Source organism: Colius striatus, chromosome 5 (assembly GCF_028858725.1).
Source record: "Colius striatus isolate bColStr4 chromosome 5, bColStr4.1.hap1, whole genome shotgun sequence".
NCBI classification, from domain to species: Eukaryota; Metazoa; Chordata; class Aves; order Coliiformes; family Coliidae; genus Colius; species Colius striatus.
In genome coordinates this window covers 39,081,368-39,225,546 of record NC_084763.1, presented here as the reverse complement: position 1 = coordinate 39,225,546, position 144,179 = coordinate 39,081,368, and the positions used below count along the sequence as shown (strand labels likewise).

Sequence of the window (144,179 nt, the reverse complement as noted above, 5' to 3'; positions counted from 1 at the left end):
CATGGATAAGTTGTTTTGAGTTATGGAAAACATTTATTTACTGATGGAGGCTGTGTGGTGACAAGGCAGGTGGAAAGAAGAGTCCATCTTGGTTGGTCTTTAACATGAGCCCAAGAGATAAGTGTTTCCAATACAGCATGCCAAAGCAATGCAGGGAGCTTTGTCTCCTACCCAAGCTAATGATGGAGCCATGTCACCATATGTGTGGTTAGTTTCTAGCAGCTCCTCACTTTTTCAGCACGAATGGAAGATGACAGATTGTATATTAGACAAATTACTCTTCTCTCGAAAGCAGCAGTCACAGTGATATCCAAGTTCCTTCTTCACTCACTCCTCGCTGAACAATTTCTGCACCATCATTCAAAGCTCTCTGCAATAAAAAGGTGGTTGGTAAGCAAGAATTACAGCCTAGCAGCTTCTTAGCTCCCAGCCAGCGCTTCCTGAGGCTATGCTTGTAGCAGAGACCACAGCAGGCTGTTGCCCATCCTCTGATCTTCCTGCCAACTGGCATGGCCATGCTGGCACCCACATGGACAAACCCTCTCTTTCTGACAAAAAAAAATGCTAGGTGGCCACATCCCAACTGCCCACTGAGAGCAGCCCTGTAGGCTCTAGCCAAATACCTCTTGGAGGATGCTCGTGGAGATAGTGTCAATATATCCTGTCTGGCTTTGAGCCAGGCTGTGGGCCTGTCAACCGTGGAGTGGGTGGCAGGGGCGTCTCCAGGTGTAGAAGAATAGATTGATCTTGGGGTTGTTCCCAGGAGTTTCTGTAAAGCAGCAGATCTACGAGCACTGTGAGAGGGAGATGAGGAACTAATGTCCTCAGGTGAAGCCTTAGGGATTGCCTCAAGCAACAAATTCAGGAGTTGCCTTGGGGACAAAAACTGGAAGGCAATCAGGTTCCTTAAAAACATCATGGCCCTGAGCACACATCAGTAGAGATGAACTATTTTTCATCATGTCTGCAGCTTTCAGAGACACATGGTGATTCCCTTTGCAAGTTCAAAATTTTAAGGCATTTCTGATATTAAGAACCCGTCTCAGTTATCAACTGAACCCTGAGTTCCCAGTGGTCATTATCTAAGGATATTGCCTGAAGGACTACCCATCTGATGATGACAACTGGACTGCAAAGTATACTCTTGGCCTAATCTCCTCTGATGGTAAACCTGTCATCAGGCATCCGGTGGTCCACATTACCTTCTATCTGCCTGTGTTCACTTTTGTCTCACATCATCCACCTTTAGGCACATCGTCCGGGCACTACCCAAACAACAGACCTAATTCTTGGGTTTGTCCTTCCACCATGACTTCTGTCCTTCTCTTTACACTCTTCTCAAACTCCTCTTAGTGTTCTCTGTCTCCAGGACATAACTATGGATAGTGCATTGCCCTCTAATGGATAGATTTCAAATTGAGTTCCTTGACTGACCAGAACTGTTGGTAGGATTCTTTGAGCCACTAACAAGACAGCAGACTTGATGTCCACATCCAGGCCACTTTCTGTCCCCTGCTTCCCTTGAATCAAAATTAAGTCCTTTTTTCTTTTAAATAGCATACACATGGGACTAAATGTTGCAGCTATTTTTAAGAAGAGACAGAGGAAATCTGTGCCAGTCTGAACCCTGGATGCTTCATGTCTGTGAATGCTTTAATTGGCTTCAGAGTTAGGAAAGCGTTAACAAAGCTGATTTCTGTGATTCCACGCATCTGGATTTCAGGGTGGGGTTTTTTTAGCTTGCCTAATCCTGCTTAAAGTCTTAAGATTTATTTGTATGTCTATAAGATGCCGCTTTTCTCATTATATGTACATTATAGTCACCATTAAAATGATACAAACAAAAGGAGAAACAGAATGGACTTGCAAGCAGCTGATAATTAATTACAGAGAATTTTTGAAAGGGTGGCTTAGCATCTTAAGCAATTCCTTTTGCTGCCAGATACATGGGCTTGTTTTATAAACTACAATCAATCTGCCAATGGGGAAAAACTGCAAAATTAACTTAGTCATCTGAGCTCATTTTCAGTTTCAGAAACTGAAAGGCTTTGGAGTATAAAGTACCCTCTTCTTTTAATGTCAGTAAATAAGTTGATCTGTTTATATGGTTTTCAATACAAGTAAACTGCTTGCCATTTAAACAAGCTCAATCAGCTGTGAAAATTGACATTTTTAACCATAAAATCAGACTTCATCCTACCATGATATTAAATATTAAGGAATCATTTAAAGGACAGTATACATTTCAGAAACCTGCCTGGAGAGATGAATGCAAATTTCTACCATTCACAAACAACATACAAAAAAAAATATGGTCCCTTGGCTTGGGGCCTGCTGCTCTGTAAAAGCCACTTTACAGACTTATTCCAACATGGTAAATCATCTCTGCTCTGAGAAGACATTCAAGAGTCACATTCAGCCCTTGCACGGCAAAAACATCTTTGAAGAGGATTGTCAGCGAGTATGGATGGGAAAAAGGCATTGTATGCTGATGCTTTCCTCACTGATGACATGTCCAGGTCTGTGGGAGGCTGTGGCAGGGCTCAGCAACCTCTGGTCCCTGGAGCCTAGGGCTTTGTGAGCTTGGGAGGGTTCTGCCCAGCCCTACCCTTTCCATGGAGGTGAGCAGTGAGATATTCAACTCCTCTTGCTCATACTGTGCCCACAAGTTGCACTTGGGAATGGGACATTCCTACCATCATTGAGACTTCAGGAGGTCTGCACATACACATCTGGTCCTTGACTTCTTTTATTTTCTTTTTTTTTTTCTCCCCTGTTTCTATCCCATTTTGGGGACAAAAAAAACAAACAACCCATACTGCTCTGACTGGGCTTACAACTGACACAGCTCTTCACAGCTCAACACCCCTGATGTTTTGCCTGTGCCAAAGGGGTCTCATTGTGTAAGGGGTTTCCTTCTGAATAGGACAAAGCAAAACAGTGAAGCAGTGGGATTACTGGGCAGCTGAAGGGAAACAATGGGGAAACAAAACCCAGGCCAGAGAGACATTTATTTTTCACAGGGGCATGTCTGCCCTTACACAATTCTTTTCAAAGTGCTGGGAAGTTTCTCTAACACAATCCAGTTCTGCAGCCAGGCAGAAATCCAGTGCAGTTGAAACCTTTTCATTCTATCTTTAATTTAAAAAATGTGTACCCATTTACTACCACAAACTGCGACGTTATTTAGGTATAAAAAGCTCTAACAGCAGGCTTTGGGGTTTCTCTGCTAGAATACCTCTGGATGTTTCAGTCACTGAATGAGAACAGCAATCGGTCCTCTCCATGCTGACTGGTCGATGTAAAAATCCAAGTGGGTGCAGGTTTCAATGATCTGCTGTCTGCTGACTGAGTACATCTCTGTCATTCCCTGTTCTGTACTGGCTTGCTTTTGGCTTCCTGCCCACATTGTAGCTCTAATTTCCCCCAAATAGCCTGAGGCTTTTCCTCTTGATGGCAAGGAGAAGGGGCAGCCTCTGTGCCTGTGGTAGTGATCTACATCCACAGTGGGGTGAGACTGAAAAGCAGGTGTTAATTCTGAACATGATGGGGCTGCTGGTAGGGTCCAGATTTGCTCCCTGTTGGGGATTTAGGTTGTGGCTGTGGTTCTCTCCTGTATAGAAGCTTTCTCTGAGGCACCTCCAATGGAGTTGACCTTATCCATACAGGACTATTCAATGCTTTCTCATCACAAGGGCTGGGTATGAGGCTCCTAGATCAGCCCAAGAAATTAATTTCCTCTCAGCTTCCCACAGGCCAAGCTGTGACTCTCTCTCTGCCCTGGGCATAATGGGAAAAATGCTGGAGAGAAAGCACTAACATATCCCACAGGGCTGCTTGCTATAGGGCTAGCTCTTGGCACTCCTTTGTTCCCCTACAAAGGCATGTGGGATGGGGAGAAGTCAGTCCCATCATAAGTAAACAGTTGCACTGAGTTAAATTTTTTAAATGGAGTCATAAATAAAGAACTATCATTGGAGAACTCCCTACAGACACTGCTTTTGCTAGGTTGTTTGGGTTTTTTTTTAATGTTGGCAGCTTCAGCAACTTTTACAGAGATGTCAGAGCAAATAGCCTGTGATCCTACAGCATCTTATAAAAGTCTTTAACAAGAAGATTTTTATGCTTTCATATTTGATGAGTTCCTAATAGACATTCTGTTCATGCCTCCTTATTTTATGCAGTGTAGAAAAAAATAATAATCTCTGTCTGCAGCATATCTTAAAATGTACGTCTTTAGCAATTTCTGACTTAGGGAAGAAAGAACTAGATGCCTTTTGGACAGAGACAATCAGGGTTTTCTGGGATTTTGAACATTCTGTAGCTTCTGCACCAACCATAACGGGGAAATAAGATGAAGAAATGTTTATTCTCTTCAACTTAACAAACAGGAATTTAAGTGAGACTTAATCACACTATGCAGGTAAATTTCTTGATACGCTGTTAGAAAGCTATTTTCATCTTGCAGATTAAAGACTACCTGGGGAAGCTGTTGCATAGTGAGGTAAAGGGTGCATTAACTCCGCTGACTCAGTATATACAAGGTGGGCTATTTCACTTTCAAAGTGGAGTAAATTTTCTCTCATGAGGAGAGTTACTACAAGGAGCATTAGTACAGGATGTTATATGTTTACAAATTGCATTTGGGATAGGGTTGATTTCCTACCATAGAAGAGGTAAAAAAACCCAATAAGATACAGTAGGTGAAAGCTGAATCTCTCAAAATTCAATATAAAAATGAACATGCACTCTTAACCATGGGCCTTTTTAGCCCCTGGAACAACTTACCTAAATTCCCCTTCATCTGACAGCTTTAAATCAAGTCTGAATTTGTTCCTAGAAAATACACTGTAAACCAGCTGAAAGCCTGATGAGTGATTCCCATAGGACAGGTCTACCACCTATATTACAAGGGAGATGAAACCATGTGAGCAGAATGATCTTAGAGTTACTGAAGCAAATGAACAATGTGTTCCACATCACTCTCAGCTAACCGTATCTGCTGACAGACTGAATGCCTTTAATCACCTTTTTTTCCTTTCTGTATCACTCATTTGTTTTGATTCTCAAGCTTTCTCAAAGGGAATGTTACAAGGGTCTCAAACTTTCACCCATAGCTGAAGTGCAAATATGATGACAGGGTTTTAAAACATGGAGCTAGTTTTATTAAGGTATCATATCTCTCTCCCAAACTGCCTTTGGAGTTGTCTACATTGCAGATGTCCACTTGTCCCAGTCACTGTGTGTGATGAAACGAGAAAAAAAAACCCTTTTGTAAAGACTGATCCTTCTGATCTAGATTAGGTTGAAGTGAAGAGAGACCTGGATGCCCTTGGCTCTACCAATTGCATTAGCAGTAGGAGAAGTGTAGGAGGACCTGAGGGTGATGAGCTTGGATGGATTTAGAGCCAAGACAGTGTTGCTCATATCTTGAGGAGAATTTAGTTGGTAGAAGGAGGTGGTGGCAGCAATATTTTATTAGACCTATTGGTATATGTAGTGGAAACCACAGATAAGCTTCTCAGAGTTGTATCCTTTCACCAGGCCTGGTAAGAAACAGCAGGTAATTAGAGGTCAGCTGCAACTGTTCATACAATTCTCTGCAGAGGTCCAGCTTGAGGACTAGCTGCTGAGGGTTGTCAAGAGATGCCCATTTCCTAGGAACACAGTTTTGTGCAACTGCAGGAGCAATGGTGGCTGTGTCTACTGGCAACTCAAATCTTGCCTGTAGTACCAGCTACCTCCAGTCTTCTCTGAAAACTGTCTTTCTCTTTTCCTTTCCATGTGTATAAACCATCAGGAGAAGCTCAGTGTTCCCTTTAATGCTCTAAACAGACAGCCTGCTAGTTCCATGACCATGTTTGGCCTCTATACTTTTTAAACATTGCTCTCATAGATCTCTTCTCTTTATTTGAGGTTACTATCAACTCAGTGTGAACTTGGAATTGAGATACCTAAAAAACTTTACAATAAGGTATGAATCATTTAAGCATTTGATTTTGCTGCAAAAAGTGTGTTTTTTCCCTTGTATTCTCTACACTGATAACTTGGGAGACTTTGTTAAGGCAGAGTGGAAGCTTGGAAGGATAAAAAGTCTCTATACCAAATCTGGAGATGTGACTGCAACTGAGATAGAGGCCTAATTAGCTTGACCAAACCACCATGCTCCTGTGAATACTGTAAGCTTGATTCAAGCTAGTGCACCAAGGCAGTGTTGCACAGTGCTGTATAGTCAAACCAGACAGTATTCAGAAGACTGAGTGTCTCACATGACATATTTTGTCTGTACTATAGTGTTTCTAAGATTATCTAAAAAGGTCTAAGACTGGGACAAAGGAATGGAATCCTAGAAATCAAGATAATTTCCTAACAAGTAAATCTCTTACACTGAGGAATGATTTCCAGTGGCAGCTCTATTGGTTGGGACATTTAAATCCTAGACCTGGAAACAATAAAAACTAGCAATAGGATACGGCCATCCAAAGAGTATCCTCCAGCTCCACTTGCATTAAAATCATGAATGGAAAAATGATGATGGATTTGGGGGTTGGACTAGATAATCTTTAGAGGTCCCTTCCAACCCTTAAGATTCTGTGATTCTGTGACGTACCATCCTGCGTAATTCTGAGGCCATTCCTAGCAGATGGCACTGGGCTTGGTCTGCAGGACTCTACCCGGACACCATCCTTCCCACTCCACTAGCTTGTTACTGTCACCAATTGGTATGTGAGCTACCTTTTTTACGTAAGGTGAACAAAGTTGTTTGAATCTTCTGCTGAGCCATGAGGAAGTCGTTGTTCCATCAGGATTTAACAAGGGATGCTTTAGATTATTCTGTGCAGATCTGGGTTGGTCCTGCTATTATGACATCCAAGAGTGCTTCAGCATTAAGAGGGTTTTTTACACAAACAGCAGGGTAATAAACAGGTTTTGTTAAGTGCTTCTAAAACTTCTGCAGACAAATCTAATTCTTTAGTGCACAGAACTTCCAGCATTATCTTGGTAGTTATTGCATCTTTGAAGCACAGAACAGCCTGGATATCAAACACAAGAGGCAAGTACCAACTGGAAGGAGATGGAATTATGGTTGTTTAGTTGTGTGGAGATGTGAAGCGAGGCTGGGTTCAGACAAGGACCTCCTTGTAGTTGGCTTGTGGTTTTCTTGTTTACACTGTTCTCCACTACCTCTTTCTGATCCAGCAAATCTGTTGTAGCTAAGCCACACATGTGTTCCTGCTCACAATTGGTAAAAACAGAAATGAGAGGATTCAGCAGTAGCTGATGGCACCAATAATCCCTGACTAGCCCTAGAAATGCTATATCTGAGGAATATCCTACCGGAGTAATACACATCTTGTGTTCCCTTAACAATGCAATTTTTTTGTGTCTTAGTCCTAGAAGTTACAGTTTCCAGACCATGGCAACTCCAGCAGCTTCTATGAAATCACAGATCTTCTTAAAACAGAGGAGGGCCTTTGAAGAAAGCAGAAACAAATAGGCTGAATACGGGCTGACTTCCTGATTTGTCTCCCTCCTGTTTATCAGGACCCACGCCCTGTTTCATTCCCTTTAAGCTCTTTATACATCAAATGGATAAATAGCTGATTAAATCTGTCATTATGGCCTTGCTTAGCATTCAGACCAACTTTCCTGTTGGATGCAACTTGTGGGATCCTAACTTTGCAGGCCTAGGATGAGTTGTGTAATTTGTGTTCATATGAACAGAAGCTCGTGCATTTTAAAATGTTACAATCAAATAATCCCATCTGTACTTGGGAGTCTGCAGCAGACTGACTTGCAGTTGCCTTTTCACAGTAATTATGGAACTTCTTTGGTAGGAAGAATTTCGGCTTAGCTAAACTTCAGTGCTCTCAGTTTTCAACTTCCTTGCAATGTGATATTTGTAAAGGCAGTGGAAGACTCTGCATTTAGCAATTTAACAATCTCTGGAAAGATTGACCACTTACTGACACCATCTCCTGCCTTCTTCCAAACATCCCCAGTCTCCTATACTTCAAAAATGCCTGTGAGCTTTCAAGGTGACAGCAAGGTATTTTTATTTCCAGCCTTTTGACGACTTTTGGGCATTTCATTTTTTTCATTAACTACAGTGAAGACCCAGAGAAGACTGTTCTCATCTTCCAACTTGAGCTTTGCCCATCCTGATAATGAAAGGCACTGCTGCCTGGTTTCTCCTTATGCAGTCTTTTTGGCTGTAGATGAGATACAAGGAAACCCTCACCAACATGAGTAATTAAAATAAAATTTCCCTCCTGTTTATTTGTACTGTATTTTGAAAGTATAGGTGAAGGGTTTTTTGTTTTTTCCAAACTGAATTTCCAAAGGTCTGGGTTTGAGGTTTGAATGCAGATTAATAAGGATTTTCTAAATGCCAGTCTCCTCCTCCTGTCACTAGTGAGGGTTGCTTAGTATTTCTGAAAAATCAGATCCACCACTAAAACATGCTGCCAGACAGAATTTGATATCTATTGTTAAAGTTCATTAGACTGAAGCCAAAAAAAATCCCTGTCTGGTTTGGTGCAAAGCTCTTTTTCCCCTGAGTGCCTTTGGCTACGAATTCTGCATATTGTAATTTTAAAGTATCATTCATTTTCTATTTGGTGATAAATGCTTTCCTGCATAAGAGTCTTTTGATTGCTCTGCTAATTAAAGTGGATAGTTTCCTTTTATGTTAGGTGACTGGGCTTCTGGGTAACCGCAGTTTGCAGGGAACAGCCAAGGTTATGTGGCAGTGCTTATTACCTTCATTCTCATCACCAATGAGTACATGTTCTGGAGCTCCACATTCTCAGCAAGAAAACGAATTAAGAAAATGAGGAATTTGTCATTTTGGATGTTTTTTTGGTCCCTCTTTCCTAGGAATGGCTTTCTATCCATTTTTTTCCCAGATTCACTGCTCTGTGAAAAAGTTTTGATGACTTAAAGGGCACAGAGACAGATGCAGGAATGTAACTTCAGTGTTGTCTCTTTTTTTCCACTTGGGCTGTTTTGGTCAGCATAGATGTTTGTGATAATGGCACATGAATGTGTGCTGGGAAAGTCACTCTTTTTGTGAATGCTGTTTTAATTGCCAAATGACATTGTGACTTCACTTTTGCAAAAATGCCTCTCTTGATTTGAACTGTTCCAGTAAGTGAAGGGGACTTGATCATAAACATTAGAGAAACACAGGAGGATATCCTGAACATAACAGAAAGTGAGTAACTATAGCAAATCAAGGCAATCTATTCAGAGGAAAGCTTCTGTGGGTGCAGATCTAGCTCCACACAGAGGACTGTTGTTCTTCCAGGCTGGACTTCTCCTGTGATGGATATTAGTGACAAACTAACAAATAAGGGCCTCAAAATGTCTCAAGTGAGTATCTCATAATGGGCACTACCATAAGCAAAGAGAACTATTGTATAAGCGAAACTCTTTCCGGTGAACAGGACTAAAAAAATTGCATTAGAAAAGATGAAGGAGAAGATGTGGAAGTTTTGAGGTCTCTTTGAAAGGATGTTACTCACATTTCAGGATGCTTCTGTCTGTAGGTTCATATTCCTGTAGGTCTGAAACTATCATTGTGTGTCTGTGTCAAGCATGCACATGGCTTAGGAGTGCTGTTAAAATGTGACATTAGGATCCTTAACTGTTTTCACACCATCAAGATTATCAGGATCTCTGCTGATGGTATTTTGGTGAAGAAGAAGGTTCCTGTTGTTTCTGAGGTTTAGAGAAACTGGTCTTCAGAGCTCACATGGAGCAGGAAGGGGTTCAAGCTTTAAAGATCACCTCCAGAGCTATTGTCTAAAGGGATCTTATAATCAACAGGACCAAAACAGGACCAAAGTTTGGTTATGACAGTTCTTAGGGAAGCTCTGACAACGATCTTACTTTAAGTGAATATCAAGAGATATCTGGACACCTAGTCTGATTTATTTTCTCTGAATGCTATTGAATGCCTTTTCCTACAAAAAGGATATTTCCTTTTCAGACTTTCCATTTCACCTTTCTTGAGTAACAGAAGCAATTGTGAGCCTTGCAGGTCACATCAGCAAGGGAAACCAACCATGGATGCAGCATCTGTGTGTAGGTTAACTAATTTTAGTCAAAATCCTGAAGCAGCAGGAACCTTGAACTGAAAATCTTATAACAACATCACTTTCAGACTCCACAGGAACAGAGGAAACCCAAACTGAAACTCTTTAGGCTCGAATGCTTTAATCCTCACAGGACTCTACATAATCTGAACTGGGAGCTTTTAAATCATCTTCCCAAATAGAACAGATCTTTGAGGTTAAGAAGAACTTGGAAGGCAATATGTGCTGATATCCCTATAACCGTGTCTGCTGGGTATCATGTAAGGTGAAAAAAAGAAAGAAAAAACAAATTTGCCCTGTCATTGGAGATGTAGCGCTCTGTCTGCCCTGGTTAAGGTATTGAGGTGCAAGCTGAGATCAGTCCTATCCCACATGCAACCTCTCCCCTTGTACCTACAGCAACAGACTCCATGGTACACTGCATGAGTTATAAAGTATGCTATGCACACTCCTTTGTCTTGTTTGTAGTAATGAGGATTATCCTTTTGTAACCCAGAGAGTACATCTACATGATTTCGCCAGAACCCTCTCTGCTGTTGTCCCTGAGGCAGAGCCACTGAGTGAATCACCAGCAAGATTAAAGAAACTCCTATAGTCTTCTTGATCCCTTTCCTTATAAACAGTAACAGAAAAGAAGAGGAAGCCACACAATGCAGCCTGCTGGGTCTTGTTTACACAACATTTCCTATTTCTAGGAGCTGGTGACCTGCAAGAAAGCCATCACCTCCATTTGCAGAAATGCTCCTGTCTGGAGAGCAGGGCACTCTTAAACAGTGAGAATCATGGCTTTCTTAGTCCATGTTTTGTACTTGTGTTTGCAGCAACAGATGAGTACTTCCACATCTTCAAAGCCAGGGCAGTCTCAGGTGAGTACCTTTGAAACCCCCCTCCTTACACTTCAGGGACTGAATCCCAGGATTTTGCCTTTGGGCTATCCCTTCCCAGTAGCTCTGTTGTCGTTGCTGAGGAAAAAACAGACACCATGACAGAAGTATGAGTCTGACACTTGACCACTCCAACAGCAATGACTGTAATAAATTGTCATTCATTATCACACATTCTTACACGTGAAACAAATGTTGTTCACCTTCCAGGTATCCTCTTGTGGACATGATGCTGACTGGCCCATGGAAGTTAATTGGCTATTTAGAGGTGTCATGTCAGTGTAGTACATTGCCAACAGGTAGAAAGCAGATCCCCAAAAAGAAATATTCAGCCAAATAATTCTAGAAAGCAGAATTTCTCTGGATGTTATGGAGTCACCATGAATCCTCTCAATAATGCATTTTAAGCCTGGCTGCTATGGTTCATTGCAATCGTAATTCCAGAGCACCCGTGGAGATGATATGGATCTGGGGAGCTGTTTAACAGATGGTTTCTTTCAGAAGCTGGATAGGAAGAGCTGCCTGTTACATTCAGGCCAAGTAACAGTGAGAGAATTTTGGAGTGCCCAGGTAGCCTTCCAACTCAATGTGTCTCTGGATTTGGTTGGTAAACCAGACTGAGTGAAGGTAATATTTATAGTACGGAATTATATGGGTCAGGGAACAGTACAACTTGTGTTCAGGCAGAAAATTTCCAACTTTAGGAAGAGGATAGACTACAGTAACAATGTATGGAGGGCTCCTTGAAGTCTGAGGCAGCAAGTTTAGGCATGGGATAAAAGACTTGGGCCAAAACTCTGCCACCAAGATGTAGGTTAGGGGCAGTTGGACACTCTGTGGGCTGTGCTGTTCTACAAGCCTCAGTCAGGGTTAGAAGAAAGTTTCTTTCTATGATATCCTTATCTTATCATGGGACATTTATGGTCAAGCCTAGGAGAAACACTGTATCATTCCCTATTTCTTTTTATTATAGCCTATATCTGCCTTCTAGTTGGTTTATTCTGAATTATTGAGTAGTATGGTCATTAGGGGAGAGCCTTTACAGTGATCTACAGTTTTGCTAAAGCCAGAAAAGTCAAACTGCCTCAAACCAGGTTCAACATTTCTTGTAATGACTGAGAGGATGTGGGTCCTCATGGGAATTGCACCATTCATCACCTAGACTTTCAACAGAGTGTGCATAAAAACTTTTTGGCTATTCCTGCCTTGTGAAGTCACAGAGTTGAATTTACCTTCATACATCTGTGCTCTCATGTCCTCCATTTCATGTAACCACATCTCATTGGCAATGAAAGTCTTGTGCTATGGTGGCATTTTGCCTTCTCTGTGAGAAGGTAAACTCATGGCAAGACCCACAGCTGTGTGTTTGTGATTAAGAGGAAAAGGTTCTCATTCAAGTGTCTTTGATGGACAGGTTTCATATTATGAAGCCCAAGAGGGGAAAAATTTGTTCTGGAAGGAATGATGTTTGCTGTTCATGTCACATCAGTCATTTCTTGTTATGGCATGCATAACCAAATGAGTAGGATGCCTTTCCCTGATGTGGATACTTCTTCTATAGAATATTTAGTGACACTCTAGTCAAAGGTCAGACAGACCCCTTAAATTCATTTCTAGGACTATTAACAGCATCATGATGAGCAGATAAATTTGCTGTACTAGGGGTGTAATTATAAAGAAATTCAAATCAATATGGGCCTAATCTAAGTTAAACTGAGCTTTAGGGATTAATCAAATGTTAATTACAGACCAAACCACACAACTATAGGTATTTCTAAATTCATTGTCTGAACATTTGTGCTAGAAACTAAATATCACCTTTTTGCATTACTGTTATTAAACATTAAACAGTCATAACCTCTGCAGCTGTAAATATTAATGTGTGAAGTTATACTTCTAATTAAGACAAACTATTAGAGACAGATTCTGTTACTGTTATTTATCTTGTGCATTTTACCACCAGGAGCTCTCTTAACTTCAATGGGATGGTTCATATGTAAGATACTATTAATTTGTATTTATTTTTGGAAAAGTGAATAACTCATTAGACCATATATCCAACGAGGGAACATTCATGTCCGAACCAACCTGAAATCCGAGACCAACAGCCAAGAAAACACAAATTAAAAAAGAAGAAAAAGTGATACAGGAAAAGAATGGACAAGCAAGGCGGTAAAATTTATAGCTAGCATCACTCTTCTGTCCAGAGTAAGTGATAAAGAATTTCTGAAGGTCATAACTGAATTAAGTGAGTGGACAGCGTGAAGCTACATGACAAGTTAGTATTACTTTGTCGGCTTAGCTGTGGATCAAAGTCTGTCTTTGTTAGGCACCATATAAACCCAGATCAAGGTGAGAGTCTTTGCCCTGTTATTCTTCAGTTAAACCATTGTTGGTGAATGTAAAACAATCAGTATAAGAAGAGTGGAAAAGAATTTGAGCACACTGATCAGCTGCAGATGCAGCGCTATCATGACACTGTTGCATGGACAGACGGCACGTGATCTCAGGATAATTTAAAGGGACATCAAAAGATTTATAAAAATATTATATTAATTACAAAATATAAATTAAAAATTAATATTAACCAGTAACAAAGAAATATTACTGAGTTATATTGTCTTACATTGGCTCAATATCAGTCCTCCATGAAGGCTAGTGAGTGTTTATCTCTGCAGCCACTAATTACAGGTGGCTCTCCCACCCTGGAGGACCTGAGGTGCTGTCAGTAATGAAAGGTAGTTATCAGAGGCTTGTTTGGAGTATTCAACAAATAAACATGATCTCAAAGGGAGAATGCACTTGCAGAAAGCTTGAAAAACAATGAAGCACCTTATTAACAGCACTGCCCAACAGAAAATATCTCTGAATCTTTATTGCACTCTTCTCACTTAAGTTTTCAGGTCAAGGTACAGCTCTGTCAAACAGGCAAACAAAAGGTTAGGATGTGTAAGAAATAGGATGGAGTAAATTTTAGATGATATAAAACCAAGGCTTCTCTCTCATCTGGAATGCTATATGTCACTGTCAAGGGAATTAAAGGATACTCAGATAAGGATGACAAGAACAATTTGAGACCTGGGAAAAAAAAAATCTCATATGGAAAGAGATTTAAAAGATAAGTGGTGTTTACAGAGGAATGGAGCTAAATAAGAAGGGCTGGAGGCTGGTTGGTTTTGCTGTGTCCAGCTGCCTTTTCCCAAGATACAGAATGTGTGAGAGGAACTGTCCACCTAGAAGGTCAGCTTTCATGCAAAGCAGTTTTCCCCATGGCTTGCTAAAAGCCAGGCAGTTTGGCACTGGAGCTCTGAATGAAGAAGAGGAGCCCTGGGTTATGCTCACAGCTTCACTGCTGGTTCCTTAGGTCTTCTCTCTGCCACAGTTTTCTCATGTGTAAAAGGGTATCTATGATAATGATTTTCCTCATAAGTTTCATATCTACTACCAAAAAGTACCATACAAGTGTTAGTAAGCTGTATTTTTTTGTCCCATAATGTGTGACTTGCTCCACAGGGGGAGTTCATTCCCAGCAAGAAGCTCCAGCTCCCTTTAGTATCCCTTTTTAGTATCCCTTTTTAGTATCCCTTTAGTATCCCTTTAGTATCCCTTTACTCCCTAGAGTAAAGATGGTGATCTTTACTCTAGGTGGGAGTTAAACATTTCCTTTCCCTCACCTCATTCAGGAAACCATTCCAGTAAGAGGCTAAATTAAGTTTACCCAAAAGCATTTAATTTAGCCTCACTAAGACATTTATCCTATGTTAGATAGATGCTCATTGGGTTTTAAGAGTACATTTACTTGAAGATTAACTATAAGGCAGAGTAGTTTATCCAGTGGGGCAACTGGATTAATGAGGTAAAAACTGAAGCACCTATCCTATTATACTACAACCAATTACTTAGTTTTTATACTTCAGTCTTTTGATTCATTTTAAGTCACTTCGCCTTGTGCTTCTCCTGCTCCTCCTGTCTAAGCAAAGCTGTGGACCTCAGTCTGTCCAGCTTCAGAAAGGGGAACACAGCTAAAACAGGCCAATAATAACAAAAAAGCATTTAGGGTGCAATCTGGGGTCTTTCTCACTCTTCCTCCTTCTTGCCCTGCTCCCACTACCACATCCTCCTCCTGTCTTTCTGCTCTCTTCAGACCTCAGATGTTTAGTCTTAACTTCTTCTGAAACTTTACTCTTTCTTTTGCACTAGGTTTGTATTCGTTTGTCTAATAATGTTCTTCCAGAGCAAATTATTTCCATTAGCCAGAGGAAGTCAGTGATTCATGGCTGCTTTGGGTATGCTTCAGTTGCCTGAAGGTAGGTGTCTAGTAACATCTCAGATGGTCTAGCATCTCCCACTTGTTACTGCAGATGAGCACAAGTGGATTTTATGTCATGCCTACCTGCCCCAGATGTACTGGATGTTCCTACATCCATTTACCACATATATTTTTGACTGAACACTGTATTTTTGTGCCTAATTGGATGCCTCTTCCTTCATTTTGGGAGATGAGGAAAAGAAATGGGGATGTGAAAGCATTATATCTGTAAATTTAGACTTTCAAAACAAAGGAGCTAAGTGTCATCTTCTGTTTTCTTCCAGCATATTCTCTGAGTTTGTTTGAAAATACCAGCCGTGTTCCTTACAAGGCCACAGGTAGCAGCGCTGCACATACCATCAAGAGCACGGCATCTCAAACTAGTTATGGCAGTGTTGCCTGAGCCAGTCTTCAAGACCTGCTTTCATCCCCAGTTCACCCCTCCAAATCATAATCTCTAATCTGCCTCTAGTCAGGGAGATTTGTGGACTTTTTGTTGTTTTCACAAAAAACAGAACTGATATTCTAGACCAAGGATGTACAACAGACTGGTCCTTATGGACATTAGTAAAATGGATCTAACTCCAAATTTGGTGTAACTTTGATATGAGTTTTGATCATGGAATCATAGAATCATAGAATTGTTTCGGCTGGAAGAGACCTTTAAGATCACTGAGTCCAGCCTTTGTCCCAGCCCTATCAACCACTAGACCATTTCCCTACGTGCAACATCCATCCATCTCTTAAACATCTTCAGGGATGATGACTCCACAACCTCCCCGGGCAGCTGTTCCAATACCTGACAACCCTTTCAGTAAAGAAATTCCTCCTCATATCCAGCCTGAACCTCCCCTGGAGCAACTTGAGGCCACTTCCTCTCGTTCTACTGCTTTTTCCTAGAGAGAACAGACTGATCCCTGCATCACTACAACCTCTCTTCAGGTAGTCATAGAGAGAAATGAAGTCTCCCCTGAAACCTTCTTTTCTCCAGGCTAAACAGCCCCAGATCCCTCAGCTGCTTCTCATATGACATGTGCTCCAAATCCTCTATTAGGTTGGTAGCCTTCCTCTCAACCTAAAAAGTTGTCTCATCTTGGTTTTTATGCACTGACATATGGGAAATGAGTTAGGTGGAGAAACAAGAATGAATGGTAGACTATAAGAAGGGAAAGAAATTGGCTTGAGGAGAAATGACCATTGGTTGTGCTAAGCAGTGACCTCTTCCATGGGGCAAAAGATAGAGCTCGGCACCAAAGGTAGAAGGGAGGGAAAGAAAATGTGCTGGTAAAATTGAGAAGCATTGGTCAGTACTGAAAGGGCTACAGATATCCCATAGGAAAGCCTGGATGACCTCACAGATTGAACTAGTGTAAATGGGATGAAACGGTAAAATCCTGAACTCATGACTTTCCACTTTGCATTAATTCCTGTAATAATCAGAAGTTCTGTGGATTCACTAAGATTGCAGAGGAAAGAGACCCAGATGTGTTGGTTAATCATGAGATGTCTGTGCTACCAACATCATGCCACATCATGTCAGACTAATGCAAACCTGAGATGCATCGAGAGACCAATTTCTAGCAAAGATATATCTGTATTAATGCCATTGTATAGGCCTCGGATGGAAACAGGAAGGACCAGTAATCAGGGAGATGAACAAATTGCCTTGCAAGAGGAGATTACAAATTCAACTCCTTCAGTCTGGAAAAGAAAAATGTATATAATAACTGCTTATAAATGCATCAGGCAGGTACACATGACTAGATGATTTCTAAAGGTCCTTTCCAACCCCTACCATTCTATGATTCTATGAATAGACCTATTAGCCCAAAGGATAACACTGGCACAAGAATAAGAAAGAATGAATTGGACATAAATTTATGGTAGTAAGTAGAAAGAAGTGTGCAAGTGACAGAAGCAGTGAGTCTGCAGCAGAGAGCATGCAAGGAACCATGCTTCTTTGTAGCAGCCTCTTCTCTCAGTCATGGAGGGGAAAAATCTGGTTAGATTTAAGTTGAAGCACTATCTTCTCTGAAAGGAGAAATATGGAATCTGCAACTGTTAAAACAAAACAGAGGCACATTTTAACCTGGGAAAACCAAGTCCTCATTGACATGTAGTGTTGCTTTTGCTTATCTACTTTTCATATGTTGAACCCAAGAGCCCTGTTTCTCCAGGCGTCCTGCAACTGCATTGTCACAGTATCAGCCTCAAGAGCTTACAAGCTAGGATAGGTCTTCTTGTTTTGTTAAAAATGTTTTATGGTGTCTTAGGATACTTTCCAAATGAGGCCAAACCATTGAAACCAATTCACAATATGCTTTTAGTGTTTGACTGATATATTAAACTGGATTATAGACTTGTATCATAGGAAATTATTCTTAGTTCCATTAGCCTACTTTAAACATTGGTATTAAAAGTGGATACTTACTTAAATACTAAACTGTGCCTGGGTTAGAATCTGTTTCTCTGATATCATAGATCATTTGCAAACCACAAAGCCCCTTTGATCTTGCAGAATGCTCAACTGAACTTAAAAGGAAATTAAATGCAGAGCTCAATTTTTCATTAAATTGTCACCCACTGTTTTAGACTTATGACTCTTCTGATCTGTTTTTTCTAACAGGTGGACAAACAGAATGTTAATACTGTGGTATCTGTGGAGTTATAAACTCTGCACTGAGAAAGAGACTTTCTAATTTTTATCACTTCTTTATTAGCAAGACTAAAATCTCGTTTTTCTAAAAAGTCTCAGGGCACTCTAAAACATCACTGAAAAATTGGGGCTTTAAAAAACTGGGGACCATTCTGTAGCCTCGGATGGTTTAAGGCAATAAGAGCTGAACACATTTCATAACTCTGGAACTGTAAAGATTAAGGCTTATGTGAAATTGTCCTTAATGAGTGTTTTGCCTTTATAAACCCAGGCAGACTCCTTAAGATCTGCAATATAGATGCAGACTTTGTGAAATCAAAACTGTAACATTAAATCTTGCAGGTACTTTTGCCAGGGACAAAAGGTGCAGAACCCACCTCCATAAGAAATTCCCAGTTTGCTGTATTTCACTGAGCAGGACTACAGCAATTGTTTTGCACCCTAGAACTGCCTTTCCAGCTCCAGGTCCCTGAAACACCAGCTGTGCAATGCCTTTAAGAGGCTGAATCAAGAAGCTGAGTGATACAAGACATAGATGTGTGCTGTGTGACTCTTGCTATCTCATTCTTAGAGAAAATATCTATCCAGCTCCAACCAGACAGACTTTAGTGTCTTTAATCCAAACTGTGGCAGCTCATCATTTTAGGCTTGAAAGCCTCCAATTTGGCAAAGATTATGGTTCTAATAGATAAATGTATCAAGTTACCTATTAAAGTCACAGTCTGATGCTGCAGATACAGCAAAGACTGGCTGGATGGGAAAGAAGGAAATTAGAAAGCTGCCTGTTGAGTGCATCCAGTAGTGCGTCCAGCATTCTTTCAGACCAGAGTTTGGGTTGTATTGTGCTAAGTGCTAAGGAGAATTAAAACTTGACTTGGATCTGTGGATTACCTGTGATCTCCAATTTTTTCATTCCAGAAAGATGCTGATAAATGGAATGACTGTGGTGAGTGAGGCTGCTTTGTAGCCCTTTGTCTGAATCAGGCACATTGTCCTGCTTCTCATTTCTTTGTTGAGTAGCTAGACTTTGCTTACAACTGTCATATTTTAATTGTGTGGGGTTTTTTTACTTTTTAACTACACCAATTTTTTAATTGGAGGAAATTTGGGTGGCTTCTGTCAGGTCCAAGTGGGGTTTGGGTTTGGTTTTTTTTGGCAGGGTTTTGTATAAATTTCACTCTGCTTTCAGAAAACTTTCTCTTTTGAGAAGCTGACTGAGCGTTTGTTTGTTCACACAGCATCCCTCTCTTCCAGGAAATGCGTTGGGATTTAGTGTCTTCTGTGAACAGCCTGGTTGGCTCTCTGGGCTGTTAGGAACAATGCGCTGGCTGCAGTTACTGGTTTTCTACTAGGGCCTTAATGCTCTGACAAGTTGAGAATTGAAGAGCAGAAGATGTTTTCAAACTGTGGAAGGAAAGGAATGGTGAGGGCGTCTGGGCCTTAGGTGGGGATACAGACATCCCTTCTCATCCTGCATTTCAATGAGACAGTGAAAGTACAGCTATTATTTCCCAAAAGAGGAGTTTGGAAATACTGGGAAAATGCTTTTCTAGTAGCAGTAGTTGTAGTAGTAATACAGTCAATGCTAGAACAATAAAAATTAAAGGCAACCATTTCCTCTGAGACAGGGAGAGAGAGAAGACACTGTCTTCATGCCCTCTTTCCACAAACACTGGTGGAAGGAGTAGTGCTTTAAAATGCTTTGAAAAGCAATAGGTTAAGACAAAAGCATATGAATTTCCATCTCCAAGACCTATTGCAAAGCACTGCTAGTGATTATCACAAAAGATTGCAATTGAGGTCTGTCAGCTCAAGCTTGTTTTATCTGAGCCCTGCAGAAACCAGAGATTTTAACTGTAGCCTAGCAGAAAAAAGGCCAAAGAGTTGCCTTTTCCTGCATGTATGTACCTTCAAGATCATAGATGCACTGAAAAAATTATCCAAACCGAAGAGTTGTAAATGGATCACCTCTGAGAAACATCATCTCTTCACTCTTGACACCTGAGTGAGAGCAATTCTACTGACATAGACTTGGCTGATCCTGAACAATTTCTCTGTCTGATTGGATTGAAAATCTTTCCTTAATTAGTAAATCAGTGGATAAAGGATTAGCTTCAAACTCCTTTTGAGATTGCTATGGCTTCGGTCAGGCTCCCTTTGGTATTCTTCTCCAGTAGCAGTAAAGATGCAGAAAAACCAGGAGTTTCTGTTAAGGTCTTGCTCACAGACCACCCACTGAGCCTTGTGCTGTTCACATGCATATGTACAAAGAGAATATCCCTGTCTGGAAGGCAACAAGAGGAGGAGGCTAGAAAAAACCAAGATGGGTGCAAACCATCATGCAGAGAAGCATGAAGCAACAGCAAGAGGGTTAAAATGGTCTTGAAAACATCTCGGACCTCTTGACCCCTACCACATCCCCACTGTGGTATTTTTAGCTATTGTGTGCAAACAAAGAGCAGGGAGCTTTTAAAATGGCACTGTAGTCAAAGAACTTTAAAAAAATTCTTTAGCTTAGCCTCTGTTAGTCTTGTAATGTTAATTAGGTCTCCTGGGAAGTGAATGTTCTTCCAGGACAGCCTTTTGCTGGGAGGCAGAGTATGGATTGGAGGGAAGATGATCATTCTTTGGGAACAGAAGGCTCAGAAATCCCCTTTGATAATTGGCAGGTCTGGCTTACTTGCAGATTTCCCGTGATAATACCTGTCTATCTGGGTGGGAGAACCAAAATCCAGAAAATCCAATAGAGAGTAATAAGTCTTCCATTGTACGGTCATGATATTTTTAACTTCAGAAAACCACGGGCCCTTACAAACCAGCCCTTAGCCTCTAGCAGTTTGTTGTTGAGGGCTCCTTAGGGCTCTATCATTGATGAAGTGTTTGATACGTTTAATGCTTAGATTCAACTAGCTAACTACTGACAATTAGCCCTGAACCAGCAATACTTGGCCTTTGAAAGTGAGAGGGCATATATCATACACAGAGATAGTGCAAGCTTCCCAGAGTGTTTCTGTCTAGGTACTTCAAAACCTGTGAAAGCAGGAAAGGCTCCTTCCAAGGGAATGACCATTCATGTCATGATGTTTAGAGGGTCTTATCTGTTTAAGCATTTCCAAGGAACAGTTTACTGACAAGTAAAAAACTTTCCCCTCATCTTCCAGATTCAGGAGAGCAAGGTTACCAGTATATTGTATGACTACATCACATAACCCCCAGACAGAATACATTTTGAGGATTTATTAGGTTATAATCCTTTTTTGATTAAAAATTATAAATCAGCTCATGTTTGATGTTAACCCATAAATGCATAGCACATGCCAAGCAAAGCAGAGCATACATGGCCTCTGTAAACGCATGGAGGAGCCCACTCCGCTGCTTCCATTGCTTGGCAGAAAATAATGGACCCGATCAAAGGAGTGTGGCCTGTGCTGTGCTGTGCCGGGGACACGACTTTCAAGAGGTTAACTCTCAGAGATGGAGCATGCTAAGCTGTTGCATTGATTTATTTTCCCTCCTTTCTTCCTATTTCCCCTTGAAACATAAAAGCTTGCAGCCCACAGACTCTTGACATTTCTTTTAAACACTCTTGTCATTCAGAAATTGCCACAGTCATCTCCCGTAACTTTGCACTTACGGCCTGTTTGGGGTTACTTGCAGAAGTTGAAAAGGAAATCTGAATAGATTACAGGGCTCAATCCTGCAAGGTGGAGAGTCTTCTAGCTCTGAACCAATGAAGCACTTAACCACTTACTTAACTTCAAGGGTGGGAGTAGTCTGACAGAACTGTGTTACCACTAACTGAATTATAATCTTGAGAATGAAATTGTGAAGATGTCTGCAAAATAAACAGCCATTCTAGCTACCGAGGGCAGGTGACACCTTGTGGGATGTTCAAAGGCTCTTGTTGATTTATGAGCACAATTATGGCTTGCACTGGAACTTGCCACTTAAATGCTTTTCTAAAATTCTGCTTCCCTATGATTTGAGGTTAGGTCTCTGGGCTCCTTGAGTTCTCTTTTGCACAGCAGGGCTGTTTTTCTGCTCCTTCTGACTGTACCTCACAGGTCACCCTCTCTCTAATCCATGCTAATGAAGGATGGAGAATCTTTCAACACGCAAGACAGTTCAAGAGGTTTGTGGCACACTATCACAGATCCAGACAGCTCCATGGGAAATCTGGCCTTTGTAGCCATCTAGGGTTAAGAATGAAAGTTAAGGTTTGAGAATAAAAGTTAGAGAAAATTCCAGGCTTTTGGGGAAAGACCTTTATTTACTTCAACACAGTCCTTCAATGCCAGGTGGAGTTTTCATCCATTTATGAGCCACTGAACTAACACTACATTTTTTAGCTCTGTTAGCCACATATATGAATAAGAATAATCAGCTTGTAAATGGCAGTACATTCAATATGAAAACAAGCATCTTCAACATTGTCTTCTGAAAGACAGTCAAACAGAGAGAAGACATCAATCAGGATCTTCTCCTCTCTCTGACTGATAGGAAAGGTCCTGTGGTTCTGACCTGAGTGGTGATCATAATCACAGGTAGTGGCTTAGGTTTAGTTTCTTAAATGTTGTGAACCTTATTATCCATCTAGTGTTCATCTTGAGGAAATATTCCCTGTTATCTAGTCCCTGTACACAACTTCTTTTTTGTCTGGAAATTTTCTTGATTTATCCTTTTGTGCTGGAATTTATTTGTTTTTGTGACTAATGCTTCAAAAGCCTTTCCTTTCAGCCCTGAGCACTAGGGAACCTGAATGCTAGCCAGCTCTTCAGTGGACACATGGAACTAGTATTCCTAAGCTGAATCCTGTCAGTTCACTGGGTAAGAAATCTCTTTCTTTTGTCTCACACATGCTCTAAATTGCAATAAAAATCAAGTTGCTTGCAGCTGAGTGTAGCAATTGTTTCAATTAAAAGGTCATGCAAAAAAAAATCATGACAAGGTAGTGAGAGATGGAGGTTTCAGACCTCCTTAGACAGAGGAAGGGAATAGACCCAGGTTTTCAACTTCTTGGGTAAGTGTTGAAGATGAGGTTACCATGGAAAGTATAATCCCTTGTCTTTCCACTGTGCCCTTTCAAATACAGTGCTGCTGGAGTCCAGAGAGCACATTGCCTTCTGGCTAGAGCACCCCGGGCATTTCAGGCAAGCAGCAGTGCTTGCAGACACCAGAGTGTGGGCATGGGATCTGGATGGACTTAGTGAAGACCGGGATATCCCCAGGCATGGGGAATAGCAAAACTTCAGAATCTTCTCAGATTTTTCCAGGGAAATGGAGACACAACTTTGCAGGCACCCAAGTAGGATGGCATTTTTTTTCACAGATCTCTCAGTTCAGCTGAGGTGTCTATATTCTGTGCAATTGCTGTTTTAAATGTTGCCCTTTGTCACTTACAAGATGAGGCCTCAGGTGGCTTCAAGAACCCGAGCTGCACTGAAGAGGCACAGCTTTCTCTCAGCAATCCTGGATAAGATAGCAGTGACAAGTGACATGAAAGGTGCATTTTGCATGACGTACGTGGAAAAGCCAATTACATGTAATTAATGTTGGTTAAATGCTTTGAAGATGAAAAGCTTTTATATAAGTGTGATTAACATCCATTCTGTCATAATGATTGTCTTTCTAATGTTTTAAGAAGCTTAATAGCATGTTTCAGCCTCTTAGTGTTTATCGTCTCAGATATGATGACCCCATGTAAAGCATTCACTGGAGAACTATATAAGAAAGGCCTTCAGTGGGAGTTGATGTTGGCCACAAACCAAGAGAAAAGACTGAGAAAGACACTATGGGACAGAAATGATTCACCTGTCAACAGCTCAATCTCCCACAAAGGCTCCTAATCAGCAAACCAGTTGAGCGATGCTGAAGTATTGTCCTGATATGAGGTCTTGAATTGTGAGCTCTCATTGCAGAATAGCTTATGGAGTCTATGAGAAGATAGTCTGTGCATGCTGGATTCAATTTTAGAAGGTGCATGGTAAGACATACCAGCTATGCTTACAAGAAACCCAGGATCTGGCACAGGACCAAACAGACACCTCCAAGCAAGAATTTTGCCACCGATTTCAACGAACACAAGAAATAACTACATTTTAGCATGCACAAAAATAAGCTGTTATTGACTGAAGGCTTACAGTTGATTGTCTTGCTCTGACATATTTTGCTTTCCACTGTAAATAAAGTGGATTTCATTGTAAACCACTCACAGGAGATGAGAAACAATAACGGTCGAACACTGAACAACAGTCATTCTGAGAAAATGGTGAGTTCATACATTGGCAATTGTTATTTTCTGAAAATGAGTGCAGATGTTTTACTATGCTGAAATCACTCAGGACTTTTATGGCAGAAAAAGGCCATGGAGTAAATAAAGTGGTGACAGGTATGATGAAAGGCATTTAGTTTATTTGCTTGTTCAGTTATTTTTTTCAAGGGTGCCCTGTTTTGCCTACCACAGGCAAATCCTTGAGAACATCTTGAAGAAGCATCTCCCTGGAAAAAAAAGCATCATGAAAGATCATGTAGCAAGTCCAAAGCTTCTGGATGATAATCAAATGAGTTACTTAATTCTTTCCAAGTAATTCCTAGAAAGCATTGGTTCCCAGAAGATATACATATGAAGGACCCACTCTTTATTTGCTGGTGGGGAAACAAAAGGGCTATACCTCCAAGAATGAGAGGAATGCCATTTGAATCGTTTATGGTGCTGTTGCCAATAAAAGTGTCCAGATATCACTGACCATCATGCTATTTGATCAGCCACATAAAGATCACGGAAGTCTGCTGGGTTATAGGAATGGGCAGAAATCATGCTCTTTCCTTCCACTGAGTGCTTTAATTGTCTGGTGGGTCAGGACCAGTGCCTGCAGGTTTTCCCTGTACGATGGACGTTTCAAGATTACTCTGAGAAGTTGCTGGAATCACCTCTTTTACCGCTGTTCAGACAATCAGGTGAAATCCTTCCCTGCATGGCTGTCTCGACAGCAGTGGGAGAGCATGTGCCAGGGTAAGTATTAGCATCGATTGCAGCTGTATCAAGCACCAAGGCAGAGTCACTGAGCTGTTGTCCTTCAGGATACCTCTACTGAGGTTCAATACATCCCTCAGAAGTATCAATGATGTGGCAGTGGGGGGCATTTGGGTCTCACAAAGTGCCACCTTTACCTTGCTGCAAGGTCTGTGCTTACAGTGTCAGCCTACAAACAGCAAACCAGGTGAGACAACCTGAGCTTCAGCTTGGATCTGCTAACACATACAGAAGATGGATGAGGTCCTCAGGGCTTACCTCTGTCAGTTCACATGTATTAATACTTCAGCTGCTTTGCATTCACTGGGATTTTACCTCAGGTTAATTATGTTGTATTTGCTAATGTCATGTAGGAACATGTATTTTTCCCCCCTGGTGAAGAGAAGCTGGATCCAGAGAAGCTCTCACCTTTAGTGTAGGGTGCCAGAGCACTGGCAACTTTGTTTTAAGAAAAAATGTGATTGGTCAAAATATCAAAACCATATGCACAAGGCCATTGCCACAGGCAAGGATTCATCCATTCTCCCATCAGGCACTGAGGTACACTGCTGGAAAAGGGGCATTGCTCAGGCAGTACTTCTCCCTGACATCTGCTGTGCATCAGATTTTCAAGTCCATCACATTTCATAAACACTAAATGCCCTGAAAAAGTTTTAGAGGAGAGAGCTGCAAGGCAACCAACCTTTCCCTCAAAGGGAGGCATATGATAACTTCAGCCTTTGTTCCTGTGACCTGCCCTTGCAGGACTGAAAAGAGCTTTGAGCACACACCCAAGAGAGCAGGAAATCTCTCCTACAGATCACTTGTAAAATAGCCCAGTTTGAAAAACATACTGCAGAAAGAATGAAGCCTGACTGCAAAGGAGAGTGGTTTTTGTTTTTTTTTTCTCCCGTGAATAGGATTTCAAACTAGCAGCCAAAGTGAATCATTATACATCTTTGCCATATGCCACTTTCAATCAATAAGGCCTTATGCTCTGCTAACAATCATCCTAAACTATACCTATTAACAAGAATGCACATTTTGATAGTAATATTCCACGCACATCACTGCACACAGACTGCAAACAGTCGAGACTGATCACAGCCGAAGGGAGACAGAGTTTCTCAAACAACGGGCTGAGTGTGTGGACGTACACCACACTGTAGAGGCTGCCGCTCTTACACGTGTAGGCTGCTTTTGCTTTTAATGGCATACGCTCCTACAGACTGATGTAGGTTGGGGTTTTTTTCCTCTCTTTGAAGTGTATGCTTTCTTGATCCAACTAGTGTCTCTCCCGATGACCCAAGACTTTCTCAGAAGTGGCTGATGTACTGAGGACAAGGTGCAGCAATAACCACGGGGTGACATGGCTTCAGCAGAAACCCTTCAGTTTGGAGGCAAAGAGATGACAGCAGTCATCATGAACAGTCATCATCATTAGCAAGATTAGTTCACCTCTGATCTAGTCTCTCTGTGAAGATGTGGAAACTGCTCTAAAAGGGACACAGAGTTTGAGGGACTTATTTCATGAGCAGAGGGTGCAGACTTCTATTTCCTACTAATGATGGGGCACTTCCATTTACCATCCACTTTTTCTTTTGTCTACTTACATTGCAAACTCCTCCTGATGGGTGTCACTTCTCCACAAATACTGTGCTTGCCGCAGAAGTTATTGACTGAAGTGCCACAGTCTGAGCTGCTCTGAGCAGCCAAGTCTTACAGTATGGGCATGAAGCACTCGGTAAATTCACCCGACTAAAGCAGAAATCTGCACTTGAGCTAGTCACCCATGGCTCCCCTACTAGTCAATGAGAGACAGTCAATACAGTCAATAGAGTCTACGGTGATTCATCTCTTCCTAAAGTAGACGGTTAAAACGGAGCAGATGAATTGCATAATAAGAACACTTATTTCTTCTCACTGCCTGGAGAGCCCAGTGTGATAGCTTGCACTTAGAAGTCTATTCTGTAAATATCTGAAACGAAGTGAGTCTAATACCAACAATGTCCTCATGATCTTCCCCTGCCCTGATGGTCCTTGTGCATCTCAGGCATTTGTTGGTACAGCTCACTCTGTATCTTGTAGTCCAAAGAGAGTTATGATTGGGTTGAGGGATGACAGAGCAGAGTGGCAGTCTCACACTTAGCTAAAATGCACCACGTCTGTCCAACAGTCCATAGTCTAAGGTCCTCCCATGTGTCCCCAGATCCCAACCCCACCTGAGTCATGACACAAAGTGCAGTCTATGAGCCGTGCATTGAGATTGCATCAGTCCTGAGTGTCTGGTTGTGCAGGAGCTCAGCGTAGACCATACAATGTTCTTATCCTGGATTAGTAGAGCATGTATAATATGCCATGGTCCCAATGCAACAGGCTTCAGATGCTACCACATAAAAACCCCGTCTATCTTTCCTGCAGAGGGTAAATTTAATCTTTGCTTATTTCTGTGGTTTATAATTACAAGGCTGTTCCTGCAACCCTGGTGTAGATATCTTACACATGGTCTACGTGATATCCCTTCATGAGTAATCCTTGTGTTTTTTAAAGTTTGAAATAAAAACTCTTTGCTAATCAAAAGGCTGCTTGGATGCCTCCGTGCTGCAAAAGAACCCCTCCAGTCAATCAAACTCCCTTCAAACAACCCCCACCTATGCTTATTGCTTTGCAACCTTGAGTCCTGCTGGTTATGGTGGGAAAGAAGAATGTGCTTACCTTTGAGCAAAGAGCTGTGCAACTCTGGGTGTCAGTGATACCACTAAAATATAGTTGAGATGCTGCAGTGCCCTTTTGTTGGCTTTCTGTGCAAGTATATATCTGTAATAGCATCATTTGTTGCAAAGATTGCACTTAGTTTCTTCCTCTCTGGCATGGCATGCACTCATTGAATCTTGAAGTCCTTATTCCTCAGACAATTCCTCTTGCCTTTGATGAAGAATTGTAATCCTAGAAGGGATCTGCAAAATTTATGCTACTAATTTTTCATATTTGGATATCTTAATGATGTACAAGTTACTGGATTCAGTACAACTGGTCAAATTGCTGTAGTCTACTTTATAGATGAAGTAAATACAAGTGATCAAAGGATTACTTCTGTCTTGAAAAGGCTTTAATACTACTAATATCAGCTGAAGTAATTAAATTGCATGTATTTGTTTAAACAGCATAGCTGTTGACCTTATGATACCCTCTCCCTTCTTTTTAACATCCTTAGACATTTCAACTCAGGGAGATCTTTAAGAATGAGGGCAAAAAGTCTGGACAGAAGATAAGTTTTCCCGTCACAAGAACGCTCAAGATCCTGAAATAAACACACTCTTATTCCAAAGAGGGATGAAAGCTCAGAATCACAGCCCCAGGAAACAGTCACAGCAATGACAAAAACACGCACAATCCCATCTAGTTTCACATCTGGAAAATATAGTCAGAAACCTCCGAGCATTTTTGGTCAATTTCTGGCCAAAACAAGATACACCTGCACCCAAAGCAGCCTTGTATCCCTGGGAATCCTGATAAGGCATGCAATGGGGGTGCAGGTGCTGCCTATGGCAGCTACTTGGGAATAAAGTCAAAAGATGACCTTAGCTGAATCTGAGTCCTTTGCTACAAGAAAGCTATTGAGCAGATGGAGTGTATCCAGAGAAAAGCACTGAAGCTGGGGAAGCACAAGTCTCATGAGGAGTGGCTGAGGGAACTGGGGATATTCACCACCCAGAAGTGGAAGCCGAGACTTTTTCACTTTCTGCAACTCCCTTCTGCAGGTGTGGTTGCCAGGAGGTGGGAGTCAATCTCTTCTCCCAAGTAAAAAATGACAGGACAAGAGGAAATGGCCTCAAGTTGCATCACGGGAGGTTTAGATTAGTGATTAGGAAGAACTGTTTCCATCAGAGGGTTGTTAGACACTAGCACAGGCTGCTCAGGGAGGTATTGGAGTCCCCATCCCTGGAGGTATTTAAAAGCCATGTAGCTGAGATGCTGGGGAACATGGGTTAGTGGTGGCAAGTGGTGCACTTAGCACCACTTATCTTACAGGTCTTTTTCAGTCAAAACAATTCTGAGTCTACATTTCACACAGAAAAGATCCTTTTAAATTCCTTTAAAGGGTTCTGGCTGGTTGAAAGGCAGAATCACATCTGTCCATGGTGATTCGCCCCTGTGGTATCCCCAGCCATGATGTAGTACATGGTTTGGGACATGGGGCTGCGTTGTTACATGTGACTCTTTAGGAAGAATGGCAACTATTGAGAGAATTATTTCATTACTTTCAGTACATCCAGAAATGCAGTGAAATCTCATGCTCTTGGCCTGTTTCCTCAGACACTGCTAGTAAGGCTGGCTCTGCATGGACATGTTGAGCTGAATTCAGAGAAAACTCAACTCCCTATACTGCAGTTAATTAGAAGGTGCTTCCCGTGGGTGAGATATGAAAATAGCTTCAGCCATAGCAAACCATGATCTTCAGACAGATTCAAACCCACATCCCCCAGCAACTGCAGAAGTGCATTTATTAGTTTGTGTCTCTTCAGTCTTTTCATACTTCATTTCCTTTTATATAGTTTTATTTTTTCCCAGTCAATAAGAATGATTTTATTCTTCTTAATTAGATTTTTTTTAGGTTTCCCTTAGTAATTAATGCGCTTTTCTTCAGCAGTATAACCTATTACACCAGTTGAAATATTAAATCATGATTGCTGTCAGATCTAAGGGATCAAGAAACATAGGTTTTTCAATAGCCACTTTGTCTTCATCTTTCAAATTAAGTTTGCAGCTTGCTTTACATTTTTGTGTAAGTAATAAGATTTGTTTATCTGAATGAAGAATGATATAAAAATAAATTGCATTGTACTTTTAATTACATAGTCTTAACTTTTGTGGTGACACTCTAGGCTCTCATATAATGTTGTTTAATGTTTATGCCTCTTTAGTGATTTGATAATTTAAAAACAAAAAAATGTAATTTAATTTGCAGATTTCTGCATTCATTGTTAGGGTGCTGTGCTCCTTAAGGAATTAGGGAAATTCTGTCTTTTCCCCTACCTCTTTCATGCACGTGCAGGCATGTATGTTCCACATTTACTTCCTAGGCACCAAATCCCAACCATTCATTGAATCATAGAATGGTAGGGGTTGGAAGGGATCTTTAGAGATCGTGTAGTCCAAACTCCCTGCCAAAGCAGGTTCACCTACTGTGAGACTGTGATTCTGCCTATGATCAGCATTTTGAACCACGAAGGGGGTTTGGTGTGAGACAGGCTGCTGCTTCAGGGACCCCTCTTTTGGGACACCTTAGAGTTAGTTGAAGATAAGAGTGGGTAAGTCAAAAGACACTGCTGGACACGTTAGGCTTGTCAGGTTCTTTCTTCACCTTTAAAGTCAAAACACCCTCACAGCACTGAGAATGGTTTGAGTCCATGCATTCCCTGCATGATGGAAGCAAATCTTGCAAAAGTCCACAGAAACTGTAAAAAGACCCCAGTTAGACCTCCTTTGGTTTAGGGTGAGGATGAAGTCCTTACTGCTCTCTAGATGCCATTCAGAAATAGCTATGAGGATGAAACCAGACAACAGCAAGCCTTCAAACCTTCTTTCCTCCATCATAACCAGTGTCCCTAACCTACCTCTTCTACTCACCTCAGCTCTCTCAGGGAAGAGTCATGGACATTGCTCCATCCTAACTGAGGCAGTGTTTGCCAGTCAGCTAAAGCCCATCTTTGTGGACTGGTTTTGAGGTGTTTGTCTCTTAGTTTCAGAGCTCCAGGCATATTTCAGAGTTTCTAAAAGTTAAGCAAAATTAAACATTTCCTTCAAAAAATCCATCATCGTAAAACTGTTTTCCCCACCTCTTCATTAATGATTTACTTTCAGTGGAATAAATGCACCGAGGACAGAATCATTATTAAAATCTCAGTTAACAACACAATATTACTTTGGTCCTTTCATTTCCTCCACTATTATAAAATTCAAGATTCATTTCATCTATTAATATTAGTAATCTATTTTTTTTTTAATTTTAACCAGGCATAAATTAAAGGGGGAATGAAATTATGGAAGTGGCACTAGAATTTATTCCCTTTTTTTGTAAAATCTGTCTTTTCCCTTCCATCAGTTCTTTCTCTGCATGTAACATTGGCTTCTTTTGCATTGATATTCCCAGCAACTTCATTTCATTACTCCCATGGAACTCAATGGGAAGAGGCCAACAGACTTCCTTGGAAGGTGATTAAAATTAAGGCTCAATGAAGAGCCTAAGGCTGTCACGTGGGTTTGGGAGCAAGGGAGCTGGGTTCTGGTCCTAGCCCTGGCACAGAATTGCTCTGTGACCCTGCACAAGTCATTTTATTTTTCTGTACTGCAGTTTCCACGCGTTTAAAATAGAAACAAGAGTGTTTGCTGCTCATTGTTCGTCTCCTAGCAAATAAAATGTGATGGATGAGGGCTAACTGAGCAAGAAGGCACAGATTCTTCTCTCAAGAAATCTGTCCCCAACAGTAGCATCAGACAGTGAGGACAGAAGCAGAACAGAGATGCATGCTATTTTTCCAAGAACTCACAAATTGCTCCTGTTCCCTTCATAACAGATCATTGTCAGTGGGTTCTAATGAGATTTCGTTTGTGCTTCTCTAACACTAAACAAAACTGAGATTTCTTTGCAATATTTCACACAGAAAATCTCTGCTCGTGTGCAGCATTTCTTGACACAGAGATGAAGGACTTTTAACACTCTATGATAACCAACTTGTACACTTATGGCACATTTACTTCTTAGTTTCTTTCTGTAACCCTACAGTCCAAAGAGCTGCACATCAGCTAAACATGCATGGGATTGCTCTTGCAATTCCTTGATTGCAAACAGAGGATTGCTATTGTTGCAAGTCTTCCCAAATGTTGAAGTGCTGAATTACAATAATCTCAGTGGTAAAGGGAGGAAATGGGAAACGAAAGCTGGATAAAGAGGCCCTCAGTACAATCAAAAATACCTCAACTATCCCTACAAGACCTTTAACACCTTCCTGCAGTGACAATTCTACAACAGCCTGTGGGAATATGTCATAGAATCATAGAATCATAAAATGGTAGAGTTTGGAAGGGATTTTTTGAGGTCATCTAGTCCAATCCCCCTACAGAAGCAGGTCCACCTAGATCAGGTCACAAAGGAACACGTCCAGGCCGGTCTTGAAGACCTCCATGGAAGGACACTCCACACCTTCCCTGTGCAGCCTGTGCCAGGGCTCCCTCACCTGAACAGCAAAATAGTTTTTTCTTGTGTTTAAATGGAACTTCTTGTGTTCCAGCTTCATCCCATTACCCCTTGTTGCTAGATACAATAGAAAAACGGGATGTCCCAACCTCCTGACATCCACCATTTAGATATTTGTAAATATTAATAAGATCCCCCCTCAGTCTCCTCTTTTCTAAACAGCCCCAGTTCCCACAGCCATATCCCTCTGCTGAACTATCCAGAGCACTGGGAAGTTTTTCCTGATCTTTTATCTATGCCTTTCCTGCTGGAGCTGAAGCTCATTGCACACCCTAGGTGCTAGTGGTACGAGCACACATTGTGCTACTCCGCTCTGCACCCGCCTTGCACGTGTTTGGCAGCCTGTTTTGTTGCAGCTTGATCCCTTCTTCAGACCACACACTTCTCTCTCCCTCAGCCTTTCCTCAAAGGCAGGTTTTCCACACGTCCAATCGTTCTTTTTGCACCTCTTTTGGCTTTTTCCAATTGAGCCCAAGGTGTTGAAATTGTTCTTGAGCCAAGACCCCAGCACTGCTGAGTTGAATGGATTTTCTTGAGCCTTCTGCAGTGTGTCCCTCTGAACAGGCATCCCAGGAGGACCGCTGGATTTTCACAGCACTGGATTTCTGCTGTACTTCCAAACATCACACAGCCCTGGATCTTTTTCTGCACAGCAGCAGCTTGGCCACTTGCTCCTCATCTTGTATTTGAGAAATTGATTTTAACTCCCCTGCCAGGGTGTGCAACATTTTAATTACTTCTGTGGATAAAACCCCTTGTTCCTATTCTGATCAGGACTTAAGAGATAAGTAAAGCAAAGCCTATCAGAGATCCTGCAGAAGCTTGAGCTGGAACCCAGGCCATTGGAATACCCACAGCCAGTACCTCAGCCATATGTCTTTCACCCTTCTCATCCTTGTCCCATGTCACGCTTGTTTTTTTTTTTTAAACAAAAAAATCTTCCTTCATTATTATTGAATTATTTTCATATCTGGTGTTAGTAGCTTCCTGCATCCATTTAAATGACAGTAAGTGAATAATTATGTCTCTGTGCACTATGTCACAGCATGGATAGGACACAAAAAATCAGAAACAGATTGGCTGTTGGATTATTGATAATTTCCCTGCTGTCAGTTCCTGCTTCTCAACACAAATGAGTGGCATTTGGTAGCAAAAATAAAGGACAAGATTGGTGGCCTCTAGGAGCCAGAGATGCAAAGCCAGGAAAGCCAAGACATCAAGTGCAGTCTTCCTGTCAAAGTATCTAATCCAAATTTAGAGGACAACAAGACACCTAAAAATAGATGAAAATTTGAGGCTTGCTACACAAATATTTCTGTCGTGTTTTTCTGAAATCCATGGAGAGGCATATGCCAAAATGTCCAAAAGTTGAACTCTGGGGAGTGCTGAGAAGGAAAGCAGGGGTCCTTCTCACAGGCATGCTTGAGTGCAGCAGGACTTTACCTGCATCTGTATTGACAATGTGTCACTCTTCTCTCTCCAGAAGAGACCAGTGGTTGGATTCTTAACAGAATAGTTTTTATACTTTGTTCTTTTTATGACATCTGGTATGTTCTATGCTATCAAGCTAAGGAAGTGGTCTGAGAAAGGGCACTAGGGCAGCTGGGCAAGAAATAGTTGATACACAAGTGTAAAGAAGTAAGACCAAGGCGAAAGCCATGAAAACCAGAAGCTGCTTAGATGAGTCTATCAAGAAGCCCTTCAGCATCCCAAGGACCTGCAGTGCAACTAGGAAGGCTGAACAGAGAAGTTCCTCAGAGCTGAGTCTCACAGTGCACGCCAGAGACAGTGGCATGGGGAGCCTAGGACTGTATTAACTGTGGTGGCTATGGCAAATATAAGGCTTAATCGCCTGTAGTGATAAGACAAGGGGTAATGGTTTTAGAGGGTAGATTCAGAATAGATATAAATAAGAAATTTTTTATTATGAAGGTGGTGAAACACTGGCACAGGTTGCCCAGAGAGATGGTAGCTGATCCATCCCTAGAAACATTAAACATCAGGTTGGACAGGGCTCTGAGCAACCTAACCCAGTGGAAAACACCCCTATTCATTGCAGGAGGGGGTGGACTAGATCTTTGAAGGTCCCTTCCAAACCAAACTGATTCTGTCGGAATCAGTCGGAAGTAGCCCAAGTGATGGAGCAATGGTCATTCTGCACAGCCAGAAATATGAAAGGGACAAATGAACTGGCCTGTTTTGGTAGCCTGAAGAGACAATCTTACAATTTGTAAAAACTGGAGCAGAGAGAAAAGGAGCAATGTCCCCCATGTGCTCAATCAAGATCAAACTGCAGCAGGGAAGGATGAGCTCACACAGGAGGAAAAAAGTTCTGCAGGAAAAGCATGTGAAGCCCTGCAAGCCCAGAGTACTATGCAGTGCTCAAGCACTGCAGGAAGAGGTCGTATGAGCATTTCCCAGGAATGACACAGGTTGGATAAACACTGCCAAAAGGGGGAGGATGAACTGGATGACACCTGAAGATCCCTTCCAACCTTGTCTTCCTGCTTGCACATTGCCAGCTGCCAGAGTGGGATGAGTTTCCTCCAGGTAATTTGTACCAGCATTTCCCCATGGTGAGTGGCAGACTCAGACACTTTATAGTGCAAAAACAATCTCTGGTCTCAATAAAGCCAAAAGGAAAACTACCTTGCTAGTGATGTCCAATTCATTACTCAATACCATGTAACACAATAATGTTGCACTTTAAAGCCTAGTGCATCTGCCTTGCTCTATTTATACTGTGGTCTTGAGTGTTTATCACCTCCTGCTAACAGCAGTACAGTATTTGCCACAAAAACTTAATTATTTGCCTTCTTTGAGAGAGTGTTTTTCCTGATTAAAGCCTTCCTGAGAGCAATGCAGGAAGCACCCAGCCCCACTAGGCATTTTTATACCCTAACCACTGAAATCCGGGACAAAGGCCAATAATCTGGGTCAAAATCTAAAAATACACCAAACACTCCAGGATATATTTTATTGGTCCTTCCATACGTATCTGGAGTGTGTCAGGAGGCACAAGGCCACAGGTAAGAGTAGTGAAAGCAAATCCTCCAGTGCAAGTCCAGCTGGCTGCTGGAGGGATACCATGCTTTTCTTAGGCCGTCATTTCAAAGAGAGACATGAACTTTCCCATTGTTAAAAGCTGAATTGCAATGAGTTGAAAAGCCCTGAGTCTGGCTTTGTAAATAAAATATTGGAATTAGAAAAATTTTCCTCTGCCAGCTGGACACTTGGGGAGGAAGGTAAGAGAGCTGGAAAGATGACAGACCTTGGCTTTAGGCTGTGGTAGTCACCACAGGCACTTTAAAACACCTGCATTGCATTTTTTTCGGTAAAACATCAACATCTGAAGACAACGTGGGTAAATGTCTACAATCTTCTTTTACAGAGTATGGTAACTTGTGTGGATAGGGTTAGTAAATGGTCTAATGACAGTGACTGAAGATGCTCATCTTGCCCTGCAGATTCAAAGGTTGTTTTAGTCCTAGGCTCTTTTTGTAGCTGTTGCAAAATCCCATATGATCGGTTAGCAACCACCCACATAGCACTTGAAGCTGCCCTAACCTGGTCCAAATACACTCCAACCACAGAGGAAGTTTAACATCATGCCCATCTCCTGCTACCCCGAGCCAGTGTCAGCAATGTCTGCTGTTGCTCAAAGCAATGCAGAAGGACCAGAGTGACTTGGTAGCCCCTGAGCCCCCAGACTCACAGTGTTGCACCCTGGCAAGCCTTACCCCAATGATGGGAAGATTTTCTTTTCCCTTCTGCTTATCCATCTCATGTAGAGGATTTGTACATAACCTCTGTGTAAGCAAAATGATCTGCTGATGGGATCTGTATTTATTTGCCTTCAGCTTTTAATGGAAGGAAGACAGAGTGGGCACAGAGCAAGAGGTTAACAGGTTGACATTACTATAGGCTGTCACAGTCACCAAGATTGCCACCAAGAAGCACATTTGGGAGCACATGTTCCTGACAGGCATCCAGACAGTCTTAAAAACTTCATGCAAAGGGATTTTGCTGCAAAGGCACTTGGCAATCTGTTTAAATGGTTAAATGCCATCAGCTAGCAGAAACATCTTCCATCCACCAAATTTAAGGTGCACTGACTTCACCTTGCTGCAACATGCACTCATGGAAGTTAGAGATTTTTCTTTTATGACCTAAATGTCACCAATGCTGTATTTGTATTTTACAGGGAAACTGAGGCAGGGACCTTGAAAGCAGGACATTAAAATGATGTCTACATTTTGATACCTTCATCCACTGACATAAATACTGTGCTTTTCCTGGTTCCTGGCCACCAGCTTTTGCCACAGCCAGAGCTTTTGTGCCTCTGGTTCTGTGAGTTGCAAAAGCCACACTGTTTGGTGTTTTGCAGGAATTAGAATGATTGTTTCTCATCCCTAAAAAGCTTAGTAGCGCTCCAGGGCATAAGACAAAGCCAGTGGCTGCAGTAACCTATGAATCTCAATGAAGAAAATACCTGTAAGGAACTTCAAACATCCAGCAGATGCTGTGTCCTGGGTTAAAAAAAGACAGAAAATGCACTCCTTTACCAATTAAGCATATACCATCATTGCAGAATTAGTCATATGATGTCTGTAACCCTCCTTGCCTGAGCACAGAAGTCTCCAACTTGACTGTGAGTAAGCTGGCATGACTTAGAGGTATGAATTAGAAGCCTGGGTTCTCTTTTTTTGGTAGGGGGTAACATGCTAATGGTACAGCTACCATCCAGCACCAGCTATCCTCCGGAGGCCTCCTGAAATTAAGTTCCTTGCCCAATAGGCCAGACAAGTTCTCTCAGACTTAAAGGGAAATAATTATACAATCTGCTGGTTCCAGCAGTAAAAAATAATGAGCTATGCCCCAGAAGCCCTAACAAAATTGATGGGACAACTAAAGTACCGCTAAAGATCCAACCTGAACCAAGCTTTGGCATGCGGCTCTGACACTGGCCGACATGTGCTGGTTTGCTGCTATTTACACTTTAATCAAAATACAGCTGAAAGCCCAGGGAAAAGTTCAAATTCTGGAGGACAGCAAAACTGCCAGCTTTATGGGCATCTCGGTAACAGATCCTTTTGCTTGCTATATTGCCCTCTAATCTGTCAACATCTGATGCCTTGCTCTTTAGTCTGGAGCTAAGAAAAGCCACCAAAAAATACCTCTGTAGGGTTTCGGGCCCATTCTGTCTCTGCTGTATCACTCGTCCTATCACTCGCTATTTTTACCGGCTGCCCTGAAGCCAGACCGCAAAGGGCAAATTTGTCAACGTGGGTGGGCTTTTGCAGTGCAAAAACCAGCACAGACAGTAGCAAAGACCATCTGCATCCATGACTGGAAGTTCAGGCTCTAATTTAAAGCTGCTTCAAATATAGAAATTCCAGCAAAGTTAACTGTAGCTGCGTTACAGAGATGTGACAGCAGCGAGCCTTTAGAAAGCTGGGGAAGGTTAAATCTGCCTCAGCTCTGTTCCCTTTGGAGTTTAGGCAGTGCCATCGGGAGTACAGGCAAGCTAACACTGGGTATAAATCCCACTCGGAAAACGTGCAGGTGAGATACTGACCACACAGCAATGGCATGTCTCGAAAATAAGGATAAAGTTCTTTAGTAAAATCCCCCTTTCTCCACACGCTGAGAACTCTGCAACACCACCCTGCCCTCTGGATTGGTCTGTGCTTTTTAAAGCTTCCTAATTCTCACAACTGAGAACTTACTATCACCTTACGAAAACACTTGGTAGCACGGGTTGGTTATTACTGGAAAGCGCTTAATTACAATACAATGCATAGTTAAAGAGACATTTTATTTAATGGAGGTTATGGATACAAATTGCTTTTCTTACCCATAGAGTTTCAAATGGGAAGGCAGAGGCTGGGATCCCAGGAGCTTCTTTAGGCTAAATTGATTTCCTACAAGCAGCTTTAGGAGCTGATATAGAAACTGCAGCTCATGAACCTGTTTGCTGTCTTGGGGCAGCAGCACACATTTCTCACCTGATGCAAGTAAGGAAAGTTTGGCTTAAACAGCCTGGAAATGGGTCCCTTTAATTGCACCAGAGCTCTGTAACCTGCAATGAACCAATGCCAAGCTGAAAAATAAATCCTAGTTAGTGAGTACTTGAAGTGATAAAGGAAACGTTGGGTCCCCTTCCCCCAGGATTTTCCATGCACTATAACACCTCTGTCAATATAAATTCTCATTCACTGAAGAAATTACATTTCACGAGAGCTACAATAGGATTTTAAGATAAATGACATGCGAACACTGCAGTTTTGTACAGGCTTAAGCGATCCAAGTATCTTTATCACGTGCGGGGTATCAAAATACATGAATTTGACTTTGTTTTACAACAGTCACACGAGAAAGATTGAGTGTCATATGAGGCTGCAAAGCATAAAACCATCTCAGCTCAAATTTATTTTAGTGCGGAAGGGTTTTTTAACTGTTAAGTACAATTATTTAAAACGGGTCTGAGCCATGCAGCTCTAAATAATAACTGGGAACAGGAAAAAAAAAAGGCTCTAAAAATCAGCACTTTAAGGGCAGTTCTTGCACATGCTGCGTGCTCTTAACACTTGCCACCTTCATTCTTCGCTATTTCCGAAATTCTGGGAGGCTGATGAAGTTTTTGAAGTGTCATCTTGCTGAGGCTGTAACACTATCTCCAATGACAATAATCACTCCTGGGCTTTTATGTTGCAAGAAGAGAAAACATTTTAGCTTTTCAGGAGGGTAAAAGTCTCCTTGTGAAACAATGTAAGCAAGACGGACTGCAATTTAATAAATGAAAAATCAGGGTATCGTTTATGCTTGCGCAAAAAACTGCCCCAGGGTCTGTCTCTCTGTACGTTTGCTCTTGGTAGAATAGCCTGTGCCATTCTATCCAAGCACAAAAGGCCATACCACCCTCACATCATTGGGTGGCTTTAGGACAACATCCAAAGCCCTCTGGGCTCATTATCCTCCAAAGATACAACCAACATATGATAAATGTGCTCCAAGTTCTCCACCTGTAAAGCAGACTCAGGTACTTCATAGCTCTTCATAGCACAGAGATCAAAAATAAAAGCAGCCTTGGGCGGGGAGTGTTTCAGCCTGAGCAGGGATGCAGCCCAAGCCATTGCAATGTTAGCCATGCTGCTTGCTCCCCAGGGCTAATATTTTTCATGGTATGAATGAAATGTCTTGTTTCAGCTAGTCATGGGGATGCTGGTACAGTGAAACACTGTCTCATTGCTTTATCGCCCCAAATAGTACTTCAGCCACTTGGTGGCTGTTTAGAACTCATTCCTCGAGTAAAATAAGCAGAAATATTGACCTGTTATTTGCTTTTGAATGAGATAAGCATCCTTATAGGAAATATTGATCCACTACTTGTCTTGAGATTCCGAATGTATCCCCAGCTGCTGCAGTCCATGACTTGGACATTTACTTCTCCTTTGACCGCTGTTTGGCTTTCTCTTCGGCATCCTGTGTGGCCTTCTCAGTGATTTGTCCCACAAGCACCTGATGACAAAATTCAGTCCTCATTGGCTCCAGACTGAAAAAAAAACCCAACCCTACTTGTGATTGCTTGTTTCTGAATAAACAGGGATCACCCCTGACTCATCACTTTGACAGATATGCCTCCTTATTTTCCGTTCTTGGTTTGACAAGCTGAGTGATGTTATCCACCTTGATTTTTCCGTGCCACTGTCCTGACCAGCACTAGCTCTTCATGGGCTTGGTCTTGCTGCTTTTTGCTCCAAAAATCATATTCGTAAGCATTTTTTGTGAATTGCATTGCCAGTCAGTGCACATTTTAGCTGTAACTTTTCCCTAACAGTATTGTGTTTAAAGTCTCATATTACTATATTACTGCCAAGATATCCCTCTTTACTTGGAGTAAACATATTCATGATACCATGAATGATACTATTAATCAATTTATTGCAACTGCACCTAGGAACCCCATTCACAGTTAAGACCTTGTTATACAAGGTATTCCATGTACACTGAGAAAGCCTCAAGCTTCAAAGAGATCACAAACCTTTATAAAAGCCTCAAGAAGTTACCTGCAAATTTCTTCCTGTTAAAAAAATAACATAGATATTCCTTCTTGGAACAAAATCCTTCTCAAACTTTTAAAAGAATGATTCATAGCCAGTCCTATCTATCTCCAGAGGAAAAAGCAAACGGTTTTAGAAATATTTTCAGCCTTACTCCCCACCAGAGAAATTAGAGGGAGCTGACCCGTGGTTCACCACTGCGCACGCCAGCTCTACCGTGCCGCAGCCCTTTCTTCTGATGAGTCAGTGGACCTCACTGACCCAAAGTCTTGGGAATGACCCAACTTCAGCATCTTCCCTTCCTTTTCTTTCCCCTTAAGATTCCTTTGGCGCTTCCTAATGCTGTTCTATTTAGTTATAATTAAAATAAATTGTGGAGACAGTTCAATTACTGTAACTCTGGAAATAGATAAAACCTTTATGAACCCTGAAACAGCCTGAATATTTGTTCTGCTGAGATGTTCCTTCAGCCCTGGTATCCCCAGACATTGTCCCTGAGCCATCGCTCCCGCAAGATCTTGGGATCAAGGGACTGTTTCGGGTACAGGAGACTCCGGGACAGGCGGGACACAAGCAGAGAAAACCTCCCCTCAACCAGCCTGGAAGTGGTTTGTTTTTTTCTACGAGGACGCGGTTTATCTCTACCCCCGGGGCGGGGGGAATCGCGCTGCTCCCACCCCTGGGAAAGTGGCGGGCGCGAGGTACGCTTCCAGGCGGCCACCTCCTTATTCCAAGAGACGGCGGTGTCTTCACCCCGCGCCCCTTTATCCCCGCCGCTCTCCCTTCACCCCGTATTCCCCCGGCCCTTCCCGCGGGGCGCGGCCGTGACAGGCAGCGCCGCTCCCCACTCAGCGCCCGCGGAGCCCCCGCGCCGCCCCGCCCCCTCCAGCCTCTTTGTATCAAACATCCGGGTTTCCCCTGCTGGCTCCGCTTTGGCTTCTCCCTTTTTTTAGAAGCCATTTTGGACTTGGTTCAGGTTTTTTTTAATGTTGCTTTTTTTTTTTTTTTTTAATAATTAAAAAAACACCCACAACAAGCCTCCCCTTCCCTCCGCCCCCTGCTTTCTCTTTTTTTTCCGCCTTTTTTTTTTCCCCTCCCCTGTACATGGCAACTCCCGCCCCAGCCTCTGCTCCCGCCGCCCCCTCGCTCCGCGCCCCGCGCAGCCCGAGATGCCGCGGCGCGGGCCGCCGCCGCCAGACCCCCCCCGCCTCCGTCGCCACTCCGCGCCTCCTCCGCCGACTCTTGCCTGCGGCTCCGCAGCCGCCCTGGACGCGGGGTCGGTACCCGCCAAAGTTTCGGTGCTGGTGCCGCCGCCGCCGCGCTCGCTGCCGGTGCCGGGAGCGCGTGTGCGTTGCACCGGGGGCAGCGGAGCAAGGGGTGAGGGGAGGCGGGTGTAGGGCGCCTTGCACGGGGCCGCGCGTGCATTGCACGGGGGGGCGGGGGCTGGGGGGTGCGCGCACACGGGCTTGTGCGTGTGCGCTCGCCCCCGGTGCTGGGGGGGAGCCGGAGGGGCTGGGTTGGGAGGAGGAGGAGGGGGAGGAGGAGGGGGAGTCGGTGTGTGGTGCACGCCGCGCTCCCAGCACAAAAGCCCAGGGAAAGAAACTCTTGGAAAGCTCGGAGCAAAACGCCGGGGCCAGGCAGGAGCAGGTCGAACCGTCCGGGGCTGTTCCTCTCCACTGGATACATTTTGCAACTGCGAAGGAATTAAATCCGATTTTCTTCCTTTTCTTTTTTTTCAGGATTTTTTTCTCCATTTTTCTCTTTAAGAGAGAGAGAGAGGGCAGAACCTCGCTTCTCCCCCCTTCTTTCACTCTCTCGATCTTTTTATTTTTATTTTTGTTTCCCTTGGGGACAGAAGGGCACAAGAGGAAAAAAAAAAGTAAAGGAATATGATTGCTTCGTGGCTGACTTTCGCCTTGCTTTGTGGAACTTTCTGTGCAGGTAAGTGCATTTCTGTGTATTTACCTCGTGCTGGGGCTTACGGTCGCCTCTCCAAGTGCAGAATTGAATGGGCCGTGCAATTATTTGCAGCTACCCTCCAAACCAGAGCAGAGGAACCAACAAGCCTGCAAACTAGGCAATAACCCCAGCGCTGCGATCTGCTTAATTTCCTTTATTGTTACTATTTTTAATGTTTTTTGCTTTTCACCCCCTCACCGCCCCGCTCTCCCCCTCCGTTTTCTCCGTGCTCGCAGGACGAGCCTTCCCGTGCTGCTTTTTGTTCCCTTCAGGCAGCCTGTGGGAATTAATGGCAATGTAAACACGGCGCGATATCGAGGAAACTTTACAAAAATGGGCATTTACTTCTGGGCGGGTGCTGCCGGAGTGGATTGGGGGAGGAGGAGAAGAACTTGGGAGCAGCAGGACGAGACCTCGGAGGTTGCTCCCAAATGGTGCGGAGCCACTCAGGTAGTGGCCATGTGTGCGCCCAGCTCCTGCCCGGGCTGCCGTTGTGTAACCCGGGAGGAATGTGTGGTGTTAGGGGGACATCCCTTCCATTCCCCAGTTACCGTCTCAGCCCCTCGGGACGTCCCGATCCCGTCGGGGTTTGCCTGTTAGCCTGGGGCTGGCTGGCGCTGCGGGGAGCTGGGAGAAAGTTGGGGGAAAAAAGGGGGTGTGTGGGGCGAGGTGGAATGGTGGTGCCTGGGGGGAGCATCCCCCGAGAAGAGGCTTTTTGTGGTGGAGGGCCGGTGCGTGTTTATTTTGTGTATTCTTTATCCCATTTATTTTATGGAAGTGGGCTGGCCACCGAACTTCAGCTGTAGCCTGCGGGGTGCGCATTTTGCCGAGGGACGCGGGGTGGAAGTTAGCACAAAGCCCAGGCACGGCCAGGGGAGCGCGGGGGCACCCGGGCAGCGCTCCTGGGCAGGGGTCTCCATGGGGTGCCCTATCTTGCAGCCCGTGAGAGGGCGGGAGGGGTCAGGTCCCCCTGTGCCCTCCCCCCTTCCGCCAGCACTGAAAACGCGGGCGCGCTTGAAATCCCCAAGCTCCCCACTTTCCCTCCTTGCTTATATGTTTTTTTCCCATTCCTTTTTATTATTGTCGCATATTCCCCAGGGGAAACGGGTGGGGGGGGGCAGCAACTTTGCCCACACCCCCCCTTTCCTGCTCACCACGACGGCTTTGACCCCCCCATCCCCAGGGGCTGAGCCATTCGCCCCCCGCCCCGGCTCTGGGCAGTAACTTGTTACGTTACCTCCATTTCCCAGTCCGGGGTGAGGTGGGGGGTGTCGGAGGAGGGGGGGGGAAGGGTTATGGGGGCGGGGGATTCGTGCCCCGGGGTTTCCCGGGGGCAGGGTGTGAGAAGCAGAGATGCTGCAGCCGTGCCCTTTCCCCCGCTCGCGATCGGCAGCCGGGGAGTTCCCGTCGGATTTGCCATCGCGGCTTCATTGTATTGCAAAGCGGAGGGGGAGAGTCTGTGGAGGAAAGGGTTCCCCGCGTGTGTGTGTCCGTTTCCCCCTCGGCCCCGGCCCGGGGAAGGGGCTACCCGGCGAGGCCGGGGCCGGGCGTGGGGAGGGGGCGGGCGGCGGAGCGGCCCCAGGGCACTCCTGCAGCCGGGCTTCCTTTGTTCCGAGTACCCATTAAATATGCACTGCCACCGCCTGTCTTTGGCATTATAAACAGTGCCATCGCTTAATTATATATATGGTTTTTTTTAAGCCACACCAAAAGGGTGAGGCGGTGGGAAGACAATAAAAAAAGAGCGGGCAATAAAAATTGAGGAAAAAATATTAATTTGGTGATGAGCAAAGCCAGATTGGCCTTTTTTTATCTCATCGCTGGGACACTTGTACGCAGCTTTGTTTCCATGTGTTAGGAAGGGGGTTGTGCGAGCTTGTATTTACATAGCAGTGCTGAGGGAGAGCAGGTATTTTGGAAGAAGCAGGCGCGGGGGGCGGACTCTGCGTGTATATGTGTGTGTGTGCCATCAGTATTCGCGGTGCTCGGCGTTGCTATCATCACAACAGCTCTCTTGGCTGGAAAATTCTATTATGTGCATAAAGGAGATTTATGATCAATGTATTTTCTTTCCATATATCTTGGAATCCTTTTATCTCGGGTGATTCAATAAAAGAGATGGCTTCCGGATTGGTTTTTTTGTTTGTTTGTTTTTGCTTTGGGTATGGGGTTGGGTTTTTGTTTGATTGTTTTGGTTTTTTTTTCAACCTGATCCTGTGGCTGTGTGTATACAGTGACAGAAATCTAAGTTGGAAGGGAAAAAACCAATTATGTAAAAAAAAAAATTAACCCTGAGAGCTTCTTAAATGTGTCATGTTACGAAAAGGATCATCTGATAGGGCATACCTTTTTCTCCCCCCTGAAAATACAATAAAGAAAGCCTGGAAAATGAATGTTTGTTTGGAAAGGTCTTCTCAAATCAATAAATCACTGCATTAGCAATGCTGTAAATCCCTTCGTCTGTTTTACAGCCTTTCTGCCTTATTTATGAGTATTTATCAACGTGAATTTTCATTGTCTAGTTTTTCCCTAAAGCTGTTCAGTCAAAAAAATGAGAAGAGAAAGCAACCTCAGATACCCAAAGTTGCGATGTGTTGCTGGGATTATTCACAGTGCTAGGCTTTGCCTGAAGCCTGTCTTTTGTGTGTGTACATGTTAGGACTGTGTGAAAGTGGTGGACTTTTCAAAAATTGCTTGATCTCCATTGTTGATGCTTCTCAACATCACTACCTTGGTTGGCTGTAACAAAGCAAGCACAGGCTGCTGTTCCTAAAAAAAAAAAAAAAAGAAAAAAAATCTGTTATGCTTAATTTTTGGAATAGTGAGGATTCATTGAGGAAAACATTGTGTTCATTTTTAGCCCTTTGTTTGCAAATTTTCTGCAGTCCAAATGTTCAGAAATCATGTTTTAATCCATGAGCTTTAGAAAATACAGAAGGTGTAAAAGGGTTTGTCTTGCAGAATGTGTTGCTAACACATTTCCCCCAGCCGTTGCATTACTTTTATTTTGGTGCAACTTTAAGTAATGCCATGCAGCAATGAACTGTGCTGTAAATGGATCCAGTCTCTTCTTTCACTGTCTTGTATTTATCGTCACGTGCTCGAGAAAGGAAATAAAACTGGCTTCATTAGCTTGCTAATTAAACACAATGAAGTGCATGGCCCAAGGTTAATGGCAATGGCCTTTAAAAACACAAAACTCTTGAACAGGTGTTTAGGATATGTTTTTTTTTTTTTAATCTGTCATCAAATCTAGATAATTATACCACCAAGATAACCATTGTCACAGTTCTGTGGAGAAGAAAATGCTATGTTAGAGATGTTAGTGCTCAGTGTATTATTTTTAGTGGCATTATTTATAAATGCCTCTCCAGGTCCTGTACAGCCTGTAGCTTAACTCCCCCCTTCTTCCCCCCTACTCCCCCTTCCCCACTGTTTTGAAGCATCTTCTGCATATTGTATTTGGTGTAGGTTTTTGTGGATCAACCAGGGTTAAAAATCCAGTATACTTGGACCAGAGCGAGTCTAACGTGGGTAGTTAGCTAAAGTATTTACCTGCTGAAATTTCTGCCATTTCTTGTGTCTTTGAGCACCCCATCCAGGCTGTAACGCTCCTGCTTGCTTGATGAGATAGTAAGAAACAGACAATTAAAGCAGAGGTCTCTTGCTCCCCACGTTTGAGCTGTCACCAGCCTCCTGTCCACTCTGGTCTCCATCAGCTAAAACACTCTTGTCAGGTTTTTTTTGTGTTTTATGTGATGCAACAGTTGTAGACCTCCCTTGCTGCCACTGAATAGATGGTAGAGAAGAAAGAAACCGGCCAGCATCACTCTTTTTTTTTTTTTTTTTTTTTTCCCTTCCTTTTGTTGTTGTTTTTCCCCTCTCCCTCCCACTATTTTCCCCTCTTCCCCGTTAAGCACATGCTCCTCATTTTGGGGATAAAGCTAGAAGGGTTTTCTGGCTTCACCAGTTCTGGGAAGCAGGACCAGCACGCAGGTTGAGGTGGAAGAGGGACAGCATTTGGAGTGTTAGTCATGGGAATGGCACTGCTGCAATTTGCATTGTGCCTCTTCACGGAGTGGGTTCCTCTGCAGACATCTTGCAGATGTAAAAGGAACCAAGAGGTGTTTATCTTAATTTATCAAGAGCAAGAAAGGGGATAGAAGAGATGGTTTGATGCTGAGCACCCAGCAAAGGTGTACTTTTGTGCTCAATCTTCATGGTGCCTGTTCCTAGAAAGCCAGAGCACCTTTAAAAAAAATAAATAGTCAAAGTTACTCCACTTCTGAACCTTGTAGCGGAAAGTGTTTTGTCTGTCTTATTTCAGGGCCTACTTGTGGAAGGATTTCTAAAATTTAATGTTAATAGCGGTTGAGCATGTGGAGCTGCACTAGAATAGTCAGAAAAATGGGATTTTTATAGCACTGCGTCTTTCAAGCCACATAAAATATAACACCTTCCTACCAAACACAGGGCACTTCTTTTGAGCTTAATGTATTAGCTGTGGCCTAAAAGTCGAGGAAGTAACTTGATATTACCTTGACTTCTGGCTGTGTGTAGCCAGGGCAAGGTAATTTGCCAAGTGCCCTTTCTCCAGGGAGTATGGCATTCAGCGTGAGGGGCATGGCCTCTCCTTGCTGTGCCTCCCATCCTTCAGCTGGTAATCTGTGTATCCAGCCCCATCAGACAACAGTGGAGAACTGTCGCCATAATTTGGGAAGGGTGAAGGCAGGAAAGAGAGCCTGGCTGAGTTCAATGGTAGTCTAGATGTAAGTGAAAGTTCTTATGGGGTCTCACCCACAGCTTCGCCAACCAAAAAGCTATATATGTCCTGAAAAAGTCTTGTGAAGGCAAGTAGAGGTAATGGTTATAAGCTGGAACACAAAAAGTTCTACTGGAACAGGAGGAGAAACTTGTTCAGTGTTGAGATGAGGGAGCCCTGGCACAGACTGCCCAGGGAGGGTGTGGAGTCTCCTTCTTGGGAGGTTTCAAAACCCACCTGGATGCATTCCTGTGTCCCCTGATTGAGGGGAACCTGCTTTAGCAAGGAATGGGACTGGATGATCTCTAGAGGTCCCTTCCAGCCCCTACCATTCTGTGATTCTGTGCAATTCTTATGAAGTCAGGGTTGGCTGGTGGCTGCTTCAGAGCTAGCTTTGTTTTATTGTTGGACTGAAGGAGTGGGGTCAAAAGGCGGTGATATTTTCCTTGATCAGCTGCAGGCAGTAATGGTGTGGGCACCATAGTGGTGTGATGTGGGCAATGTGGTGCTACTGGTGCTCAGGCTGTAACAAAACATTGTGGGAAGTTGGGAAATGGGAACTGCAGAGTGTAATCTCTGCTTTAAAGAGGTGTTGTCTTTCCCTTTTATCCCTCCTTGGCCTTTTGATTTTAAAACTAGCAGGGGGGTGTGATATTCTTGCCCGGCCAATAGTGCTGCCTGGATCTGAATTATTCAGTGTAGCACTTGGCATTCTCCACCCTGTTCCCACTTAAGCTCTTTTTCGACTGTTCCTTCATGTGGAGATTTTCACATCAGTGAAATTGGAAGTGTTTAAGAGAGGTGTTTGTGGCCAAAGTGTTCACCAGTATAAGCTCTCCTCTCTCTGCTTTTCCCCTCCATTAACCATTGAGGTTCAACTAATATCTAATCTTTTCCGTTCATTATTACTTCATTCTGAAACAATTTTGTATCTCTTCAGTCATTTGTTCCTTTAAGGTATATTAAAAAAATATACATCACTTCCCCCCTATACCCCCCTCAAACCTTCCTTGTAAGTTTTCGTGGAGCCACTGAAGTCAAAGGGTCAGAGAAGTAAATTAAAGATGAAACACTGCCTGCATTCTGCAGACCCAGCACATTTCATGCTTAGATTTGAATATAACCAGTGGTCTTTTCCACCAATTTAATGTTCTTTTCTCTTTGTCATCTTTCTCCTTCACTATGGTAGAGCTTCAATTCAAACTAAAAGTTAAGAGCAGCAATTGTCAGTGTACACTGGAAAATAATAATATGTTTCTCTCCAACACACAAGAGCCTTTTTATTTTGCTAGTATTTGAGTCTTTTGTCTCTGATTATGTTATTGCATGTGGCATTGGTCCATCATGCTACTTTAGAAGAAAGTCTGTTACTGATACCTTGGTGCCTTGGAAAAATATGATTTCTCTTTTGTAGAGTGCTGCTGGTGTAGAGAGGAGGTCCCCGCCTCAAAAACACTGAGCAGAGGGGCAAAGCTTGAGAAAATGTTAACTGTCTGCAAGTGCTCCCTGCTGCATTGCGAAGTCTCACCCAAGGTCACATGAAATATTTTGTACCTATACTAAAAATATAAGCTACGTGAAGAAGTTTTTCTGTGTCAGGTAAAGTTTGACTTTAACCTGGTCCTGTGCTCTGTCCACCTGTGTGATTTGGCAGGGATTTTTGGTTTTTGTTGTGTTTTGTTTTTTCTTTTGATAACTTTGTTGGAGGTGGTTGATGTGGTTTTGTTCTTAGAGGAGAAGATCCTTTCCTCTGAGGTTGGGTTGCCCACTAGCAGGGACTGGCTCATGCATGCAGGTTTGTAAATTTAAATATAAAAGAAACACTGCTGAAGGAAGGGCCTGTTTGTGCTCAGCTGGAGGAAGATGTGAATTACCTGTTTCTCATTAATAATTCTGCAATTTCCAGCTTGGTGTGCCATTTCATTGCAGATTTGGTTTCAGATCTTAAGGGAGCTCTGCAGGCAGGAGGTTGCTCAGAGGAGGGCATAATGCTGAAGCACCGTTTTTTGGCTTACTGTTGGATTTGGGAAGCAGAGGTGTATTAAAGAGCTGAAATGAAAGGAAAATGTTTGCACAGGAGCTGCTAGAAGTAAGATTTGTATCTGTGAATGTTTGCATCCTATTCCTATAGTGCATAATTTATCATAGAATCATTTTGGTTGGAAAAGACCTTTAAGATCATCAAGTCAACCACCCACCTCACACTGCCAAGCCCATTCCTAAGCCATGTCCATCCGCACCTCATCTATGTATTTTTTAAATATCTCTAGGGATGATGACTCCATCACTGATGGGGCATAACAAAAGTCTACCAGATAGTCCCACCTCTTCTATAGTGAGAGTGACTTCTCTCAGATTGTGGGAGCCAGTGGCAGGGCAAGAGCATTGCAACCTATCCTCTTGGATTGATAATTTTATGAAACCATTGGTTTTCTTCTGTCTCAATCTCATACTGGTAGATTCATATACGAGTTCCTCCTCTTTTCTTAAAGAGAATGGAGCACGTTGATGGAAAGGTGCGGTGCTTTATGGTCTGAGCTACATTAATTTTCACCTGGGTGGATACTTGTGCAAATTAAGACATAGATTTTCAATTCTGCTCTTCATGTCTAATACTTATCCTTGTATGGCAACACAAGAAGAAAAAGGGGCTCATGGGAGCAGAGTGTATGTTAATCCTCCTCCAGTAAAGCTGGAAATGGAATGTATTGCTGCTAGTTTTGGAGAGAAATAAACAAATACAAATAAATAAACAAAAAATGTCTGTCACTTTCCAAACAGTCCAAGATCTCAGGCCTGTGCTGAATGAGCCCCAAACCACAGAGGCAAAGGTTGTAATTTTAAAACATCCATGGTAGCTGTAGTGTCATGCTGTTACTGTCTCTGCCTTTTTTATTTAAAGCTTTTCCCATTATAGAACTTGTTTTCTAACTGGTGACAGAAGTTTAAATTTTCTCTGTGCCTGTAGTGCTAATGTAATGCTTCTTCCTAATTTATTGCTCAAGGTGTGAGATTATAAGCCTTTGAGTGGATAAGAGGGATAAAGTTAGCTGCATTTGTGCCTGATCTATCAAATGGTCAATCTAGGTGGCTAACCCTTCTTTCCTCTGGCATTAAAATTTCTAAAATGCCCGTGTAACATGTACAACTGTTTAAATTTGTTTTTTAGGAATATTTTGCATATATGTAATTAACCTCTGCCAACAGTTTGGAATTCCTGAGGAGAGAGGAGTGCAACCATGGCTCTGAAGTGAAGAAATGTTCAATCAGACTCTGTCTTCTTTCTGTGACTTTTAAAAAGCGTTTTATAAAATGAGGTATTTCAGGCTTTTAAAGCCCTTTTAGTGCAGTTTCTCATGTTCTGTAATCTCTGTCTTGCTTCTGCAAGACTGGTGACTTGGTGGAGTTCGGCTGAGCTGTCTGTAAACTCTCCTCTCCAGTTGCTCTGTTTGCCGTCCATACTTTTTCTATGGAATGGCATTTAATCTTTGCACAGTTGATATTCAGGCCTTTCCCAGAGGCAGCAAGCTGAACCTTGTACTATTAAAGTCATAAGGAAAATATGGTAGTGGTCTTGGAAGAGGCTGTGAGCTTGGTAGGCCCTCAGGTGCATGTAGGCATTTGCTTTGCTTCTGACCTGTATGTTACTGCATGCATTTACAGAAGTCCTTGCATTCAGCACAGGGAAACTGCAGTTGACTTGTGATGTGACTGCTCAGGAAAGTGCAGATTTGAGATTGTCTTGGTAGTAGCTTTGTCCCGGCAAGTTCGCTCAGGACTACTGAGTCACGGCAATGCAACCTGTGAGTGTGCGGCTCACTTGTTTTTCCAAGTCTTTCTTTTTCTTTTCCCAGTATGACTGCTGAAACACAGTGGGATTTGTAGTTCCTGAGAGTAATTAATGGGTTAAGAATGCTAATTCCCTTATATATGTGCAGGCTGAGAAATTCAGTTATCCATGGGTTTTCATGGTGGGAGTATCCAGTTACAGCTTGGGCAGCTATTGGGTAGCTCTCTGGTGCACAGAAGTTTGAACTTGGAATCCCTTGCTTTCACAGGCACCCACAATTTACCAGTCTCTGCTAAAGCACATTCTTAGGCCTCAGGCAAGGAATTTTCCCAAATACCTATTGTAGTTGTGCTGGATAACACTCACTCCCTTGGCTCCTAAAAAGTGAGTTTGAGGTGGTGACCTACTCAAAGCAGTTCTCTGCTGTGAAATTCCTGTTTGCTTAAGGAGCCTGGAATGCATATGAGATAAAGCTTTAGCACAGCCCAAAGGAGAAGAGGAGGATGGTGCATTTTATGCTGGGCGCTGCCTTGCCAGGATGTTGGCTCTCTGGCTGCTGGCAGGCGTGGTGTGGAGTTGTGCCTGACTCCGAATAAACTGGAGCATGTCAAGCTGAAATGCTATGTGTGGACTCTTGGGTGGAGATGCTTTCACAGTGTGTGCCCTACCACAGAGCCACCTCATCCATGCTCCTTGGCTTCCTTTGAAATGTTTCAGAGACAAGTGCTCTTTTTCTTTTTTTTTTTTTTTTAAAAAAGAAAAACCACACAGAATAAAAGCCAACAGCCTAAAACTCATGGAGGTAAACATTTTAATCTGATTGCAGTTGTTTTATTGCAATTACAACAGACCTGAGACCCTTCCCCAGTTTTCTGGAGCATCTTTTTAAAGTGAAAGTATGAAGCGGAGGACTATAGGAAGGGCAGACTTGTCATGCTTAGTTTTTATCAAGAAGTTATCATGTAAGTTTTAAATCACCTTTTAGAGTCTTTGAAGCAACAGGGTGGCCCTCTAGTCTCGTTTTCTAGGCTGCTTTACATAGGTGATTAAAACAAAAAAGCAAAGCCTTGTGGAGCATTTCTGATGAGCACTCTTGCTGTTGCTGGGCAGTTTCCCTCGTGGGTGCAGTTTGGTGGCACAAAGCTCATTCAGTCTGGATGCTGAAGGTGACGGATGAAAGAAACAAAAAATCTCCACCTCACCCCACCCCACTGAATGTACTGTCCCCGCAAGTGCTCTCCTGTCCCCATGGCTGTCACCTGGCTGAAACCCTGGCAGCGTGCCCGTTTGCATCGTCAGGGAGTTCAGACCAATACGTCTGTTCCTGGCAGGGTATTGTAACATTTATATTGTACCTGAGGTGACTGGGGAAGTCTTTTACAGACAGTTTTTATGGCTACAGATAATTTTCTGTAGATAGTTTCTGCTGTTGTCTAGTGGGACAGGATTAGTGCTGTTAAAAGCAAACAGGAGAAGAGGGTTTTTTTTTTTTTTTCCTAATGGTAACAGAATTTCCTTTCCTGTGGAATCCCATACAGATTGGCTATTTATTATGTAAATAACAGTTAAAATAAGCCCTTCTGAGGTAACTGTAAGCCCCGAAGGTGAAGGAGATCACTCCTACCCTGTTAGATGTGAGATGCAAGTGTATCTGGCTGTGTAACTGTGTCTGTGGGCTCCTTCTCAATGAATTGCTGATGAAAGAAGAAACCCTGAGCAAGGGACGCTCTGTTCTTACAGACTGAGTTCCAGAATTGCCCCATTGATGTCCCCGATGCTTCTCGTGCATGGAAATGATTCTGAACCAGCTAATGTGCAAAACTTTGAAGTGTGGTAGACAAGATAAATTGGGCTAAAAATAGGTCTGAATATGAAAGGCAGGTGAAAACTCGGAGAGGGGGGAGCAGAGAGTCAATTTACAGGCATTGTTGATAGAGTTTCAGGGTCCCGAGAAGGGAAGATGAATGTCTTTCTGTTGTAGTAACAGCTGCTCTCTGTCCATCGGGATCTAGTGTTTGCCGATCCAACTCATAATAATTAAACAAAAGAGTTACTTCATAGCAGCCTCGCTGGAGGATTTATGTTGGAATTTTATCTTTCTCCATTTAGATATTTCTTCACCTAGTAAAGAAAAATGCAAAGTTAGCCTCTCACCTGGACTGGGTCTCTCCTCTTGTCAGATCCAGCTATTTACTGCTGAGAGGAAGCCAACTATTAACTGGGCATTCAGAGTTAGATTTAAAAACAAAACAAAACAACCTCCCAAGTTTGACTAATGCACTTGTCCTTGAACAGCTCTTCAGGGCTTTTGTGTGCTGAATCCCTGAGCAGTTGGGAGACGCTGTGGAGTTGTTAGTAGTTGCCTAGTATGGCCATGAAGTGTGACATGCAGATTTCTTCTTACCTCTTTATTTTTTTAGGGGTTCCCCCCACTCCCCTTCATTTTGAGAGCTAACAGCATGTATGAACAAACAAACAGCTTCAAAGGAGTCCGAAATGCAGTGTTGCAGGAATGGATCTATGGGGCCTCATTCTCATGTAGTTAACTGCAAAGCCCCCTTGTATGGGTCGGTCTTAGTGGAGTCACAGGGGTCTAAAGCATGGCAAAGCTTAGTTACTGGGAGCATTCTCTTGTATTCAGCCACAGCTGTGAATTCAGTTTGGGGTTACAGTCTGTACTCCAGAATAAAACAGTCCCTGGCTAAGTGGTATGGCATGGTGTAGCACAACTGCTGCCACATGTTTCAATTCTCGTGCCACCAGAGCAGGATGGGCACATTTGAGCCCTATCCCTGTCCTGTCTCCTGGGGATGGGTGGGGAGAGGCAGTGGCCAGAGCCGTTTGAAGTGTTACTTCCCTTTGCAAATCTCTCCTACCTTTTCCTGTCACTGGGCTCAGTCCCTGTGGAGGGTTTCCAGCAGGTTGCACCTTGAAATAGCAGATTTGCAACTGTTTTTCATTGCAGTGGCACAACTTTTTAAAAATATAGTGAAGATACCACTCCTTGAAGATCACAGGTTTGAATTTATCCAGTCCTGAGGAGCCACAAGGAGCTACCTGAAGCCCAGGGCTCCAGTTGCAGGATCCTTTCCCAGGTCTTAATGCAATACATGCCTCCATGTAACTGCCTTTTCAACCATTTACCCTTTCTCCAAAGGAGAATAGGCCCAGTTGGATGGTAAGGTTAAAACCTGAGCTGTGCTATGTTTATATTAATAATTTCCACTGGTGAAATATGGATCTGACACTTTCCTCATTCATTTAAACTCATCGTTAATAGGCAATAGTGGAAATATACCACGTACATGATTATTGCAGTGACCTGATTTCACATGCATTTCTGATCTAATGGCTGCTTAAAAAAGATTTTAAAAAATTATATATAAAATTGATTTTTGGAGCTTTGGGAAGGAGAAGGAAACCATTTATTTCAACCCCCAAATTCCTTTGAGCTGTAGAAACATTGTCAAAGTAATTGTAGCCTTTTCAGGTTTTTTCTGTGTAGATTTCTTTCTGTGTAGTCTCAGAAAAACTCTGCTATGTTGATGGATGTCACTGTTTTTTTTACTTTTGACAAATATCTCTCAAGGTATTGAGTGATGTAAAATTGGTTCATGTGTAAAATTCTAGCTTTTCATGAATACTTTATCATGGTTCTGTGTGTGCCAGCTTCTTCTGAATTAAGGTGTTATATACCTTTAGTGGTTTGCTGTGCTGTATCATCTTAATAATTTTTGCTGTAATTTAATCATCTTAATTAAAACTGCATTGCATTACATTGTGGAACGTAATTTGGGTCTGGACAGCAGTGGGTTTTGTGCTTGAGTTTGGGGTTGTTTTTTTTGGTCTTATTAGAAGATGGTAATGGTCTTGGCAAGATTCTGCTAGAAATTAGCACAGTGTACAAAAACCCATGTTTCCAAGTTAGCACAGTATTTCTCCAGCTAATTGTGGCCTTGAAGGGTATAATACAAAAGGTCATCTTTGTTAGTGAACTGCAGGTTCTCCTGCTAGACAGAAATCCATGTCCTTATCAAGGATGAAATCTTGGCTCCTTGGTTACACAACTGAGCTTTGCTATAATTTGGACATCATTAGGCTGTTTATTAAAGCAGCAGAACACTAATCAATCTTAGTGCTTTGCTTTCTTAAATGTACTTCTGCATGCGAGTTTGTATTACGGCTTCCTCCTCCACAAACCTCATGAGGTGGAAAGGTCTAAAGATGAAGTGAGATGAAAAGTTACTGGTTTCCTCTTTTCTTGAGATATTCTTTGCTTGGAAGAGCAATGGGAATATGTGACAGTGGTTTTGACAGCTGGAATGTTCAATCTTGTCTCCTCTTTTCTTCCTCTGTTGAGAAGGAGAGGAGACTATTCTGGAAAAAGCAGCCATTTGTTTTTGTTTGTGATGTTAAACCCTCGCCAAAAAACAAAGCAAAAAACCCCACAAAACTTCCTGAAACCAAAATTTAATTTTAAAAGTGGTTGACTTTACTTTTGTTTTTCTTTAAATTCAAACAAAAGGGTTAATTTCTTTTCTTTTTTTTTTTTTTTTTGAGGGGAGGAAACCTCAACCCAAACCAGAACTCTTTCTGTGGCACATGAGGTTTTCTGCTTTTGCTCCTGTCTTGTTTTTATCAAGGTGTTAGCACTCCCAGAGAGGTATAGTTGTGACTATGACTTCTGCTTTATATAACATAGCTGGTGCTTCCCGTCTTTGATTGCTGTTTCTTTAGCTATCAGATATTTTAATGGATCCTCCTGACTTGCTGGACAGCTAGATCTGGTTTTGCACATCTATAAAAGTTAGATCTGTGCTTTAGCAGACTTTCATTTGCAAGGTTTTGGAGACTAAGTTTTGGTGCCTTGTATTATTCTGCTTTTGGGTGGATGATGTACTGGAAGAAGTGCCTGTGTCCTAGAGATAGTCAGCAGTGTTAGAAATGCTTGCAGACGCAGGAACAGTGGTATCGGATCATTTCTGTAAAGGACTATCTTCTGCAATATTCTTGCCGACTTCGCATTCATACGTCTTGAAGATGATAATCCAAGAGTACCACCCCAGGGGCGTGTGGAAGTGCTGCTGTTCTCACGCACAGATGAGGACTGGAGCAGAGAGATGTGCTCTACAGGAGCAACGTTTAGAATTTTGGTGGTGTTCGGGCAAGTTAAAGTCTGTGGTCCCTCATCCCTAAAGACAGCGGTTTGTATATGGACCTCTAGGTCATCACAGCATTCCCATGCTGAGAGGTGGTTACTTGAATTTGTTACTGTTTTAATAATGTACCATATAGATGCCTTTACCTCAAACACAGATTCTGTGACAAATGCCTAGTTTTGCAGTCAGTTTTGCCTCCGCTCAGGGTAATGTGCTATGCCCTTAAAAATCATTAAAAAATGGAAGAGACTGTGTTGTGCTTATGGATGAAGGAAGCTCAGACCAGGGACTTTTGGCATCTTGAAGCTTCTTTTCAGGAGTCTTGCTTTTCCTTGAATCCACTTACTAAGGACTCTTCACCTCATGCTGGTACCATGTTTGCAGTTCTGTGCTGCGTGGATGCGCACTCAATGCTCAGTGGCATTTGAAATGGATTGTGTGCCACCTAATTTACAGCCCCCTGGTTGGTACTTCCCCAGTTTCTGCCTAACAGGTACATGTGTTCTTCAGCAGCTTTCCCTAGATTTTACTGCCTCATGCAAAAATGTGCTCTTTGAGGAATTACAAAGGCCAAATGTTTCTGCTTTGAAGGGATGAGCTTTCCTGGGATGCAGGTTTTTAATGAAAGCTTTAGGTTATGAATGTGTCATCTCATTACTGTTCCTTGCCGCTTGGCATCCTGTTGGTTGAAACTAGTTTAACTGTCTCCAGCCTAAATTGAGTGCTGCTTTCAGTATTTATAAACTCTACAACTGTTAAAACAAACCAAGCCTCCAGTTGCAGCAATGGCAGCAGGGTTGAAGATAAGGAGTTGTCTCTAAGGAGTATAGTCTATTATACATTGGGTATAAATCAACTTCTGACTTGTGGGTGTTGGGAGGAAAATTTCCCTGGGGACTTGTAATCCAGAATCAGCCTCCCATAAATCTGCCTGGATCTTCTCCTGAAGTGTGTGACAGTACTGGAGAGCTGATTATGGATGTAGACTGTGGACCTGGGAGATGTGAAATACTACTGCCCCTTACCTTCCATCACCACGTTGGACGGGCAGGTCTGAGGAGCAGATTATTTTCAGTATGTTGGAAGTGATGAGTTCATTGTCCTGTTCCCTCTCTCCCAGAAAAACCTGCAGACTGGGCTATAGATATTGAGAATTGAAAGCAAACAACAAATGTAACTGGGTTGGATTTATTTTCTTTTGGGGGTTTCAGGTACAAGAATGCACACTGGTTGCATTTTTGTGGTTTTTTTAATGTTTCTTTTCCCATTTCTTGAAGACTGAAAAATATTTTTCTTTAAATGGAAAGTGATGTTTTACGTCTTCTACATGTCTCTGAGGGATGAATTTGTAGGAGACAAAAATCCATCTCTTCATTGGGTAGTGAGAAATCCTGGGAAGGAAGAACAGGGCAGGAACTGATGTCGCCATATCTGCAGTGACAGGCTGACTCTTGCCAGCTGGATATGATAGTGTATAAAGGCTGTCATTGCATGCTTTCTTCAAACAAAGTTGGGTTTTTTGTCTTTTTGTGGTGCCACCCAGTTGCTAGCAGCATTCTTAGTGCTGCAGGTTAAGGTACTGCTCAAAGGATGGGTTATTTGAGCAGCTCTGGACTGTCCATGAAGAGCAGAATAGGGTTTGATGTCCCTGAGCTCTTTGCTGAAATTTTCTCCAGAAAGGTAAACCATCCTTATTGCAGCTCTAAAGTGCCATCCCTGCTCCATGCTAGAAGAACACCAGCAATTAGGGAAGCTTTATTATTTCAGTTGCTTCAGGTTTGTTTGTTTTTTTTCCCTCCTTTTAGGTTGTACTCTCCATCTTTCTCTCTTGAGAAGAAATTGTCTGTTCTGACTTTGGTAAATGTTTTCTCACTTGTTAGAACAAAAGCATCTGAGCCTGGTGGCTTTTTTTGTTTGCATGTGTGCAGGGAATGTGTCAGGGTGTTTTCATGGGCACTGCTGCTGAGCTTGTCAGCAGCAACTAGGACAGGAAAGTCAGGCTCCTTTATAGATTATGTATCTTTACAGATTTTTTTATCTCCAGTTTGCAGGGAAGAGTAGCCTGAAGTCAGTCTTGACAGTTCAGTAGAGACATCTGCAACCACCACTCATGCAGTGTTCTTGGACAGGGACCCTCTCATAACATCTCTGTCATGAGCGAGGTTGTCTTGTGGTGATGGTTTTATTTATCATGCATTTGTGATGAACTGTCTTCCTCTCCTCATGTACTTCTTGCTTCTCACAATGGAAAGAGCATAACTAGAAATTGAGTAACCTGTCCCTGCCCTTACCCTGTGGAGAGTATAGTCTCTCAGACTCATTCTTTGGAGTTGAGTGACAAATGATTTGCCCTTAGTCAGGAGTCCTTAAATCCATGTCTGATAAAGGCTTTTTATTTATCTTTCTCCCAAGTGGCTGTTTGGGGTGGATGCTTGCAATTCTTTATGCATATTTCTTCTCCTGTCCCTTTATGTTCAAATGGCCCTGGAGAGGAGCTGGATCCAACCTGTGGACTGGAGCATCCCCCGCCCCAGGGTGAGCTCTCATTCCTAGTATGACCACGCTTGTCATTGTTTTTGTACAAGGTCTGGGCAGTGCCTGCTGTCATCTGATCCATTTTGGCTGAAATTTAAAGATGTTACAGGGTCCCCTTGTATGTACAGACATTATAGAATTACGGAATTTCAAGGGTTGGAAGGGACCTCAATAGATCATCTAGTCCAACCCCCCTGCCAGAGCAGGACCATCTAGAGTAGGTCGCAAACATTGACAGTCATCCCTTCCCCTCTTTGCCTATGGTATACAAGTCACTGTTATCTTAGAGCAGTTCTGTTGTTTGGTGGAGGATGAGCTGTCAGGAGTTAAATCCAAACTGACAGCAGGTAACTGGACTGAATTAAACTGGTAATGCCCTACTAAACCCTTTCTCCCTCTGGTCACATCTTTGGAAATGTCATTTATCTGGATTGTAAATGAAATTATTGTTGTTGATGTTCCTTCAAAGAAACTGCAAGAATGAGTTAACAGGAGCTCCCAAGAGAAGTCGCCCAAGAAAGTCTCTTCTTGGTAAAATGTTAAGGTAACTTTTTGGTTTTTTCCCTCTCTTTCCTGATTTTCCCAAGTTAGAATAGAAACAATAATTCCATCTTTTCCACTTCAACATTCATAATACATTTGCAAACAAAAAAAAGCCCTATAAGTGTCTTAAGAGTCATCTTTTCTTGCAGACTTCATCATAAGAATATTTATTGAGGCCTCACTGGCTGAAAGTGTTGTGGTTGAGTGTCATTAAAGTAATGTTTGTGTTTGGTGTGTTTTTTAAGCATCATTTGAAAAAAAAAACCCAAGCCCTAAGAAAACCTTTATAGCCTGGAAATACTTATTTCCCTGGCTTTTTAGTATTTCTTTACCATAGAGGAACCTGGAAAGGAAAAGGAACAATTCCTTTCTGTTGTCAAAGCTGAGGTGGCTGCAAAACAAATGTTTAAAATAATGCTAAAATCAGCAGTATGCAAAGGTTCTTTTAAAAAGAGAAGGTAAAAAAGGTATATTTTTTTTTTAGGGTTGCCTTTGGAGTGGGGAACTGTTGGTTGTTTTTTCATTGTTGTTTGCTTCGGTTATTGATGGTTTTGTAGCTGTGGAGGACTCAGCTTGCAGGGAAGAGAAGAGCAACGTGAGCCATTCACATGATTTGGAAAGGAAGGAGTTAGGGTAATGGGAAGATTTGCAGGAAGTGCGACAAGGATGGACTGTTGATGCTTCCTTTCATCACTTCCCTTACTTTTTTTTCTCCACCTCTTTTACCACCACTGGATCCTGATATCACATGACTTAATGCTTTTGATATCTCCATCTCCTACACATGCATTTGTACTTCTGCTAAACCCATTCTGTTGAAAACACACTGACTTTGTCTGTAGGGGCTGGACAAATGGCACTTGGGTATATGGTGGTGTAGGAAGTTGGTGGCACACGCTGGACTTTGAGCATCCCTGAGGGCTGGCTGGCACAGCAGTTATTGCAGGTTCTTTGGGATGGGAATTGGTGTTTATAGAGCAATGGGGAGACGTTCCTGAGCTTTCTCGGCACTGATGCTCCTTTTGAATTTCTCATGGAGATGTTCACGTTTGTTGTCAGACATATAGTTGAAAACACAAACTGGCAGTGGGGCATTTGTGAGTCCCAGAGCACCACTTGGAAATCACCATGGTCAGAAAAATATGGGGAAAAAATAGCTTAGAAGGAATTTGGGAGTCTTGAGATGATATCTTTTTATGAGATGCAGCTTCCTAAATTTTTATTGTCATTTCCATTGCTGTAAAGACATGGGACTTACCCCTGTTGTGAGCTGTGGTGGCATTTAGCCAGGGCTGGAAGCTTGGGCTGATGGTGATGGTAATGATGAGCAAATTTTGGTGCAAGAGAAAGACTTTCTGGAAGTGACTGATGAACTAATTCCTCTCACTCGTTAGTGAAAGTACAAACTTTGGAAATCATACCCTGGTGCTGGCCAAGAAAAGACAAAAACCAGTTGGGAGAGTTTCTGTAAGAGGAATGTCACTCCAAAAAACCAGCAGTGGTTTCTGTTTCTTGTCTGCCAGAACATACTTCAGCCCCTTCTTCTTGAGTAGTTGTGGCTGCCACAAACAGTATTTTTCAAGTAAGAAATCATCTTTCCCGCAAAACACAAAGGTCATTGTGCATATGCACAAACCTTCTGACTGCAAAGGAAATAACGTAACCTCTGTCCAAGGCTTCACCTTGGTTGATCTGTAGCACATGTCCTTCAAGGTAAGCTGGGTAAGAGGCTAGCAGTCAAGGCAGGGAAAGAGAAATCCCATTTGAGACTGACCTGATGCCGCCTGACATTTTGCTTATTTGAAAAGAGGAGGTTTGGTATGGAAATGGCAGGACTAGTTCTGAGTTGCTGCAGCCCCTTATGACATATTAATCTTCATGGTGAGTTACAGCTTTATAAAACAAGGTTTTCTACTCTGTGGTAAAGGCTTTTTCTTCTCTGGCCACCTGAGTTGCCTTGGATTCTTGACATATTTGTGTGCCTCACATGAAGCATGTCGAGGAACTGTTGTATATCTAGTTAAACATGTGCATGAATTCTGTAAAATTAAAGCCTACTTAATTATCCCTCTAATCATTTTATGGATGTTGTGGTGCACGTTCCCTACTCTTAAGTGAGACCAATATATTCTTTCTCTGTCTTTATCCATCTTTCTTGGAGAAGCAGAAAGTTTGCAGTGTGCTTGGAAGACAAAGGAGTTACCCGTGCAGCCTGCCTGCTCTCCAGCAAATGCAATCCCCTTCCATAGGAAGCATTCAGCTAGAGGTTACAGAAAATAAAGAACCTCTCTGTACTGTGGTGTTTTTGTTTTAAATAGGACCTAGAATTTGTAAACATGGGTAACAGATTTAGACTGCTTTTTCTTCTTGCTTTTTCTGCCTTTGTGAAATGGCATTGGCTTTGAGGCATCTTGATAGTTTCTGTTGACTTTGTGCCAGAGGGAGAGTTTCTCAAGCCTGCCATCCAGCTCAGAGCATGCCATCAACGCACAGCAGATATGAGTGGTCCTTGCCTTGGTCTTACGTGCCCTGTCCTTATTCCAGCTACTGGTATTTGAACTGGCAGAACAGGCACAGCTGCTGCAGAGAAGTTAAAAGCAATGGAATGCCTGTCGTTGGGAATAGAAATTACTGAAAGTTTGTGTTTTTTCTCACTTTTGACTGGACATGTTTCCAGGAAGAAAGGCAGCATCTTTTCTGTTTGTCGATTGTCTCACAATATCCAGCAGCTGCTCCTGTGTCCCATCCACATCCCACTTGTTGCACCAGTGCACTGGGCTGGGGTTGCATTTCAAATTGTGCTCTCTGCTCGGTGCAACCAGAGAGTGGGAAGAACCAGAAGAAAGATATGATGGTCTCTGTCCCATGGGGATGTAGGGAGGGGTGCGCTGGAGCTCACTGAGTGAGCTGGGCACTCTGCCATTATGCTTTCTGCCCACGTTCCCTTCTACAGTTGCATCTCGTCCAACATTCCTGATTTTCCTTGGCCCAGCACTTGTCTCTGAGACACCCTGCTGGGTGCTCTTTAAAACGTACTGTAATCCGGACATTGGCTCCGTGTGGTCTGCGGGCCACCGGCCAGGCTGTGGGACAAGAGCTGCTGCTCCAAGGCAAGGCCTGGCCTGGCTGCCACAGGAGCAGGTGGGCCACTGCTGCAGCCTTGGGGACATCCAAACAGCCATCTCACTCCAGATGGATGTGGGGATGGGCCAAGGAGTTATGAGGACATGCAGTTGGTGGGATGTGGGGTGCACTGAGAATGTGAAGGACATCTGGGGATCCTCAGTGGAGCCATCCTGTAAGACCAAGGGTCACTAGCTTCCACCCATTTGAAAAGATGTATGTGGCAGAAATCCTGTACCCCGCGTTTCCATGTAGGAGTATTTCAAAGAACTAGTCAGGATTTTCCTTCCTAGAAGGAACTATGTTGGGTGAAAATCCCTGCATGGAAAAGCTGCTGCTGTCCTGGTAGGATCATGCTTGAGATTGCCCTCTAATTCAAAATCACAGCTGAACCAAGACTTGTTTCTATTTTTTTTTTCTTTTGTGTTTACATTCCTAAAAATCATCCAGACTTTTCTCCTCTTTTAAAAGCAGCAGGGCTGCAAACCTCTCCAGCTGCTGTTATGAAATCAGTGAATTATTCTAGTTAAAATGAGTAGATTGGACTGGAAGCACTTCTGGAAATACTGTGCAGGTTGTGGACCAGCTGTTGGCAAAACTAGCCAGGATTTTGTACACACTGGGCCCCAAAAAAGAAATGGTGTTTTACCATAGTGATTTCCCCCCCAGCCCTCTTTCTTTATTCTGCTACAAGCACAGTCCTGCACTTTTTAATTAAAATTTGAGCTATCTCATCAGTGGGAGAGAGCTATAAGTCTGTGGCATAAAAGGGCAGTTGTTGCCTTCATGGTAGCTGGTTTTTCTGCCTCTATTGGGTGGTTGGTGACCTGAGACAGCATCACATGGGAAGGAATTTTTTTTCCCTACTGATAGCAGGGTTTTCTTTGCTTTTCATGAGCTGACTCTTATGCTGCTGCACTCAGCAGGTGGCCCAGCAGCAAAGGGAGTAAAGGAGGAATTTGCAATAATTTAGATAACTTGGCAGGGCATCCAGTGGAGAGCAGGAGGGGTCTGTGGGGGACAGGTAGGCCTGTGTTGATCTTCATTCAGGCTGGCACTTGTAGATACCTCTGATTCCTCTAGTGATCTCTCCACATTTGCCTCAGTTTTACACCCTAAGACCCTCTCCAATTTCTTGGAAATGTTCTACTTTCCCAAGGGTATATCCTAAGTGTTTAATTTAGGGCTGTGGTTGTGCATGAAGGCTCAAGAGCCTTCTTCCCTGCCCTGAGCAACTGAGGTAAATGCAGTGGGCTGGATGAGCACCCAGCAGCACCAGTGGCTTTTGAGTTGTTTTTGTTTTGGATGGTAGTCAAATTCTCACAGCAGCATCTCCCCTTTTTCATGGAGAGGAATACTATCAAGTGAAACACAGCGCCGCGTTTTTCACCCTGGTACTACTCTTATTATTTGTAAAGCATGTGCCATTTTTTACTCTCTTCTTAAATGTTTCCCCTTTCCAGTTTGGGTCACTTCTTAATCCATCAGGTTTTCAAGCAGGCACACATAGATAGGAATTTTGTTGTTATTTTCTTGCTGCAGTTGCTAATTGTTTGCTGTCAAGTATCTGGGCAGGACAGTGGGAACCAGCTACTCTGTCCTGCCTGTTGTGGGAGTAGCAAAGTCCAGGCACAGCTTTGCCACTGCTGGCTAGGGTAAACTGTCATTGCTCTCTGAGTGTGTCTAGCTTTAATGCCTTACTGTCAGGGATTTTAATATTGGGGGACCCTTTCCCTCAATGTCTCAAAGGAAAAAAAAAAACCCAAAAACCAACCCCTAAGAGCTTTGAAGTCTTGTATTCAAGCATCTGGAGCTTTCTCCAATTGACCAAAGGGTTGACAGAACTGGTGAGATGCTGCTGGTTATGTCCCATCTGCTGCTGAGATACTTAAGGAAGTTTTGACTCCCTTAGAACAAATGAAATTAATCTTTGCAGATAGAGGTGCTCCTGCTCTGCACTGAATGTAGCATTTAAAAACAAAAGAGGAGGTGGATGCTAGCCCTCTGTCACACATTCTACAGAAAACCTTGGAAGTGCTACAGGAGGAACTGCTCCCTCCAGTTCCTTGCAGTCTGCTGTGGCCAAACACTTGCTTCCATTTTGATGCATTTTAACAGAAGTGTGATTCTTGGGAGCACTAGCAATTGATTTCTTGTAGCTGTGCACTGCAAACTCCTGAGCTAACTTTGCAGCACCAAACTAAGGTTTTGAAACATTGTTTGTTGTTTAAAGCCACATGTTGGACCACAGCTTTAAACTAACCCCATTCTGATTTTGGGGAAGACAAAGCAGTGGGGTGCTGCAGCTTGGTGACTAAGTGTATTGTAACAGAGATAAGCTACTGCATCCTCCCTCTCCTGCTGTTTTACTGGAGATGAGATGCAAGTAGTGACATGGTAAGGTGATCTCCCAGGACTTCACTTAACTGTGGGTGAGAACTTCCCTGCTTTGCATTTGTGATGATTTTAGAGTGGTGTAACTGTCATGCAATTGTAACCTAATGCTGAAAAATACATTTTTGAGTGGACTTTTACTAATTAGCTGCTCTGTCTTAGATCATATTGTAGCTTGAATGAATACACCAGGTTTCATCCTGCTGTGCACAGGGTCAGAGACCCTACATACCTCGCCTGGAACCTAAAAGCACTCGTTGAGCTCCATGGATAGGTTTACTAGTTGTACTTGAGATTGTGGTGTGCTGATAACACTGCTGTTCTTTGGCTGGAGCTCATTTGTTGTGGACTCCACATGCTTTGGAAAGCACTGCTCTACTCCAGGAAGGAAAAAGGAGGATGTGAGGGGGCTCAAATTGCCACAATTGGCCTTGAAAATCCTCTGCCCGGCTGTGTTGTGCAAGAGTCCCATTCCTGACTTCGGTGGGGAGGGATATTGCCCTTTGGAAGTGTTTCAGAAGTGTGAAATGTTGTTCCTCCCAGCATGCTGACCCCACAAGGCTGAATTTTTTGTCCCAGCCCCCTCTTGACAGTGTGATTGTTATATATGCAAAAAATTTTGCCTCAAATTTTCATTATCAGCATATATTTTCGTGAAAAAAAACCAGTACCATACCACATTTTGAATGGCCAGTCTGCTTTCTGAGGAGTTATTTAAGCGCAGTAGGTCATCAATGTATTGCACATATTACGGCCATGCCTTGGCATTTGTTTTGAGTTTGTAATCCAACACCCAGCTGCTTCAGCCTCAAACTCTAGGCAGCTATTTAGTGGTTCAGCTAGTGTTAAGGAATGCATTGTGGTGCTGTTTACTTTGTTATGTGCAAGGCTTCTATGTAGTACAGTGAGATTTAATTAACAAAAAAACCCCAACCAACCCAAAACAAACCCGAAAGCTGAAAACTCAGGCTAGGAAATGAAGCTTAAGATAGATGTTAATCTGAGTCAGGGCAGAGGGATCCAACAGAGAAAAATTGTGTTATATTCTGCAGTCATTGCAAACATTCTTGATGGAAGAGAGCAGAGAGTACTTATAATGTGATAGGGAACTAGACCAAGGCGAGGGAAAAAAAAAGTACCCATCTACTTCTCTGCTGCAGCTGTTCTATTGCTTCTCCATCTCTGGCTGAGCAAAAAGTACTAAAAAACACCACCCAGAGCAGTAAATACGCTTTCCTCTGGGTATACTCAGGTTTTGCTGCTCCTAATCTAGGTTAATGCTTCAGTTGTAGACTAGCCAGATAGTTTCACCTACCCTTTCCACATCCCCAAACTCTACTTTTTGCTGAAGTGCCATGGGACGAGTTGCTCTGTGTCTTGATTTGTGTCTAGTGGTAGTGAAAGTGCGTGAAGTCAAGGCGAATTGAACTCATTACATTTAGCTGGATAATTAGGGTGCTACTAGCTGGTTACATAAAGGGTGGTAGTAAGCAAAGCTTTTGATCAGCTGGTGAGGATTTTGCACATGTTCCTGCTGAGGCTCTCTTAAGTCTCCCGGTGGGGGGAGGGGGTGGTGAGGAGCAGTGGTGGCTCTTAAGAGGATATGAGGTACTGAAATCTCACTGCTCTGGGAGAAGGGGGAGACGGCACAGCTCTTCCTGCTCCTTAGCAGGTAGAGATTATTGTGATGATGTTCTCTTGGTTGAAGAGTAGCTTCTCATGACAGATGAGTATGTTGCCTCTGAAATGAAGAGCGGTTAATGAGATCTATTCCTGTTCCCATGCCACAGCAGCTGATGTTGGAAGAGGGATCTGAGGATACAGAATAATTCCGGGAGTTCAGCCTTTGTCCCTGACCATCATTCTCATGGATGAATTTGGTGGGTTAGGGTGAGGATGGTTAGCTGGACTCCCAGTTTGGGCTGGCCACAGCAAGGGTGACATACTGCGTGCTGCAAAGAAAAAAAGGTGTTTTGCTGAACTGAAAGTTCAGCATATATGTGTGTCATGTCTTGGAAGAGCTACTGCAGTGTAATTTACAAACACTCCAACAAACAGAGTGTGATGCTTATAGGGCTCTGCTGGTGCAAAGTGTTATTACCTGGCTAGGTCATTTTATGGTTTTGCTGGAAGGAGAGAGAAATTAGCTTCTCCTCGTGCTTCATAAAGCATGGGCTGAGTGAACTGTTTTCTTTAAAAAATGATGTATTGACTGGGAAGAATAAAGATGGGATTAGGATATAAATCTCAAGGCAGCTTGGCTTTGTGACCTAGGCTCAGCAGGCTTGGTGGTTTTGTTTTCTCTTTAATATTGGGGTAGAGAGCAGCCATTCAAGTTTAGGCTTGAGTTTGAGGTTGGGGGTTTTAGGGCATTGTTTTTCTTTGAGGAGGGGGAAGTTACCCATTTGTCATTGGACTTTCTAAAGCTGATATTGTTTTTAGCTTCTTGCTGTTCTTATGTGGCATTGCCTGTAATGTCACAACAAACCAAGAATATATCCAGGTGGGCAGTGAGGAGATCTGGAAGGCTTGATGGACAGAGTAATCCAACTGATCAAGCTTAAATGCATTTGGGTTTATTTGAGCAACAAGTCCTCTGGCATATGTAGATGCCTCTGACTTGGTATTTATTTTTGGGGTTCAGAGATCTGCTTTAAAGCTCGTGTGTCACCGACAGAGTTTTTGGGACTGCTGTTATATCCAGCAAATCAACTGTGCAGGACTCTAGGAAGGGCTTAATGAGTAAAGGTTGGAGCACTGACCTCTTCCACGTGTATTGTTTTGGATGTGATTCTGCTATAGAGCCTGCCCTGTGTTTGTGGCTGGAGTCAGGGCTTTATCAACCTAACTCAACATTGCTTATCAAATCCTGGGACAGGAGTTTAGTTTCAGTGCCAAAAGGAGAAACTTTTTTTTTCTCTCCCCTCTCTGTCCTCAGATGAATGACATTTGAGGGAAACAGGAGAAACTGTGGTCTTCTGCTGCTCCCCTTCACAGGGTGTTAAAAGGATAGAGGCTGGTGAGCGAGGTGGGACATCTCCCCATGAGTCTCCTAAAAATGAGTACAGATGCAGCCTCCTTTAGAAACAGATCTCTGCATCATACTCCTGTGTTGAAAAGAGAGATGGAGGGAAAGAAGAAATCTAAGCCTATTGCTAACAGAACAAATCAGAAGAATTGGTATTTTATTGAGAAAGGCCGTGAGACGTCTCTTAATTACTATCAGCTCTTTGTCCTTTACAGCAGCAGTAAAGAAGGATCTTCTTGCCTCAAAAGCTGATGTTTCCGGAAGCATTTCCTCTGTGTACAGCAGCAGCAGTCTTTAGATGCAGGGAGGTGTTGGATCTTGCAAACATCCTCAGCTGGTTATTATCCAGCTATTTTTTAGCAGAGGGCATGTAAAAGTGGCTGCGTGGATCTGATTTGCCTGTTTTCCCTGTCAACATAGGTTAGGTATCTTGTCATACTCTGGGGTAGCTTTCATTAAAGTGGTTTCTAAGCAATAGCACTTCAGTGGTTTTGTTTTCTTTATTTCTTTCTTTCTCTCCCTACTTTCTGTCGGCACATTTCAGGTTTGAGAAGAGGTAAAGAAAGCTGGGCAGATTTTTGGTGCATTCTCACTTAGCCTGCAAATCCTTCCTTGCAACCTGGGAGCAACTCCTCCTACCTGTGCCCCATTTTTTCCAGACTCACAAACCTTTGCCATGCCAGGCTTCAAATAAACTGAGCTGATGCTTTCTTATATGTTATGGGATAGTCTAAAAATAGCGCACTGCCCTTTTTAACAGAAGCATGTATTATTAAAGAAAGAATGTACAGGCGACAGAACCGGAGAAAAATTCCCCTTCTCGCTGAGGACAGGCTTTGAAAAACCTCAAAGCCAAAATACTTGACCCTTTTGAAAACAGGAGCTTCTCCTTGTAACTGCAGTGTAAACTTCTCAGCTCTTGGTGTAAATTTCTCTGCTTGTGGCGAGATGGTTGGTTGCCTTCTCAAATTTAGTACCCAGCTCATGGGTGATTTGGTGTTTTAAACTCCCGAGAGGAGAAGCGGCAAGGATGGAGCTGCAACAGCATTTTCCTAACCACTCTATCTATGCCCTTGCATTTCTGCCAGGCACTTGTAGGTGGTTTATATATAGTGATAACAGGGACAATTGTATTTGTCTTTCCTGGGATGTAGCAGTATAAAATACTCCTAAATCGGGCTGGTAGCATCTGACACACTGCACAGTCATCCAGGCAGGTGCTGCGGTGTGTAAAATGATCTCGTGCTGCTGCGGCAGCATCTTACACTAGCTGCTGGTGCAAGCGAAGCAAACAAGATGCCCTGTGCCTTTTCTTGTCTGAATGACCGGTTGGGACAAATTATTGCAGTATTGTTTCTAAGCAGCAGGCTCTTCTCTTTGGCTCAGTTCTAGAGTGTTGCTGGTTGAATAACAGTGTGTATAATAAGCTATTAATGTCTATACATTTAATTTTAAAGGACGCTGTAAATAACAGGTTTTATTTCCTTCCCTCCCTCCCCCAACTGTTGCATTGAATTTCATTCCCTTTAATTATACTAACAAATGTGGAAAAAATTATAAATATTTATAATGGACTGGATGGCTTTGTTCCATGAGTGAGTGACTGTCCCAAGGTTGATTGTAATTCACGATTCAGTCACAAATCAAAAGTATCTATTATAGAACTTCAAGAAAGAAACTCCAAACTTCTGCCAAAGGCAGAATGAAGCAACATCAGATGTCGGGAACGTTCTTAGTACAACTGTGGCATGACTGTCCAATACATTTTTTGCTACCCCCGTTTCTGAGCAGCTAAACATTGAATTATATGGCTGTAATTCTGGTGTGACAGTGCATTTTTAGATGCTGCCAAAACCTAATTTTTTGAAAACAAATGTCGAGCGTTGTGCTTTGACATTGACTTTGATTCAGCTTGCCTGATAGAGCTTGAATTTAAACAAGGATATTTAACCAGGCATATGAAATGATGGGTACACAACTATTTTTTTTCCCACATTTTTTCTTTTTTTTTTTTTTTTTACATTTAGTGTAAAACCTCTACTTTTAACATTGCATTTATAGCCAACTTTCTGTCTGACAATCTGAATTTCTTCTCACATCCTTTCCACATACAGTGGTCACAGGAGGAGCCATCCTTCTGGCAGACCAGAGTGTTACTGGAAATGGTGTATATCCATTCGTCTTGAAGAGGATTAGCTGCATAACCCTTTGTATGTCCTCACTTTTTTACTTAGTTTTCTGCCTTTTTTTCCCCTCACTCAAGAAGCGCCGTGCCGTTATAGAAATGAGTCTTCTCTGGCTGTGGTAGGAGTATATAGTTTCAGGTGAAGCTATGGAAGGGGGTTGTGTGTTGATTGTTTGGTGGAAAATAGGAGCTAAAAGTTTGACATTGTTTAAAAGTTTGCATCAGTATATGCCTGCTTTTTCTTTATGATTAGTATAACTGAAAAGAAAGGAAACTAAAATCTCAGCTTTCACCACTGAATGTTTGATTATCACTTTAGTGTTGGTGCTGTGAGCAGATCTCAGCAGATGAATTCCTCGGTTTGTGTGCTTCATCTGCTTCATCTCAGCTAAGCTGCAGGGACTGCTGCTGAGGGCTCTGGTTGTGTATGGACACTAAGCTGCTCCAAAGAGGACCTGCCTGAGCTTTTTACAAATAAGCAGGGAAAATGATATATAAATTATGTATATAAAACTCTGTATGTAGTGTGTGTGTGTGGGGGGGTATGTAGAAATAAAAATAATGCAAATATGTATAAAAAAGCATTGCAGCTATAACTACTAAGAAATGGTCTGATCCATTAAAATTTCTTTAAAAAGAAAATAAAGAGAAGACTCTCAGACCTTCTTTCAGTTATTTATTAGCTACTATTTTTTTTCTATCATCCAGCTGCTATAAGCCAGCCAGATACCTTTTAATGGTACCGATTGTATTTTATAAAAAGTCCAACATAATAGAGCCCTAACTGGAGCCTGTAACAGAGACAGTAGTCATTATTGGCAGTAAAAACTGGCAAATTTGCTGGAAGTGCCTTGTGATTTTATAACTTCAGATGTCTATCTTATGCTTAAATAAAGGTGTCTCAGATAAGGAATTTAAGGCTTAAATCGGACAAGTTTCATGATTTTTGTTTTGATTTTGAAGAACTGAAATTACTCTGGTTTATCGTTCAACTCCTTTTTTTATTATTGAAGAGGACTGAAAGTGACAGTGTGGTCATCTGAAACATTGTTTATGTAACTTTTTAATAGGTGCTTTCCACTGCAAGTAGCATGCATGTTTGGGTTGAGGCTTAAGTAGAAGACGTGTCAGACATAGATTCCCATCCTTTTTGTTATTTTTAATTTTTAGTTTTTAAAGTAAGTTTCGATGATGAGCAAATGCTATCTACTCTCCCATGTCTCGGCTCATGGCATTTGCTCCTTTGGCCTCTCGTATCCAAACATCCCCACTGCATCACAAGCAGATGATTTCCCAGCCTTTTTTTTCCCCTTTTCAGCATTTCCTCCATCCCTGGTATCATATGATCTTTTTAAAGCCCCTCTTCCTCATTTTTAAAGATTCTTTGCTGCTCCCTCTCTGGTGATGTGGTGCTTTGCTGTGTCAGTTGGAGGATGCCAGCCTTAATCATCCATTTGTCTGACTTTCCTTCAGGCATCCTTGACTGTTTCCTATGCTCCTTAAATAGGTCCATGAAGATGCTTCTTTTTCCTCTATATTGTTCTTTAAGGCTCCAGGGATCCTAGAGAATTGGTGTTCACATGTGCTAGGAGAAAGGCCCTTTTGATTTCCTCAGATAATTTGGGGAATCCTGAAGATACAATTCCATAGCAGGCTGAGGGTTGTAACTGTGAAGTTTAGATGGCGCCTGACTGAAATCACATTATCTGTGCCTTGTTATGAATTTCTGTTCTTATCTCTATTGCTCTCCCTTTCCACTGTTTCTCCTCAAATGGCAGAATGGCAGGGCAGAGAGGGAGGTAGGGCAGGAACTTTTCCTTATGTTTAAATGGTTCCTACCAGAGTGAGAGAGCTTGATCCTGTTTCATACCTTTCATACTACTTTAATGTAGACCTTTTTGTTGAGTGACATGCCTAATTCCCCAACAGCACCATCCACTGGCACCTTCCTGGGACCACCTTGTGCTCTTTGCATGGATGTGCAGCTTTCACATGTCTTTTATGTAAACTTTGTGATACTTAATAATGAACGCTAAGTCAAAGGAAATTGATTGTGAAATGCTTGCCCTGTATTTTAACCTCAGTTGTGCCGATCTAGGTCTCAATAGCCACGCAGTGAGAAAGTGCACTTGTGGTCTCCATGCTGAGAAGTCTCGGCATGCTCTGCTTCTGGGGCTGTATGCCATGTAGCTCGTGTCATGTGTAATAAAAGTTGTATTTATGGATTGATAGTGCATACTGTCCCATTCCTGAATAGTGCTGATTTGTACTTCATAGTCCAGGAGGCACCCAAGTGTGCGCTGAGGGGTAAGAGTGGTTGGAGCTAAGGGAGAGCCAAGTGCAAGGAGGGGAAGAAAGCAAGGTCCTATTTTTTCTAAAGGGAAGCATGGCTGAACACCTGCTGTTCCCCAACAGAATAATATGAATTTGCATCAAAAAGAGACCCCAATCAGTTGTGCTGACTGCTTTTGAGGAAAGCAGTTGTGTCTAGAGGCATTCTGTTGGGGGAGATGTCTTCCACTGAAAGCATTTTCCACACAACGGGCGTGGGGCCCACCCTTCGAATGGCATTTATAGAGGGGTGGAAATGCTATTTAAATTTCAAATGGACTCAAGTTTTCACAGTTGCCATGTCAATAGATCAAGTTCCTTGAAATACATTTTAAGCAGAGTTTACACAGAGCCGCGGGAGCCCGCATTGACTTCGAGGCCTGCCTTTATTGTGCCTCCAGCAGCGGTAAGTCAATATGGCATATTGAAAGCAGCTCTGCTCCGCTGCAGAGTGAAAGTTAGCAAATTCCCCCTTGTCTCCTTGCAGTTCTTTTCTTGTGTAGCAGCGTGTTTAACTAACTGATTTTTTTTTGTTTGTTTTGGTTTTGGTGGGTTTTTTTCTCTCCTTTTTGACTTGTTTTGGGAAGGTGGTAATTGGATCAGGCTATCAAACTCATCACACCTTCCAAAATCCGCCTGTGATACAAGGGGAGGTAACAGGAAAATAAGGGGGATCAGGGCAGTGCTGATAAGAGCTGACAGTTGCTTAGCACAGAACAATAGAAAATAAAACTTGGAAAACAAGCCTGGCCAGAGACGTGGTCAAATTTCATTGCAGGAGCTGATAAAGGTTGCAAACAGTAACTCCAGGGCAGTTCCAGGAACAACATCCTCTGGGAGCGACCTGATCTGACCCACCTACCCTCCAACTGTTACTCTTGCCTGACTGTGGTTTTCACTCCTTTATATTCCCTCCCTGTCCAAAATAGCTCCAAACCTTGTAGGCCTAGGGCTTGTGTAGCAAGTGTGAGTTGTGGGCAGAGACTGCTGGAGATGAGGTTGCCTCAAATACAGGTGGGATGGGAGCTCCCTGCATGACTGAAGTGGCTGCTCCTCAGAAAGGTTCTGAACCTTGTCATTAACTTCCCTAACTGATCCATCAAGGTTTGAATGTCTGTGACACAACTGGCATGGGTTAAAAGCACTCGATGTTTTTCCCTCCCGTTTATTTTTTTCCCTGGGGGCACTGGTACACAACTGGTGTTGTGCTTCTGCGCGTTATTGGTCATGGCGGATGCTAGAATCACATTTTGTCTTTGGTCTTCTGGTGTGCGTCTGCATTTGGTGTGTGGGAGCATGCAGTGAGTCTGCAGTGCTGGAAACTGCCTTCTTTAATTTCAACAAGACATGTTTGAAATGCTTCTGGAGATACTGTGCACACTTCCTTCTCTATCCTCTGCTCATATATGAAAAATAGCTGTTTCTCCTTGGTGTTATTACCATATAGGCTGTCCCTAATAAACATCACACAATCACAAAATGGTGGGGGTTGGAAGGGACTTCTAGAAATCATCCAGTCCAGCCCCCTGCTAAAGCAGGCTCCCCTTGATCTGGTCACACAGGAATGTGTACAGGAGAGTTTTGAAAACCTCCTGAGAAGGAGACTCTACACCCTCCCTGGGCAGCCTGTGCCAGGGCTCCCTCACCTTCACAGTGAAGAAATTTCTCCTCATATTCAAGTGGAACTTTCTATATCCAGCTGATGCCCATTACCCATTCTCTTGGTATTGGGCTCTACAGAAAAGGCTGGCCCCATCCTCTGGATACCCATTGTTTAGGTGTTTGTAGGTGTTGAAGAGATCCTCCCTCAGTCTTCTCTAAGCTAAACAGCCCCAGGTCTGACAACCTTTCTCTCATAAGAGAGATGCTCCATACTCATTAACTACTTCTTGCTATGTATTCCCAATGGATGTGTGAATCTGGACATCCCCATCCAGGGTAAGCAGATGCTTCTGACTTTGAGTTTGATCAGCTTCGATATTTTAAGATGTGCCATGTTGCTATCTCTCTGCCCTTTTCCTCTTTGTGCTGCTGTAGCATGCGAGGAAGCTGGAGCAGTATGCAAGCTGGAGTCTAGACTTGGAATTTTAAATGCTATGGTATGAGTTGTTCTGTTTCTGTTTGGATTGTGCCTACCACTTCTATACCCTAGTGCTACCCTGCCAGGATAAATCATTCTTGAGGTGACCACGCATTTCCTGAGAAATACTGTTAACTTAAGCAAGCAAACGAATGACCTGGCAAGCTGTCGTATGGTGTTGGGCACTGAGGATGGAGCCTTTGATTCTGTAACCCAGGGAATGTTCATTTCTCTTTTCCAGGGCTCTGGTAAAGCTGTGTGATTGTGGTACCCAAAAAAAAGGATGACTAGATTTACATTCTGCTAGAAATAGAGGGTAGCTTGGGAGAGACATATGCCTTCATTCCTAAATGAGGAAAAAGAAAATACTTAAGAAAGCAAAACAGTTCTGTGACTAATTGTTTTTAATTGTTTTCTTTTTAAAAAGAAGATCAAGATTGTTAAGAGTGCATCTTCCCCCCCAAAACAACTACAAGTGATCAGGCTACCAAACAGACTAATTAGATGTCAAATAGACTTCAGTTCTTAAATTGGTTTAGTTACACAATGCAAAACATCACATTGGGAAGCAGATGGCGTGTCATTTTAAATATGTCTTGTAATTTGCCTGAAACCACTTCAAAGTTTCCTTAAAGAAAATACTGCTACTACTGACCAAAGGAGAAGCCACTGGGTATCTCTCAGCATAGAAGCAAGATGTTGGGCCAGTGTCTTGCCAATATTATTCATTCCTTCAGAGGCTTAGAAATAGAGGAGTCTTTTTATTCAGTGGACAAAGAGCTTGTGCTTTCTTAGAAAGACTGAACAAATTAGACACCAAAAAAAGCAGAGGTATAATATAATTAGGTTTGAAATACTTGTTCTCTGTGCGCAGACTATGTAGATCAATTGGAAAGCCTCTTGGGCTGTGCCTGCCTTAGAAATGCTTGTGTTGCACTGGAATCTAAAAGATATGTTGAATAGGAATGTGGAGAACCAGAAACCCCTTAGCAGCAGGGAGAACCCTTATTCTCCTTTGCAAAAAACATGAAAATGGCTTAATATCTTGTAATTTGAGTCATTACAGCATTAATAAAAACAGCATTAAGTACTGCCAGGCTGTTCCATTGCAACCTTAATTACTGAAGGAGTAGGAAATGAGTGTTTGTGTGAAAAACAGATTTAGGGTTGTGGTGGAGATTATTAAGTAATACCAAAATGGAGGGAGAACTTTGCTCAGATTATCAAAGCTAGGAGATAACCTTGGTTGTATTTTGAAGCCATACCCAAAGCTATGCTTCAGTTGCTTTGGAGGGTGTATTTGTTGCATAGGTGGAAAAGTCCATGAGATGCTGATAATAGCAATGAAAACCAAGTTGGCAAGAGGTGAAGAAATGCAGGGATTTCTTTGTAATATTCTTCATCTATACACAGCATTAGTTTAGTTACTTAAAATTTGCATTTCTAAAAGAAAGTGATACATGCAAGGGATTAGTTTCCCAATTAATATTTTAATGTATTGTGCAAACTTTGGACATAACTTCTTCTTTTATCACAAAATAATACTAAATAGTGTAATTTCTTCCCTGCCTTCCATCCTGAGCTCTTCAGTGGTAGGGGGAGCTGGATGAGCTTTGCCGTGTGGCATGCTGATCTAATATATGATCAGATACAGAAGCCATTAGTTGTATTGATTTTAAAACATTTTCCCCTCTGTTTTTTCTGCTTCCCCCTCCCCAAAAATCTTTCTATATTTATTCTGTTGGTGACTGACTGTTGTGATGTATTGACCATTTGGGCTGGAAAGCTGCGACTTATAGGATGAGCGCTGCTTTAGGAGGGAGGGAGGAGATGGAAGAGTTGATTTGAATGGGTTGGCAATAAGGGATGCTTTCTGCTGGGATGAGGTGTGGTCTAAAACCACTGTTGATTGTGAGACCTTTGGTCATTCCTATAGGGAAAGAGGAAAATGAGGAAGAGAGGATCTGGTCTTTTTGAGTTGTTTTCATACCTTAGTCACCTTGTGGTAACACAGCTTATAATTAACTTCATTAACACTGTATCCAGGGCTTCAATCAATCTCTGGGTAATTGCTCCTGTGAATATCTTGCTGGGGGACTGTGCACTAAGCACATATGGTACCAGAACATGATGAAGGTCTTTGTCTTTCTGCCTGAAAGGAGTTTCCTTAAAAAGAAAACAACCTTAACTGTACTTCTGATCCTTTGGCATGGCATTTATCCTTTTTTTCAGTGTTATTCTGGAGGATTTGAGGGGGACCCTATGTAGACCCAGTGGAGAGCTGGGTGGTTTTGCAAGGTACTTCTCACCTTTGGATGCTTTAGAAAAATCTGTTTCTGCAAGAATAAAATCCTCAAACTGAAGGTGTAAAACAAAAGTGGCAATGAGCAGGATTGTCCCTTGAATTATAGTAGTGCCTCAGCTTGCGTGCTGGGATCTCTTCAACTCTGGGGTGCTTTTTTTTCTGTTTATTTTGAAAGTAGACCAGGACTGGAAACCTTGGTTTGTTACAAATGAATTATGGAAACTGAGCACAACCATGCTTTTATCTTGCAGTGGGGCTAAAGATGTTGGATCATTGAAGAGAGATTTGGTGGGGGGTATGGGGAAGGTGGGCTCTGGGGTGACTTGTGATGGGTGACTGTGGATATTTGCTTACCTTCCTGATGGTGCTGGGTTGCTGGGCATTCATATTTCCCATCTTGGACATTCAGTCCTCCCTTACTCATTACTTGAATACAAATGTTTTATTTCTCTGGTTATTTACATGAGGACTAGAGTCCAGCAGTAGCTCCTTGACTATATACCCAAAAGAACAAGAACAACCTGAGAAATCTGATGTACCATTGTCTTTCATTCTCAAAGCTATTTTTAGTAATTGTAGTTTTTGTTTGTGCTGCAGCTAAAAAAACCCCCTTTTTAGTAGCCTCAGTTGGTGGGCTGCAGGAGGATAGGAATCTCTGTAACCATTTCCCCCATTTTCTTTTCCATAAAGTGTGAGCATTTTAAATAGAAAACCTGACAAGTCATTTCCTATCATGCATTGTAATTATCTATTATAACAGGGAATAAAGGATTAATTAGTTTTCAAGCTGCAGATATGATTTAATTAGTTTTCAGGCTGTATCTGAAACACCTGTCTTGGCAAAATCAAAGTGCTGAAGTGCTTTCACTTAGGGGGAAAATCATAGGGGGAAGAGAAGGAGAGAGTGAGTTTGGGCTTGCTGATGTTTTGCCCACCTGTGGAGTTGCTCCCCCTTTTACACAAGGTGTCCAATGTATGGTAAAGTATTTAATTGCACTAATATGTGCACACTTGCTCAAGACATGACATTGCCAGTTCGTGCCTCTACTCCCCAACACTAAAATGTTGAGTGTCTCCTATAGAAGGCCTGTGCTGACCCAGGGAGGAGAGGACCAAAACCCACTCTTTCATGTGAAAATCTTAGCTCCAGTCACTTTGCTGTTGGAGGGCAAAGTGGTGGCCATGAAACTCTCCTCTGGCCATTCATCTGGGGACAGTTCAAGTACTGAGTTGTCAAATTAGGTCCAAGGATGCTTTTGTTGTTTATGTGGCATCTGAAGTTTCCATTGTGGGCAGCAGTGTCTTTCCTTTGGGACTGAATGTGATTTGGGAGGACAATGAAGGAGGATTAGAATCATAGAATGGTAGGGGTTGGAAGGGACCTCTAGATATCTAGTCCAGCCCCTCTTCCTAAAGTAGGTCCATATAGATCAGATTACATAGACGTACATCCAGGCGGGACTGAGGGATGGCTTTTGCTATGGAATGACTGCTGGCACCCAGCTCTCACAGAATGGGACAGGTAGATAAAACTCCCAGGTATGGCTTCACCTGGGGGACAGCTCTGCCTGTGAGTGCATCCTCTCTGCTGTATTTTCAATAATAGCAACAACAATAATAATACTCTGCAATAAGCTAAGATGCTTGTTCCTCTCCCCCACCAAATCCTTATTTCAGGGTGACTCCCTGGGAGGAAGCGCTCAAAGGGGTAAGAGTTTTGTTTTTTGTAGGTGAAGAAAACGGAACCAGTCCTGAAGGAAGCATAGGGTGGTTTTTTTTCAGTATCTGAAGATTTTTCTTGGCACAGGTTTTCCCTCCTCCCCATCTCCCTTTCTCCCCACCACTTGTATCTTGAATTCGGCCTTAAAAAGCAAGCACTACCTACCCAGGCAGACGCAGGGTGTAGCTTGCTTTCTTCCTGTAGTAGTAGTAAAGGTCACGCTTCCCTGCAGTGGCTTTTTTGGCCAGATTATTTTTAACTCAGAACAACCCATCCGTGTTTCTCCTCTCCCTTTCTATTGCTCTCTCACACAAATGGAGTCCGCGGGTGCAGGGCAACAAACTGATTGCACTTGAGTTTATTTGCCTGGTGTTGTTATTTTATTTATTTATTTTAAATTCCTTGTTTTGGTTTGGTGTTTTTTTTGTTTTGTTTTGTTTTTGGAACCTCTGGAGCTCTGCGGTTGGGTTGCGCCTGGTTGCTTGCCAGCAGCTATAAATAGCATTGTGTACAAGCAAGAAGTGCCTGAATGAGGTTGAGCAGCAGGAAAGGAAAAGCCCCTTTTGGCTTCCAGCTGGCTGCCGGCCAAGCAGCGCATTGCTTCAGCAGATGAGTGTTTTGAGGTAGCGTGGGAAGGAGAGAGCAGTGAGTAAGATGGTCTTTCTCCGGTTAGAGGTGTGTGTGTGTGTGTGTGTATGGGCGTATCTTTTGTTGAGGTTTTATTTTATGAATGGCTGCTGGCAAGGAGGCTGTGAGACCTACCCAGGTTTGATCCCCCGAGGTGCTAATGAAGGATGTTGCAGTGAGGATGCTCTGGAGGATTCCTGGAGAGGTGGCGCTGGGGTGGGAATCAGTTTGGTTGGTTGTGATTTTGCCCCTGCTGCTGCGTGTTTAACATTGCTCCCATTTCTTCCCCCCCCCCCCCCCCCCTTTTTTTTTTCCTGGTCTGGAAGTGCGTTGTTGCATTCAAATTGTGGTTGCATTTAAAATGTGTTTATGGGTGGTCCATCTCCAGCACTTCTCATGATCCTGGTGACTTTTGGACTTTGGAAGCAGGAATGGTCCCACTGCAGTGGGAGGGACGGGACTGTTGTGCATCACTCTCTTTACCCTCATAATCTCTGAGGCTGAGCCACTGGTTGGGCACCCCAAAGGGCACCCATAACCCTAAACCTGTTTCTTTGTACCAAGGCTCTTATTTCCCTGGGGATGGTGATGTTTTCTTGCATAAGAGTGGACTCAGATGCAATTGGGGCTGTGCAAACAGACTTAAAGGAAACACTTAAAATTGACCCTGAATAAATATAGTACTCAAAATTGACCCTGGATAAATACAATTTTTCACAATGCATAGATAACCTAATTTTAACCAAGGATCTTGTTTAAGAAGCTTTTAATATATATATATATATATATATATATATATATATATGAAGAAAATTAAAAGTGCTTTTAATTGCCATATATAGAAGCAAGGATTAAATGACATTGTTAATATTGAATTAAATGAGTTTTTATCAGAACACTTAAAGACACCTTTTCAATAAAGCCTGAATTAGACTGGGGAAAACCTGACGTTTCTCAGTCTAGTTATTTCAGCTCTGCTGAAAGGCTTTCTAGGAAGAGCTGCAGCTCAGCCTGGAGAGCCTGCCAGGTTTGTGGGAAGGAAAGAGGATAAGAGGAGAGAGTTTGCTGTCTTTGGCTTTCAGGTTTAAAAAGAAAAACAGTAAAGATCCCCACCAAATTTCCTTTTTGAATATGGACCAAATGCACTGAACTTGAGCCTGAAACTGGAGTATTTTCAGTGAGTTAAAAAAAAAACGGGCTTAAGAAGGAGAAATATTTAGGAAATTTACTCTCTCTTCCTTTATAACTAGTTTGCAAACTCAGTGAGAAACATTTATGGTAAAAAAAAAACCCCACAAGAATTGTAAGAAGTCATAATTAGCGACTTGGTTAATTGGGTAAGGTTTCTTAAAACTTCACATTTTTATGGATTAGTACTACCAAAAAGTAAACAAGATGAATATTAGTGATCAATAGTGAAATACTGATTAAGGTAGCAAGACCAAAACGATTCTATGATTAGTTTTTAACAATTATGGTAATGAGTTAATGATTGCTAGTATGGCAGAACAATATATTCCTATGTTGATGGTTGTCTCTTCTGTGACATGCTATAAGTTAGGAGTTACTGTGGGCAAGACTGCCCAGAATAATCTCAGATTTTGCAGTCTGCTTCAGAAAAGCCATACACTGTTTGCTCTCTTAAATGTTTTGGGGACTTTCCCTTTTTTTGTACAATTTCTTGTTGATTGTGTTAATAGTCCTGCAATAGAGATAATACAGCATTAATTTAATAAATAAATTGATCTCCCTCTGGTTTCATAGATTTGGTTTCTTAGATTCAAAAGCTATAGCTGCGTTATGTTGCTGGATAGCTTTTTTTTTTTTTTCTTCTGTAGTGGAATAGTCTCAAAATGCAGAATTGGCACAGTATTTATTTGAACTGTTTGGAGAAAAAATAATTGGGCAGTTTTTGTTATTAGTCTTTTGAGTCCCAGACTCATTTTTCATTATCTGATATATGTAGCTGGAATGAAAGGACCAGAAGAAAAAAATCTGCTCCATTAGAATTGTTGATACTTCTTTTGCAGAGTTTTAGGTTGGGATTTTGTAATTTCTGCTTTCAGGGCAGGAGACAGAGAGCTTTTGCAGGAGAACCCCAAATCCCAAGTTTCTTTTGCACTGTTGAGGTTGCAGGGCTGCTCTGATCTCATGATGAAGAATTGCTCAAAAGACCAAGGGGGGCTTTTTTGCCCTCCTTAAATTCTTGAGGCAGCTGGATCAGAGAGGGACCCTTTGGAGGCAGTGGGAGAGGGTGAGGGACACATGGTGGAAATGCTGTTAGGGGAATTTTGAGCAGCAAATGTCAGCAGAGCTTTTTCTTAGAGCAAAGCAAAGGTTGCAACTCCTGAGTCCTGATGGGGCACCATCCCCTTTGAGGCTGCAAGATGGCTCCCAGGTGAAACCAAGATGTGGAGGACTGTTTTTTCCCTTTTCCAAACTAGACGATTTGTTCTGCACAGTAGTAGTGGCGAACCCAGGTCAGAGATCAAATGCCAGCCTGAGCAGAGTGGTTGCAGGCAGTAGTTTGGGAACTCTGTAAAGAAGTGGACATGGGAACATCACCTTCAATACCAGGTTTGAAGCCTGAGCTGTGTTTTCTTCAAATGTGGAGTGGGAGTTTTGTACCTGGCAATTAGGGGCTACAAAGGTGATCGGGGAACTGCAACATTGAGGAAAGGCTGGGAGACTTGGGGCTGTTTAGCCTAGAAGGGAGAAGACTGAGAGGGGACTGCATCATCACTTTTAAATACCTACAGGGAGTTTATCAAGCTTTTTCCTGTAGTATCAAATGACAGGACAAGGGGTAACGGACAAAAGCTGGAACACAGAAAGTTCCACTTAAACACAAGGAAAAACTTCTTTACTGTTCAGGTGAGGGAGCCCTGGCACAGGCTGCCCAGGGAGGTTGTGGAGTCTCCTTCTCTGGAAGTTTCCAAACCTGCCTGGACATGTTCCTGTGCTCCCTGATTGAGTGGAACCTGCTTTAGGAGGCGTTGACTGCATGATTTGTAGAGGTCTCTTCTGACTCCCACCATTCTCTGATTCCATAATCTATTGAAAATACAGAAAGTTGTTTTGAGTTTGGTTTTCCCTCCCCTTCTTTGAGGTTGTCTTATAGATTATTTGAAGAAGGTAATTATCCCCAACTTATATTTCTGTCCCTTTCCACTTCTCACCTTGTGTGAAGGTCTATAAGGACTTGACCTGAGGTGCAAAGAGACCGGCTGCCCCCTCAGCCACCCCCTGGCATTGCTGCAATGCTGAGCCGCATGGGGAGGGCCCTGGAGGAGCTTTTTCTGACAGCAAGGCGTTGCTGTCCAGGGAAATGCCGTTATCTCTGTGATAAAATTGCTGTTTCTGTGTTTTTTTTTTTTTTTTTTGGCAAATAGCCTTCTCTCCTTACAACTCCTGGAGGAGTTACATTGTCCAGCTTTAAGGAGACAGAGCTAAGTGAGACACTTGGAGCACTGCTGCCCAGTCCCTGTGAACTCCTTCTCCTTTGCGGCCCTTGCTCATTTGTGGCAGCAAGGCTTGTTGATAGGGAAGTGTTGTCCTCTAATAAGTGAGAGATAGTGGATAAGGACATGTTAATAGGAGAAGGTGCTGCATGAAAAACAAACACCAAAAGCACTTTGGGGACTGCTGGCTGTATTTCCCTTCCTGAGCGAACTTCAGTGTGCTCATGTGTTGTACAGTTCTTGAAGAGTGTGAGGATTGGTAGAAGGTTGCTGTTAACTCTGATGCTAAAGTCTGCTTTGGCTAGTTACAGTACACTACCTCTATGTATTGGTTTCTTTTAAAAAATAACAAACAACTGCAATAAGTGCATTTTCCAGTTAAAACATCTACTGGTATGATACGGTTATTTGTTCTCTAAGCTTCTAATGCCCATAGTTAGCAAAAGGAGCTGCAAGACCTTCTGCTTGGGGTGATGCCAAGTACCCAAGTTTCACTGCTTCAGAAGGGATTAATATCTCCTGGTGCAGCTGAGATCATGCATCATTGGTGAGAGACCGATTGAAACCACGTTGCTTGTTTTAAGTACCGGCAAAATGAAGTATGAGACTGCATGCTTTTAAACTCCTCTGCTGAGTCAGGAGGAAAAAAAAGGGAATCAGAAGATAAGCTTGTTCCTATTAAAAACCCCTATTGCTGTATTGCTTTTATAGCCATTGTAGCCGTACTTTGAGGGTTGTTTTTGATTCCTCTTGTCACCTTGATGAGAGGAGGAAAGAAGCAACCATCAGAGCTGTGGATATGTAGGAAGTCTCAGCCTGGTCCCCTGCTCTCTTGCAGTCTGTGCCCTGTGGTACATGGTAAGTTTCTTTGCCTTTTTGTGCCCCAGCCTCTAGTCTGTAAGCATGGAAAACACTTTCCAGCTGCCCTGAGACGCTGAAAATAGTGTATCAGTGTTTGCAGGACACTCAGACTATTAAGTGGAAGTTACAAATACACCCAGCATGTGTATGCTGGAATTGTCTCCTGGTTACGTGTACAATAAATTTTCATTGTGGTAAACCCACATGTAAGGTACTAATTTTCTTAGGTAACCAGGTTGCACCAGTTCGGGTTGAGTCGAAGAACTACCAGGTCATGACAAGTGCATTCAGTATGTGAAGAGCAAGGTGCATCATACCTGGCCAGAAAATCTCTTCTGTGTTGCTACTGTTATGTATTTCTTGCCTTTACTTACACCTGTGTGCATTGAAATGGCCAAGTGCAAGGTCCTGCACAAGGGTCAGTACAATCCCAAGCACAAATACAGGCTAGGTGATGACTGGATTGAGAGCAGTGCTGCTAGGAAGGACTTAAGGGTGTTGGTGAGTGAAGAACTGAATGTGAGACAGCAATGTGTGCTCACAGTCCAGAGCTGCACCAAAAGAAACGTGGCCAGCAGGTCACAGGATTCTTCCTCTCTTCTCTGCTCTCCAAAGACCCTACTTGCAACTCTGCCTGCAGCTCTGGGGCCCACAGCATAGGAAAGATATGGAGCTGTTGGAGTGTCCAGAGGAGGCCGTGGAGATGATTAGAGGGGCTGGAGCACTTCTGCTATGGAGACAGGCGAGAGTTGAGGTTGTTCAGCCTTTATACCTTGTAGCAGCCTGAAGGGGCCTATATGAGAAGTTTTTAAAAGGACCTGTAGTGATAGGCCAAGGGGAAATGGCTCCAAACTGAAAAAGTGTAGGTTTAGATTAGATATTAGGAAGAAGCTTTTCCCTGTGAGGGTGATGAGGCACTGGCACAGATTGCCCAGACGGGTGGTGGCTACCCCATCCCTGGAAGTGTTCACGTGCAGGTTGGATGGGGCTTGGAGCAACCTGGTTTGGTTGAAGATGTCCCTGCCCATGGCAGGGAGTTGGAATGAGATGATCTCTAAGGCCTCTTCCAACACTAACTATTCTGTGTTTCTGTGATGATTCTGTGACATTATGGAGAAGATTTTACAGGATTATTTCAGGAGCAAACCATCGTAAGTGAACTGGATGTCTGTAGTCACTGGAGAGAGTGGGTTGTTAGATGCTTCCTCGATTTGAAACTTTTGAGTATGAGATTGTCTGGAATTGTGTTTCCAAGACATGCAAAGCAATCTATTTGAGTGTACAGTGTAATTAGTGTTCTAATTAATGAAAGCCTTTGTTTTGACATCCAAATAGTGTCCTGGTGGTTAACAAGAATGCATATTGATGTGATGGGGTTGCACAGTGTCGCTAATGACTGCTCTGAGAACTGCTGGTCCAGGGCACTCCAGCAGAGCTGCCATAGGGATCCCAGTGAAATATGTAGGGCAGGGATGTGTGCTATTAGGAGAAGGATATAGGCACACTGCCATGGAGATAGAGGTTAAATCACCGTGGCCTAATGCAGATTGGCACTAAACCTTGCCAAATTAAATGTTCAACCTTTCCTCTGTCAGAGGTTGCATTAACCAATGGTGTAATTAAGAAAAAAACAGTAATTTCACTCTGAGAGAGAGTTGAGAGAGGGGTCTTGTACCTTGAGTTGCAAGAGTGAATAGTGTGAATGTCTGTTGACTTCAAGCATTCATGCTAACGGGTTTTAACCAAAAATGAGTCATTAGGGAGAGTTAATTCTAGTGCCAAGCAGAAGTTCCTGTTGCAAAATACTATGGCCTAAAGAAATGGAGAAGGTGGAATATGGTTAATAGGAAAGGTAAGACCATTCTTTTCTTTACTGGGGTGTTGATGTAGTTTACTGTTCAGTGGTTGCCTTAGCTATATCAAATGGGTACTGACTTCTGTTTTTCTCCATCAGAGGAGATCCTTGCGAAGACAGTTTTTGTGCTGGGTCTTGTCTTTTTTTCTACTCCCCTCTTTGTAGCAGTTTGGAGCCTTGCTAGTTGTAAACTTGGTCCTAAATTAGCTAGTTTTTAATTTTGTGCTACGTTTCTCTGTTTTCTCGACTCAAGAGGGAGATTTCACTCTTTAATTCTTCACTTACAAGCAAGCGTAATGCAAGTCTCCTCTGAGATATTAGAGTCAGAGAAGGAAGTTAAAAATCAAGCACCTTCTTGCTCTTTCCCATTTCTCTCTTTTGTTTCTTTGCCCCTGCATCATACATTCACACCAGTGAAATCTACTGGACTGGAGAGGGCAGGAGCGATCATGCTGATGTGGTCATCCAGACCAGACCCATCACTGTTTTTTATGTTCCTCCTGATAATGCTAAGTTGTGTGGGATTTTTTGGAAGTTCCTTTCTGCTGAAGCTATTGGTGTCATCTCAGCAAACTGTGCAAAACCCAGCATTTTGGCTGGAGTGCCTTTGCAGTGATGGAAGGAAATGGTTTATTATTTGTGTTGGGATAAGCTGTTGAGTACCTCATCTTTTCTCTGCCTGATGAGAAAACAAAACTGTTCCATTGCTGACTGATATTTTCCATGGTGGAAATAATACAAGTGTGTGTGTGTGTGTGGAGAAGAACATCCATTTTCTTGAGCTAGAGGGCCAGTGTCAGGGGAAGAAACCCAACCCCATTTTCTTGTGATGGAGAATGAGAGGAGGGGGAGAGAGCATATATTCTTGTTTTGAAGGAGCAGTGCAGATTTGGTGGAGTTAGCAATCTGCTGGATGAAGTTGCAATCAGCTGCTCTGCAAGAAGTCTTCAAGTGTAGTGAGACTCCCAGAAGCCACGTAGCTACTGATAACTAAGCCCAGACTCTGTTAAGATAGTCTCAGCGACTTTCCAAGATGACCCGAGCACTGTCATGGTTGTTGAGGTTTCATGAAAAATTCCCAATTTAATGACATGACCCTGACAGTTGGAGCATTAACCCAAGCTCTGCCAGGAACAGCCCCTGTGGGTGTTGTTTGTCTTGACAGATTGAAGGTGCTCATTCAATTAATGCTGTATCATGGTTCACTTTCTGTAACACAGAAAGTGTCAGCAGTTTTGTTTACGAGCCTCTGTGCTCTCCCAGTTTAAATCTTTCCTGACAAAAGGAAGTTTAAATGCTTGCATTGATTCCTGGCTCTGCAGTGCAAAATATCTGCACGTGGCAAAGACATGGAGATTTTTCAAAGCAGCCTAAAGGATTTAAAGTGCTTTTAACATCTCAGGTACTGAGCTGCCAGGCCTTGGACCACTGCTTTTAAGAGTCTGTAAGGCACAAATAGATTTAGAGGATAAAATGCTGAAGGCTATTAGTTCTCTCATTGCACACTTATGATTTCTTTTGAGGAAAGCACACTTACTAAACTTACCCATTGTAATGTTTATAGATTGATATTCACAGATTTGGCCTTTCTAAAAAGTATCCTGGTTTTTATAAGGGAGAGTGTGGTATAGAACCAAGATTTCTGGGAACTTTTTCAAAAGTCTTCTCCCTCTCACTGAATAAATTACCCAAAAACATAGTCCTTAACAATTTATGATGTGATACATGTCAGAAAGTAAGATGCTTTCTATTTTTTAAGTAGAAGCTTGAAAATAGTGTGTGTGGTTTTGGTTTATGGTGGGTTTTTCTTTGTTTAGTTTTTTTGGGGGGAGGGATGGGTGGTTTGAGTCTTTTTTTTTTTTTAAGAAACTCGAATTTTAACAGACATTTTTCCACTTTTTTGTGGACTATGCCTTTGACTTTTTTTTTCTGAAAAGACTTAATTCTGTGTCTGCTGAAAAGAAAAATCGTAATATCATGTATTAAGAAGCCTCAGGATTTGGGAGAAAAATGTGGAAGAGCAAAAAAAAAAATCATCTTGAAACTATTTTACATATTAGATAGATATATTGGAGTTAACTGGCTTTTACATCGTGTTTATCTGCAGCGGATCTACCAAAATAGCCTAGATGATTGCTCTGCTCCATCTGGTTATTATCCTGCTGCTTGTGCCATGCTACTGTGGTCGGCCATGGCTGAGAAAAAGCTTGCTGGAGATTCCTGAAGATCCTCTCTGTTATACGTTACCAGCTTGTCAGGGACTCACTTGACAAATTGAAAATTAGCCAAATGCTTTTCCAAGCCAAAAAGTAGCCTGAGATGATGTCTATGCATCATACCAAAGAGCTCTTTTTAGTTCTTTAAGGTGACAGACTCCAAATACTCCTCAGATTATTAATAGTGCCCTAATAAACCTGGAGAGTGATCCTATAAATTTCTACATGTTCGGGGGTCAAGCAGTGAAGTCAATATTAATTAATAGTCAAATGCAGTGTTTTATTTCATGCGATCAGCCTCCTGACAGTCTGAGCAGTCTTGGAGGTTAGTTATGCTCAAAGAGTGGGAGCACTGCCAGAGCATCCCATGCTCCTTTGTTATAAAATAGCAAATAATCTCTAGCTGTTGTGTGTGATAGCTGCAGATTTAATACACTGCCTGAAATGCTCTGTGCCCTTTCATAAGGGGAGGTAGGAGCAATGTTCTGGTGGACTTTGTGGTGGTTTCTCCTTGCCCTCTCTACCAGCACTCTGCACAGGAGTGTTGCAAAGCAGCATAATAAAGTTGGCATTACCATGAGGGCAGGAGAAGGGTGAAAAGATCCAGATGTCGAGGCAGTCTAGAGTGCTTGGTACCTTCAGTAGTTTCATGTTGGCAGCTCCAAGGCAGAAGGTTGCAGGGAGAAAGGAAAAACATGATCATAGCACAGATAAAAAAAGAGAGGGGCTTTGGAGAGAGGGAAGAGGATACCCCTGAGGATTTCCCTGGTGTCAACTCTACTATAAACTAAATGACTTCAAAATTGGTTTAATGTGTGCTGCTAGGAGTATTTAAAGGATTAAAATTCTTTTTTTCAGAGAGAATTGTGTTTGTGTACCTGGACTGTCAGATTACTATGCCCAAAAGCAAATCCATTTATTTGAAGGAGTGATTTCTAGATTATTCTGCCTTTCAATAACTGATCTGCAACTCGTGGCAATTCCTCAAACGTTTGCCTGGCTGACAGCTGGCATCTCACATTTAAAAAGTACCACTTTTTGGTGGAAAAGTGTGTTTGATACCTGAAAGACATTGCAGGACCTTGATATTAGAAAGCCCATCCAGTTCAGAAGTTCTGCCTTCACTCATTTTCATGCTACCTTGAATCTGTAATGCTCCCCAAATGCCACCCTTCGCCCCCAAAAAGGGCTGAGGGGGAAGAAGGGAAAATATTTTTCCAGGCAGATACACAGATTCTTCTTAGCGGAATGTATTTGAAAACACAAAGATGGATACTTCTCTATCATTATCTTCATCAAAAGAGATACTTCTCTAGTTGTATTTTCTCTCCAATTTGTTATTAAAGTGGATTAGGATACGTTTTGGCTAGCATCTCTTCTCCAAGCAGCAGGCTTCTCAGAAGTTATTTATGTGGGATATGTCACCTTATGAAATAAATTCTTAAATAGTCCATGGGGTTGATACAAAATGTTCCTCAATGTGAGGAGGATTCATGTGTGATGGGACTGGGCTGGATCCATGGCACTCATCTCCAAACTTGCACCATACTTCATGCTTGGGGAAGAAAACACAGTTAACCCAGGAAGTACTTCGTTTTAGTGGAAGCAAGAAAGAGATTTGTGGCCAGTGAAAAGTCTACTACTGAATTTTTAAAATATCACATATATACACTTGCATGCATAAATACAATATGTGAACATAACGTATATTCACTGTCAGTGCTAGTGATGGTACATCAGTGGCTTAGTTTGATTTAAATCTGTTTCTCCTGTTGCAGGTGGAGCTGCAGTCTACAGGTTGCAGTGTCCTTAGTGAAGTCCCTTACCATAGGGCAGCCATGTGGGTTGTGGCTCTGCAGAGCAAAGCTGAAAAGCAAAATTCCTGTCACTTTTTCCCCATTGTTGAAGCCGATCAATTTACTCAAAGAACATGAAATTTTGATTTAAGTCTTCCTGTGTCCCAGCTCTAGCCTCTGATGAGTGGAGCACATCTTGAGATTCTAGTATAGACTCAATATATCTATATATATTGTCTTAATGTCATAGTTAAAGCTTTTGCTGAAACATATGGACTAAAACACGTTGTCTGAATTGGAGTTTTTAATAACATTAACCAGATGTTAGGAAGCCTATTTTTGGAGGGACATATGTAGATGGAAGGCAGGAGTCACAGCTCATTCTATTATGCTCTGCTTTTCTAACACTGGAGGATACAATTATTCTTCATTTCTATATCCAGATGCAGAGGGAAATTATATGTTCCTGTTTTAACTGTTTTTCAATGAAATTGTTTAAATCCTGTCTGAAGGATCCTGAAAGCTCAGGCTTTCCCTCCATGAGCTCATCTTATCCCAAGTGTTTCCTAAAGGAGATGGTTACGTGACAGTGTTATATGGCTCTGCTCCTGCTCAGCTTTTTGAATCACAGAATCATTTCGCTTGGAAGATGCTTTTAAGATCGAGTCCAAACCCTTCCCTCATGCTGCCAAGCCTACCACTAACGCCTGTCCCTCAACACCTCAGCTATGCATCTTTAAAATGTTTGCAGGGATGGGGACTCCACCACTTCCCTGTGCAGCCCATTCCAATGCTTAATAACTCTCTTGGTGAAAAAGTTCTTCCTCATCTCCAATCTAAACCTCCGCTGGCACAACTTGAAGCTGTTTCCTCCTGCCCTATCATTCATTACTGGAGAGAAGAGACTGACCTCCACCTCACTACAACCGCCTTTCAGGTAGATGGGAATGCATAGTATGGTATGTCCTTAGTACACTTTTAGTACATAAAGTACATGTCTCCTCTCGGCCTCATCTTCTCCAGGCTAAAGTGCCACTGTCAGTGCCATCTTGATGGATGCAGTGATGTATGTTTCTACAGCTATCCTGAGAAAAGGCTGCTACGTTGAAAAAGTTGTGCTGCTACTATCTTCTTGGCCAGGTGTTTTCTCCCATGTGAACTCTTGGGAGTTTTGGGGGTGCAAACCCCAACTGGCAGATGGTGCTGCAGTAGGGATTGCGCCATGGGTCAGACCTGCAATGACCTGTTCAGCAAACCTCTGCTCGATGGGACATCCCAGCACTGGTGAAATCTCACATACTTTTACAGCCACTGCCTCTTTCTACCTTTTTTTTTTTTTTTTAAGTATTGTTTTGGCTTCATCTGTAGCTGTAATGGCTTTTGTTGCAGTTGAGGAGATAAACTGAGAAGCTCCACTTGAAGTACCTCATTGACAGCCTGTCTTCTGCCTCAGGAGTGCTTTTTTGTTCTGGCCATGTGTGGTTTTCAGGCACAGCAGCTGGGTTTGGAGTGTGGGTTGTGGAGCACAGCACAGGGCCTTTCTCTCAGCACACTGTGTGTATATGCATCACCCAATTGACCAGAGCTACAATGGGTTTGCTTTCAATGAGGCATGTCCAGAGATGGGCAACAAAGCTGGTGAAGGGTCTAGAGAACAGGTCTTGTGAGGAGCAGCTGAGGCAACAGAGGATGTTTAGCCTGGAGAAGTGGAGGCTGAGAGGAGAGATGACCACTCTACAACTACCTGAAGGGGAGTTGTAGTGGGGTAAGGGTTGATCTCTCCAGGAATGAATGATAGGACAGGAGGAAAGTTGCATCAGGAGAGGTTTAGATTGGATATTAGGAACAACTTTTTCACTGAGAGGGTCATTAGACATTGGAACAGGCTGCCCAGGGAGGTGGTGGAATCACCATCTGTAGAGACATTCGAAAGATGCAGAGATGAAGTATCATAGATTCACAGAATGGTAGGTGTTGGAAGGGACGTTTAGTGATCTAGTCCAACCCCCCTGCAGAAGCAGGTTCACCTAGATCAGGTCACATAGGAACATGTCCAGGCAAGTTCTGAAGACCCCCAAGGAAGGAGACTCCACAACCTCCCTGGGCAGCCTGCTCCAGTGCTCTGTCCCCCTCAAAGTAAAATAGGTTTTTCTTATGTTTAAATGGAACTTCTTGTGTTCCAGCTTCATCCCATTATCCCTTGTCCTGTTGCTAGATACAGAAGAAAAAATGGATGCCTCAACCTCCTGACACCCACCATTTAGATATTTGTAAATATTAGTAAGATCCCCTCTCAGTCTCCTCTTCTCCAGACTAACCAACTCCAGTTCTCGCACCCTTTCCTCGTATGAAAGATGTTGCATTCCCCTGGTCATCTTGCTGGCCCTGTACTGGACTCTCTCCAGAAGTTCCCTGTCCCTCTTGAGCTGGGGAGCCCAGAACCGGACACAGGCTCCAGATGAGGCCTCACCAGGGCGGAGGAGAGGCGCAGAAGAACCTCCCTTGACCTGCTGCCCACACTCTTCTTGATGCATCCCAGGATGCTGTTGGCCTTCTTGGCCACGAGGGCCCATTGCTGGCTCATGGTTAGTTTATTGTCAACCAGCACTCCCAGATTTCTCTCTGCAGAGCTGCTCTCCAGCAGGTTGACCCCCAGCCTGTACTGGTGCAGGGGGCTGTTCCTCACCAGGTGCAGGACTCTGCACTTGTCCTTGTTGAACCTCATGAGGTTTCTCTCTGCCCAACTCTCAAGCCGGTCGAGATCCTGCTGAATGGCAGCACAGCCTTCTGGGGAATCAGCCAGTCCTCCCAGTTTGGTGCCATGAGGGAACTGGCTGAGGGTACACTCTGTCCCCTCATCCAGGTTGTTGATGATGATTTTGAATAAGACTGGCCCCAGAACCCATCCCTGTGGAACCCCACTGGCTGTGGCCTCCAACTTGGTTCTGTGCCATTGATCACCACCCTCTGGGCTCTGTCATTCAACCAGCTCTTGATCCACCGCACTGTCCGCTGATCCAAGCGACACTACCTGAGCTTTCTGATGAGGATGTTGTAGGAGATGGTGTCAAAAGTCTGAGTACTGAGACACATGGTTTAGTGGTGGGTTTGGCAGTGTGAGGTTAGTGGTTGGACTTGATGATCTTAAAGGTCTTTTCCAACCGAAACATTTCTATGATTCTAATGTCACCCACAGCAAAGCAATTTATCGAAATCCCTTCTTTCTTCATTGGTGCAAAAGCAGGAGGAAGAGTGGAGGTGAATTAATTTGTTCAGGAGACAGGCTTTTGGGGGAGTGTTTGGTTGTTTTAATTTTTTTCTGTTAATCCATGGAACTGAAAATTGGTCTTCAGCAGGGATAAAGATGTGTTCCTGTGGTATGGATTTAGATTTAGCTGCAATCTGTTACATTTATCCTAATGAGAAAGCTGTCTGCCTCCTCTCCCCATAGCATTTCTTGCTCCTTTTCTTGTCTTTTTTTCTGTTTAAGTGTGTGCCTTGCACAAAGCCCAGCAGCTCGAGCAACTTTAGTCAGCTTAAGCACATACTTATCTGCTGCCTTAGATAGGGGGTGATTTAAGTCCTGACCTGCCACTTTTCATGAGACTCTGTCTATAAAAATTAGCACAAACCTCTATCTTTTTTCAGCCATGCCTGTGGCATGAGTAAATAAACATCTCGGTGTTTTCCTAAAGGACTAAATATATCCCATAACTGTACTCAGTAAACCTTGTTGTGCAGACAGAGGTATTTTGGATGACACCATCCACCCGACTGGTATTTTTTTTTACTGATATTGCTGTGTCTGAATTTGAGCTTTCATTGTTACATCAGCCAGGGATGGGATGGCCAGGATGCTGGCGCAAGTGCTGCATCAGATGATTAGAAAGCTGCTTTTTGAGCTAATTCCTCTGTTGTGGGATAGGTTTGAGTGGCTAGAGGCTGATTAGTTCCTGCCACTGAGTTTGGGTGTTTGAGTCTGAACCCTAGGTGTCATTTTCATGATTGGGGGGGGGGGGCGCAAAAAAGAAGCAGCAGTAGCTGGTTTAAGTGGTGTGAAGTGTTGGTGGTGTGTGGGAGTAAGGGGCATAGCAGGTGGGAGTCTGGATGCCCAGCTTGACTGGGGATGGGGAAGATGTTGTAGACCTCAGTATCTTGACAGGTCTGAGCCTTAGAGGTGGTTTTCCAAAGGATAACAGACTGTTTGTGTGATTGATAGGTATCTTCTCAGGCATCTCCAAATTTACAAGCAGATGTTGGGAGTTTGGTTCTTTGTCCTTGTTTTTTTTCTGTCAACTGTGTTACAATGCTTTGAGTGGGATGCTGAGACACCTTTTCTCCAAATGAGTCCCTCCTATATTCAGCAGGAGTGCTTAAGTGCACGTTCAGAGATGAGCTTTAACGTGAATGTGTCCTCTGTCAAAAACTGTATTAAAGGGTAATAGTGCTTACTGAACTCTCCTATTCTCAGATTTGTGTGGCTGAGCCAAGGAGAAAGTCTTGGCCTACTTTGAAGCAAGAGGAAGGGAATGTGTAAGAGGAAGCAAGAGCTGGAGTTGCTAGGGAAACACGAGCAGGGATGCTTGCATGGCTCTCACCTGATCCCTGCCACAGCAGCTCTGTGTTGCAGGTTCCCTTTCATACAAGTGTCACGTAGCCTCCTGAGTGAATTCATGGTCACAAAAATCTGCTTAAATTCTCCCCTGTAGGAGTATTTATCCCCCGAGGCTCAAGGGGCAGCACAGTGGTGCCCAGCAGGACCCAAGGAGATGGGGAACACACAATTACCCCTTGGACTGCTCCAGGGACACATGCTGCCCATCGGTGTCACAACCATACCTGAGGGTGGTGGTGAGGTATAAGGCAAATGAGGATTTTCTCCTCCCAGAATTGCTTTTTGGGAATTGCCATCTCTCCCTTCCTAGGAAGAGGTGCAGCAGATTTGTGGGTTTCTCCATTTGTGTCCATGTTGTGGGATATGGGGAGGTTACTGGACACATCTTGCGTTGTCCTTATTTTCATTGTTCTTATCTCATTCCTATTTGTCTTTCTGGACTATGAGTCCTAGAGTACTTTGCTATTTGAATAATTTGTGCCCAGCATGTACCTGGTTCTTAGCACACTGCGTGCCAGGAAAGCTGACTTTCATTGAATTTGTGATTATGCAGGTATTTCCTTTTCGTGCAAATGTTTTATTTATTGCAATGATTATTGATAGCTGCACTTATTAGTTCTGTTGAGGCAAAACAACCCTCTACAACTGCTTCTTTTTGTTTGTTGGTTTGGGGGTTTTTTTTGTGCACGTGCAATAAAAATCAGTCTTGGCAAAAATTTGAATTTCTGGATTCCTCTTGGCTTCCCCACCTTGTAGGATTTAATAATGTCTTGTAAATGTTTTCGTCAGCAGCTCCTGTGTTCTTTTATTGAGTGCAGATGAGTCTTGAAAGAATGGAGTTTGTATGACTGCAGGGTTTTTTTCATGTTTAAGCAGCAAACCGTTCCATTTAAGCAGTGAGCACTGTTGGGGGATGGATGCAGAACTGTTTGTAGTGCAATTATTTTCTGAAGTTTAGAATTAAACAGTTGAGGAGAAAAGCAATTGAAACTTTCCTGTGTTGGCTGGTTCCTTGGGAAGCAGCCTGCATCGTGCAGGAATTGAAAGCAGCTGGCTTTGCTTTATAATTAACCAAGGGAGCGATTATCTTGCGATAATCTTGCCCCCTTCATCTCCTGTTGCGTAAGTAAACAGAACTTCAGCTTGTATAAATGGAGTTTTGGCCTTCCACCTTTTACTACCAGAGGTGAAAATTCAGGCATGCCGTGATGAGCTGCCTCTCTGTCAGCCCTGCCCAGCTCATCATCCCCAGTGCCCCAGGATGGTGCAAGGTGCTGAGCTGGGCTCAGCTGCCAAGAGCAGTGATGGAGCCCGGTTCCGGCTCATGGGTCAGCTGTCCTCGTCTTGGTTGAGCAGAGACCACGTTTCACAGCCAGACAGTCTCCTGGAGAGGAGGTGTATGTGGGTGCCCTGGTTACGTTCCAGTGACTGGCTTTTTTTCTCCCCTTCCCCTTCCCCTTCCCCTTCCCCTTCCCCTTCCCCTTCCCCTTCCCCTTCCCCTTCCCCTTCCCCTTCCCCTTCCCCTTCCCCTTCCCCTTCCCCTTCCCCTTCCCCTTCCCCTTCCCCTTCCCCTTCCCCTTCCCCTTCCCCTTCCCCTTCCCCTTCCCCTTCCCCTTCCCCTTCCCCTTCCCCTTCCCCTTCCCCTTCCCCTCATCAATGCATTTCTGGCCAGAGGCTGCTGCTTTGAGCTTCAAACAGAAGAAAGGGACCAATTAAAAAAATGAAAAGCACCAGTGAATGTGAGACTTCTGCTGCCCTGCTGAGGAGTCAGTGTCTTGAGTTCAGTAAGGTGTCTCTGGGTGAGATGATTAGCTGAACTCCTGTCCTTAAGAGCCTTGGTTACATCCGAACTCGCAGTGGACTTGAGAGGTTGTTGGCACACACATGGCCAGCTTCGGGGCAAAGCCTCAAATCCATTTTGGCCAGCTCACCTGAGTGCTACTGAGGTGTTGGCGTTGCTACTTTTGCAGATCCAAGCACCTCATCCTGGGTTTTGCCTTTCCAGCTTGTTCTCAGGTCCAGTTTAAAAGGAGGGAGACTAGCAGATTCTGCATTCCTCACCATTTCCCTGCAATATCTTCTTGCTGGGAAGGTGAAACCTTAAGCTGGAAGGAACCAGCCCCTTGATTGTCAGTGGCACCAGCATGGGCCTTTCGCTTACCTGGAGGCAGGGGATACTCAATGTCAGCTCCTGGCCAAAATCCATTTTGGTTTCTAAAATGGAACGGGGATTCTACAGCAACACTTGGCATAGGTGAGTTGGAAAAAGGTTTTAAGGGTAAGCAGGTTATTTATACACTCTGTCTTGTGTGTGCAGCCTGTGTTTGTGCTGCTAAGTCTTTGGAGAAAGACCTCTGCCATAAATACTCCCTTAACCAGCACTCAGCAGCAAGCTCAGGGTAGCCATAGGGCATAGTGTCCAGCTTGGATGGAGGAGGCTGGCTGTGGAGAGGAGTTTCCATGGGATACGGCCCATTCCCAAGGATCATACCCTATACTGTATGGCAACTAAAAGGGAGCAGTGGGCTAGTGATGTGGAAGTGAGTGGTCCTGCCCTGATTTAGAGGTTAGGGCATCCATGTGCACACATGTATGAGTGTCTCCATCCCTGGACAACTTAATTTTAAACACTGCCAAGACTTTCAGGCTCCTTAGGCTGGAAGCAATCACAGGTTCATGCATATGATAATTTTTAGCTGGGATTGGTGTCTTTATATGAGCCCTGTTATGCTATGGCACTGATCCCACTTATGAAGTCCCTAGAAGGTACTGTTTAATATACACATAGGTATGAACTTGGGCACTCACACTGGTAAAAGGGGTTTGGAGGTGCCTCTTGGTTCAGAGGTGGAGGAAAAGAGTTTGACAGGAGCCAAAACCCACAGGGTATTAAAGAAAATCCCTGTCTTCCTATAAAATGACTGCAGATATTAATCTTCACATTTGTCTCATGAACTCTTTAGTGGGAAAGAGTTAAATGTCAACTCACATGTGTTCGTTGCCACAGCCTTGAGGAGGTTTCTCTTCTTCAAGAAATCAATGTAGCACGTGTTCAGCTAAAAATATGTCAGGAGGAATCCTTCCTTGGCCACAGCCCTGATATGAGAGAACAGCTGTGAGTTGTGGGAATGTTGTTTGTTTTTAAACTTTATCTGCCTTCAAAGTGATGGTGTGGCAGTCGTGGTGGTGTTGGAAGAGCCAAAGTCCCCATTGACCTTCTTTTGCATCTGAGAATGGATGTAGACTAGGACTTCTTGGCAGCTATTTGCAACAAAGGTTGGAGGAGGCTGTTGGTTTTCTTTGCAGTTTTCTGCAAAATGAAAACCTGAAGATTGCTGGGATGAGTTGAACTTTGGTGGCTGAAGAGGATGGAGCGTCTTTGAGGTTGCTCGTTGGTGTGATAATCTGCTGCTGCACAAATGTGGAGGATAAGGAGTGGTGTTTTAGCCTGACTTTTCACAGGAATCAATCCATGATACCAAACCTTCCTCATCTAGACAAGCACCTGTCTCTCTGTACAATGAGTAAAATGGATATTGACCCCACAAATTGACTGTCTTCCTCTAACCATGCATGCCTTTGATCAGTTCACTGCTTTTGAAAAGTCAAACTGCTCCAGTGCGTCTCTCAGTGGGGTGTGATTTCTTACATTTAGATTAAGCTTCTACTTCAGGGCCTTTTACCCCTGCAGGTAATTTCAGCTTTAGTGTTTCCGTTCTTAAGCCCTTAGTGTGGGGTTATTGCTGCCTCAGTAGGTTCATGGTATGGGATAGGGCTGCTGCTCATCAGCATGGAGGTGCCTGGAAGCTGCACTCAGGGACTGGTGTGTCCTATGCTACCTCCTCCCCCTCTCAGATCATAATTTTTAGTCGTTTCATTGGTTTTAGTGGTTTTCCCTCCCCTTTTTTCTTTTCTTTTACCCTCTTTTTCTTCTTTTTTCCTTTTTGCATTGCTGGCCAGTCATTCACCCACTACCCCAAATCACAAATGAGACCTGATTCTGTGGGGCAGATGAAGCAGTGAATGTATTCAGCCCAATGATTTCCACATGAGAAGGGCTCTGTGTGGGTGAAAGAAGTGAACTCATTGCAGAAACCTCCCAAGAACAAAGCTTTGGAGAAAGGATCAACCTTATTAGCACATTTAAAGAGAAAGGGGGTTTGTCACTGTATCAGTTTATGCTTCAGCACATTAGTGTTGTAAATCTCTTTGTGGCAGGATTGATTAAAAACCCCTGTATTTATTTTCCCTCTGAAAAAAAACACAGAAAGAAAAAAATTAAATCCCCAGCACATTAGTTTGCTGCAAATCTTTTAAACGAAGTTTTTAGAATTTGAAGGTTTGAAGCCTTCTGCAGTTAAAAACAATTTTTTTTTTTTTTTCCCAAGCAATCTTTGGTTTCCCAAGTATTCTTCTGGCCTTTTCACTTGAAAAGGAAAGGCAAACTTTCATGAATTGAGCAGGGGCACTCTTTGAATGAAGTGAGGGTCAGTGCTTCTCCAGGCTTTTCTTCCCATTGTTTGAAGAATACACTGAGGATGTAGGAGCAGATGTGCTGCTTCTGTCTGGGCTTACTCTACCCCTGGTATAGTTATATATGAGCTGCCTTTGCGTTAATTCCTCCCATGGTTGCTGTGGCTTAGTCTACGTTACTTAATGAATTGAAGCTCTTCCTGATAGAGTTGATGCTTTCCATTGATACCATCCTGTCTCGTAAACAAGGTAACAACAAAAAGGATAACAAATATTGGTAGAAGGAAAAATTCGGTGGGCATCTCTCTGTGATTTATGGTGCAGGATGCATCTCTCATTGAAACAGAGCAATTGTTCAGGGGAGAATGTAAAGCATCTTCATCCCTACCTTCCACTAACGATGGAGGTACTTTGTTTTGGTTGGGGGGAAAAGGAAATAAAATACATATAATTACTCATCTGTTCACCCGTTCTCTTACCTTGTTCCCTTGTGCATGTGGGATGTGGTTTGCCCAGGGGAGAGGACACAGCTGGGCTCTTGTCTGTGCAGCATGAGGCAGTTGTGGTAGATCCTGCATGTGTGAGCAATGAGTGATGGCTCCAAGGAAGCAGGTCCTGATGGTCTTGTCCCCTTGTAGCAGGCAAGGAAGGATCTTTATCCCATGAAATGCCAATGCGTTCCTCTTCCCCAGAAGGGGATATACTGGGAAGAAAACCCAGTCTGCTCTGCTGGAGCTGCCCTTGCTACATCTCTCTCCTAGTTTGGCCTTGTCTGGAGGAAATTATTGGTTTGCACCTGATTCATTACCAAAAAATCTCCACTTGTAATGAAGTTGGATGAACTGTGGCATTTTACAAGGCCAGCTGGGAGAAATGCTTTATGATTAAGTGAAGGCAGCTTCTACATGAGCCATTTGCTTTGTGCTCCAAAATGTCTCACTTTCAGAGGGCAGGATGCGTGTTTCTTTCTGGCAAGTACATTTTAAAAGCAGATCTAAACTGCAGCCAAGTCACAGAATCACAGAATCTTAAGGGTTGGAAGGGATCTCGAAAGATCATCTAGTCCAACCACTCTCCCAGGCAGGACCACCTAGAGCAGGTCACACAGGAACTTGTCCAGGTGGGTTTGGAATGTCTCCAGAGAAGGAGACTCCACAACCCATCTGGGCAGCCTGTGCCAAGGCTCCTTCACCCTCACAGTGAAGATATTCTTCCTTATATTTCTTTGATCTGGTCAAACAGAATTGGAGAGATGCTATCTTCAGCGGGATTTATGATGCATTTGCTTGGAATATACTATGTGATACCCAGCCATAGGTTTACCATTCAAGGACATGCCTGGATGACAAAATGAGCTTAGTGTGATGGGCTTGAGATTTTGTAGATGTTAATGTTGTTGAAGACTGTGATGCACAAATTTAACCTTCTGTGTAGCATGGACAGACGTACTTTACCTTCTGATACCCACAGCCTTTCTTTTTTTTCTACTGAGTACTCTTCAGGCTTAAAATCCATTCCAAGATAAGAGTCTACTTAAGCCTCTAAGATTGCTTAGCAGTCAGTAGAGCTGGAAACAGCACTGTTGGCTGACAAGCAAAATGATACTGGCTGTATCAGTTCCAAATCCTGTGGGGATACCCATGATGTGGCAGAGGCTGTTGCTACTGCCAGAGAGGTTTGCTGAAGGAAGGGGACCAAGAAATCTGGCTGTAATGAAACCTAATATTCACGCTAGTATTTTGAGTTGAAAAACATCTGCCTGATCTCTCCTGCTGGTCTGGCATCAGAAATTTGTGTGCTTCCAAGAGGAACTGTGGAATAATTGTGTCCTTCATCTAAAAAGGGAAGATGCAAATAAGTATTGAGAGATAGAAACCTTCATACTAGGGATAATGAGATGAAAGACTTTAGCATTGGGAGAAAATAACTGGAAGGCGCATCTGGCAGATGTAGATGATTCCTCTGGAAAAAAAAATTGTCGCAGTTTAATGTCCTACTGAGGACTCCCTGAGTTTGGGATTCCTGTTGTGCCCCAGAAGAGATCTTGCAGATTCATCTTACTTCTCTGCATGTTAAAATGCACGAGAAAGAGTCTCTTGCTTTCTAGCAATGCTGTGGCACACTCTGTTCTTGCTATCCCTTAGGCAAGTCATTTGCACGGTGGGATTTCCCAAAAGCAGTTGGTATTGACTCAGCCCTACTTCCAGAAGCCAAGGGGAATATGTGCTGAGGCACTTGGAAGGCCCTCCTGGAGTTGCTTACATCCGTGGGGACTTCCACATGTGCTTTGATCCTGCTGTCTGCTGCTCTTTGAAAGAGAAATTTTGTGGAGGGCAGATAGTCAGGATTCCTGTTTCAGCTTCTGCAGCAGCTCTCAGTATGACTTGCCTGTATGGTGGCAATCTCCCATCCGGTGCAACTTTGTCCTCCTTTGGTGTATTCTCAGAAGACAGGGAGGGCACCCCTGGAGCTGTGAGTGAGGTTTTGGGTACGAACAAACTGGGGTGGTGTCCTTCTGGTTTGCAGACTCTCCTACTTGATGAGTAATAAGGGCATTTGGCAGGAATTTGGGGGAAGTTGGAAGCAGCCAGCAAGTTGTGGCACCAAAACACTGGGTGTGGTGGGGAAGATGTCCTTGTCTGAAGGCTTTGCTCTTCGAGTCCTCGAGTGACTTTGTGTCTCTGCTAGGAAGGTGGGTTGTGCACCAGTGAATTCACATCCACGTGAGGCTTTTCTCCAGTGGCACAAACCTGCCTCGCACTGCTGCCAACAGCTACTTGGATGCTGCGTTGGGAAGAGCTCTTTGGACTGCTGTTGTAATGCTCTCTCTCAACACAGCCCGTGTTTGCTTACCTGGTTTAAAGTGTTACTAGTTCCTGAATACAGAAACTATTTGCAGGAATTCGTTAGCTTCCCTGTTCTTGGGCACTACAGCTTTTAAGAAATGGCTGCTAAAGCTGTGGTCATATAGGCTACTGAAATTAAAACGCAATGTGATTTTAATGGGAAATAGCTGAATGGCTGCATGCGTATAGATATTCCTAATTGGGAGCAGAGATTAACTTTTAATCTGTTATATTCATTGTGATATACCTACAAGGCTAAATTTAAAGAAAACAATATTAGTCCAGGATAAACATACTCACCTGTGTGTATTCAGGAGGAATGGGGAGCCTGAACAGCTCTGCTGGAACAGCTCTGTGTGTGCGCAAGCCACAGACTGATTGTAGGCAGCAATCATCGGCTGTGATTTTAAGAGGGAACCTATGATGTGGAAAATCCTTTGCAGCTGATATGTCAGTCATACCTGAGCATCAGCCAGGAGGGAGGGATAACAGTGTGTTTGCTTCCCAGTTGAGAGCGAGCAGCTACAAAAAGCTCGAGTAAAGCTGGAAATAAGCTGCTGGGACCTAATGGCGAACTGCAGTGCAGTGTACAAGCAGTTGTGATGTTGGAGAATAAGAAGTAAAAACACTTAAAAAAAAAAAAAAAGGAGCCAGTGCTGCTGATCTTGATCAGTGTCTTGAAAGCAGTAAGATCAATCAAAACTTCTTGCAAACCACCTTTTTTCTGGGGCACTTGCATGAGGCCTCCTCTGTGTTAGCAGTGGGAGCCGGTTATGTCAAGGGTTGTGTGAGGGGACAAGGAAATTTTCAAGGTGGGTTCCGGGAATTCGTTAGGCTAAAAAAAACCATATAAATCTATGGTGGGTATAAGTGGTCATTGTATTTTCCCCTTTTACCATGACTGAACTTGAGCTCTCTCACCCCTCCATCACTCCTTCTTTCTCAGTGCTCACCTGTGTGTGCAGCTCTGGATGTGCCAAACCAGAAACATTCCTCCCTGACCCCTTTGGTGAGTTTTTGGGCTAGGGAGAGAAGTTCTGAGCTGTCAGAGATTGAGATGTGTTTGCAAGGCCTTTGCTCTGTCAGAGGTTTCTACACTGGGCTGCCTCCTAGTCTTGTCCCTGCCTGCGCTACTGGCATTGTGCTGCTGGTCCCAGGCAGGTCGATTGGCTCTGATACCTGTCCCTGCAGGCAGCACGATTGTTGCTGGGCAGAGTGGAGGGATAACAGGCACTGGTAGCACCTACAGTGTGCTAGTGTGTGGCCGCAGGGTTCCTCCAGCCACAAATTTCATCTGGGTCCTCTGCTTGGAAGCAGTGCAGGATGCCACATTTTCCTTGACAGAGTTAGATAATGCCTATTATTATTATTTCTATTTTTTATTTCCTTTTATTTTCTTTTTTCCCCCTTCACTTTCATGAGAGATTCATGAGGGATTGTGATGTTTTTCTGCTTCAGCTATTTATACATCCAGAGAACCCTGCCTGCTAGTGCCGATCTGATTTTAGCACAGCCCGGCTCCTTGCTGTGAGGTTGCCCTCACCTGGTTTATTTTGTGACAAAACAAACCCATCTTCACCCCGACTTCACCTTCAGGTGAAGTTTGATATCAGAGTTAAGAGTGATGGTATTTTTCTCTTGGTCATGTAGAGAAGCTCAAAGCCCTGGTGCTAAACAGCATTGATCCAAGCACCGGTGCTTGGGGTCATGGGCACCTGTGGGAATTGGGTGAAACATCCCTTTGCTTTTTCAGTGTTTGTATAAATTGATTTTGTTGATTGGAAGAAGCTCTAAAAACTTTGTTGCTTAAAAGCTTGCAAACCTGTAGCTCCAAAAGGATGAAGGGGACAGGTATAGCTGGAGCTGAGATTGCAAAGGTGGTGGTTGCAAAGCAGTGAAATGCTGTGGAGTCCTGAGCTGTTGAGAGTTGTCATATCCCTGTGACATCTTCTTGCTGTGGGAGAATACTTGATTTCATCTTAGCAAAACCCTCAGGGTGGGTTTGTGCTGGGATGGCAGCGGTGACCCACGAGGCATGTTCCTTGTGTTTGACACTGTGCTATTTCACTAGCTGTAGAAGGCAGATGCTTTTCATCTAGCCCCAACATCATCTAAGTGGCTCATGTTAAATGTGATTTTTATTTTTTTTTTTTGTTCCCACACTCCTCCCTTAAATTCAGGGAAATATCAGCAGAAGGTTAAAGCAGAACAGAAAGTTAGCAGCAAATGCCATCTCTCCTTCATGGGGAAAAACTCTCCTCTTTCTCTATTGAAAAAAGTAACAGTAATGAAAGAATTCCTTTATACTCATAGCTGGTCAGAAACAACTTGCCTATCTCAGGAGTCGTCTTATGTGTTTGCTGAAAATCTTTTTCAGGATATAGGGCTGACTTTTTTTCTATTTCATGAAAATTGCATCATTGCTGGGAGTGATGCTGCAATAGTGTGTCAATAAGAAAGTGATCTGGACACTTTGGTTTTCTTTTGTAATAAATCTTCCAGGGGGGTTGCCTGCTGGAATTGAGAGGATTAAAAATGAAAATGCTGAGTGTGATGGGGATGAGGAATGGCAGTTTCAGGGAGGGTAGCTTGAAGTCTCAGGCAGACAGAAGACAAATGAAAAGTAAAGATAGAAAGATCCTCAGAGGTATTTGCTTAAAAAATGAAAGAGTATCATGGAAGCAGTTGGATGCTAATGCACACCTGAAAGATTTGGCAATTCAAAGAAAGAAAATGCTAAAAAAGAGAAATGATGGAAATTCTTTATATTGCTTGAAAGGCAAGAGACCGCTGCCTTAGAAGAAGCGTCATTGGGACTTGTGGTTTGTTCTGAAATTGCTTGGGAGAGGATATTGAACCGGGGGGGAAGGGGAATGGAGAGAGAGCCTAATTATGTATAATCTTAAAATGAATTAGGTGATATAAATGTAATGAAAGCAAATCCTGTTCCTGGAGAGACATTTCAGTTTGCATTTTGATGTCCTAGGGCAATAGCATGTTGCTCTCTGACAGACAACCATTTGATTTGGAAATATGTGAATAATTGGGAAGTGGAACCTCTTTGAATTTGTTACTTTCCCCTCTAGCGTTTGAAGGACTAATTATAGGAAGAGCTGCAGAATGCCCTATGCGGGCATGCATGCAGCCAATTTTATACTTTGCTGGTTGCATGAGTCACTGCACTGCATCCTGTGCTCTTTGATACATGTCCATACTTTAAAAAAAAAAAAAAAAAGTATTTGTACTGATGGTATAAAAAATGTGCAACAGCTCTGTGGTCGAGGCTGCGGATGGGCTGGGATGTGCAGGTGGTTGGGGAGGAATAAACCTGCACACGGCTGATGGGAGAAGTGAGCGGCTGAAAGCTTAAGCATCTTGGCAGGGCTTTTGCTGCCTGCTTGATTCAGAGGCATTGCCCTATTTTAAGGTGTTTTGTAAATGGATCTGAGGATCCTTCTGTCTGCAGTTCTCTGTGTAGCAGCAGCTAGAGGCTTGAGCCCATGATGGACAGGAGGGGCCACCTCCCCATGATCAACATGGTCACTGCCAATCCCCCAGAAATCACGAGCAAAATCAATGTGACTGACCCAAGCTCTCCAAGGAGGAGAAGGGGTTAATCAGCTATGTGGCTGGTCTGAGGCACTTGGTCTCATTTATCATCTCTGGCAGTGCTCAGTGCCAGGATGAGTTTGAAGGGGGTTAGGGTCAGCATCAGGATGGGAGACACTGGGCCTGTGAAGAAAAATACTTCTCAGTCTGAAAAAAAAACCTGGTATTTCACTATTTGAGAGAGCTCACAAATCCTGAATAATAATAACACTGTGTAAATGTATGAATGTCTTAAAAATACATTAAACCCTTCTCTCTCACTGAAGGTAACATTCACAATAGGAGCACTGCTGGATTGGGCTGTGCAGGGGGGGAAAAAGGGGACACTTAGAGCAAGATGATGGAAATAAAGCCACAAGCCTGTGTATGAGATCTGCAGTTTCCAAGCTGTGCTCAGCAGACCTGTTACAGTGTCTTAATGCTAAGCTTTGTTGTTTAGGTAACACACAAAGTTTGTGATCTTCTGTCACTGATGAGTAAGATATTCCTGGCAGCTCATTCCTAACCTGATGCATAACCTTGGTCTTAGAACTGTGCCTTCTCCTCCAGCTCTCCATACCTGTGATAACTGGGATAAGTACATTTCCTGTTGTTTGTAAGGCAGTGCTGGCATGGAGAGGTGCAAAGTAAACTGGGATGTTTTGCTGGGATAGGATGTGGGAGGCTCCTTCGAAAGCCAATGTGTGAGGAGGTTGCACAGGACACAGCGCATCCTTTGTCTTGCCTTCTTTAGGCAGGATCCTCTTTGGGAAGAGACTAAGGCAGTGAGGACCAGATGTATGTTAAGCCCTTGGGGCCATATTGAAATGGAAATGGAAATGAAATAGTGTGTTACTTTCAAGAGTAGTAATGGTACAAAGATGAAAGCTCTGTGTCCATAGATTGTGCATCAAAAGCGGGTAGCTGGGTATCAGCCCTGACAATGCTTTGTCCTGTTGGAAAACCTGCATGCAATGCAATATTGTATTTGGGGTTTTGAGGTAATTGTTACATAGATTGTTTAAGCCTCAATGCATTTTTAGCTGGACTTTGTCTAAGAAATAAACATAGCCAGGGCTGTTTTCCAGTCATCAGCTAAACAGCCAGATCAAGGGCTTGAGTCAGCGATCCTTGCAAAATGTTGCTGGCTGTCTTCAACAAAATTTCCTAACAACTTCTTGCTTTTGAAAGTGTAATTATGCATAAAGTGATGAATATTATTTTTGCTTCACAAATGATTCTGCTGCTGTTTGTGTGTGTCTTGATTCTGCTTCTTACTTGAGTATATGGTGCTCTTCTTCCTACATGCATCTATGCATACTTGAGATGGCAACCTAAAGATGAGACTTGTCCTCTTCCAAGAATAGAAGTTGCTTCTGAAAAAAGTGGCACTGGGACAGGAGTTATATTTTTACTGTTCTAGGGGTGTGTGCCTTGTGTCAGCATAACTACCATGTAGTCCCTATCCCACTAGAAAAGTCTGGTAAAGAAGGGGTTTTGCTGTGGGGCTTGTAGGGCTGTCCTTGGTTTTGATTCAATCTGTAGAACTGCTTTTCAGTAGAAACACCAGCACCATTAAGATTTTGTGGTGACATACGTGGTCACTGTTAGTTATCCCATACTGGAAATGGACCTTTTATGGCAAAGAAGACGTTATGTTAATTCCTCACTGCTACACAGAGTTCAAAGGCAGTTTTGAGACACCAGCTTGGACTGAGCACTATGGTGACTTCTCCTCTCTATTTGGATTTTTTAAAATTATGTAGTGGCTTGTGGATACTTAATTTAAGACTTTTTTTTTTTTAATCCCTTCAAGAATCAGGCACATTTACAAGATAGCTTAGGCTGGCTACGCTGCATGAAAATCTTCACTCCCTTTGAAACTCTTGGCCAACGTCTTCTTCCAGAATACAGCCAGGCAGGCACAGTGGCTTCCTCTGCTTCAGTATAAAAGTCACTTATGATGTGTTTTTAATGAATAATTACTACTGCTGGCTTCCCTTTTTAAATGGTAGGGGCATCCTTGCTGCATAAAACATTAGCAACTTGTTAAGATGGAAAATGCCAATGCACAGACGAAAACCCTGTGCAGAATCTTTGCCCTTTGGGCAACAGTTGTGAATATTGATCTGAAGGGGAGCAGGGATGAGCTCTGGCAGGGAGGAGGTTGTGAAGGCATTGTGTCCTTTTTCCAACAGCTTTTGGCTCCAAGTGACACTTTCTGGGCTCAGGGCTGTTGTTTAAAGGGATTGGGTTCCTCAGATCCCAACGTGAAAAGAAATGCAGAGTATCTGGATAGGTCAAATAGGAATCAAGAGCAAAGTTGCAGTCAAGAACATACTGTATTTGATATACCAGTAGCTGCTTGCATCTTGTAACATTTTTAATTATTTTTAAATGATGGGTTTTAGCTTAAAGACATTTAGTATAGGAACTAGTAGTATAGGAACTACTGGAACAAGAGCCCACTGAGCCCAGTAGCCTGACCCCATCTGTTGCCAAAAGGTGCCTGGGGAGCAGTGACAGAACAAGCAAACACATGTGGTTCTTAAAACATTATGGGGCATCTTCAGAGAAAGAGTTCCCTACATCACCTGCCCTTTACATGGAGAACTGCCTTCTTCAGGTTCATTTTGAACCTGAATCCCACCAGATGTGATTACTTCACCCTTCGTTGCTTGTTGTTCATCACTTGTTTATTACTTGTTTCATCCTTTATCTCTTGTCTCACCTTTGCAAAGTAGTGGTGTCCTTCTTAGAGATGGAGGAGATTGATGAGCAATATGCTTCTGCAGTCTTAATTCAGTGTTAAGAAGAGTGCATCTCATAGTGCTCACTAGAGGTGCTGGTTGCATTTTCCTGGGATTATCATATTAAATAAAGTGAACCCTGTGCTAGAGTATTTACATTGAGAAGCTTGAACTGTGACATGATATACCCTCAGGAAATGTGTTACATGTAGTGGTGGGCTGAAACTCTCTTATCTTTGCTCCAGCCTCAAAAAGAAAGATGTAAAAGCTGGATAGTTTCCTGTCCTTGGGGCTACCTTGCCTTGGGCAGGTGTGGTCACCTGCTTGTTGGTGTGGAAGCAGATGAATGGTCCTATGCTGTCCAAAAAGTTACATAAAGCTTTGTTTGCTCTTCTCGGGTAGCTATAATGCCTTACCAAAGTTCAGGAGAATTGGATGAAGAGTGCTGGGACCCATGTGTTCAAACCAATTGGGTAGCTTAGTGGTGTTATTGCTCAGCCAGCTGCTTACTCAGTGAATCTTTTCAAATTGCCTTGGAATTATTCTGACATTTTGTTTAGATAAAAGTAGAATTTAATGGTATGTCTTCCATTTCTGTTCCCACTGATTAACAGGAGTGTACTGTAATGTCTCATACCACACTTTTATATTAGGGAGGTGAGAGTAGTTTGTACGCCTGTGTCCCTAGCTGTATCTGAGCAGGGGGAAGCAGGGACAAGATGTGTTTGGGGTTGAAGTTTGCTCATCTCTGTGTAGTTGCCAAACCTCTGTGTGTATGTTCCCACAGGCACCTCTCATCTTACAACTCATGTAGATGGAGGTAAACAAGTGATTAATGCACCTTCCTGATGAAGCTCTTGAGGAGAAAGGAAAGGGTTTGACTTCAGTGTAAAATTATCATCTTGAAGGTTGTGGTGAGAGTATTTGAAAGACATTTTGCAGAATGCTTTAAACAAGGATGAATTGATCCTTGTTTGCTTTTTTGCTGAAGTCTGGAGGAGAAGGAAGAGAAAGAGACGTGAAGGATCTTCAAGTTTTGAAATGGTTTGCTCTGTCAAGGTCTGACCTACTCCGATATCAGGAAAGGTTTTTCCACTGAGTGCTCAGCTTAGTAGAGGGAGCATTTAGTTCAGCTGGAAATTCAGCCAGATCTTAGAGTACTTCAATGCCTGATAGACCTTTTTATCTACAGTGTAATCAAGGCATGGCAAGTCAGGAGGTGACTTGGGGCAGTTGGTGGCTGTGTGGTGGAACCAGGATGGTGACTTTGGCATCAGAGCAGTGCTGTGCACTCTGGGCCACAGCTGTTAACACTCAACATGATGTGAATTGCCAGGGATCAAATATCTTCTTGTCACCACAACAATTGAGTAATTGAGGCTGACAACCATATACTGTTTTTTTTCCTTTGAGACCCAACTATTACAGAATCACAGAATTTTTTGGCTTGGAAGGACCTTTAAATATCATCTAGTCATCCTGCCATGTGCAGGGACATTTTTCACTAGACCAGGTTGCTCAAAACCCCATCCAACCTGCTGTTGAACACACATAGTGATGCAGAGTCCACAACTTCTCTGGGTAACCTGTTCCAGCCTGTCAGCACTCTCACCATAAAAAATCTCCTCCTTATGTCCAATCTAAATCTACTGACAGTTTAAAACCATTGCTTCTTATTCTGTCACTACAGGCCTCAGTAAAAAGCTCTCCATCTTTCTTGTAAGCCTCCTTTATACATTGAAAGGCTGCAATAAGATCTTCCCAGAGCTTTGTCTTCTCTTTTGTTCTCACTGCATTTTTTGTGAGAAGTCCTTCTGAATACTTGTGGTGTCCCTGAAAGTGCCCAGACAAGAGCACCTTTACCTTCTTATTTCACTAGCATCTAAATATATGGGAACAGCATCAGAAGTGGGGCTTGTGGAGATTCCCACCCATCTGAGGTTAGGAAATTATCTAGGGGTAGAATACTGAATTTCAGACTATTACTTTATGACGTGTTACGTAATATTGGAGCCTGGTCACCATGGGAACAGGCATCTAAATAGAAAATTGAACCGGAAGGGAAGGCACCCAGTTTCTGGGATGGAGCTGTTGGGCTTATATCCAGAAAGCTCAGACACGGATGGAGGATAAGTGCTGCTTCTTCTTCCATGCCATGCCACTGTGGTCCAAAGTGTTTTGGTCTTTCTTATGGCTTGAGAAAACTGTAAAACCCCTGGGAAGGAAAAGACCTGTCCAAGAGCACACAACTATTTTATTGCTCTCCACCTGTGAAACAGGCAGAGTTTCAACTTTCTGGGACAATCTGCTTGGAAACATTTTTGTTCCAAAGCGGAATCTGGACAGTTGATGAGTGCACATAATCGAGATGAAAGCAAATAGGTGACTTTATTTTTTCCCCTCCTCTTTACATAACATCTCTTCAGCATCTCTTTTATAACTTGTCTTTAGAGAATCACTGCAGTTATCCAGCTGTTTCTTCCGTGCCTTTCATTATTGTAACAGAAACAATCACTGGAAATTACATGATGGTATTGGATTGTGCTACATTCCTTCCTCAGGTCATTTGAAGGGAGCTTTTTTCAATAGACCTAAAGGAGAAAGGTACGTTTCTGTAAACATGAGACAAGTCCTAGATGTGCTGTAGCCACTTGGGAGAAAACTCCATTGTAAAAGAGGCTTTTAAAATTGCTCATGTGGGATTTGCCATTGAGAGCGTAAAGACGGGAGAAATGGACTTCTGATTCAGCTGACAACTTGCTTCTCATCCTCTGAAGAATTTTAGGAATGTTTTTACTTCCTTTTGGAAGGCTTAAGGCTAGTGTGTGATTGCAAGGGCTAGAGAGTTAGTTTTCTTCCTGTCTCCCTTCTCTTTCAGCCTAGGTTCAACTGCCTTTGCATGCTTTAACCAAAGCTTGTTAACTCTTAAAATAGCAGTGTGCACTGGGAAAGAGGCTTTTAAAAGCTAGTGATTTCATCTTTTTGCCAAAATTGAATGATCTGAAGATCCAGGATGTAATGTACAAGATATCAATTGCTTCAAGGAGTTAGCATGTATTTTCATACCCAGAGCTGTGGGCGGGGATGAGGAAAGTGATTGGGATGTGGTAACACATGCTGGTCCTGCATCAGTGCAACACTGGCTACAAATTGTGCTAAGGCTTGTTTGTGCACGGTACTTTGATTATACTCTTACCCTTTTGAGGTAAAATGCACCAGGGTGTCAGAGAATCAATGATCATTCATGCACTGTGGAATGTAGGGTCATATCAGAGGCTAACATTTGCATATTTTAGTCTCAAGGACGTAGGAAAATAATTTCTATCATACTTTGTCTTCTATAATATAATATTTGCCCAAAATGACTTTATTGCCCATCAGAATGTTGAACCCTTGAGTATGCTTGTAGGGAGCCAGGGGCTTTGCTGCAACTCAGGACTCTATGCAAAGAGCTGGGCAAACAACTGGTGCGTGGTCCCACACCACAAATACAGTCTAGAATAGAGGAAAATAAAGTATGAATGAACCTCAGTTGGGATTAGCCAGTAAACATCCATCATCACACTGTAACTGAGGCCTGAACTTGTGTATCTGATGAGATTTTCTCTCTGCAACTGCTTCCCATTCAGCAAAGAGAAGCTCAGTGCCTGCAAAGCCACAGAGTAGCGGAAAGGTCATCTTAAAAGCCTGATTTCTAGATAGAGAGAATCTTCCTCTATGGACAAAGCTATCAAATAGTTCTTCCCTGAGTTTCCCACTCCCTCATATAATCTGCTGATCAAGTGAGCCATCTCTATGATGTATTGGAATTTTGGTCAATAATGGAATTTAAACCAGTAATTTTTGAACCCTGTCCCACAGTTTAGGAGTGATTGTGCTTTTTTTTTTTTTTTTTCCTTTCTTCTTCCACCCTGATGAGAAAACTGCCCAACTCTGAGCTTTGATTATTCAAGTGGAAGAGGATGATGAGAAGACAAACAAATATATAATTTTTTAGATCTTGGGGGCATGCTTTCCTATAATGCTTGACCTTTTGGACTTCCAACATCTTCTTGTCCATTTACATGCATTACAGTTTTTTCCAATTACCAGTGAATTAAATTTGGAATTGTGGTATTTGGAAATGTCAAGCAGAATCAATAGAAAAACACTTGGGGCCCAATCTTAGTAGACTCAGCACATTTTAAAGCATATTTGAAATGTCCCTGCTGATAAATCTCAGAGGACCATGTGTAGGTTGTGAATTGAGGTGCTGCTGTTTGGCTACCAAAGCTCTCAGTGGCTTGCCAGGTGTGTTGTGGAGTATTAAGACACACAGCAGCTTCTCCCTGGAGAGAAGACTTTAGAAATCAGGAACTCTGAAAAACATTTCTGCTGGTGGCAGAGGTGTGGGAGGGTGAGGACAGTGGGATGGAGCAGCCACACATTGAAAGAGCTGGGAAAGGTATTGCCATGTGATTATGCACTCCACAAGGAGATGCTCCCGTATCCTCATGTCTTTGCCTGGAAACATTTTTCTTTTGTAAACTCTTTGAAAGCTTTTCAAAACTTCAGTGTGTGTGTGTGGGGGGGAAAATATTTACGAACATACGTGATTTCACTTCCTCCTCATGCTCTTTGGGGACCTCATGCTGGCTCCTGAGGAGAACCGGAGAGAACAGATGATTATGTTTTAAATGTCATTTCAGAATTTGCTGCATATTTGATGTAGTGATTTGTGGCATCTGGTCAAAATCTACCCTCTTATTTGATTTTTAGGAGTGTGGTTGGAAATATCTTAACTTTGTCATTAGATTCTTAATATTTTCCATCATTGAGGTTGCAAAGTTTAGGGGCTTAGACAACCTTCTTGGTAGCTGATTTGCACAGTGCTTAGCCCACAAGGGTCACACCAGAGATCAGTCATTGCAGTTACAAGCCAAATGAATGGTCTGCTTAATGCTTTTATAAATGCACATCTCAGAAAAATATCTAAATAACTGTATGCTTGTTTGAAAACTCACAGTCTGCGGGGAAAAGACTACGTCTCTTCTATGGTCATCCTCTATCAAAACAAGGCATTTTGTTGGTATAGTGATTCTGAGGAAGGCAGGAGATGTCCCCTGATGAGCGGGGTAGATTGGCGTTCACCTGCTACGCTTTTGACAGAGGTGCTGCATGAGTTGACATCCTTGGGGACATGAATGGACAGCAGCTCAGCATCTTGGGAAGTTTGGATGGGTGATGTGCAGCTTCACTTTTTGTCCTCTACCCCACACCACATGCAGGCTGGTGACAGGGCCCTTTACGGATGCGTAACTTTCTGTTCATCAAGGCTGACTTGATTTTGTTTTTATCCTCTTGGGTGTAGCTGAGGAGTGTGTATCTGTATAAAAATGAAAAAGAAAAATAAATTGGGCCTTTTTTTGTGTGTAGTTACTAATCTGGTTTGAGCTCTGCTGTCTAAATTGCCTCGTTTTGTGACCCAAAGTGCATTTAAACATGAACTGCAGAAGCACCATGGCATTAAATGCTTATGATTGATCTCCCTGATGGTTTTATTAAAGAACTAAAACCTTTTTTGGGGGAGACAGATAGAGTTAGTGATGCGAACGGAGAAATCTAATTACATTTTGGCTTTGTCCTTAACTGAAATGCTACAAAATAGGATTTTCTAATGGATAACTAAAATGATCTCTCTTTTAAATAAAATATAGAAATGACCAGCTGAGTTCAAGTCAAAAATGCATTGCTTCCAAAAATTGATTAACTCCTGGCAACGTTACTGTCCTGTTGCACATCAGTCCAGCCAGTGACCTGGCCAAACCTCCTTGGATCACTTTGCCTGGCCAGAGGAATGATTTACTAGACCTTTTCTTGAGTGATCCTCCCCTTTGGGCCAAGAGATTAATCTCATCAGCTCTGTGTGTGTGTGTATGTACACTCAGTATTTCACTAAATTGAATAACGTTGTCATCTCACTCTACTCTATCTTCCCTAAGCGGGAATCCGACTGGTTTTATGGGCTTGTAAGGAGCTGAGATGCTGCAAGTCCCTCTCAGATACTTCTTCTATCTACCCTATTTGACTTAAAATACCATGGAAATTATTCATAAGAATTAAACCTTTATTGCATCCTTTCCCTGAGCTATTAGTAATGACTCCTAAAACACACTCCTTATATTTTACCAAACAGGTTTTACTAGCAGTTTGGGGGAAAATTCTAATAAAGATCTAATTCTTTTGAATAATCTCCTTGTTATCTTTTACTGACTTAAGCCCAAGTTAAAAAAGAGAAATATGGGGGGAGGGGGGGATTGCTACACAGATGTCCGTGGAAGCTGTGAAGCGTGAGTCATGGTGTGAATATAGAAGCCCTGAGTTGTCATCCCTGGTGAGCAGGATGTATTTCTTAATATTAAAGTTCCTTTTTTAATTTTAAAAGAAAATGACTTAAAGCCTCCTGTCCTTTTGAGTCTGGTTGTCAATGGCATCATTGCAGGTTACCATGGCAATATATGCTGAGATAATAGATTAACAGCCATTGATTGACTAGGAAACTTAAAGCTCTTTTATCGTGGGATATGCCAAATGTATCGACAGAAAACAAAATTCAAAGTAATATCTTCCCTTGGCGTTACATCCTTGATGTATGAGTCTGTTTTTACCTGATCTGGCCTAAGAACCAAAACATGATTTACCTTTTTTTTTTTTTTTTTTTTTTTTCCAATGAGCCAGGGCAGGGTGCAGTCCCTGAATCCAGCCAGGTGGAAGGGACAAGCCCTGGGTATTTCACGCTCTGGGCCTGGGTGTACAATGGCCATGGAGGTCCCCAGAAGTGGAGTGGAGTTTTGACTTGAGAAAGGGGCTCTGCAGAGTCAAGGGAGCTCTTTTCTGTCACATGAGGCTCAACCTTTTCAAGGCTTTTGTGAAAGAACAGGACATACATGCAACAGCTCTTTACATCCTCATGCACGGTTATGTACTTAACCACAGATGTCATCTGGTTTGCCTAAAAATGTATTTAGGCCTTATTATTTAAGTACAGCAGGAATGAAATCACCCCACTTGGGGAATAAGTGCTGGAGCAACACTTACTAACTGTGGGTTCATTATTGGCTCTGTAGAGATGCAACTGGGTGGTCTTTCCAGAGCAACATTTTCTAAACTTGCCCAGTTACAAGCCTTCCTCTGGCTTCATTTCTGGGATCCAAAATACTAACAACAACTATTTGAATTTCTTCAATTTGTGGTCCTGCACAACACAAGTGATAGGATAAGAGGAAACGGCCTCAAGTTACGCCAGGGAAAGTTTAGGTTGGAGATGAGAAAGAACCTTTTCCCTGAAAGGACTGTCAGACACTGTCCCAGGCTGCCCAGGGAGGTGGTGGAGTCCCCATCCCTGGTGATATTGTGAAGCCGTGTAGCTGAGGTGCTGAGGGCCATGAGTTAGTGATGGGCTTGGCAGTGTTAAGTTAGTGGTTGAATCTGATGATCTTAAAGATCTTTTCCAACCAAAAAAATTCTGTGATTCTGAGCAGGTGTCTGGGAGAAGATAAGCTGGGGAGAAGCAGCCCTGTTCCCTGCCTTTCCCTCCCCACTAGTGCTTCCCAGTGTGCTCTACACATACTTAGACCATGGTCCCTTCACTGAAGGATGTGCCAAAATGCAGCCCTGGTTGGTTTAGCATCCCTGCAGGTGCTGAGCAATGAGAAGGGTTTGGAGGGAGCTGGTGGTGCAGTGGCTCATCCCAGCAGATGCTGCGCTGGGACATGAATCCCTAGCAGCCCCTCATTCCCCAGTTCTGCTCAGCTATGCAGCCATTTGAGGAGTAGCTTCTGAGAACAAACTCAAACCTCAGACAAAGGGCCTGACTTTCATAATCACACATGCAAGAATGCATCTGCAGTTGCTTAATTGCTACGTGCAATTACCCTCCAAATTAGAGGGCAATTACCCCAATTCAGTGTACAATCTCTGTCATTTTATATTATAAAATTACATATACAAATAGCTATATAAGGATGTAACTAAGTGTTTGCAAATAACTTCAGTTGCATACACAGTTTCGTATATAAAGGCCGGTGGTTTTGACAGTTAGGCAAACAGACTGTCTGGTAAATCACTCAGTGTTTATGCAGACTATTTTGACACATCCCATCTTTTCATATATACTTTCATTTTAGGTTTTAAACAGGGGACAGACAGAGATAAAACGCTGAGATTTATAGCAGCCTTCAGCCTTGGGGAAGGTATTCCCCATGTATCTAATTATGAGTTAGGAGCCCAGCAATTGCTAACACCTAGACCCAGAGTTGCTACACTGGATCTTGGCTGTAATTTAGCAGCTGTTGGATAATGACACAGCCTTGGTGATCTGTTGGCAGCTCCCAATTAGGAGAGCAGAGTTTAGTCTCAGATCGGCAGCAAGGTCCCATGCCTGAGCAGGCTGAAGTCCTTCAGTTCAAGAGGACCCTTATTTAATGAGTTCCCTCTGTGCCTCGGAACTCCCAATCAGAGGAGAGAGGTCTTCCTGCGTTACATGGTGTTTTGACTACTCTTCTTATCATTATGTGCTGCACATAGGTGCTGGGGGTCTTTCTTGGAAAAAATCTAGCAATGCTTCAGTCATTTGGAGCAGAAAATGGATCCAAGGGAATTGGCATAATGATAGTTTCTCAGGACTGAACTCACAAAGTTTCCAACCCAAAAATGGGTAGTGGTGTTAGTGGGTAGCTTTCCTCTGCCTTTGTAGTGTGTTGGGAGTTATTTGGGCTTGGTGGTATTTTGTGTAAAGGTATTTTCTTTGAGGCTTTTGTTCAAGGAAGGTGTTGGGGAAAAGCCGTGCTGCGTCATCCCTGAAGTGCTGGGTGGATGCAGTGGACTGCTAGATACCCATCTGCTCCTGCAGAGTCTTATTTTTCCTTAGACTTGAATTTCAAGCAAGACTTCAAACTTTATTCTTTAAACAACTGTTTTGTGGATCATGGTATTGAAATGTTTGTTGTTGTTGCCTGGTTGCTGGCACAAGGCTCTTTTCCAGGGAGGAGCTGAGGCTGATAGCAGGCTTTGCTACTGGAGATGCCGTGCTCCTGCCTGGGGTGCATACTCCTGGTTTGCTTGCTCAGCATTTTCTGCAAAGCCTTGCTCATGTAACGAAATGATTCTGCCTGGGCTAGTTTTTGAAGACAGGTTTGATTCACCTCCACTGCAAAATGCATACCTGTGGCAGAGGCTAGCAGATCCCACCAGTGTTTGTACCTCTCCTGTGTTACCTGATGGATGTTCATGCTGGGTAGGAAACAGCTGCTTATTGTTCTGACTTTTTCTTTGTGCCTGGTGGAGTTGGGTTAAGCAGGAGAGGAACAGAGACCCAGTGAATTAAACCAAGTTCTAACTGTGACATTCAAGTACCTGCTTAGCAAATGTTTTCTCTCTCAATGCACCCAAATACAGTTGACTTTCTGCCAAAAGCTAAGTTGGCCCTGCGACATTTATTTTCCACTCCCCCTGGATGCAGAGTTCCATACTAGGCAATGCCATCAAATGAAACAGTCCCCGAGCTTTCCTACCTGAAAGATGATGAGAGCATTTTGGGGAGGGCACAATCAGGGGAGACACAGCCCCATTAGTCCATCTGAAGATGTGGTTTGTGATTGCATCCAAAAGCTTTTGTTTCACAAAAGCTCTTTTGTGGCGAAAATTAATCCTATCCCTTCCCTGTGATGCTCAGTTCAATTTAACACCTCCCTTGAGCCAGGGCAGGCTGCTGGGTGTTGAGGGAAGCCCACTCAAGTCCAACCCAACCCTTGTTGTGCTAATGCAGTGAGTATATCTGCTGGAAGGAGACAAACAATACCTTCTTCTTAAATCTTGACATGAGAGGCAGGACGTGGTTGATGCGTGTCCCTTCCAACTGTGTTCCTCTGCAGAAGTGTCCAGCTTGATTTTTCTTACAGACCAACCTTCCTTGGGGGAACGGGTGCTTCCATACCGATTGCCCAAGGAGGGGAGAGAAAGCAAGGAAAGCCACATAGCTTCCCAGAGATGCAGGAGCAGAGCTCAGATTTCCTACTCTTGCTCACCACCACCTCGTTGTTCTCCCTCAAAGGGACAAAACTCTCTTTCCATTCTCCCTCCCTCCATTCATTTGAGGGTTTTTACTCAGTGACTACATATAAGGCAGTTAGCTCCACACTTTGGTCTTTCCATAATCCATTACAGAGTAAGGTGTGAGTGTTTCTTGATGAGCTAAAGCAGTGAGTAAATTAATACCCAGGCCTGGAGCCATGTCCCTGCCTGCTGAAACTGTCCTGGCCACAAACACAAGAGTTTCTTGCAGTCCTGAGCACCCAGCAGGATGAGAGCCCTTACCAGACAGCTTTTTAAAAAGATCTGAAAGAGGCTAGCAAGCATGCAGGTTTTTTTAAAGTGTCTCCTTAGTGCAAGCAGACTTAGGAGCTGTTTTAAGGAAAAGAGACATATACTTAGTCATCCAAAACTTCATACATGCTTTTATTCAACTTATCTAAACTTTGACAGTGGAGGAAAAAAACTGTGAAAAGCCTTTTTTCCTGGTGCGGTTGCTGTTTGCAGAGTTGGGTTTGTGTGTTTGTAAGCAAATCCTAGTCTTCAGATTAAACTTGTTCCAGAAAAGACAACTGTCTTGGGGGAAGGGAGCCTGGGCTCAGTACAGGATTTAGCAGCCTCGATTTGTTGGTCCCAGAGCCGATACAGCTCCTGCTTCACGTCTTTTTAGCATTCCCTTTTCAAAGCACAGTGGAAACGTCAAATCTCACTGCGGCTCTGTGTGTTGCATTGGCCTTTGTTGCAGGTGGAGAAAACAGAGGCTACACAGTACTACTTGAGGTTACAGACAGAATTGACTGAGCCAGGATTAGATTTTGGGGCTGCTTCCCAGGCAAATGGTTCATTAAATCTTCCTGCTTTCTGAGAGATGAGGTTGGGGAGGAAGAGGAAATTTTCATCTGGGGATTTGGTTTAGAATGATGGAAACGATGTTACAAAATGTATGTTGATGACTAGATCAGAAGGTATTCCAGGCATTGGCTGGAAGCCATGTGTAGTATTAAAATGAAGCTAAGATATTTACTCATTCTTTTATAAATAAAAAGATATTGCCCTCTCCACGCACAAGGCAATGCTCCTTCACTTTCCTGCTGATTTAACCAGTATTTAGCAAAAATGCTTAATCTGCCCTAACAAAGTGTGGTGTAAGTATCAAGAGAACAAATATCAAGGCTTTAACAAGGAGTGTCAATATTGACACTGTTCTGTCTTGAGGGATATTGGTAGGTTGTTTTTATTAAAGTGAGCAACTTGTCAGAGGAAAACTCAGATGGAGCTTTGCAACTGCCGATAAAACCTGCAGGTGCTATTGAAATTGAGCTGTTGTTCGTGTGTGCTTTGAATATAATTTCCAGTTTCAGAAGTCAGCTTCATGGCTTTCTCATACCCCCCCTGCCTTACAGTCTCTCCCACGATGCAGATTAAACATTCCTCCCAAAGAAACAGTTAGTGAAAGATTGAACGCCTCTTCCTAGCCTTATGAGTTTGCTTCATACCATGAAAATTACTCCTCACTGGGTTCCAGTGTTGGTATCAGGAGTAGGTTGGACACATCACTCCTACCTTGTGCAAAAAACATGATTTCCCCTGCACCTTTCTTGCAGTTCCATTTCTGCTCCATGCCAGGTCACGTACATTCCTTGCTTGATGCCTGCTGGCAACAGAAGGTTGGTTCCCTACAGTAGATCAGGCTACACTAAATAGCTTGAATGCCATTTCCACCTCAGGTGACATTCCTAAACGGCTCTACATGCACTGCAAAACTGGAAGTGAATCCTGACACTGAGTAACAGCTTGGAGACTTGGCAATTTGAGGAGTTGTAGGCTGTGGAGAGGTAGGTCAGGCTTTCCTTGGCTTTCTGTTCACCTGGTACAAGTCTTTTCTTCTTGACATGTTGTCTGTTCACTTGAAAATAATACTCTCTTCTCAAGCTGGGTGTTGGGAGAGTACTTAGATCAGTAGTGGATGGATGTTCAGGTATGGAAATGATGAAGCTACAGAAGGTACTTGAGGTCTGGTGCCTGTCCTCATGTGTTTTCTCTGCTGACTGTAAGCCACTCACTGCCCAGTGTGATACAAAGACTGAATTGCATCATGGTGTAGAGACCTTTCAGAAGTGGCTGGTTTACCATGTCAAGTGAGAGCTATAGGCTGGGTTGCATTTAGATCATGCAGACGTGACTTTGACTGCCTTAATCACAACATTAAAGTTTGCACAGCCTTTGGGGAAGACAGAGCCATGAGAGCGCTGTAAAATTTTCCAGCCAGAAACCTAGTACTGTGTTTTGCAAAGGTCTGGCTATTCTGGGAGCACAGCACTTTCATTTCACTGTCCTGTGAGACCCATTTGTGTTTTCTACCAGGTTGTCAACACATTTTATTTGGATACCTACATTTTCCATGATTGCAATCCACCAAAATAACAGCCAGGTCTGACCTTGCCTTAGGTCGGGTAGTGCCACAGGGCATCTCAGGATTTACAAAGTCACAAGCTTTATGATACTGTTTCTGGGTGTCTTATGTATTGTGTATTTGATTCCTTTTTCCCCTTTTAAACTAGTCCTCAGAATGCTATACAGCAGAATATTTCCAAATGAAGAGAGGATTTCTAAAGGCTTAGAGCGAAACAGGTCACGTGCAGATACCAGTGTTCCCTTACTTGACTCCATTTTTAATGGATGTGTCTGTAATTGTGTTTCAGTTTCATGCCATGGTGGCCATATGAGCAGTAGGAACTCTTCAGGCCTTGGTACAAGGCTTTAATGGGAGAAAGACCCACAGATATGGAGGTTCCTTGGTTTATGGTGGTCAGATGTCTGTTTGAGGTGGTCAGAGTTGTTCAGGGAATGGACTTATTTTTGCTGAAGGTCTTGCTTGCTTGGAGAGGTGGTATGAGCCATATCAGTCACAGCTAAAATCATGGCATTTATCATACGGAGACATCAAAATAAGCCTGAGCTGGGATCTAAGTGAGGAGCAGGCACTGGTCTGTCTGTCTTCTGCAGGATCAATACTATTTCTTCTCAGTTACTTCCTACTCAAGTAAGAAGCCATTTATTTTTAGGTGATGTTTCCTGAAATAGCAGTGGAGAGGTAGGGTAACTCTGTTGTGTGACATCCCAGCAAGTAGCATCCTGGGAGGTTTCCTTCCCTGAACAGGGTTTCTGTGGTTAGGAAACGCTGAATATGAGTTGCCTTCTATATCCCCCCCATTAGAGTCCTAACATTGAAATGCTGGCCAGAGGAGACCTGAGAGTGGTCTCAGATGGACTCTTGACTTTAACATGAGATCTTGTTTTGAGCTTTGGCAAACCTGATGTTTCTGTTCCCCGTCTCACACCAGCAAAGGAAAATAACCCTCCATGCCATGCAGAAGCTCACATCAGTGAGCTTCTTAGCTGCCAGGGAGGCAAGTGAACGTACCACGCAAAGTACAGCCACAAGGAGATGTGTCTCCTGGAATCTGTTTCTAATTTTGCTTAAATATACTTGGGGTTTGAATTTTGCTTCAGGACCAGGCCATGGGGAGGCTGAGACAAGGGAATGTCTTTACTACAATGCCAATTGGGAACTGGAGAAGACCAACCAGAGTGGCGTGGAGCGCTGCGAAGGCGAGAAGGACAAGCGGCTCCACTGCTATGCCTCTTGGAGAAACAACTCGGGCTCCATCGAACTAGTGAAGAAAGGCTGCTGGTTAGATGACTTCAACTGTTATGACAGGTAATAGCCTAACTGTTTTTTCTGAATATAGGTTTGATTGTTTCTCTAAGTGCAAAGGCTCGTGATTTTTGCATCAAGGAAAAGAAATCAAGTCCAAGTCAATTGGCCCATTTATCCCCTGTAATTACTTCTGTTGCTAATGCAGCTCTCAGAGTTGTCATTTATCTGCCTTGACCTTCCAAATAGAAACTGCAAAAGGCACTTTTAAGGTGTTTTTCTTTGTTGGGATTTTTTTTCCTCTTAGCAAAGCTTTGATAACTCTTGCATGAGTTGAAAAATATGTCCTGTACCATCAGATGAAGAGCAATATGTCCTTCCAAGAGCATTTGATGATACAAAGGAAAACCTGGAATCATTTGAAGGTCTCTAGAAAAGCACAGATATCTAGGGGTCATTAGAGTTTGAGATATTCAGGCATTTGTGATGTTGCAAAAAGTTTTGTTGTTCCTCAACTGAGTTAAGAGACGGGCCAGGAGAAAGAGAAATACACACGTTTCTGTGTCTCGCTCTGCCTGTAGCGAGCTGAAAAGAAGCGAGGTTTTATAGTACGAAAGCTCCAGCCTCATTAAATAGCTGGGAAAATAAACTAGTCTTTTCTCATTTCCCTTGATGCAATTCTACAGAGGGGAAAAGAATTACAGCTAAAGAAAATAGCCCCGTGAAGTTTCAGTTTAAAAGAACAGTGTTTGGTAGCTCTCGACTCAGCATTTCTCTTAAAAGCACCCCAATGTCCAGTCCAAATCCAACCCTTTCAATGAATATCAAACAGAACAAAAATTTCAAGGATTTTACTGGTTGATCTCACTTTTCTGCAACTCTCAGCTGTGCGACTTTGTAGCTTCTCATTCCAAAAGTTTTAGGGCATCAGGTCCTAAATTGTGAGAGTTAAGCTGGGATTAGATTGGTCCCATGGCTGGAGAATTTTCCCCTTCAGCATTGTGCACTGTCACTGCTTTGTGCCCATTGACTTGGCTTATCCCAATGTTACTCATCTTTCTTCTATAATTAGCAGCCGGGTTACTTTCCCACCACACCTATTCCCTTGCCAGTTGCATTGCCAAGCTCTACATATAGTTACATTTTTGCTGTTTCCCAATAAATCAATCCTCCCCTTGGCCCATTAGTCATTTTAATGCCGATCCTTCTGAGAACAGAAGGTCACTCTAGTTTCCTACTTCCAAGTAGAAGTGTTTACTGTAAACAGATTTCTCCTTTCAGTGTCTGCTCTCATATACAGTGACACTTGTATTGTCACTGAGTGTCTCTGTGCAGGGATGTAGTGGTTCTTAAACTTTGTCATAATGTGTTGCTCTGTTACAGTGGTAAAAAGTTTCCAGGGCTCCTCACAAGTCTTTTTGCAGCCCCAGGGTTGAGCATCCATTATCCTACAGCCTGATTCTTCAAAGCTGCAGTTCCAGGGCAAAGCTAAAATCTTCTAAGAATTAGCAAACAGTGCAAGTGTTGAAAGCAACATTTGAAATAAAGGTTAGGTTTAATTAAATATTGGCTGGTTAAATGCAGTCTTTCTCTCCCCCCACCCCTTGAGTGCCCTCAGCAGTCTTTCGTGCAGGTAGCATGGCATCAAGAGATGGCAAAAACAGCTGAAAAGATGATTTTTTTGACCAACAGTGCTGTGCTGATGGCCCTCTTGGATCTGCCTTCAGCACTTTTTGATGCTGAGCTCCTGGGTGCAACCACAGGAAATGCACCTGTACCTGTATCTCCAAAGTGTCTTGCTCTGCCAGGCCACAGCCTCCTTGTCGCTGCAGGTGAAAAATTCAGGAGTACAAAGGTTGAAACATTGAAAGTTATGGCTCCTGACCCTGTTCTTTATCTACAGGAAGCAAGAATGTGGCACATGTACGTTTAAGGTGATAGGAAAAAGGTTGTGTTTAAAAATCAGCTGGTGTGTTCTGCATTTATTTACACAGCCCCACCGGAGTGGTGATGTTCACGTTCCCTCAAAGAGCATGTGAACCTCTAGAAAGCAGGCCTTTGCCACCATAGAGGAGTGTGTCATTCTCTCCCACCGTCTCATTTGTTATATTTGCTAAGTATAACATGTCATATGTACCTGGATGGCTGCCCTTGAGCGCACACCAACTCAAAGAGAGGGATAATGAATTGCAGATGTGGAGCAGGCTGTTTTCACTCATTAGCTTGATTTCTTAACCAGCAGATTTAGCAAAGGATGTGTTTTCTATTGAAGACTGACACTGTTGAATCCAAATGGCTTGTTACCTGATTTCACAAAAAAGCCTCTGGAAACATTGTTTATCTTGTTGAAACATCTTTGTTCATTGTAAAGTAAGTCAAGTAGCTGCCTCTTTTCTTTGAAGTTTAAAAATATAAAAATAAAAGCCTGAAAAACAAACCAAATGTTTCCTAGCTGAGACCTTGCAGGAGATATTTAAATCCTTTCTTTCCCCCCAAAAGGAATTAAGCACTGAAAACTGCCCTGAGTTATGATTGAAGAGAGCCCTTTCCATTCTTCTTGTGGCAGTATGTCAGTGATACCACAGAAAGGGAGGCTTGGCATGGGTTCATAAATGAGTAATAGTGTCAAACACATATGATTGTTTTGCTGCTTCCTCCAAGTGGTCAAAGGAAGGAAGTTATGCATGTAATTTAGCCAGGCTTCAGGAAATAGTTTGATACAGTTCTCTGTGGAGAGCAGCTCTGCAACCCTAATAGCTAAAAGCAGAGGGTAACGTAGCAAAAGGTGGCAAGGAAGGGAAGCGGGCACTTAAGAGAATGATAGGACTGCAAGAGCACTGCAAAAATTACTGCATGTCTCTTTCTGATATTGATCTGTGGGAAAGGGAGGATGTGGAAGTGGAACGGGTCTGATCTATCGAAGTCCCCCAATGCCTTGCACAGTGTGGAAAGAAACTGGTACTGAGAAGGTTGTAGTGCTACCCGGATAACAGGCACATACAACCAATGAGAGCTGCAACCTGATTTTCTTTAGGCTTTTTCACAGGAACAAGTTTGATTTTTTTTTTTTTTTTTTTTTTATGGAAAAGGAGAGGGCACTTGAAAATGAAACTTTAAAAAGAACCCCAAACATTCAGACTCCTTCCTGTCTGCAGCAGGACTAGTTGCTGCTGGTGCCCTTCTAGCATGTAGAGTTAGTGATGCTTGAGACTGTGAGAGCAGTCTTAGCTCAGCCTCTCATCACAGGTGCTTGATGGCACAACCTTTAATTGCATGTACAAATACACTCCTCTTCCCTGACAGCATACACACAGGGAACGAGGCTTCTCGCCTTCATTTCTGTCCTTCTCATTCATTTAGTGGCAGTTGTCATTATTACTTGCCAACTAATGCTTTCAGTACAGATGGAAGCATTTGTTTACTGTCCTTTCAAGGGTCTTTGCTATCAACTGGGGTATTTGAGTGCCAAAATGTTTTTGGTAAGTGGAAGCTGCAGACCTGTGCAGCACAGCAGCAGGAGAAGGTGTGTGGAGAAGACAATTTGAGGCAGGTCATCTCCCAAAGAAAGAGGCAGGCGTTGGATGATGTTTTGTCTCATCTCTTCACTGTCACGTCTTTCCCTCCCTGATGCAGGCAGGATTGTGTAGCCACAGAAGAAAACCCTCAAGTGTTTTTCTGCTGCTGCGAGGGCAACTACTGCAACGAGAAATTTACCCATTTGCCCGAGGTCACAGGTCCAGAAGGTGAGTGACTGGAAGGATAGGGACTTGCAGTCTCTTCCTCTAGATCCAGTTTTGTGGTAACTTTGGATTGTTAGATATTGAGAAAAAAAGTACATCTGACAAGACAGAAAATACTGTTTTGGTTACAAAGCCAAAAAATCCTTCTGCTACAGTTAAGAACAGTTTTTTAAGGTTGTTTTGCTCTGTGGGCAAAGTGTGTTGTACCAAAGCCTCAGATACCATCAGTAAGACTTAGGTTTCATTTTTGGTGGATGCTCACAGTGGGATGTTACAAAACAAAATTTTGCACAAGGGGAAGAGCGCAGAATGATTTATACAGCATAGTTCAAGACTCAGAGTCTTAAAAAGTATTTGACAGCTTCATTAATTTTCATAGGCCATGGGTCTCCAAGTACCTCGAGCATCTTGGATTTTTGTGTTTAATTGTTGTTTTGTTGGTTTAGGGCTTGAAAGGGAATGGGGGCAGGGGAGTGTCAGCTTTCAGTTTGGGGATAAACTTCAAGGAAGAAAAGTAATAGCAGGTCTTTCTTCAGGGACTAATAGAAAAATGATTCTTTTAGCTGTGTGCATGCTAAGTATCACTCAATAAAAATTATTAAAACAAGTGAATCTTTTCCTTAGAATGAGTTCTTGTGCTATCAACTACCTACATTTAGTGAGATGTTCCAGTAGACCATTATCAGATTTTCCTGGACTTTGCTGTTAAGTTTTAAGTTGTTTACTTGGGCTTTATTATCTCCTGTTATTAATGTACCCCGTAGCAACCTAGTAGCAAATATTCTTTCTCTCACAGTTTTTTGTTTAATTTGGCAAGCCTTGCTATTTTTTCCTTCCCTGTCTCCAACATAGCAACATGACTCCATTTAGTATTCCCATTGTTTGTGTCTCAACTGCACTGATGTAATTCGGAACAAGAACTACTGTGGGAATAGTGCATTTGACTGTGGCTCTGGCAGCATTTTACTAAAAACTGTCACCTTGTCAATCACTGGAAAAGACAAAGTAGTGCTGTGAGGGATTTTTTTTCTATTTTGGTACATTCAGAAGGGTTAAGAGGAAATTTTCTGCTTTTGTGTATCCCAGCAAGAATTACCCATCTCAAATAAAGGTCAGATGGAGGCTCGGCTTGCAAAGTGTGGTTTGGACCATTGTAACTCCATTGCTAATAGCCATATAGAAAAGAACCATGACGCCGTATGAATACTATTGTATGTGATGGGATGAGCTGCTAAGCATTGTCAGCTTTGGAGCAGAAGGAAGGATGGGGTTTGGCTGCAAGTGGAAGTGTATCTAACATTTTTATTGCATGCCCAAAGGCTCCTTTCCCTGGTTTACCTGCTCTTTTCTTACAGTCATATACGAGCCACCACCACCACCGCCTTCCCTGCTCAACATCCTGGTGTACTCACTGCTCCCCATCGCTGTCCTCTCCATGGCCATACTTTTGGCCTTCTGGATGTACCGTCACCGCAAGCCTCCTTATGGGCACGTTGACATTAATGAGGTGAGGGACTTGTTCTCCATTTGAACTTAATTTGATCTTTTCGGCCTAACTTTTCTTCTCTGACTTTTGGAAGTTGATGGTACAGTTGACCTCTGTGGTGATGTCAGCATTCCCTGTAAGGGTGATGGGTTTAGATGGGGTTATCACAATGTCCGAGATATGGGGCTCGGTCTCTTCTCCCCAGTAACGAATGATAGGACACAGGGAAACAGTCTCAAGTTGCACTAGAGGAGGTTTAGACTGGACATTAGGAAGAACTTTTTCACTGAGAGGGTTATGAAGCACTGGAATGGGCTGCCCAGGGAGGTGGTGGAGTCACCATCCCTGGAGATATTTAAAAGATCCATAGATGAGCATAGATCTCCATGCTGGGAGATATGATTTAGTTTAGTGATGGACTTGACGGTGTGAGGTTAGTGGACTTGATCATCTTCAAGGTCTTTTCCAGCCATAATGATTCTGTGATTCTGTGATTCCTAATGGATGGAGTTACACGGCCCTGCTTCATCGCTACCCTTCACCCCAAACTTCCAAACCCGTTACTTGATTTCAGACAGCTTTGCAGAGGAGCAGAGATTAGAGGGATGATGAAGTTCCTACCAGCTTCGGGATGAGGGGAGATGCTTTCCTCTGTTGAAGCTCAGTTTTTATGAGCCATCAATGAATGCATGCAGAAGGTCATCCTGTGGCCTAAAGCCATTGGGAACTGGTTCATTCTGGCTTTTCTATGCCCTGAGCTTTTTTCTCAAGGGCTGAGCAGCTACCTCTCCTCCCTCCTTTGCCTGTTACAGCCCATACTGTGAATCTTTCCCATCTGAAACCAGATAGGAAAGACAGAGCTCTGACCCTACATGACCTGTAGAGTTGTGTTGTCATCTTGGAAAAATGCAGAGTTTAAACAGATACGATCTTTATGATACTGACAGACGTGCTTACTGCCCATTGCTAGGGTTATGTGGAACAGGCCTAATGAAGTGCAAAGCAGTGGGAGGTTTTAGGTATAGTTGGCAGTTGGGTCACAAAGATCAGAAAGTTTCTGCTTTTGCCAGGAGGTAGCCTTGAGGTCATCCGAGCCCAAAATAGCTCTTGCTTTGAAAACGTAGGAGAATTCAGGTTTTGCCAGATGATGGCAAGCAGTAGTTCAACACACAAAGTGCCGTTTGGAGACCTAGATTGTTAACGTATCTTCTATACAAATACCCTGCAAAGCAAAACAAGCTGCTGTTGCTGCAAACAGTACTTCTAAATACTTTGCCTTAAATAAAATGTCTCTTCTTTGTACCTCTTTCACTGAAAGCAATCTCTTCATTCTTCCCCTCCCTTTGTTTTATGGTCCAGCTTCAACTGGTGATAATGTTTTTCTCTTGTGCAGGACCCAGGCCCGCCACCCCCTTCTCCTCTGGTTGGCCTAAAGCCTCTGCAGCTCTTGGAGATAAAGGCAAGGGGACGCTTTGGCTGTGTATGGAAGGCTCAGCTGATGAATGACTATGTGGCAGTGAAAATTTTCCCTATTCAGGTGAGATAGGCGTTGTGTTGGGTTCTCATTCACTTGACCCCCTCATCAGTGCTGAGATGCCTCAAGTGCCTGTGGAGGTTATGCTTTTTAAGACCATGACAAAGATTAATTTGGTCTTTTCTGTTGTGGGGAAAAGTTCCAGGACTCTCCCTTCCTACACTTTTCTCTGTATTCTCTCATTACCAAATGCTTCCTGTAGTAGCAGTTGTTGCAAGAAGGGTGAAACCAAGCACGATTTGAAATCTACAGGGTATTTTAACTTGCTGCAGATGTCCACCTTGTTAAAGTCCAGCAAGGCAATGTGTAGCTGCAATGCCCAAAGTGCACACAAAGGACCAAAGCCTTGGCTTTGTGTGTCCTGCCTGAGTAGACTGTAAATCCAGACCTGAAGCTAGCAAACAGCGTACAGCTTACAAAGGCACAGTCCTGGCGCTGCGAAAGTTAATTGCACTGCAGCCTTTCTGTCAGCTCACATCTTTCGCTCTAGGAAACCTTTGAATGCTCCTGACTTCTCTCTAGGAATGGCAGATGGAAAGAGTAAAGCATTCAAAAGTCAAATGAAAGGAGAATGAGTGAAACATCTTTGTGCTCCTCCGCTATCTCCATCCTTGTTAATTTTTTGCCCTGTATTCGTTGTCATAGCGTTGCTAAAGGAGATTTGCACATCTTCTCTCTGGGCCAGCTGTGACCTACTGGTAAATATTCAGTCTAGCCTAGATTAGATTTTGCAGTCCTAGCAATTAGAAGCACAGTGCAGATCTGGGTGCTGTATGCACAGGCTTTATTCTAGCAAGTGTCCTTAGGAGATCCTGACAAATCTTATTTCTCAGGCTGAGTTTGGATTCCTCCCCCTTCCCTGCACTTGTGCTTTAGGAATAGCTGAGAATCATTTTGGAGAATGGAAACTGAGAACAGCAACTTCGAGTCTTTATCCAGCACCCACCCGTTAGGAAAACGACCTCAGTTTGAAGGGATACCTCACATCCAAACACTAGAGTGGTATGAAGAGGACTGTAACAACTCTGACTGAGCTGAAGGAGCTGTTTACTTTAAAGGCAAGCGTGGTCTTTGATGATGCATTTCTCCCTGCTTTAGGATAAACAATCTTGGCAGAGTGAGAGGGAGATTTTCAATACTCCTGGCATGAAGCATGAAAACCTTTTGCAATTTATTGCGGCAGAGAAAAGAGGGACAAACCTAGAGACAGAGCTCTGGCTGATCACAGCTTTCCATGACAAGGTAATGTAACATTGCACATACATTGTGGGAAGACAGAGAGGTGGTGGGTTGTGAAGCAGTACGATTTGGTGTCTAGCATTGTCCCAGAAGCTCCCCTGTAATCTGTCCAGTCTGTCCCTGGTGAGACATGGCTCAGTGGAGAACTGCTTCTGCTTCTTCGTTTAAAGGCTCTTCCTTTACTTTTCAAGGCTTTCCTACTGAAATGTAAGATTAATAAAGGTGGGACCTGGGGAAAGATAGGCAGAAAAGGCCACAGGTCACACATGTGGTGGTTGCCACCTCTTAACCTGCATAGATGAGCATGAGGGAGCTAGGTGTTGGAGACCATTGCAGTCCTAACTCGCTCCTTGCAGACAGGCTCTGTGTTTGCTTTTGAAGCTCAGGGCATATCTCCCATTTCATGGATCACTTTAGTTATCAAACATGACTAAGACTTAAAATAAAACAAACACGCCCAAATCCAGTGTTGAGCCAGCAGCGTTATCCCTCTGTTTAATCCAAGGTCTACTGAGTCAATCATTGCCACAGCCAGCTGATAGGATTCCTCATCTTGTTGAATGGAATGTTCTCCCTTTTCTTAGGTTAGATGAATTACTCTAATTTGAGATGGTTTTATCCTTTCCTTACCTCTCTCTTCTTCCCTGGTAGGTTAGTAAGCTCCTTTCAGACATCCAGATACTGTCTGTGTTGTCAAGGGCTGAGGACTCATGAATGCTTCTGGACTTTGTTTCTTTTTTTTCACTTTTGCGAGTGATTTTTTCCCCCCCTTATCAAATCAATTTCACAAGCAGTTATTAAAACCATTTTCCAAACTGGTGAGTTGGCACATAGCAGGGTCTGTGATTGAAAACATACGATGTCCTGTTCGCAGGGCTCTCTGACGGATTACCTGAAGGGCAATATTATCAGCTGGAATGAGCTCTGCCATGTTGCAGAAACAATGGCCCGTGGCTTGTCCTATCTTCATGAAGATGTCCCTTGGTGCAAAGGTGAAGGACACAAACCTGCTATAGCACACAGGTATAGCCTCTTTCATTGACACCATTCAAGTTTGTACTCGAATATTCACAACCTCTTTGAAATGATGCTGTTGAATGTGGGAGGAGATGCTTTGAGGAAATAAATGTGTTACAGACCAAGAAACCTTATGCAAAGACAAGATTTTTTTCAACCACATCAGAAATGGTGAAGGGCAAGTAAATGTCTTGTCTGTGAAACAGTCAGTATAGTTGTCAGTGGTTTATGGCAAATGTCTGAGGGGTAGGTGCATCTCTCTTCCATCAGCTCTGCTGTTGACATGTAGTGGGAAAGGAAAGCTGGTTGCTACAGAACTGCCCTTTGAAGGGACTGTACTTGATAAATCATGTTGTGATCTGTGTACTTCTGTGGCAGTACCAAGATTTGGACCCTATTTTTCCCTCAGTGTTTTAGACTGATAACGCCACTGCATGTGTTCCCACAGAGCTTTTGATCATTAGGTAAGAAATGGAAAAGCTAAAAATGGAGAAAATGGCTGCTATTTATTTTTCAATGTAGTTTTATAATGCCCAAATTGTGCCAGAGCGTTTGTGAGAGACACCAGAACAGGCACAACAGTACCTCTGAGGCCTTATGGCACATGCTTGAACCCACCTGGGTGACAACGGTTTGGGGACAGCAGGAATCCAGAAAGCAGTGGGTTAAACCATACTCATCACAACAATACTTGTTTTAGCCCTTCTCCAAAGTCCCACATTGCTTGCCCTGGAGAAAAGCATCTCTGTGGTGGGAGGGGGGAGGTTTCCAGAAGGGATTTACATGGTCGTAATCTGGGCTGAACTCCCCCACCACCCACCACATTTCATCTAGGAAGGACTTAAACCTCATGTCCAGCTGCAGCAATTTGTACCCGAGCTAGCAGGGCCATCTCCTACAGCAAAATAATCCCCATTTTTGCAAGAGTGTTCCTGCTCCCCACCCCGCCAAAAACACCTCCCCAAACCTTAAGGTTTCTGAGAGCTGGGGGCTGCTGAAAGAGCCTGCAGCTGCCTTTGTGCTGCTCCTGGAGCTGACCCCTGTGTCCCTGACATTTGTCCCTGTGGAATAAAGGCAGTGGTTTATACATGAAAATTCCTGAGGGTGGGGAACTAGAGAAAGGCTATAGAAAGGCTTTAAAGCAACAGATCGGCTCATTAGTGTCCCCAACCATTTAACAAATGATAAAAAATGGAGAATGCACCGTTTCTCTGAATGTAGCACATACCTTCCCAAGCAGTATTTCAGGACACAGAGGGTTTCCCTTGCATTACCTCGCTCCTTTTAGTTTTGTTTTAAAAGATGACACCAAAACCATTTTCAGTCTGGGGAGAAGGGGGGGCGGGTTTTGAATGGCTTCGCATAATGCATGGGAAGATGGTGGAGCTGCCAGGTGGGATGCCCCAAGTCACTTCTGGGCAGGGGTTCAGCCAATTCCTTCCTGACCCCCGGCTCTACCAGGAGGATTAAGGTTCTGTGATTGCTTGTTGGTGCGAAAGTGCCCCCACGTGGAAACTGAAAATAAAATCTCCAGTGTCTGACTCGAGTTAACTCACCCGTCCCTCTCAGTCCTCTCGCTCTTTTTATTCTCTGCTTTGAAGCATTACATGGAAAAAGAGATTTTCTTTTTTTCAGGCCACTTTTCTTTATCAGTAGCTGGTTTAGGATGGTATAATGTATATGGTTTTAGTGGGAATTCTACTTGGCACAGATCTTTCTCCCTATCCTGGATATATTTGCATTGCATCTCACACATGCCAGTTTAAGGTGGTTTGTAGAAGGAAGGAAACTATGGAAAAAATGAGGAAATGTATGGAAAAGGAGGGGAAAAAAAGGAAGCACAAAAAGGAAATCCCTGCATCACCTTTCGAGATGTACTGGTTAACTAATACATGCCAAAGGACACTGTGGGTGAACAACAAACAGCACCAAATGCTCAGACAATAGCAGTGGTTTCCATCTTCACTCTGGAAGCTGTGTCGTTCAGGCAGACTGTCTAATTATTTCTCTGTGTGTTCCTCATTGAGCCACTGTTTCACAGAAATCTCGTGCACAATCTGTACCATCCTGGAGGGCATAATCCCCTAATGCTGGCCGAGCAAAGGAGTTTATCTGTGTCATTAGATGATGGCTGTTTTCTAAGCCTGTAGGGAAACTGCTGTAGCATGGAAGCAGTTAGTCTCTAAGACGACGGACATTAGGGAAATGGTGGGTTTCTGTGTAATAGAGAGGTACAAATGTTTTGCAGGCTCTGCAGAACTGTATTGTCTTCCTAGAAACCTCATGTGTCCTCTTGAGGTGATGGAAGCTGATTTCTGCTGGGGTTCACTGACTGTGTGCTGCTTTCCAACACCCACTGCCCACATCTTAATTTTCACACCAGAAAGGCCCATCATGCTGTGTTCAGCTCAGAAAGGAAAAGTCCTTTCTTCTGATCTTTTAAACTCAAAGCCAGGGACTAGGTGGTACAGGGTGATTTTTGCTCGCAGTTCTTTGAGCTGGTGCTCTGGCATCTGAGGCCACAGCAAGCAGCCGTTTTCTATGGTCCAGCAGTTTCTCTCTTCCCAAAGAATTTTGACAGGTCTCTCTAGTGCGGAACAATTGTATCTGCCCTCATTAATTATTTTGTGCAGGCCCGCAATGTCCTGCAATCAGCAGGGTCACTGAGTGAATTGATGATAGGGAAATTATAATGCTGAGCATACAGGACAATTGCCATCTGCAGCTTTAGGTCTGTAATTTAATTAGATTGCCAAACATTCCTTTTCAGATGGAAATGCTGGAAGCCCAGGGAACGGATCTCGACTGGTTGGGCATCTTGGTGTAACCCTCCTCCACCCCCTGTGGCTTTCTAGCCCCTGAACATTTACCTGAGCTGCCCCAAAATGATCCTGCTGCAGCACAGGATTGACACAAATGTCCCTTAAAGCCACTTTCAAGCACAGACCCACCATCTCTACTGCAAATGCTTACACCTGCACATCAGCTGCCTGCTCAGTGTGCCTAAGCGTGGGCTCACTCTCTCCCCTGATTGCTTTCCAACGCTCCAAATTCTGTGGGAAAGATCAATCCCACGATGAAAACATAAGTCTAAGAGCTGACTATGGCAAAAGTCTATTGAAGCATGTAGTCTGGGTGAAAGGAGTTACACCAGCATCTGCTAATTTCCAGGAAGAGCTAATTTTGTAGACAGGAGCAAACATCTTTACTAGCATAAAGAGTAAATGCACACCCTTAACCTGTCTTTGTTGAGAGTGAGAAATGTAAGAAGTGCCCAGAGGTGGAGGTCCACATCTGATGCTCAGTACAGGAAATGCTGCCTTATATTACCTACTCTAAGTTTAAAACCTCCTTTGTATCACTCCTTGCTGTTACTTTGAGATTAGCTTGTCTGACCCTGTGCCAGGCAGCACAGGGCTGCTCACTTCATAAGTAGGGTCAGAGGCAGTGAGGAGCAGCTGAATTTGCCAGTGTGGGCATGCCTGGCAGCCAGAGAAGGAAGGAACAAAGGAAAGAAGGAGCTGATTTACAGGGGTCTGCTAAGCCTATAGACTTAGGGTGTGTTGCGTTGCAATGTGATTTAGATGTGTGCCATAATAAACCCTTCCCAAACTTGCTTCTTGGCTTGTCTGTAGGGACTTCAAGAGTAAAAACGTCTTGCTGAAGAATGACTTGACAGCAGTGCTAGCTGATTTCGGACTAGCTGTACGGTTTGAACCTGGAAAACCTCCAGGGGACACTCACGGACAGGTAATCATTATCTTTAACAATAACAGTTAAAAAGTTGGGCTTGCCTTAGTGTCTCAGGAGCGAGGAGGGTAGTGGTTTGTATAGATGCATTTCATTCTCCTCCAGATATTTGTTTTCCATAAAATCTTGTGTTCAGATCAGTTCCAGGAGCTGCTTTGATCTAGGTGAGCAGGGAGGGTGCTCAAACAGGTGAAGCCCCCCCAGTCCTGGTGGCAGGCGGCTTCTTGCTTCAAACATAGGACTTGCTGTCTCGTTATTGTCTTAGTATTAAATATTAATACTCCTAAATATTAAATTATTTTTAAGAATTCAGCCTGGCTGGCTGCTTGGGTGACCTTTAGCCATGGCAGGTCTTGTAAGGTGGCTGTGTGTTGCTTAAAGGATTTATTACATTCTTATAGGTTCATAATGTTCTGCCTTTGCATTGCAGCAAGTAGCCCCTCATTCTATTCTAGTGCCAAGGCACAGCAAGGGCAACTTCCCTGTGCCCCTGGGTTTTTCTGAATGCCCATCTCCAATGCAGGCTCCCTTTTTATCTTTACTTCTCTGGCTTAGCCTCCCTTCAGCTTTCTCATTTTTGCCACCTTCTTTTTTGGCCATTTCTAGTATTATGCACGTCCTGGCTTCCTCCTGTCCCCACTGCCTCAGGTACCAGCAAGAAAATATGAGAATTTTCTAAAGGAAAATACTAAAAAGCTACTTCCCATGTGAAAAAAAATTCCCATGTTAGAAAGGTTGTATTTTTCTGTATTTGCTGTGCTCTTCACTCCCCTACACTCTGGGCTGTAATTCTGCCACATATATAACCACAACCACGTGAGGAGCTCATGTGGCTCTGCCTGGACTAAACACAAGAAGATAAGCACTATAACGAGGACTGAATCTCCTCAAAGTGAGAGGGGATCTTTCCTGGACCCATTCACAGCAAGCCAGGGCAGGGTGGGCTTTGCAGGATTCATGTTTTACTACTCCTGTGAATGCAGGAGACTTGTTTTATTCAGAGCTGTCAAAGACCTTTTCGGGATATAGCCATTTTACTCTTTCTGAGGGTTTTTTTTGTATTTACTATTTTTTTTTTTTTTAGTGGAAAGGGATTGAACTTTCAGTGACTACGATAACCAAATCTGACTGGACCCTGGGGTGTTTTGTATGTCTCCAAAGACAGCATTTTCTCCTGCAGCCTGTGCTGCTGGAGTGAGATGCAGTGGGATGCAGAGAATCAGGGTTTCATCTGCACTCACCGTGCGGCGCTGCATTTAAATGAGACCTGTAGCGGCCGCTGAATGAATCTCGACACATGTAGCTGTGCACTTTGGCTTTTCTCTTCAGGTAGCTTAACGAGACTCGAGTGATCTTAATGAGAGTTGGTGTCAGAAGAAACAGCTCCATTTTGCTTGTTTTTCAGGTGAGGTGCAACTTTAGCAGAAGTAGCCTTGAGGCTAATGAAACCAGCTGTCACTCATCTCTAACCAGCCCGGACGGTGATGGGCCCAACTGAAATGTAACTTGAGTCATGGTTTTCTTTTCATTATAGGTGGGAACAAGGAGGTATATGGCTCCCGAAGTGTTAGAGGGAGCAATCAACTTCCAAAGAGACGCCTTCCTAAGAATAGATATGTATGCAATGGGGCTGGTGTTGTGGGAGCTAGTCTCCAGATGCAGAGCAGTTGATGGTAAGAATAAAGGTATCTCTTCCCTGGGTGGGCGGGATTGGGCTCTGTTTCATTGTAGTTTAGTGTCTCAAAGAATGGACCTGGCTTATTTTAAAAAATAATATAAGCAATGGCGTTATTTTTATTAAGTAGCTAACCTGTTTTTCACTTGCTTGGGTTTTAACATAAGCTTTCATTCTATGTAGATAACTTTTGTAGTGTTAAGTCTCAAAATGCTTTTAACAACACTGGGGCTTTTAACAACACCAATGGCTGGGCTGACCATTGCAAATTGGCTGAGAACTCAGAGGGAGGAGTAAGTGATTCCTCCATCAGTGATGAGAATCTGCTCTGTGCTGCTCTCCATGCCACTCTGTGTTCCAGCCTGTGTCCAAGGCAAACTTTGAGCTCCAGAGAAAAGCCACGCTCAGCTCTGTCTTGGCTGTCACACGTCCCTTCTGCAGGGCGGTGTTGTGGCCTGAATGGAAAGCCCAGAAGTGAAGCACCTTAGTGGAACTGCAGGAACACAGGACTGGGAGGATTTCCTTTGGTCAGCAAGCCCACTTCCCTGCTGTCATAAGTCATTAGGTATTAGTCTTTGACATTTGCTGATCAAGCTCTCCCTCAGCGGTGGACTGAGTTTGTGTTCCATCTACAGCTTTGGAGGATCTAACTTTGTCCTGGATGGTCCAAAAGAATGAACTTTCATGGTCTCCTCTCTGAGTTTTTATCCTAAAATGATGCTGCAAAAGGGGGCAGCTTTTCTGTCCACATAGCACATCTGCCCTTTGGTGATGCCCTTGCCATTTGCAGGACCTTCCCCCTGATCAGGGAAGCGTTTCATTGTAGTAGCTCCAGGGCTGCTTGCTTCAACAGATACAGATGCTCTGGACTGAATATTGAGTTCAAAAATAAACAATACTTGCCTGGACTTCAAATACTTTTGTTAGTGTTACTGTAGGACCAAGGAGCTTGATTATAATTAGGATGTCTGCAGAGGTGTGCAGTAAGAGGAGGTCTTTTCTTTAAAAATTTGCTATCTAACTAGATAAAAAACTGGAGGAGCAGGGAGGTAAGAGCACAGCAGGGTGACACGGTGGCACCCAGATCACTTGTGTGGGAATAACTGTTCTCTGTTGATCCCCTCAGATATCCACCTGGATTTTTACTTGTTACATTTGTGATCTCCTTTCATCTCTTCTCAGGCAAGACATGGCCAAAATACTTCAGGTGCCATACACACAGCACAATTAAATCAGACGGAAGGCTTCCTTGGGGGTGACAGGGAGTTATGCTGAACCTCACCTGCACTTCTAGCTCTGAAGTGATATTGTGTAAATAGCTGATTTAGTTTGGAGATCAAAGTCTTGATTTCTCTTGGAGGAAGAGGAAGAGAAGGTCTTGACCGTTACTGTGCCATCCTTCTGGAAGAAGTGTTTGAGTTTAGTTCAGTGACTGGTGCTGTGACAATAGGAATAATTATAAGCTTGTTTAGTAACTTTGGGTTTTTTTCAGTGTACTTGAACATCACTTTCTTAGTGTCACAGTTCTTGACCAGCTAAAGCCTTCAGCTCTTTTAGAGGTCACTTTTTGCTCCCAAGAAGCTATAAGTGATGCCATGGAGCACCATGAGACAGCCCATCAGTTAAGCTGGGCTGCAGTTTGCGAGAGAGCATCTACTCAGTGCCAAAAGCCAAATGACATTTCAATAAGCAGAAGATATTGTTACTGTCCAGTGTCTGCACTGATGCTCATAGAAGTTGTCTCTTTCCTGTGGCCTGGGACATTTCACAGCTATAACTGGTATAACTAAAGTGTTCAGAAATCATTTTGCACTTAGGAGCTGGTACCTGGGACAAGTGCAGCTGGCTCCAGCATGTCAGGGCTGACTGAAACCTTATCAACAAGCCAGATCACAAAGCAAGAAATTATAAGTGTCATATTTGCTTGACCTTGCTTGTATGGTGCCTAAAATGAAATTACGTTCCTGCTGAAACCTTTCTCTAGGTTAGTGTGTGTTCAATTGCAATGCTAAAATGCAAGGACAGGCTGATTTGCTCTTTCTATTAAAATAAATCACATGCTACCTCCTCTTCAAGGAGAGCAGTGGAACCAAGAGGCACAGCCGAGGGTTTGGATTTGTAATGCAATGAGGTGGAAAATGCCTGGCCAGACAAGCAGAGGGGACAGCAAAAGTCCCTTCCCCAGAAGGAATGTAAATCACATTTGTCTGCAATGATACGTGAACTTCAGGCTTTGCTGCAGTGGGCTGAGGTTGCTCTGGAGCCACAGCTCACTCTTTCGTGGGGAGGACGTTTCTGTACTAACCCAGTTCTCCATGTGCACTTTAGGTCCAGTGGATGAATACATGCTGCCTTTCGAAGAAGAAATAGGTCAGCACCCATCTCTAGAGGACCTGCAAGAAGTGGTGGTTCACAAGAAGATGCGCCCTGTGTTCAAGGATCACTGGCTGAAACATCCTGTATGTCCCTCCTGGTTCACAGTTTTCCTATGTGATGGGAAGTGGGCATATGTGGTTATGGATCACTTGTTAGCTTCAGAGTTAAGCTAACCAGCCCATGCCAGTGCCCAACCCCCCTCACTGGCGCTAGAGAGAGTCCACCCTGGGGAATAAGGGGTTACTCAACACCTTCATGCTCCCTTTCTATTTAGAGTTCCTTGTATTTAGAGTGAAAAACAGCTGGTGCTGGACATGGAGTGTGTGGTGGTGGTTTAGTGGGACTCATTTAGTATGGCGAGAGAATGGAAAAGAAAATCTTTTTCATTAAGAGGATGATCCATAGCACTGGAGAGACATTTCTTACCAAGCTATGTAGCATGCGAGACTTGAACAACTTTTTAAGGAAAAATTAATTAGACGTGAAGGCAAACAGACAATGAAGCAAGATGCTGCAGGGCTTTTCCAGAGGTAGATAGTTTCAGTCTTTTGTTTTTAATAAAAGAGATGTTTTTTTCAGACTGGGAAATTCAGCAGATGATGAAATCTCACAGGGCTTCAGGAAGTAGCTAAATGCCTCTATTCTGACCAAACTGCTGTGGTTTTGGCTAGACTCAGGTGTATTAACTCGTTGCCTAGAAGTCAAGGGGCGCTGCAGGTCAAAGATGGGTGTTCTAGTTCAAATTAAAGTTCAAATGAGAGTTGTGCTGTCCCAGCAGTGCTGAATTTGGTTACTTTGGGGATGTCTACAGATGTGATTGCAAACAAAGCAACTGTTTCATAGTAACTGATAAGGTGCCTCCAGCTCTCGTGGTTTTATTGTGGGAATCATGGAATCATTACAATTGGAAAAGACTTTAAAGATCAAGTCCAAGCAGTCACCTCACACTGCCAAGACCACCACTAAATCATGTTCCTCCGCTACATGGCTTTGAAATATCTCTAGGGATGGGGACTCCACCACCTCCCTGGGCAGCCTGGGACAGTGTCTAACAACCCTCTCAGGGAAAAAGTTCTTCCTAATCTCCAACCTAAACCTCCCCTGGCATAACTTGAAGCCATTTCCTCTTTTGTTGTTATTCATTACTGGAGAGAAGAGATTGACGCCCCACAACCTCCTTTCAAGTAGTTGTAGAGAGTGATCATGCCTCCCTTCAGCCTTCTCTTCTTCAGACTAAGCGGCTCCCTCAGCCGCTTGTGCTCCAGACCCTTCGCCAGCTTTGTTGGCCATCTCTGGACACACTCCAGCACTTCAATATCCTTCTTGTGGTGGACAATTGCAATACCATGTCTTTTAAAGCTTTAACTGATGAATCTTGGGATGTATTTTGAAATTTCAGGAAGTACTTATGGGGTATGAAAAAAGGTCAGGTATGACCAAGCCCTACAGCTTTAAGGAACAGAGGCTTAAAAAAACCCCTGAAAACACATATTTAAAGTCATTTTTTACAGCTAATATCATGGATAGCCAATTGGTGGTTCCTGGTGAAAACTTTGACTCTGAAAGTGCTTTCTCCCCTTTGCTGTCCTCAGGGCTTGGCGCAGCTGTGCGTGACCATTGAAGAGTGCTGGGACCACGATGCGGAGGCTCGGCTGTCGGCGGGCTGCGTGGAGGAGCGCATTGCCCAGATCCGCAAAGCCGTCAATGGCACTACCTCGGACTGCCTCGTCTCCATCGTGACATCCGTCACCAACGTGGACTTGCCGCCCAAAGAGTCTAGTATCTAAGTCCTGGTTCACTTTTGTCTTTTCAGACTGGGTGGATTTGGAAAAGGAAAAGTAAAAAAAAAAGAAAAAAGTTTTAAAAAACAAAAGTTTAAAAAAACAAAACCTCAACCCCACAAACCCACAAAAACCAACAAAACCACAAAAATCCAACAAACACATGAATGCAGCTGCTATTTTATCTTGACTTTTTATTATTATTGTTATTATTATTATTATTATTATTATTATTATTTTGGATTGGATCAATTTTACCAGCACATTGCTCTACTGTATTAAAAAAAAAAAAAAAACAAAAAAAAAGGACATTTCAGCAAGCATTCAGGTGCCGACTAATGAATGCAGAAAAGGTGCAGGTACCTCAGAACCTCAACAGACTCACTTCAGTTGTCTTTTACTTTTATTCAGTTTTCTGGGTTTCTGTTTATCAGTCTGTCTTCTGAGCGGAGCATCTGTGACATAAAGGAAAACCACCTACCATCTTTGAAAACGCAATGCTGCAAACTGTGGAGGAAACTTTAAGACTGTTATATAAAGAATACACCTTCCTCAAAAGGATTTTTTTCCCCATTTTGTTTTGGTTTTGGGTTCAGTTCCTTTTTGTTGTTGTTGTTGTTTTGGAAGTGAGCTTCAAAAGAAAACAGCAGATGTGTCTTTTACGGATCTAACGGGTGTCATTGTAACATTGAAAAAATAAGTAATTGGTTGAAGAATGTTAATTCTTGGTGGTAGAATTGAAGGGGGGAGCATAGAATAGGGGTGGGGAGAGTAACGTTGGACTTGGCAGCATTTGGGGAAACATCATTTGCTATGGAGCTACTTCTCAGGTAACCATTACAGGAGGGGAAGGACATTTCTGGGCAGAGTATTAACAGCTGCAGCATATGGAGAAAGCTGAGTTAAAGAGCCAGTGGTTGTCAGCAAGGTGCTAGTTCCTTCTTCCTCCAGTATCTTGGACTTGGGCAGTAAAATAACAAAGCAGAACTTTAATTAGCTTTTATTTTTTATTTCCAGATATGGAAATTTTTAAGCAGAGTAACTGGAAGAGACAAGAAAGTGTGTTTTCGGAAGCACTTTCGTAAAATACTGGAAGATGGGAAAATTTTTGCATCTCGCTTTAAGTGCGAGTCAGTTGAGGAAATTTGGCTTTGAGGTTGATTATCTGTCAGCCCAAGCTACTGGGGCAGATGGTGAAAAGAGGAAGGGTGTGAAAACTGGCTCTATTTTTTTTATTATTATTATTATTTTTTTATTTGAATTTGGAGTTGGGAGGGGTGGAAATACCTGAACTGGTGGCAGACGGCTCCTGTAGCACCCAAGAAGCCTATGAACTGCTCTGGTGCAGGATGCACAGGCAGCTGAGCAGCAGCAGTGATTATTGCAGCATCTCTCCAACTGGCTTCTTTGACGCTGCTTTCTCCTTACTCTGTGACGAAAACTCTTTTTTGTCTTAAAGTGGTGCATATTCTACCGTTACTCTTACGCCATAAACTCGCTCTAGTCAGTGAATGTTCCTAATGCTGCTGATTCAACGTTGAGATATTTTTTTAATTTGCAAAACATGCAATGTTTAAAAAAAGAGAAAAGCTAAAAAAAAAAAAACAAACCACAAGAAAACAAAAACAAACCACAAAACACACACATACACACACACACATACACGTTACGTGGCTTCCGAGGTTTAAACTGAAAAAGAAAAAGATTAAAAACTTCATGACCACAGACCACCTCAAACCAGAAATACCTCAGAATTTTCTACTTGTATGAGTTTTATTATATATTTTGTTAGTTGTTTTGTCTTGTAGTAAGTATATTTTAATGTAAGTTGGCTTTTATGACAAGGGAGTTTTAAAAAAAGAAGAAAAAAAAAAAGAAAAAAAAGTTCCAAAATCTTTTAGGAAGTGCTACCATTTTTTTTGTTGTTGTTGTTTTGGTTTTTGTTTTATAAAGCACCGTTGTAAATAACTGTATACAGTTGTAGAATAACTGCCTATATAAGGTACCTGGGCATTATTCACTCTTATTTGTGAAGGCTGTTTCCATTTTGTGGATTTCCTTTGTTTTTTGTTTGGTCTGTTTTAGTGAAAGGACAGTACATGTTTTTTTCTTTTTCTTTTTTTTTTTTTTTTACTTTGAATGTAACATGAATTCTGTGTCTTGCTAGACTGACAAAGTTATGTCCATTGGATGGCCAGAACTTTGAAATTTTTCTTTATGTTGAGCCAAAATGCAGTCCTAAACAAATCACCCTGTAAGGAAAATGTAAAAAATCTGTATTACACAAACAAATTGGATTTCCTGCCACTGCTAAATTAAGTCAGCGTGCACCCTTGCACAGATATAATTTATTAAGCAAACAAAATCCCTTATTGGAGCAAATATAAAGATAATTACAATATATTTCTTGAAAAATATAGCTTTAAAACCTAGAGGTCACAAATGAGGACACAGTCCTTTATCTTGCATAGTCGTTAAGATGATTGCCTTAATTTGTCTATCTGAATAAAGTCTTAATCTATTCTTTCAAAGTTCCTGAATGTATATTGTGTATTAGTGCGTACACACATGTAACTGTATTTCTGTGTGTAGGTTTGGAAATTTCTGTTTCTTGATGTGCTTCTCTTGCAAACACCTTGACAAACCCAGACAGAACAACACCATTTTGACTCAGCGATGTCCCCACTGGTGTCTGGCATCTTTGGGCCTGATGCTGCAACATCCCCGTGCTTAGCATTAAGTGTGCAGGTAGCTTTTCTGGTGTCATGACATTAGGCACTGACTTAATGTTAAGCATGGGTGTAAAGGTTTGCTGGATCAGTATTTTTTCATGTTTAATACATTTCTGCACTGAGATTTATATAAAGATGTGACAATGTTTTAGAAGTTAAGTGATGTTAGGGTTGGGGTGGAGCGTAGAGCAGTGAAGGTTGAGTGCATACTTGTTTCAAGGTGGACCCGCTCCCATTTCCCTGGCAATGGGAGCTGGTTCATGTTGCTGCAGAAAGAAAAAAGCTGTACTGTCTTTTAATTGTTAATATCTGTTTGCTTTTCTGGATTTTTTCTTTCAGCATTATGTATTGTGGCTAAAACAGGCTTACTACAGCAGTTGCTTTTTTATCCTGATTTCTTTAAGAAGCTTTAAAAGTATTTATTGAAAGTGCCATATGATTTTAATCGCCTATTAGTCAACCTCTGAAATCTCTTTTGAGAAAACATAAACAAAAATTCTCACATGTAGCTTATTTTAACTGCAGGGAACTGCACAACCATACAAACTTTTGACCAAATGTCGATTGTAAAGTGTTACATCTTCCCTGGTGTAAATGGTTCCTTATAGATCATCTTGTCAAACAGGATTCAGAAACTGATTTTTACAAAGAGTTTCCAAATTGCGTGTGTGCTTAGTTACAGATTCTAAATGTATGTGAGTATGTGTATCTTGCTGTCACAGCAGAGAAGGAAATCCTGACCTTTTGTTAATTTCCAAATTTGTACCAATTTTGCAAAAGCTGTTCTTTTAAACTGGCATTTATTTGTTTATTAATGATGACAAACTCTGATTAACTTATTGATCTTTCAGCACTTGATCTGTCAAGCAAGTAGTTTCCTCACTACTAATCTAGCATTTCAACTCTCTCTAACAACATAATTTTGTGTTCTGTTCAGTACTGCAGAGGCTTTTTCCGAGCCAGTCATTGGGCACATCCATAGGTGTAGCTGGAATAAGTTACTGCGGCTCTTTTAACACTCCCTTGAATTTGATGGATACAACACTTCTTCAGTTACTTCCCAAGTACTAAATTTTACTTCCCGTTCAGAGGAAATAGTTATTCAAATACTTTGCTGCAGAATAGTTGACCTTCCTCTCTTGTATGACAGTTCTTAGGTGAAATATTTTTTAATATCCTGGGTAAAAATTCTCTTCAACTTCAGGAGTTTATGAATTCCTTGCACTGGATGTGCTGGTTTCCTAATGGAGGAAGTTTGAGTTCACATTTTGAAACTGGTAATGCCATGGGAACTAAAACGACTTTTTTGGAGGATGGCAGAACTCTGACTTGTTAATGAAATTTCATTAGTACAGCAAGGCTGGAAAGTATATGTGGTTCCCGTTGAAATATACGTGCACGTTAGATGGCCATCAACCAGTCTTATCAGTTAAGTTACACCAGGGTTATTCATTATGTTTAAGGATTTTAGCCAGTCCTGATCATAAAGTTTACTCTACTTAAGACAAAAGTAACTCACCTTTTATTCTGCCTCATTCTTCAGCTGAAAGTCTCTTACTGAATACACTATGCTAGGTAAGCTTCCACCAATGGAAAAGCCAAGATCTTTGTGTACATTTGTCCATGAGTGTCCCCCAGTAACTCCACTGCATTTTATTTGGGTCTCTTGACTCACTGCTGTTCCCACTTGAAGCTGTTGTTTTCAGTAGAAGCAGCAGAAGCCCTGGATCCACTCAATGCTGCATTGCTGGGGTTATTTCCAGGTTGGTTGGGTCAGGCCTCACCATTAGAGATCGTGATCCCCCTTAATATCACAGCACAGAAACTGGAGAACACACT

The 144,179-nt window shown here is 42.9% G+C and overlaps 1 protein-coding gene across 1 annotated transcript; it reads left to right on the top strand.

Moving 5' to 3' along the window:
* The first annotated feature begins 42,139 nt into the window (after positions 1–42,139).
* ACVR2B (activin A receptor type 2B) lies at positions 42,140–139,792 on the top strand. Its single transcript, XM_061996784.1, has 11 exons — positions 42,140–42,223; positions 120,866–121,073; positions 124,644–124,753; positions 126,106–126,257; positions 127,630–127,773; positions 128,869–129,012; positions 129,884–130,032; positions 133,662–133,776; positions 135,311–135,449; positions 137,780–137,910; positions 139,420–139,792. Exons 1-11 carry the CDS (start codon positions 42,172–42,174, stop codon positions 139,612–139,614), a joined length of 1,539 nt encoding a protein of 512 aa, XP_061852768.1. The 5' UTR covers positions 42,140–42,171; the 3' UTR covers positions 139,615–139,792.
* The last annotated feature ends 4,387 nt before the right edge of the window (positions 139,793–144,179 follow it).

Bases quoted from the DNA above. Each gene is read 5' to 3' on its own strand.
- ACVR2B (XM_061996784.1), top strand. From the start codon at position 42,172: ATGATTGCTTCGTGGCTGACTTTCGCCTTGCTTTGTGGAACTTTCTGT. The intron at 129,013-129,883 runs GTAATGTAACAT...TCCTGTTCGCAG, and splicing joins TCACAGCTTTCCATGACAAG to GGCTCTCTGACGGATTACCT. The intron at 130,033-133,661 runs GTATAGCCTCTT...GCTTGTCTGTAG, and splicing joins AAACCTGCTATAGCACACAG to GGACTTCAAGAGTAAAAACG.